This window comes from Monodon monoceros, unplaced genomic scaffold (assembly GCF_005190385.1).
Source record: "Monodon monoceros isolate NGI ecotype Baffin Bay Population unplaced genomic scaffold, NGI_Narwhal_1 Super_Scaffold_19, whole genome shotgun sequence".
NCBI classification, from domain to species: Eukaryota; Metazoa; Chordata; class Mammalia; order Artiodactyla; family Monodontidae; genus Monodon; species Monodon monoceros.
The window spans coordinates 82,166,159-82,310,337 of record NW_021703775.1 but is presented as its reverse complement, the minus strand read 5'-3'; the positions used below and the strand labels follow the sequence as shown (position 1 = coordinate 82,310,337).

At 39.9% G+C, this 144,179-nt stretch overlaps 2 protein-coding genes across 7 annotated transcripts; one reads left to right on the top strand and one right to left on the bottom strand.

Moving 5' to 3' along the window:
• The first annotated feature begins 11,236 nt into the window (after positions 1 to 11,236).
• On the top strand, positions 11,237 to 13,663 carry ID2 (inhibitor of DNA binding 2). 2 transcript variants are annotated; one of them, XM_029232692.1, is made up of 3 exons: positions 11,237 to 11,715; positions 12,048 to 12,111; positions 12,885 to 13,663. In XM_029232692.1, exons 1-2 carry the CDS (start codon positions 11,368 to 11,370, stop codon positions 12,102 to 12,104), a joined length of 405 nt encoding a protein of 134 aa, XP_029088525.1. In that variant the 5' UTR covers positions 11,237 to 11,367; the 3' UTR covers positions 12,105 to 12,111; positions 12,885 to 13,663. The 2 variants fall into 2 exon arrangements, 1 of the variants encoding a protein (XP_029088525.1); XR_003795002.1 differs by having other exon boundaries at positions 11,237 to 12,111.
• Positions 13,664 to 39,452: 25,789 nt separating this feature from the next.
• KIDINS220 (kinase D interacting substrate 220) lies at positions 39,453 to 132,482 on the bottom strand. Of its 5 annotated transcripts, XM_029231899.1 has the most exons (32): positions 132,335 to 132,482; positions 125,888 to 126,016; positions 119,763 to 119,861; positions 118,632 to 118,730; positions 114,144 to 114,242; positions 112,994 to 113,095; positions 110,414 to 110,512; positions 108,498 to 108,695; positions 106,699 to 106,797; positions 104,674 to 104,772; positions 103,302 to 103,400; positions 100,415 to 100,592; positions 97,535 to 97,699; positions 95,666 to 95,845; positions 94,713 to 94,878; positions 92,675 to 92,826; positions 92,223 to 92,512; positions 91,272 to 91,412; positions 90,326 to 90,569; positions 90,072 to 90,160; positions 88,451 to 88,595; positions 84,146 to 84,308; positions 61,679 to 61,857; positions 60,367 to 60,593; positions 58,158 to 58,271; positions 57,350 to 57,406; positions 52,809 to 52,844; positions 51,330 to 51,362; positions 47,033 to 47,161; positions 44,991 to 45,089; positions 43,205 to 43,435; positions 39,453 to 40,743 (listed from the first exon to the last, which is right to left on the bottom strand). In XM_029231899.1, the coding sequence occupies exons 2-32, from the start codon at positions 125,993 to 125,995 to the stop codon at positions 39,481 to 39,483; spliced, it is 5,382 nt and encodes a 1,793-aa protein (XP_029087732.1). In that variant the 5' UTR covers positions 125,996 to 126,016; positions 132,335 to 132,482; the 3' UTR covers positions 39,453 to 39,480. The 5 variants fall into 5 exon arrangements, with proteins under 5 accessions (XP_029087732.1, XP_029087728.1, XP_029087729.1 ...); XM_029231895.1 differs by lacking the exons at positions 52,809 to 52,844; positions 57,350 to 57,406; XM_029231896.1 differs by lacking the exons at positions 52,809 to 52,844; positions 57,350 to 57,406 and having other exon boundaries at positions 112,994 to 113,092.
• Positions 132,483 to 144,179: the final 11,697 nt, after the last annotated feature.

The window sequence follows — 144,179 nt, the reverse complement described above, 5'->3', positions numbered from 1 at the left end:
GTACCTTAGGGGAAACTCAGTAGGGATTCTGATTGGTTAAAAATAGACCCACGCTATATACCTGAGTATATACGAGACAACACGATGTCAAATAAAACCATGCATTTTTTTTTAATTAAGGCATTTTTGTTGGACGTGGAGATAACGTTTATTTTGTGCACTATAAATCATTTGTTGTTGTAAAGCTTTCAGGAAGAAAAAAGCTGAAGTAAGTTATCCGTGATTACAACTGCAGTGCACGTGTAAGATTATACTTCGAAACTCTGATTCACCAATCATCCCCCCGCCATCTGTAATTTCTCTTTGGTGGCCATTTAGTCATCAGTGTAACAGACTACATCAAAGTTTAGTGGCTCCAGACCATAGTTTCTTCTCTCACAATCTTATTGCTTGGATTCAAAGGCTCTCAGGTGAATGTGGTCAGTTAGTGGTTGGAGTGAGGTCACCTTAAGGCCTTTCTAGGCTGGACATCCAAGTTGTCTCCTTAACTCACAGTGAAGTGCTTAACTGGGATGGCTAGAGGCCTGGGGCCGGCCCCTCCCTCCCATAGCTCTTTGTGTGTGGCCTCTTCATGCAGTGAGCTTGAACGTCCTCATCACAGCATGGTGGAATCCAAGAGGCCTGGATTTCTTCCATGGCGATTGTAAGAGAAAAACCAAGAAACCAAAATGGAAACTAAAAGGCTTCTTCGACCCTAACCTGGGAAATCACACAGCACCACGTCCACTGCCATCTGTTGGGTTCATGGGGCCTGCCCAGGTCCAGTCTGGGAAGGATGACATGCAGCAGGAATTCTGGGAAGCATGGTTCATCAGGGGGCAACTTTGGAGAGTAGTGACCTCAAAAGCTACCAGAAACCTGTAGGCCCAGGTGAAGGGCAAGATACATAAACTTCAGGGCCCACTGTGAAGTGAAAATGCAGGGCCCCCCCCCCCATTCAAAAAGCAGAAAAAAGGATTCTTCCTTTCTTCCACAGTCTCTCTCTCTCCCTCTAGCTCCCCTAGCTAGCCAGGACACAAAAGGTGCTAGTGGAATGAATTAGACTCAGTCTAAAAGAATTCTCACCTGTCATGGTGTTTTTTAATTTGTGATTTAAAGGCATACCCTCCTGGTCACAAGGATACTTAGGCAAATAAAGACACAGGTGCCCAGAGCCCTGGTCTTCAACTCAGCATGCGGGGTGCGCTCACCCACTCTGACCTTTCCTGCCCCCAGTCCTAGGCCATCATGGGGGACAGAAGAGCAGTGGTGGATCAGCAAGGGGAAGGAAGCAGGTGGAAGAACCCAGGGAAGCATGGAGGTGGGACCACATATGGTCCAGGCTGCCAGCCTCCAGTACGTGCTCCACTGTCCCAACAGATGTCACTCACAAAACACAACTGAAAGATTAAAATTATTAAGAATCTCGGGGACTTCCCTGGTGGTGCAGTGGTTAAGAATCCACCTGCCAAGGCAGGGGACACGGGTTTGAGCCCTGGTCTGGGAAGATCCCACATGCCACGGAGCAACTAGGCCTGTGCGCCACAACTACTGAGCCTGTGCTCTAGAGCCCGTGTGCCACAACTGCTGAAGCCCACATGCCTAGAGCCCGTGCTCTGCAACAAGAGAAGCCACCACAATGAGAAGCCCGCGCACTGCAGTGAAGAGTAGCCCCTGCTCACTGCAACTAGAGAAAGCCTGTGTGCAGCAACGAAGACCCAATGCAGCCAAAAATACATAGATAAATTTATTTAAAAAAAAAAAAAAGAATCTCAGGATAACACCTGCAGAGCATTAAACCCCAAGCGTGGGGCCCCTCTGAGCTAGGTGTCCAGGTGACATGCCCGGGGAGCTGGACCTGCCAAGGAGTAATGACAGAGTAGGAGCAGGCAGCAGTGCTGTACGAGTGGGACCCCTGCTGTGGCGGGGGGAAAGATCCCTCTAGCTCCCCTAGCTGGCCAGGACGCACAGGGTGCTAGGGGAATGATTTAGGCTCAGACTAAAAGAATTCTAAGCAACCCTTGCAGCCAAGGGTGAGGACAGTACTCGTCTAGGTCAGGGATTCTACAACCATCAGGCTTAATGATGCCTCTACACACGTGCTGTCAGGGCCAGGCTGGGCCTGATAAAACAACAGTTAAATCATATTTTCAAAATCCATGACTTGATGAAATAAGGTACACGGAAAAGTACTTTGCAAATGCAAACAATAAAGAAATGTGAATAGTTTTCTTTAAACAGATACCACTCCTCCATGTTTCCTATTTTTTTTAATGATCGACAAATAGGAACTTCTAGTTCCAGATAAGATGGAGTAGATGTGCTTCTCCCTGTTCCTCCTGCCAAGGAGAGCTAAAAACTCTAGACACCAGCCAGAAAACAGTCATTAGCAGACTCTGAGAGGTGGAGAGAAGGGCAGACTAGCTGGTGACTGTGGAGCCCAAGGAAGGACATGGTGGTGTTTTCCCTGGATTTTCTTTGTGCCTCTTATATCCTGGACCAGGTGCTGGGGAAGCAGGCACCCAGAAACACCAATGGAGACGGACAAGAGAGAAAACAAGAAAAGCCTGCCCTCTCAAGCAACGGACCAGGAATGATGCAGCCTGGCAAGACAGAAAATGTCTAGACAATAACTATACTACTCTAAAAAAAGCACCAAAGATACAACTGGGGCAGCAACTCCACCCCCATCAGCAAAGGCCAAGTGGAGAGCCTACATTTCCACCCTCACCCTGCTGTCATGAGGCACCCCCATCTCAGCCTCCCTCTATAATAGGGTGGTGTTACAGATGGTGGGGTTGGGAGCAGAGGCAGCCGCCCTGCTAGTCAGCAATGAGCCCCCTCAACAGTGTTAAGAGAGATCACGTGCGAGCCTGGACTTTCACCCTCACCCAGCAGTAACCTGGCACTGTTTCAGCTCCCCACAGGGTGGTCTCAGAGCAGGCTAAGTGAAGAGCTGGGGCATTCACTCCCTTCCAGAGGTAAGAGGTCTTCAGCCCCCAGAGTGTAGGTACAGGAGGAGGCATCTCTTCCCCTGCCAGCCAGGGTAGTGTCAGCAGAGACCTGCTCTAACAGAAGGTGTAAGTAAGATCCAGAGTCTCATAACACCCAAAAAGTCTAGGGTTCAAGCAAAAATCACTCTTCATACCAAGAACCGGGAAACGCTCAACTTGAATGAGAAGAGACCACAGTTGCCAACACTGAGTTGACGTGATGCTGGAATTAACTAATAAGGGTTTTACAACAGCCATCAAAGTCTTTCAAGAAGCAATTATGAATATGCTCCAAAAAAGGAAAATCTCAGTAAAGATGTGGAAGATACAGAGAAGAACCAAATGGAAACTTTAGAACTAGAAAATACAATAGCCAAAGCAAAAAATGCACTGGATGGGTTCAAAAGCAAAGTGGAGAGGACAGAGAAAAGAATCACTGAACTTGAAGATAGAAAAATAGGAATTACCCAATTTGAACAACAGAGAGAGAGAGTAGACAAAAGGAAAAAAAAAAAAAAAGGACATGGCCTCATAGACCTGTGAGACTATAGCAAAATGATCTAACATTCTTGTCATCAGGGCCCCAGAAGGAAAGAGGGAGGGTTTGAAAAAGTATGTGAAGAAATAATGGCTGAAATTTTTCCTAATTTGGCAAAAGACTTAAACCTACAGAGTCAAGAAGCTGAGAGACCCTCAAACTGGAAAAAGAAAGAAAGCCATGCCACGATACATCATGGACAAATTTCTGAAAACCAAAGATAAAAAGAGCAAGGAGAAATAACACCTTATCTTCAGAGGAAAAAGCAACTTGAAGAACAGCAGATTTCTCATCAGAAACCATGGAAGCCAGAAGGAAGTGGCACAACATGTCAAATGCTGAAAGAACTCTACCCCAGAAGTCTAGATCCAGCAAAAACGTTCTCCAGGAATCAAGAGGATTACAAGACCTTCTCAGATGTAGGAAAACTAAGATGACTGGTAACCAGCAGACCTACCCTTAAAGAATGTCTAAAGGATGCCCTTGAAAAAGAAAGGAAATGACAAAAGAAAGAATACTGGAACATCAGGAAGGAAGAACGAACACGGGAGAACGTAAAAATGCGGGTAAATATAATAAATTTCCCTTGTCCTCTTGGGTTTTCTAAAAACAAGTGTATGGTTCCTCAAGAGGTCCAAGATGGCTCATTCTCACCGGTAGGCAAACCACACCAACTGCAGGATTGATTTAAGAGGCCAGTTGCTTACCTGAAGTTTCTCAGAGTGTGGTGCCTGCACCGCCTGCATCAGTGTCTCCTCAGGCTGTTTCCTGGGCTACTCACCAAACCCAATTAATCAGAATTTCTAGAGATGGGCTGCAGGACTCTGCTTGTAAAGGTGATTGTTACATACACTAAGGTGTAAAGTCCTCAGGTCTGAGTTGAACTTTTGTTAATAAAGAATCAGGTTCAGTCACTCAGTGTTAACTTCTGAGGAAGATGAGAACAAAGTGTTTTATAAATTCCCTGCAAGATTGGAACAAATTTTAAGGTAAAAAAGTAATCAATATCCCACCTGAGGTCAAGGTCACACCCCTCTGGATCATCACAGGGTACTGTTCTAGGAAGTGTGGGCTCACAGACGGATCTGTCATTCTTCTCTGCTTCAGTTTCTTCCTCTGCAAAACGGGGACAGCATCTGCATTTCCTAACTGATGGGGTCAAGTTGAAGAGTAAAACAAGTGAGCTATGATGGGCTTGTAAATGACTATTCTTACCCAATGTGAATGATTAACCTCCCCTTCTTTATCTTTTTTTAAATTTTTAAAATTAAATTTGATCTCATCTGTGGCTTTCACTTTTCATTTTTTATTATTGTTTAAAATTTTTTAATTTTTGGTTGCATTGGGTCTTCGTTGCCGCGCACGGGCTTGCTCTAGTTGCAGCTACTCTTTGTTGCGGTGTGCGGGCTTCTTATCGTGGTGGCTTCTCTTGTTGCAGAGCACGAGCTCTAGGCACACAGGCTTCAGTAGTTGCGGCACACAGGTTCAGTAGTTGTGGCTCGCGGGCTCAGTAGTTGAGCTAGCTCGGTTGCTCTGCAGCATGTGGGATCTTCCTGGGCCAGGGCTCAAACCCGTGTTCCCTGCATTGGCAGGTGGATTCTTAACCACTGCACCACCAGGGAAGTCCCACCCTCCCCTTCTTTAAAGAGGGCCATCACGTCGCCCTTTTTTCTTGGAAATATGATGTCTCTATGCTCTTCACAAAAACTCCGGGAAAGGCAGAGACGGTTAAGATAAAATGTGCCACTTAATCCAACCGGCCTTTCCTCCAGGGTCCCGCTGATGGGCAGCCCCAGCACTGAAACATATGAGGGCCCTGGCATCCGCGGCGCTGGGAAGACAGCGTGATCCTGGCTGAGCTGAGGATGGGTGCCCAGGGACTGCTCCAGCCCCAGCAGGTCCCCGCTGCTGGCTGGGTCCCCGGCACTCACCTCCCTGAAAATGCAGCCTTAGGTCCTGTCGCCTCCCGCAGACAGGGGTAGCAGTGACATGTGACAGGCATCAAGGGGCTTGCAGAACCCTTGTGCTGTTTCCAGCTGGGGAGAAGGGATATTGTAAATTGTCGTTTTTAGGCAAGTGGGAGGGTAGACTCTGGGAGTGAAAGCCTCAAAGACGTGGGGATGGTGAGGGTGAGGGCGTGGAGAGAAGTGTGTCACTACTTGAAAAACAAATTCTCTCCACCAGCCGACTTGAGCGGCCAGTGATCAGAAGTACCCGTCCTGGCGCCTCCTGGGTGCCACCAGTGCCCCATCGGCGGCCTCTCGGGTCGGGAAAGGGCAGTGGCCGAAGCACCGCGGGCGCAGGACGCGTGTCCGCCGAGCGCGCCCCAGTCCCGGCCTGAGCCCCTGACCCGTCTGCGGGACGGGGCTGCGGGGCGCGGCGAGGCGGCAGCCGGGGCCGGGCGCGCACGCGGTGCGGGGCGGGCGGGTTCCTCCCCTCTGAAGTCATGGACTTGGCGCTCGGCATCGCGGCCGGCGCGCAAATGTGGCTTCGGCCAGAAAGGGGAAAGAAGAAAAAAAAAGCGCACAATGTGTTTCTTGTTAGGGACTCGCAAGCCGGGCCTCGGGTTTTACTTTTGGTGCCGCATTATAATATTGAGATGCAGCTTGATTCCGGACAAGCCCGCCCTCGTCGCTGGCCAGAGAGGGCTGCTGCGGATTCCCACGGACGCCGGTGGGCAGCCCCCGCGGCCCGGGCGCCGCGTCCCATGCGGGGGGAGCACGGTGGGCGGCGGCCAGGGGTCCCCGCCGTGACCCGGGCTCCCCGCGGGGGCCGGACCCCGCGACGCGCGCCCCGGGGCGGCGCAGACTCGGCGACGCCAGCCCCGCTCCCGCCAGCTCGCGGGCGGCCCGGGATTGTTTTGCAAGACCTTATCTCTCGCTCAAGTTAATTTTCTTTTTTAATTTGGTGACCGGAACAAAAGCCACAGGAAAATCCTTTGTGAAAGCTAAACGCGCCCACAAATCGGGGCACTTCACAGCATTTGTAACTAAATATTTGCCGTGCTGGTAGTTAAATCGGCCCCTCCGCCAAACTTTCCAAACTTTGCTTTCTTTGAACGGGGCTGAAAGGTGATCTCCCTACAAGGAGATCAGAAGGTTGAAAGCAATTGGCTTCAGCAAGGCGTTTTTCCTGGTGCTCTTGAGATCTCTGGGCAAACAGGACCGCGCGCGAATCCTAGAAGGAATTAGGGCCGGGATGGGGATGGCGGCGGCGCGGGGGAGGTACGACTGCTAAGCCATTGTAGTAGCTGAAGCGCTTTGTTAGTGCAATTTATTAGCTGTGTGCGACAAGAACGAGAAGAGGTTAGGCAGGTCTTCAAAACTACCCAAAGGGAGAAAAATAAACATCCCCTTGTTTGCTTTTTGTGGTTTTGCTCATTTTCTTCCCCTCTCTTTGCCCTTCATCTAAGGCTGTTTTCAACCCAAATTCGGTTATCTGGTTTCAGGGTAAGGGCTCCCTCTTGCCAAGGTATTAAATAAACAAGTAAAGCAAAGACTTGAATCCTTATGTAATCCAGATGCCGTTTCCTCGAAAACCACAACAAACCCCGCTAAACCAGATAACAGCATCGGGAGCAGCAGTGGCCCCACCCCCGCGGTTTCGGGGCCAGCAGAGGACATCCATGTTCAGGAACTCCTCTCCAGGACAGACGATAAATGATTGCTGCTAGCGCTCTAAGCTGCAGATGCGCACCCCTGAGGGATCCGGATGCCATAAACTGTCCGGGAATGGTGGCATCTGGTTCTTAAAATGGAACTTTCCCTAGAGATAAAGCCGGGACCGAGGAGGCGTCTGCGTCCGAGGGCTGACTTGGAACTTTCTGGCCTCTTGATGTTCTCTGTTGAAAACGCAGCATTGGGAAGGGGCTAAAAGCCTGCCCGTCTTTGTAGTGGTAATGAGGACGCAGACGCGGGTCCGCTGCGCTCAGAGGCTGGGAGCCGCGGGACCAGGCTGCATATCCTCCCGCCTCCCGGGGGGCGGGGTGGGGGGCTGTTCTGGAAAAATCTGAGGGTTTTTAGCGCAACCTCCAAGGGTTCCGAGGAGGAAGGCAGGGGACAGTAGGGGTGCAGGGGTGAGGGGTCCTTCAAAGGTATTTTGGGGAGTCCAGCATCAAAGTCATCCCCGCGAAGATCCAAAGGAACAAATAAATCTCGACATCCACTAAGACAGTCACCTTCTCCCCATCCGCCCTAACCCTCGCGCCAGCCCCACCCTGAACGCCTCGGTTGCAAAAACAAATAAAATAAAGCAAAATCTCTTTTTGCTTTGGCAACCTCTAAGCCACATTACGCCTCCTGCACAAGGAAGATTTCTTTCTTCTCCCTCTCCCGGCTTTTTTTTTCTTCTCTCCCCAACCCCCCTTTTCTTTTCTTCTCGGTCGTCCTTCCTTCCCCCAAATCGCTCGAAACTTAAGACGTGCAGCGGCTGCAGGTGCTCGCGGGCCGGGCGGCCCGGCCGGGGCGAGCCTGGGACGGCCGGGCCTCGCAGGCATTGATCAGCTGGGCGCGCGCGCTGAGTGACGGCGCGGTTGCCATGGCAGCCGCCTGAGCGGCGCCGCGAGGACAAGGCTGCAGGGCGGCGTGAATGGGCGGCGTCACGCGCCTGGCGCCAGAGAGTCTGCTCCGGGGCTTCGGCTCCGGCCCCGCCGCGGCCTGGCCCTCGCGCTGCCGCCGCCGCCGCCGCTGCCAATTCATCACCTGTCAGGGATCACTCGGGGGGTCACGGGCGGAATGGACACAGCTGTGAGAACAAAACCGGGGGAAAGAAAGGCGAGCGCTCCCAATTGTGCCAGATGTGCAGGGAGGACCTTGAGACCGCCCCCCCCCCGGCCCCCCGCAGGCTCCTCCCGCCCCCAATTGCATCACGCGGGGATTGCAAAGGCGGCCCAGCCGGCCCGGTGCGCCCGGCCCGGAGCTGCTTCTGATCACAGCGAGGGGCTGGACGCGCTGGGAGCCGGCGGCCGAGCCCCGGGTGGAGACCGAGGGAGTGAGCCCTGGGACCAGGTTAGGGGAACTTCCAGGGCAGGCGTGTGGCTTTAAGTGGGTGTGTGTGTAGGGGGGGGGGAATTGCATCTCCACCCGCCCCACCGGAAGCCATTCACACCTTCCCACCAGCCACAGATCCAGCAAATCCAGGGCCCTTTCTACAGCTTTAAGAGTCCTCAAATGCAAACCCACTGAGACACCAACTGACAGATTTTTCAATGCTTTGTAACCCACCCCGAAAATGCTCCAACACCGTTTTGCCGATGAAAGCATAATTTTAAAGGTAATTTCGTATTGGGTTTGCTGAGACAGACATACTAGTAATTCAAGCCTTTTTTTTTTTAATCATTGACTTATACAGCCTCATAATCCCCTTAAAATGATCTTTAAATGAATGTAGAACTGGGTAGCGTGCCAATCGAATCGAATTCAACACAATCAGGCTGACTGGACTCTGACATGGCCGCTAAAGAAAGAAATACCAGAAAACTTTAACCATATTTAGCCATTTTACTGCATCAGGGTACAAAAATGATCATGGGAGAAGGCAGTGCCTCAGTCAGCTTTGCAAGTTTGTAAAGTAATCCTGCACAACGCTCATTAGGAACCAGCCCAGAGCCTGACTGTAGGGATAATGAGGCTGGCACGGATGTTAACATACGGTGTCCTTGGAAAAAGCTAGGAACGCGTCAGTATCTCAGAGCTGCAATGTCCAAGAATCACAAGTAATAATTTGAGAATCCCAAAGATGTTTGTTTACGTTGGCTATTATTGTAAAATAGTCAAAGTATAACATCATGAACCAAAATAGTGTCAAAACAAAATCTGTTCCACTGTGGCACGTATGTGACAGAAACACATGCACACAAAGTACATCAAAAGGCTCGAACTGTCGGGGACTCGGGTATGAAATCATTTCCAGACTTAATATCAGAGAAGAGGTTGTTAATGGAATACTGTCAGGAACAGAGTCGCAGGCAGCCTTTGCCCAGACAGGCCCTGAGCAGATTTCTCTGCTGGTCAGGAAACCACCATCTCCATCCTCCAAACTGAAGTGGCTGGATTTTCTGAAAGTGACATCCACCCTAGCACCACCAACTCTCCCTCCCTAAAGAGACGCCGTGGGGCAGGCACATGGCTGCAACTGGTGTCCGAGACCAGACCAGCTGGCTCACCGGCGAGGAATTAATCATTCACTGAAGGAAAAAATACTGTATCCCCATTATTAAGCTTTGCTTTTTCTCCAGTTCTGCCCTCTTCCTCTTTCTTAAATGCAGAGGAGGTGGATGGAGATTGAGACAAAAAAGTAAACTTACCAATATAATCTTTTGTCAGATTTTCTAGCATATTCTAGAGAAATATGATTTTCAAAACACACAACTAATTTATTGTAGTCTTCAGTTAAGCTAGAATTATGTGTGAATTTACTGAAAAGGATTTGAGTAAATAACTGCAAACTTTTTTTTTTATTTAGACCGCAGGAATGAGGTCTTAAAATATGTCTAGAAAAAAAAGGGGCGGGGGAGACACAAACTGAAGCTGCCTCCAGTCCTAGTGCTGAAAAGATTCCCAACCTGGTACCTGACAGATTTTTTTTCTTAAATAGTGTGACGATATCGACCAATGGCTGGGGCCACCTACCTATACAAAAATTTAAAAATACAGCAGGCGCTGGAACGTGACACCAGAAATCACGATTTGTGCATAATTAATCACCTTACTTTGCCACCTACATTGCAGAACACAGATCAGCAGCCTCTCAAGGGCAGGGTATATAAATAAATACAGCTTCAGTGTACAAGTTTTCCTAATGATTTCCGATTACTAGGATCATTATAATAGCCTTCCCAGTTCTACAAAAGGAACCCAGAGTCTTGCCTCTCAGAGCTCCTTAGCGATCAGCATGGTTTCCAATAAGTACTCATTTTACAGAGTTTACAATAATGCCTCCTGCGTCACTCCGGGTTGCACGATCCCACACTAAACCTGTCGCTGAATGCGCGCGTGGGTGTTTTTGGTTTTGTTTTTTACAAAGCTTTTCCTTATCTTAAGAGACCGAACTCACTCTACAAAAGTCACTTGTCGATGGCAAACTTATTTGCGTTTTCACTTTCTTCAGAAATGCTTTCTATCTTGATGACATTCCGTGAGGCGCAGGGAACGGTGGTGACTTTCCCTCTGCTGCAGACCTAGCCTGTGTCGCTGTGATTTTAGGGATGCTGAGAGCTCCGAGGTGTAGAGGCTTCGTCGGGGGACACCTTAAGGGGAGGGTCCTGCCTAGCCATTGGGAGTAGAATTAAGATGCACTATTTAGATTCCCGGGGTCTCCGTCTCCCCCTCCCCCACCCTGTCCGAGACCGCCTTCTCCCTTTTCTCCGCTCCTCTCCTCCGCTGTCCTCCCCCTCTCCTGTGCTCCCCTGCGCTCCCCTGCGCTCCCCCGCGCTCCCCCGCGCTCCCCCGCGCTCCCCCGCGCTCCCCTCCGGCCCGGCGCTTACTGTACTCTATTTACCACCCGAGCTGGGCTCGCGCCCGCCCCGCCCACCCCGCGGGGATTGGCTGCGAACGCGGAAGGACCGAGCGCTCGCCTCGCGCCTGCGTCCGCCAATGAGGGAGCCCGTCAGGCCTGATGGACACGCTGACTTCCACCAATGGGGACGCAGGGAAGCCGGATCGTGTTGCCCCGGCGAGCCCTAATAAAAGCCGCCGGGCCGGGCTCTTAGCTTCATTCTGAGCCGAGCCCGGTGCCGAGGGCAGGTAGATCCGCAGACGGCGGCGGCGGCGGCGGCGACGACGGCGACGGCGGCGGCGGCGGACTGAGCTCCGGGGCAGCCCGCTCCCTCCTCCCGGTCTCTCATTCCCCGCGATCAGCATGAAAGCCTTCAGTCCAGTGAGGTCCGTTAGGAAAAACAGCCTTTCGGACCACAGCCTGGGCATCTCCCGGAGCAAAACCCCGGTGGACGACCCGATGAGCCTGCTGTATAACATGAACGACTGCTACTCCAAGCTCAAGGAGCTGGTGCCCAGCATCCCCCAGAACAAGAAGGTGAGCAAGATGGAAATCCTGCAGCACGTCATCGACTACATCTTGGACCTGCAGATCGCCCTGGACTCGCACCCCACTATTGTCAGCCTGCACCACCAGCGGCCCGGGCAGAGCCAGGCGTCCAGGACGCCGCTGACCACCCTAAACACGGACATCAGCATCCTGTCCTTTCAGGTAAGACCTGCTCCCGATGCCCCACTCGCTGCCGCGCACCCCCAGCGATGCCTGGGCTGCCCCTGGCAGAGCCATTGTCCAGACGGCCGGCCGTAGTCGGTGACTTACAGATGAGCTAATAACTTTATTATTATTATTTACAAATATGGTGTAGATTGAGTCGTGCGTGAAATTACTGGTAAGTTCTGACCTGTTAATGCATCTGTCTTTGAGTCTGAATGTAGCATTAACGTATTTAATGGAACTTGCTGTTTTAAAAAAAAGCTGTTTTAAAAAAGGCCCTTTCTCCTTAAGATTGTCTAACGTTGTGCCTCTTATCTCCTTTTTCGCAGGCTTCTGAATTCCCTTCTGAGTTAATGTCAAATGACAGCAAAGCGCTCTGTGGCTGAATAAATGGTGAGTGTTCGCTTGTGCCTCGCGTTGAACTGGCGCTCGGAGTGTGTGTGCGCGCGCGCGCGTGTGTACTTGCGTATCTGTAAAAATTTTGGCTTGGTAAATGAATGTGTACTTCGTTGTATTACACGTAGTACATTGTTTACACGTACTCTAGACATGAAGGGGCCTCTAGCTCCTGTTACTCAAAATCCCACGACATTTACCTTTAAAAAAAAAAAAATGATGCCAGTAACTTACTCAGAAGGTGGTGGAGACAAATGTTTACTGGCTTCTGTGGGCATGTAACATACTCCGGCTGTTTTCTGCTATCGCTCTGGTACTATGAGGTACTAACCTCCATATAATTAATCTTATCGCCGCAAATTCCATAGGGATCCTCCTTCCCAAAAACTGCAGCCCTCTGGGATTCAGCTAACCCGAGCATTGCTGCCCTGTGCCTCAGACCCTGTGATGTGGGATTCCGACTTCCCTATCTGTTAACGAAAGGGCTGTTTTCAATCAAATAATTGTTACAAGAAGCAGACTGGCGCCTGTGAGCACTGCCGTTGGAGATCCAAATAAGAGATGGCGTTGGGAAGCTTTTCCCCCGAGTCTCTGCTATTTTAATGTTGAATTTGCGCTGTCCAGGCCGAGTGTGTGTGTTGCATCTGGACGCCGGGGTTTGCCCAACGTTTGAGTGTTTGGTTAAGTGTTCAGACTGCGGCTTCCTCCTGGCACCAGTCTGCCGCCTCTGTCCTTAGGTTAAAATCTCCTAACACCCCCTTCTCTCCCAGTCTTTTGCAGGCGCTGACTTTTTGTTTCCTTTGCACAATAACAACAACAACTCCACAGGCTCTTTTAAGGCGCTGAACTCACTTTTCAACCCTTTCCCAAGGAGAACAAGTCAAAGGGACCTTTTTTAAAAATGGAAGGAAAACTAAGAATGATCAACTTCCCCAGGGTGTTTTCTGACATGGACTGTGATATTAGTTATTTATGAAAAAGACTTTTAAATGCCCTTTCTGCAGTTGGAAGGTTTTCTTTATATACTATTCCCACCATGGGGAGCGAAAACGTTAAAATCACAAGGAATTGCCCAATTTAAGCAGACTTTGCCTTTTTTCAAAGGTGGAGCGTGAATTCCAGAAGGATCCAGTATTCAGTTACTTAAATGAAGTCTTTCGGTCAGAAATTACCTTTTTGACGCAAGCCTACTGAATGCTGTGTATATGTTTATATATAAATATATATATATTGAGTGAAACCTTGTGAACTCTTTAATTAGAGTTTTCTTGTACAGTGGCAGAAATGTATATTTCTGCATACAAAGTGTAATGATGTACTTATTCATGCTAAACTTTTTATAAAAGTTTAGTTGTAAACTTAACCCTTTTATACAAAATAAATCAAGTGTGTTTATTGAATGGTGATTGCCTGCTTTATTTCAGAGGACCAGTGCTTTGATTTTTATTATGCTATGTTATATAACTGAACCCAAATAAATACAAGTTCAAATTTATGTAGACTGTATAAGATTATAATAAACATGTCTGAAGTCAATGACTTGACCTGACTCTGAATGATTTTTAAGATTCTCTTTCTGTCTCTATCGCGCCATTTTATTTAACCCCTCCTCCTTCATCCCTTCTATCACCCCCTAAGTGTTGGAAACCTGTGTGCTGAGAAGTGCCTTATCGGATGTGTGGTCAGGGCTATCGCTTAGGGGCAAAGGGCCGCTGCTGCTTTTTAGGAGAGCTGACAGGGGCTGGGAAGTTTATAAACCCAGAAGTTTCTCTAAGTCCGTCAAGGAAAAATTAGTTCTCTGCTTTGGGGTTGGATTTCAAACCAAGGAATTGCTGTGGTGGTGACTCCTGAGAGGTAGACCATTCAAATAAATGTGGACTCTGGAGGCCTACGTGTCTGTAGATGTCAAGACACTTCTGGAGTAAATGAAACTGCTGCGAATCAGAAGACAAAAGACTCCATAGACTTCAGAACATGATTTTAAGATTTAGAGGAAGGGCAAAAAAAAACCCCTCAGTGCCCCTGTCTCCTTATGACCCTTTGCCCTGGGAATTCCGCTGTAACCGGCCCTGAGCGCCAGCCTCTGCGCGCTGCCCCTGTGCCGAGAAGGACGGGGCCCACGTTCCAAGACAGGTGGCTATTAAACCGCCCTTCACCCTTGACTGCGCCGCCGCACTGCCTGCCCAGGCGAGGACAAGAGTATCAGCCGGCTGTTTCCACCGCAGCCCTCACGTGGCAACCTTTGGACCCGGCTTTCAAATATATAGTTAGTATAGATACGTGTTTAAAACTCATATGTGTACGTATATTTATATTCTCAAATTGGAAGACACTTCCGCAGGGGTGTGAGGGGAGGGGGGCAGGTTCTGGAAGCCCGGTCCGGGGAGGACTGGAACTGGAGAAGGAAGCTGGAGGACAGGCGGGCGAGGATAGGTGTCTCACCTGTGGCCACTTTCTCAGGCCAAGCCGAGCAGGTGCTGGGTGGCGCCACCGAGTCTGACCTGGCGGCTGCGGTGTTTCCGGCCCTGACACTGAATCTATCACCAGTGAGCAGTGAGCGCCGGGTAGGGGTGGAGGATGGGGAGAGAGGCAGCCTGGGGATCTTAGCTCGAACCCTGCCACGTTCCCGCATCCTCGGCAGCGGTCCCAGCCCTGGAGCCTCCTTCCTCTTGGGCTGGCGCCCTGCAGCCGCACCCGCGCCCTGCCCGTCATCCCCGTCGTGGACATCATGCTAGTCCGCAGGTGGGCCCGTCCTTTGATCCGGGCACAGTACCAGGGCCGTCGTTGTTGTTGATAATCATACCCCCAGGGAAGCGGGCTCTGGCTGTGGCACCTGGGCGCAGCCGGTCACCCGACCCACGCCTCCCTTCAGGCCTGTCGCCTGACGTCCGTCCACCTGTCGTCAGCCCCTTCGGCGCCCTGCACCACAGGCCACCCTGCGTGGGGCTGGACCCGGGTGGGGCAAGGGGGGGGAGGAGGGAGGACAGGTCGCTGCCCACCCCCGTCCTTTCCTCTGGGCGGGGAGGCGGGGGGACTGCGCAGACGCCAGCCCCGGGTTGCCCCCAGCCTCGGTGACCCTCTCGTGGTCGGCTCAGATGGCGAGGGGATCTGACCCCGGCGGAGGGTCTCGTGCACGGGCTCCCTGGCTTTGCGGGGGAAGCTGTGTGGCCGGGGCGGGGCCTTTCGACAGCTGCACTGTCACTGGGAGCGGGGGACCGTTTGCAAGTTTTGGACGACGACCTAGAGTAGCAGCAGCGTCAAGGGAAAGAGGCACCTTTCGGAGGGGACTTTTCGCGGCGGAGCCCGGGCGGCCCTTTGGGGCCCGGCCGGTGGAGGCCGAGCGCCACCTGCTGGCTGGCGCGAAGAAGGCAGTTCGCGAGCGGGGTCTAAGGGGCCCGGGGCTTGGGGGCTTGGAACCCGAGTTAATCAGCTGGAGAGTTAGGGGAGAAATCACCGGGGAGACACAAGCTTTTGAAAATGAATGATGATGTCATGAAAGCCTATTTCTCTAGCATGTGTACAGTCGTTTCCACATGGGACTCTTATTTCATCTTTACTACTTCATAACTTGGATACGATCCCCTTTTACAAACTAGTATCTACCACCAACTCTGCAGTAGGTACTGTCCTGGGTTTTAATAAAAGCATCAGACATGATCCCGGGCCTCAAAGAGATTATAACCAGATTGTGGAGAAAAAAGAAATGTGAAGTCCAATGAAAGCCAGAACGTTTTCCCTTCTCTTTCCTTAAGTTTTTGTTTAATTTTATTGTTTCTGAATTGCTTAATAAGCTTAGCCAGGACCTCCAATGTTATGTCAAAGAAATAGGGGTGAGTGAGGCATCCTTGTCTTACTCCAGACCTTAATGAGAACAGGTCAAACTCTGTCTGTTATGTGTGACCTGGCTCTAGGATTTTGCTGTAATATATAGTCTTTATCAGTTTTAGGAAGAACCCTTCAATTGTTACAGTTTTTTTTTTGAGAATTTAAAATCATAATTTGGGGGGTGAATTTGGTAGAGTAGTTTTACTGTATTTATTGATATAATTTCTCTAATGTATGACACTAATTTTTCTGATGGTAACTACCTTTACATTTCTGCACTAAATCCTACCTGAACATGACGTATTATTACTTTTTATAGACACTGTTGGGTTCTGTTAGGCAATATTTTACTTGGAATTTTTGAGAATGAAATTGAGCTGTGGTATCTTATGCAGTCCTTACCTAATTTTGGAATCAAGGTCACGCTGACTTCAGACAATAAATGTGTGGGTCAGATTGCATTTACTTTTAGTCCTCAAAGCCATGGATAAATGCTCAGAGCTGGGCAGACATGTGGTCTCTCCATCCTACAGAAACTGGACTCAGATATGTGATCTGAGTGAACAAGGGCACACAACAGTCAGTGGACAGAGCAACTCAGCCCAGTGTTTTACTGGAATGGAGAAGGGGCTTCTGAATTTAATAGGAAATAGCATTCTTGTTAATAAAAAGCTATACCATGGAGCTTTTAAAAAAAAATTCAAGGATCATTATTTATGGGGCTCGCTCTCCACAGTGTGGGCACACAGCTCCAGGACCACCCAAATAGTCAAATAGCCTGACTCACCACCCACCCTTCCCTTTCTGTCGCTCTCTGCTGGTGGAGAAGCGCCTCCAGGCTCTGAGTGTCCTTCTGGAGATGGTTCTGACAAGGCTTTGAATGTCCTTCTATTTCATCATAAAGATAATTTGGGACAGAGGCAGCAAGATCTGCTGAGAAGCTTAGCAGCAGGTGTTGTGTTCAGTGCCAACTACTGACATAGGCACTCTGAGGGGTACCAGCCTGAAGTCACAAGAACGTCAGAGAACCCGGCAGAGGACACGTGGAGCGAGCTGATTCAGAGTGAGGGGCGTGCGCCCACCTGTGGCCGTCCTGGGTGAGGGTGCCAGGCTCAGCAAGTTGGGGGCATGGGCCCAATAGGAATGGAAAACAAGGGTTTGAACCATGTGAAGCAGGACATTGCAACCGAGACCACCACGCAGAACCCTTGAAGGCCTGCAATCTCAGCTAAGGTATAGACTAAAATAAAATATTACTCACTAGCCCAGGAAGATCGTAAGAAAGTCTGTCTGTCAGCCTGAGCTCAGGCGGGGAAAGAAATATCTCCCTTGAAAATTCATAGCCGTAGATCTGCCCTCATGGGGAATGGGGGTTCAAATATATACTACCCAGTTAGTTTCAGAAATTCTAATGCTGATAAATCAACATAAAATGGGTCCTGGCTGTTGATGCTTCTGGGGTGTTTGGCAGTAGCAAATACAAAACTTCTCTGGAGAGAAAAGCCCTCCATACAGACCGCACAAAATTCTCATATTTAATGGCTTGCTGAAAGTAAGTTTACAATTAAAAAATTTTTTAAACCACTGGAAAACAATTTACCATGTGAGAAAGAATCAGTAGATAGAATGAAGAGAAAGATTAGGAACAAGAGAACTATAAAGGATGAAAGTGACTAAAATGATTAAAGAAATCAAAGAACTAATTGAAAAGATAAGACAATCCCAAGATATAGTTATTGAAATTGAAAACAATGCAAAAGTTAAAACCCAGATGAAAAACCACTGGAGCATTTCTATACACTAACAATGAACAATCTGAAAAGGAAATTAAGAAAACAATTCCATTTACAATAACATCAAAAAAGAATAAATACTTAGGAATTAACATAACCAAGGAGGCAAAAGACTAGTACAATTAAAAGTACAAAACATTGCTGAAGAAATTAAAGAAGACATTAAAAAATGGAAAGATATCCCATGCTCATGAATTGGAGAACTTAATATTGTTAAAATGACAATGCCACCTAAAGCAATCTACAGATTTGAGGCAATCCCTGACAAATCACAATGGTGTTTTTTGCAGAAAAAGAAAAATCCATCCTAAAATTCATATGGAATCTTAAGGGACCCTTAAGCTAAAACAATCTTGAGAAAGAAGAACAGAGTTGGAGCACTTAACAGTTCCTGATTTCAAAACTTACTATAAAGCTCCAGTCATCAAAACAGTGTGGTATTGGCATGAGCACAGGCATAACGATCAGTGGAATAGGCTAGAGAACCCAGAAATAAACTCTCACATATGTGGTCAAATGATCAACAAGGATGCCAAGACCATCCAATAGGGAAAGGACGGGCTTTACAACAAATGGTGCTGGGGATATTGGATAGCCACATGCAAAAGAACGAAGTTGGACCCTTACCTAACACCATATACAAAAATTAACCCAAAATGCACTAAAGACAATAAACATAAGAGCTAAAACTATAAAACTCTTAGAAGAAAACATATGGCATAAGCGTCACAAAACTGGATGTAGCAATGATTTCTTGGACATGACACCAAAGGCACAGGCAAAAATAAAATAAAAATAGACAGGGCTTCCCTGGTGGTGCATTTGTTGAGAATCTGCCTGCTAATGCAGGGGACACGGGTTCGAGTCCTGGTCTGGGAGGATCCCACATGCCACGGAGCAACTGGGCCCGTGAGCCACAACTACTGAGCCTGAGCATCTGGAGCCTGTGCTCCACAACAAGAGAGGCCGTGATAGTGAGAGGCCCGCGCACTGCGATGAAGAGTGGCCCCCGCTTGCCACAACTAGAGAAAGCCCTCGCACAGAAACAAAGACCCAACACAGCAAAAATAAATAAATTAATAAAAAATAATAAAAAAATAAAATAAAAATAAACAAATTGGACTTCATGAAAATTTAAAACTTTGTGTATCAACGGAGGCTATCAACAGAGTGAAAAAGCAACCTATGGAATGGGATAAAATATTTGCAAGTCATATATCTGCTAAGGGATTAATATCCAAAATATATAAAAGGGATTAATATCCAAAAATATATAAAAGGCTTCTAAAACTCAACAACAGCAACAACAGCAAAAACAGCCCAATTCAAAAGTGGGCAAAGGACTTGGATAGACATTTGTCCAAAGAAAATATATGAATAGCCAATAAACCTTGAAAAGATGATCAGTATCACTAATCATTAGGGAAATGCAAATCAGAATCACAGTGAGCTATCACTTCACATCCATTAGGATGGCTGCTATCCAAAAAAAAAAAAAAAATGCACCAAACCCGTCCCCCCGCCACCCCCGAAAAGAGCAAGTATTGGGGAAGATGTAGAGAAGCTGGAATTCTTATGCACTGTTGGTGAGAATATAAATGATACAGCTGCTGTGAAAAACAGTATGGCAGCTCCTCCAAAACTAAACAATAGAATTACCGTACGTTCCGGCAATTCCACTTCTGGGTATACACCCCCAAAAAATTGAAGCAAGGTCTCAAAGAGATATTGCATGCCTGTATTCATAGCAGCATTATTTACAATAGCTAAAATGTGGAAGCAACCCACGTGTCCATCAACAGATGAATAGAAGGCAAAATGTGGTCTATATATACGAAGGAATGTTATTCAGCCTTAAGAAGGAAGGAAATTCTGACACATGCTGCAACATGGGTGAATCTTGAGGACATCATGCTAAGTGAAATAAGTCAGTCACAGAAAGACAAATGCTGTATGATTCCATTTACATGCAGTACTTAGAGTAGTCAAAATCATAGAGACAGAAAGTAAGGAGGGTGGGTGACAGGGGCTTGGGGGAGGGGAAAAGAGGGAGTTATTGTTTAATGGGTATAAGATTTCCATTTTGCAAGATGAAAAGAGTTCCGCAGATGGATGGTGGTAGTGGCTGCACAACGATATGGATGTACTTAGCACCACTGAACTATACACTTACATGTACTTAAGGTGGTAAATTTTATGTTACGTGGGAGACAGATCTGAGGAAGTATCCCAGAACGTAGCACAAAGAGATGAAGATACCACAAATATGAAATCAAGGCCAGAGACACAGAGGATAGAATGAGAAGATCCAACACAGGACAGACTTTACTGAGGGTCGTGGCAATGGAGGGGAGTGAGCAAGCAACTTGAGCTTGAACATTAGACATGTCTAAATAGTAGACAAGCCTTTAGTCAAGCTGGCAGGCCACACATACATCCGTCCTAAAACTTGAGAAGAAGAAGTTCAACAACACAAGACAAAGAGGTCACAGATGAAGTAATAGAGTGGCCTTTAAACATACGAAGATAGTCAACTTCATTCATAATAAGTGCACATGGATATGACATGAGATATCAGTTCTCACCTAGCAGATGGACAAAAGTCCAAAAGTGGCCACGTACTGTGTTGACAAATCCTGTACATTGTTGATAGTAAAGTGGTGCAACCCCCGTGCAGAGGAATTGGGTGATATCTAGCAAAATCGTATATGCATTTACACTTTGACCCTGCCATCCCAGTCCTAGGAGTCTATCCCAAAGTCACAATGCAAAAGTATGAAATAATAGATGCTCCAAGTTAATAGCTTTGGCTTTTTTTTTTTTTTTTTTTTTAGTTAGTTGCACTGGGTCTTAGTTGTGGCATGTGGGCTCCTTAGTTGCGGCATGTGAACTCTTAGTTGCAGCATGCATACCCTGGGTCCAGTATGCAGATTTCCAAGCACTCCCCTCCCTGGGATGCCGGCACAGCCAGCAGGACCCTGGGAACCCTCCCCTGCACCAGTGAGCAGCATCCCCTCCTCAAGGCTTCTGGGTCTTAACCATTCCAACAATTCCAGCCTTTCTCCCCGTGCCCTCAGCCCAGACAGGGACATGCTTCCTGCAGTCACTACCTCCCTGCTACCTCCTTAGAGTTCTTTTTTTCCTTTTTCGGTTCCCTAGTTAACACTTGACACTGAGTTGACAATTGTATTCTCTCTGTGGAAGTTCCTGCCTGGACTCTGGCTGGTCCACTGGGCCCAACCCCTCAACATCCCTGTACAATGTGAAGCCCGTACTGCTCAGAGGAGAAACTCCAATGGCTCACCAACTCTTGGTTCGAAAGGGTACATGCACCCCGATGTTCACTGCAGTGCTGTTTACAATAGCCAAGACGTGGAAGCAACCTAAGTGTCCATCGACAGATGAAGGGATAAAGAAGATGTGAGATATATATATATATATATATATATATATATATATATATATATACACACACACACAATGGAATATTACTCAGCCATAGAAAAAATGAAATAATGCCATTTTCAGCAACATGGATAGACCTAGAGATGATCATACTAAGTGAAGTAAGCCAGACAAATACCATATGATATCAATTATATGAGGAATCTTAAAAAATGATACAAATGAACTTATTAACAGAACAGAAACAGACTCATAGACTTAGAGAACGAACATATGGTTACCGCGGGGGAAGGATGGGGGGGAGGGATAGATTGGGAGTTTGAGATTCACATGTACACACCGCTATATGTAAAATAGATAACCAACAAGGACCTACTGTATAGCACAGGGAACTCTACTCGATATTCTGTAATAACATAAATGGGAAAAGAATTTGAAAAAGAATAAATACATGTATATGTATAACTGAATCACTTTGCTGTACACCTGAAACTAACACAATGTTGTTTATCAACTATACTCCAATATGAAATAAAACTTTAAAAATAAATTAATAAACAGCAAAAAATAAATAAAATAGAATTTTAGTGATATATGGGTCCTATATTGCTGCATAAGTAAGCACCCCAAAACTTAGCAGCTTAAGACAGCAAGTGTTTCTTACCTTGTACGGTTTCTGAGGGTCGGGCATCAGGAGTGGCTTTGCTCGGTGGCTCTGGACCAAGACTCTTGACTCAAGGCTGCCAGCGCTGGAGAATCAGCTTCCAGACTCCCTTGTGTGGTTGCCTCTGTTCCTCACCGGCTTTTAGCCAGAGACCCTGGGACCTCTCCGTAGGGCTGCTCACAACAGGGCAGCTGGCTTCCCCCAGGGCGAGGCAGGGAGACAATGTCCAAGACAGAAGCTGCAGCCTTGACTCACCAAATCTCGGAAGTGACGGACCACCACCTTCGGTCACACAGACCAACCCGGGTACAAAGAGAGGGGACCACCAGGGTGTGGGTGTGAACAGCAGAAGGTGGGGTCCCTGGGGCCATCTTGGAGAGTGGCTACAAGGTCTTTTTATTAAGAATGTTGGCTGAGGGGGTGGGGTAGGATCAGGGCCAGCCTGGGGGTCCTGATTCCTTTGCTGCCGCTGACAGTAGAGAGAACGCACAGTCTGGGCAGGAGCTGGAATCCGGAGGTCCCAAAAGGAGGAAATGGCCAACTTCCTACCACAGGCACCATTTTAGAAGTTCCTTGGAAACATTTGGTGGAAATGGCAGTGATAATTTTGGCCGTGTGACTCCTCCAGTCTATCTTGCTGTGTCACTAAAACTCTCAATTTAGGAACTATGCTGGCATTTCCTCCAGCTGATAAGATGTCTAGATGTCAATGGACTACACGTGTATCTTTTAGTTGCAGCCAATACATTTTAAACTTATTAACAAGACCACAACTAACTTGGTTTTTTGAACTCAAGAAAAAGTAGCATATTAAGTAACCACACATCGTAGAGCATCATAACTCATTGGATCATTTTACTTTTCCCAAATATTATTCCCACCTGATTCAATACCTGGCTATAAGCAGAACCTTGACGTGAGGTAAATAATATTTTCACTTCTACAACGGGAGGGATAATTTGGGCATATCTAAAAGACTAGCTAGCTAGATAGATAGAGATAGGAAACCATACTATTAAATATTTTGGACTTGAGATGATCATTCTATTGATAAATGGAATGGCAAGGTATAACAGCCAAGGGTAAGATTCAGTTCTTCCTTCCCCCTGCCCAGCTATCATATGTATTTTAATTACTGGAAACATATTATACACAATTGATAGTGTTCTCCAGTCTCACCATTGAAAGTGACACCCTTCAAGTCCAAGTGATCGGTTGAAGTAGATAAAAGGACCAAAGTTCTGGAAATGTTGAAAGTGGCCCTTGGGCCATTTCCACACCTTTATACACAGGAAGGAGGTAGCTTTTGTGTGGCATCTAGATAAAGACAAGGGACTTGAATTCTAAGTCTTATGTTGATATGCAATCTAAAAATAGTATATATTGATTCTTATACACTTCAACATTTTCTGTGTAAGGCCTTTACATTCTTAGTTATAGGCAAGAGCCCAAGTTTTCTGAGATTCCGTAGCCAAACCATCAGTGAAATAGGAGGGAAAAAAAAAAACAACTCTTACTGGAAGCCATATGCAAGAGAGAGATAGTGACAATGTCTGAAAAGAAAGCCATTTCTATTTTTTACATCTTTTTCACTACAGTAAGGGTGTAAATTTTAACTGACATTTCCCAAGGAAGAAAATCATTCTGGGGGGGAAAAAATGGAGGCAATTACACACCAAAAGTATGTTGAAGGCTTCAATGTTAAGGGAAAATACTTGATTTCAAATATTTTCAACCAAGACAGTTTCTTGCCCCAGACGAATCCTCACAGGCACTGAATGGAACACAGAGCTTCTGGGCAGCCCATGGGAGATGAGGCTGCAAGCATTCGACCCTTGGTGCTGGCACTCCCCAGCCCCGGGAGGTGTGGGCAAGCATGTGCACTAACTAGGTCTCAGTCCCACTAGAAGCAAAGCGAGCGATCCTTTCCGCTCCATCGTGCTCCCTGCAATTCTCCTGCCCTGGGAGATGAACGGCTCTCTAAAATCAGGCTGGACGCATCCAGCGTGTAAAAGAGCTATTTTTCCATCCGTTTTTCTGCCGTGACAGAATCACAGGAGAGGATTTATTTGTCTTCCTTATCCCTGTGGTGATCCGTGACAGTTTGTATTTTCCAAAACTGACTGCAAAAACATTCCTGGACCCACGTGCTCTTCTAGAACTTTGTCACTCCTGCAACAAGAGGTGGAGTCTGTCTCCTGGCCCTGAACCTGGGCTGGACTTTGTGAATGCAACAGCAGAGGAGCTCTGTGAATTCCAGGGCTAGGTCATAAGAGGTGATATAACTTCTGCCTGATACCCTCTCTCTCTTTCAGTCTCAGGACATTCACCCTGGGTATGTAGCTGCCATTTTGTGAGGAAGCCCAAGCTGCAGAGAGAGAACCTGTGTAGGGGTTTTGCACTTACAGCTGCCTCCCCAGCTGCCACCATGTCACCCATCAGACCTGTGAGCAAGAAAGCCTTTGAGAGGCCTCCGGCCCTGCCACCATCTGACCACAACTGCATTGGAGACCCTAAGTAGGAACACTTGGCTGAGCTAGTCAATCCCAGGACTGTGATAAAAATATTTATTATATATATATATTTATTTATTTATTTATTTATTTATTTATTTATTTATTTATTTATTTATTTAAAATATATATAATTGTTGCGGTTTTTGCCAATCAGTTTGGGGTGATTCCTTACACAGCAATGGATAACACGAACATGATCTGAAGAGGTGAAATGTCACACAGTCTAAGAATTATAATCTCCACATTTTTTTTTTGGTATAACCTCCTTAAAGGATTTTGAAAAACCATCTATGTGCTCACACAGTTTTTAGTTGTCACTTAAATTTTTGTAATAAGTTTGCAAAATAAATTTTCACACAAATTCATTGCAGTATTCTCTTAAGTGTGTCTCCTGGAGTATCGGTGCAATTTGATAGCTGTGATTAACCATATTTAAAATACAAGAACCATTTCTTCTTTAGAAGTCAAAAATTTCACAGTTTCTTTTTCTCCCTGAACTAGTATTTCTATCTACTTCTCCCACAAAATTTTGTTCTAATGTAATATATGTTTGCATTTAAAAATCATTTATTACCATATTATGCCTTTCTGCAAAAGAACATATATATTGAAATTATAAACATTTTTGTTGCCAGTTATCACAAATCCTTCTTCATGTTTAAATCCTTTTAACATTTTTATAAACATTAAGATAATATTTTACAGGAAATACATTTCTTAATGATATTTTCAATTATTTTAAGTATCCATGGATGAATGTTACTTTTGTATAGAACGAGCCAGAGTTCAGCATGAATTTTAATCCTGGTATTTTTGTTTGAATAGCTTTAAGTGCCAAGAAACCTCACTCACACAAAGAAGTAGATGGAATTGGAAGCTGTTTTGATAGAACAACGTCATTCTTTCATAACTTCTTCCAAGTTATATGCTAGAAACTATGTAGCAATTCATTATCAAACTTTATTTTTAGTATTCTACCCCGTGACAACTCAATTACATCTAGCTTCCATTTTATTGGTAGCAAAGAACTGGGAATCACTGGGCTTGAACATTTCCCCAAAGATGATCTAGGGAACAAAAGGAGGAGGGGGTTTAGATGGCCTTGGAAGACTTTCAGCCAACCTTCCATTTTTCATCCCACTTTCACCTCTGCCTCCAGCGGGCGTCCCTGGGCTCCCAGAGCCTTTCAGGGCGTTTGAGGGCCCCACACATCACGTCTCTTCTCTTTAGGGGCCTGTTGGCAGGCACCCAGGATATAGATTGTTTCTCTGATAAGTCTCCTCACCCCCCTGGCCTTTCTGGATTACAATATTTGTTGAAACTTCTCCCCTGCTGTCATCTTCCTTCCTGAGCTCTTTGACCTTACAGGTTGATACGTCAGGATGGAGAAGAAAGAGATGCATGTGTTCATTCTCCCATTCCTGACTGGTAGTGAAGTAACTAGTAAACAGAAAGCGCGAGTACTTAGACTTAACCAAATGAGTGTCTTCGCTCTGAAGACCAGCCTCGGGTGGCTCTCCTCCTCTGGAATCATTTAAACAGGAACCCCGTCGTTTTTTTTTAATGGGCTCAATGGTGGATTTGCTTTATTGATATTTCCAGAAGTCCTTTGGAGGAAAGGGCCTTAATTAAGCAAGGCCCTTTACAGGATGGAATACTGTCCTACACATTGCTTGGGGTAAAAAGGATTTGGGGTGGGATATATTTGGAAGAGATTGCACATCATTTTCTTTTCTTGGAGTTTCAAACTATGCACGGAAAGCTCTAAGAAACTGTGTAACAAAAAAACCTAGAGACTGTCATACAGAATGAAGTAAGTCAGAAAAACAAATATCGTATATTAACGCATATATGTGGAATCTAGAAAAATGGTACAGATGAACCTGTTTGCAAGGCAGAAATAGAGACACAGATGTAGAGAACAAATGTATGGACACCAAGGGGGGAAAGCAGGGTGGGGGTGGGGGTGGGGGGATGAATTGGGATTGGGATTGACATGTAGACACTAATATGTATAAAATGGATAACTAATAAGAACCTGCTGTATAAAATTAAATTAAATTTAAAAAAAAACTATTTGATTGGACTTTCTAAACTTATTGGACCAAAAATCCAGTTTTTCGTGTAATACCTGCCAACATCCTCACCTAACCAGCCTTCCACAAACATCCCAAGGGAAAGGCTGAACTAAGTGATACATCTGGTAACCGATTTTGGCCAGACACTGTTTCTCAGAAAGCCCCCTTTCAACTGGATCCTGGATATGGTGAGGCCGCAGGCCCTGTGCAACTCTCTGCTTTGTGGGCACCCTATGGACCGTCAGCACACATGTGTGACGAGCTGGATGGACTCTTGACCCCCGGGGTTTGAACGTTCCACAGATGGCTGAGGGACAAAGCAACGGGCCTTTTATTTGTGACTTTGACCTGTGCACTTTTGGGGATATTGGGAATGTTGTAATTTTCCAGTGCAAACTTTGACACTTTGTTTCTGGGTCACAGAGAAAACACCACCTTTCATCACCAATTACTGTTTTCCTCAAATCCATGCTATTTTTGTCCAGTTTCCTTTGAAAGACCAGAACAAATGCTAAGCCTTTGATTTCTCCACTTGTCATTCGAATTCATGGTACAGATTTTAAAGTCTTACCTTGTGTTCAAGTTGTCTTTCAGAATACGTGACTGGCTCCCCGAAGTTACTTCTTTCCCCAGCCCTTGTCACACTGCTGTAGTCACAGCTCTTACCTTTTTCATGGTCGTGTAAGTGACTGACGCTTACTTGGCTAGTCATAAATATCTTCTATACATTGTTTAATTTTCAAGGCCACACTCTCACTTTTGATGTCATTTCATTCCAATCAAATCGCTCTTTGTCTATTTAAATTTTACATGAAAATTTGACTTCACATAATCTTTGATAGTCTTTGCTCCAAATAGTGGTAATTCCTTTTAAGCCAGTGCATAATAATACATTCTTCTATTTTTTTCAAGGCTGCTAGAACAAGATTAATTTAGACAACGTTGAGGTTAATGCTGCTGCAAGTCAAAACAAGTTGCAACATGCTGGAAAACACTCTGAGTCCCATTTTTAATTTACAAATTAAGGGTGTTAAGACTTGAATCTTTTAAGGTCTCTTTGGAGAGCTCTATACTCCTGTATGTTGCTAAAGCTCGACTCTTGGGCTTCCATAAGTTATGCAATAACATTCTTAATCGCTTATCATTCATTAGATTTTTCTAAAATTCTTGAGATTCAATTATCTTTCAACTTATTGCAGCTCTTTCAGTAATAAATTCCGTTAACTTGCTAACCACCAAGTTCAAGTTTGACCTTTGGCCCAGTGCCTTGCGGTGGCTGCGTGCACGAAGGTACAAGTGGACGCTCCCTTGGGTTGCAATAAGCTTTAAAGGATACCCCAGACAATTACACTTCAATAGAAGATATTGTGCCAAGAAAGCACAGCATGTGAGGAAGAAAAGAGCACGCGCCTGAGCACGGGAGGAAGTGAGGACAAACTCACAAAAATAAGGACCATCTGTGAAGTTAGTTTCCTGAAGATCCTTGTAGTATTCAGGAAAAACAAGGTAAACGGACAACTTTAGCTTAGAAATCAATTTGCACAGGAATAAATTGGGACCATACTTTGAAGGGCCTTGAATGTCCATCCAAGATTACTAGAATTGGATACTTTGAATGACGGGGGAGTCATCGCCACTAATGAGCCGGAGGTGAACTCTGCGTTTCAGAGGCTCCACTGGCATTCGTGGGCAGGAATGGAGATGGGAGAGGGGGGAGGCAGGCGATGGTGGTGGCTAGATTCAAGGTGGAGGGACCCTAAGGGGATGATCTGGAGAGACTCTACAGAGAGGAGCTAAGAGCCTGGTGACTGACGGGGCGAGGGGATGGGAGAGAGAGAGGAAGTGAAGATTGACTCAGTTTCTGAGCCTGAGTAACGGAGATAATTATGGCGCCAGTGACAAGGAGGCAACCACAGCGGGAGAGCTGGTCTGGGGGACAGCTTTGAGCTCTGTTTTAGGCAAGCTGTACGTGAGGCGACGGCCGACATCTGGGTGGGAACATTCAGCTGGCGCCGGAGGAGAGGGAGGTCGGAATCTAGGCCTTGCTGGGCACGTGCACGTTCTCCCCGTCACCCCATCAGGGTGCCAGGGCCTCCATCACAGCTGTTTTCTCCTTGCATCATCCCAAAATAAAAGGTCCCGATTTTAGTCTGTTTCCAAATGACAATCTCTTGTGTTCACTCACTCCTGGCTCCTGATACCTTGGTTAAGGTTTCACGATTGCTGCAGCAGTCCAGACATAGAGGTACCCCCGGGGAGGTTTAGAGATATGATAAACCAAAAGAGTCTTTTCTTTCTGCAGTTTTCTTCTGATGGCAGAAACACGTGTCTTTAAAAATAACTCAAATCCAGAAATTTGTAATAAAAACTCCAAACCCTTGCACATGTACAACAGGAGACATGTAACGCTTATTCATACAAACCTTGCAATAAAAACTGGAAACAACCCAATATCCAATAAGGTAAATAGATACGTTATACATGTTTATATAACAGAATACTGTTCTGCAGTGGAAAGTTAATGAATGGCAACTATGTACATCACCAGGGATAAACCACACAGACAGCGTTTAATGAAAGAAGCAAGTCAAGGATAAACACTAACAGTATGATTTTATTGATATAAGCTCAAAACCAGGTAAAATTGTTCAAGGATACATACGTACATAAGTGGCAAAAGCATAAAGGTAAGCAAGGAAATGATTATCACAAAGGCAAGAGAGTGGTATTTGAGGGGTACTTCCAGAAGAGACACACACGGGAGACTTCTAAGGTGAGGTCATGGGGTGGAGCCCCCAGGGATTAGTGCCCTGATAAAAGTCACAGGAGAGCTCGCTTCCTCCCCTACCCCTGCTCTCTGCCACACCACGACACAAGGAGCAGTCAGCGGTCTGTAACTTGGAAGAGGGTTCTCACCAGAACCCGGCCGTGCTGGCATCCTGATCTTGGACTTCCAAACCCCAGAACAATGAGACATAAATTTCTGTTATTTATAAGCCTATGGTAAGTCTATGTTTGTTCGTTACAGAAGCCTGAGCTAAGACAAAGATAAAATGAAGCTAAAAGTGGGGTGAAAGCAAAGCATCCTATGTAGCACCAAAATATTTGTAATGATACGACCACTGTATAATTTCCTCGTCTGTAAACTTGAGGGGCTGGACTAAACGACCAGAAAGGCTTCTCACTCTACGTGCTCATGTTCATCCCTTCAGTATCACCTAAATGGCTGCAAACTGAGTTCACATACATCACTGGAGGGGCAAAAAGGCATAGCTGGGGATACACTAACTCAGTGTTAGACCTGGCTTCAAATTTCTGCTCTAACCCATAATGGCTGTGAGCCACTGGGCAAGGTTCTTCACTTCTCTCAGCTTTAGTTCCCCATTTGTAAGACAGGGAAAGTATCTGCTGCTCAATATTATTGCAAAGATTAGGGAGCTAGCGACTAGCATGTAACAGGTAGCGGGGAAGTAGTACGCAGTATCAAGGGAGGAAGCCCTCTTTCCTCCATCACATACTTTTTTTTTTTTTTTGCGGTACGCGGGCCTCTCACTGCTGTGGCCTCTCCCGTTGCGGAGCACAGGCTCCGGACACGAAGGCTCAGCGGTCACGGCTCACGGGCCCAGCCGCTCCGCGGCATGTGGGATCCTCCCTGACCGGGGCACGAACCCGTGTCCCCTGCATCGGCAGGTGGACTCTCAACCACTGCGCCACCAGGGAAGCTCCATCATGTACTTTTAATAGATGAAGAAACTAGAGCTGACAAGTACATGGCCATCGGATAGACAGCAGAGCCAGGCCGTCCATAACTCCAGCCTTGTGACTCACTTCTGTGTTCTTTCACGTGTGATGTATTGACCAACCGACCCACCATTTCAGTGATGGGTCAAATCAGCTATCTGGCAAGGTCACATTTAAATACACACATGCACGGGCACACGTGCACACACACACGTGCGCGCGCGCACACACACAAACACACACACACACACACACACACACACACACACACACACACACACACCTTCCCCAGCACCAGTTTAAACACGCTGCAATGGTTATGTTTATACCAGATGGACAGAGCTCAGTTCAGGAGATCTGGTCAGTGAGGACAACAGAGCCAGACAGAGGGTTCGTTTCAAGATACACAAGGATTTAAATAAAGGCCCAGATGGCCTGCAGATCTGGACTCCTTTACTGCGTGGCACTGCGGCTGCAGGGTTCACGGGGAGAGGACGGAAGAAGGAGATAGAGCTTCCGTGGGAAAACCCAGGACACATTCTCAGAGCCTGAAGACTCAGATGTGTTTAATACTCTCCACTAACATTTTCTACAACAATGGAATATGGAAAACAGAAGCACCACAGACCCACGTAGGACAGAGTGATGGGTACTGGCAGAAATGAAGTCGGCACCGTGTTGGAAAAATTATCAGATTTGGAGTCAAAAAACCAGGGTTGGTGTCTTTGTTCTGTTTACTAGCCGAGTGACCTTGGGGGTGGGAGGGAAAGAGGGCTCTCAAACTCCCAAATCTTCAGTTTTCTCAAAATTAAGATAATGACAATAATACCAATAGTTTAGGGAACGGCTACAAAAATCTAACGCATTGTTGTCATGTCAAAGTTAAACGTCTGCGTCTCAGTCTCCTTATCTGTAAACTAGGGACAATGATAGCACTTACGTTATAGGCTTGTTAGGATTTAATAAGTTAATCCGTGGGAAGTGCTTATAACAGTGTCCGGCTCAAGTAAGCACACAAATTATTAGGTAGATGATTATATTAAACTAAACTGTCACCCACCGCCATCTCGATCCACTGTCTATCCACTGTTCCAGATGTGTCTATTGGTTTCTTGCCTTTAGTGACTAGTTGTCATTATGAAAGACAAAGAGTTCCATTTTGCCTATTTTCTTTTCTTCTTAGGAGACGGTGACCAAAATCATTAAAAATAAAAACCTCTACTGCAATAATGATTTTTTAAATTGACATATATTACTTATCTATTAACATTATTAAGCATTAATACTATTTAATAATAGAATATAAAGAGAAATACATATAGTGGTATTTAAGATTGTAATCTAACACAGAATACTGACAATAGAATAGACATATAGAAGGGCAAGTGTTTGTATACGAAAGCCATATAACAATAAGACTGCAAGTAAAATGTATATATCCAACACTATGTACAAACTTTAATGTAATGGTCTAATTCATGAATAATAATGGGATAAAGGATGTTAAACACAAAAAGTAGATTTTTAACCAAAAATTGACCATCATTCCAAAATAACTAGTAGGAACAAAGATGTTTGATGTTTAAAAAAATGATTTTTCCCTATAAATACTGTTTACATGGATATAGATTTTTTTTAAAGACTTTTATCTTTCTTAAACCCCAAACCCTGGTTTAAAACAAGTAAAAGACAATGGTGATGGTACAGCGAATAAAGCTATAATTAAAGTGCATCCTGGAAAAAAATGTAAGAATTGACTTTAGCTAAAGTCCCCAATTAGCTAAAGAACAATGAAGATAACTGTAATATAAAGAGAGGGCATTCTGGAACCCCACTGCCTGGGCTTGAATCCTGGCTCTGCCACTTAGCAGCTGTGTGACCATGGGAAATTACCTAATCTCTCTGTCTCTCAGTTTCTCATTCGTAAATTGAGGATAGTAGCAATTAAGTCATGACGCTGTTGTGAAGAGTAAATTAGTTAAATAGATGTAGAGATCTTGGGAAAATGTCAGGCACATTATGTGTTCAATAAACGTAAACTTCTAAATTATAACAAATGCATAACGATACTTTAAATATCCCAAATGAATATAGAATAACTGATAAAACAAATATTCAACACAAAATGTTGACTTTGGGGGGTCAGTTGAACATAAATCAGCACTAGTCCATTACTATTGCTAAAGATCACAACTCAACGTGACCACGGCATATATAATATTAAAGTAGCATCACGTTTCATCAATCCAAGCAAGACTCCATCAACTGCAGGATCTGTCGTTACTTTAGGAAACATTGAGGGGGAAATGCTGCCGTTGATGCTGTGGCTTATATTTCAGAAAAGTCAAAGTGTGAAAAAACGTGCACCTTGGAATTGATGAGATACCAGTCGGAAAAAAACTGGAAAGTGGTCAACAGCGTTAGATTGCAGACGGGTTTGTTTAAACAAAATGGTAGACATACAGTCTAATTTTCCCGTTGCCTTCTAAGGGTGGGAGCTGCATTTCCTGGACAGGAGTGGCCACAAACGTAAGTTTAGCTTCTCTTCAACTACCAGTTCCTGCACTGGGGGCAGGAGCCTCCCAGGGACCACGTCCTGCCCCAGCTGCCAGGTACCAGGAGGAGGAACCGGGAGCCCCTGCGTTGCTCTAGGAGGCAGAAAGCTGAAAGAGTTGGTGGTGACGGAAGGTCTGTACTTACCACCAGATCCCAAGAGTCAGGGAGTCTGGGTGGCCTGAGTCTTTGGATTACTAAAAGGGTTCTAGAGAAGTTGTGAAACTTTATTCTTTTCCCCATTCCCAACCTTGCTTAATTCTTCCTGCAACCCGCTCCATATTAGAAATTTGCGAAGTTTCTGGGGATGTAAGGAAAGAACTGGCTGATTGAAAACTACCTAACCCTAAAATCCTCAAACTCTTCCAGGTTAGGTGTTATTTTAACAGACTTCCCTACCAGAATGAAAAGCAAAATTTTAAAGAGATGTCTTCAGAAAACACTGCTACTACAGTTGAAAACAAGATGCGTCACAGTGTTGGGTCTTCCATAGATCATCCATGTCAAGTACCTAAGTGGCCAGGTGCCTATGAACTTCAAAAATGTTTGCTCTTCCTCCAGGGAATGCAGTTCACCGAATTCCCCAGCCTCCCTTGCCCCTCAGCACGACCAGGGGGCTTAGGAAGGCCGATGGGATGGGCAGACACCACTTCCCATGCATGGTCCTCCACCCTCTCTCCTCCCCTGCACATCGACACAACACAGAAGATGGGGCGGAGGACTCTGAAGCCTTGGAGGCTGGTGGAGCCACAGAATGAAGGAATCTGGGTCCCTGAATCTTTGTCAACTTAGGTAACACTGAACTGTTACAGGAACAAGAAATAAACTTCAAGTGTGTTAAGTCAATGAGATTTTGAGGTTGTTGTTTAGCCTACCTTAATAAAGAAATTTTCAATGAACCCACGATGGCCCACTCGCGTATAAAAGTCAGTATAGAATCCCAGTATAACACATGAATTCTAGTTCACATTTATCAGAGTGGTCAACCTGAGATAAGGAATGAGAGACAGCAATGAGAGCTGGTCAATGAAAATAATAACTAAAAAAAAAAAAAAGGTTGGAAAGCCGAGCTAGAGAAAGGGTAAACCTACATATCAGATTTGGGGGGATGGTCCTGATGTTAAATATCCTCACTATAATGATTTATCCCCATTTGGGCTCAGAGAAAACATGCTCACCATAGCTAAGTTATACCTAAAAATATTTTCAATATTCTTAAGTTAAATGTAGGATTGAACCATTTTAATTTGATTCTATATTAATTTATAAGATGGGCATCTCCACAAAGGACTAAACAAAGGGCTTAAGGCACACAGGCGGTTTTAAAATACATCCATGTAGAACAGATAGCCTAGCACTTTAAAGTGACAGCACTTAGCAAGATGGGCTGTGGATGTTCCTCCCTGAGAGTTTTTAACAAAGCATGGTGTTATGTCCTGAAAGATTCCCAGAGTCATAAGCTGAAAAGCTTATAGGGCCAGACAGGTAGCAGGTGGCTATGAAGTGATAGGGAAGGGCGGGGCCTGTAAGGGACTACAGACACACACACAGTATGAAGGCATTCAGCATTTTTACAATGTGTGGGCAGACTCTCCTAGTTTACGTATACCTTATTCACTCATCAAGTACTGACTGTCCACTGGCTATCTGAAATCCAGGATTTGGCCTTTCTTGAGGTTTTTTTCCCATCCTAATGCTCTGAAGAATGTTTTATGGTAAAATGGATGAATACATGACAACCGACACAAAACTTAAGACACAAAAAGAGAGAAAAGAACCCAGGTAAAAGATAGAGGGAAAAAAACACAAAGAACTCAAAAAGCAAATAAATTCTTTAAAAATAAAGAGAGTTAAATTCGCATTAAGTATAACAATATACAGTCTACAAATTCTCAGAAACACAGCTAAAAAGTGCAAGTGTCAGGAACTATGGTAATTTGAAAATAACAATCTAAATTTTTATTAGACATTTGACCAAGAAGATGCTATAAGATATGAAATGTCAGGTTAATGTAGAGTTTATTTACATGCGTTTTGCTATACATTTGGGCTTCTATCTAAAATTTTACAAAAGGAACCCTTCATTAAAATGAATTCAAATTTTACAACTACTTGGAACAAAGAAAACTGGCCGAGGTGAACAAGTCTCTCTTCTTCAGTCGACTGGATAGCAGGCTTACTGAGTGGCAGATAGAATCTTCATTACCCCCTTGTGTCTGGTGAGGAAGCCAGCAACTGGGAGAAGGTAACCGAATTGTGAGGAGGAATGGTCTATGGGCAGGGTACTAAGATCTAGAGCCCTTCTTGCCTTGAAAGGAAATGAGGTAAATAAGTATGAAATATATGTTAAAATTAGAAAATGATAGTGGGTAATCAAAATTATTTCAAACAACTCCTTAATTTGAATAATATGAAGCATGTAGTTCTATACTCTTTTTTAAAGTAAAATTTTAAAGTAAAATTTCATTTATTCAAGTTCAAGATAGATTGCTTTGTGCTTTGTTAAATCCCGGCAAAAACTAAGGGCTCGTAATATATATCACTGGTGTAAGTAACCCTCCACCAAGCACATTCAGCCCAGGAGATTAAGGACCTAAGCGTACTCTTCGTAAACAGGTGACTGTTGGTTATCCTGTACAGGCATTGTCAGAATATTCTGTGGACTTTAAAACAGTCCCACTGCCTTTCTTGTACAGTATTGCTGTAATTCACACTTTTGGCCAATTTTGGTTGGTCCTCACTCCAGTTAGGTCAAATCACTGGCATTTTTATTGACTTTTAAGGAATCACCCTACTAACAGTCTGGAAATAACTGCTCTTCCTTCTGAACTGGTCCTTTTATTCTTACGAATTCTTTGTTTTCTTAATGCCTCACTGTAACTAGAAACTCAGGATAGAGCTCACCACACAGCCAGCCAGGCCTATCCAAAGAGTCTTCTGCTCCAAGTGCTGGGAAGCCCCTTTAGGAAACCTCTCACCCACAGACCTGGGCACAGCAGACTTGGTGTTAACCAAGGTGGTGCTTTACCAGTGACATTACTTAAAAAGCTTTGACCATGTAGGTGACAGTGGTTGGTTTCTAGCAACTGTTTTAGATATTTCTTACTTAACTCTATTTCTTAAAGTGGTGAGAATGTAAATTCTCTAATTGGTGAGAACTGTTTCAACGGCAGCTTAAAACTAATTACTTTGAAAACTAATTTTTTACATACCTTAGCTTAAACTGGATCCCTCTGAAGATCTATCTATCTCAAGGGCAGCATTTTCTTCCTAGGCATGAAAGGGTTTAAAATATGTAAGGTTTTAAATTCTCTTTCTAGTTAATCAGTCTCAACCAAGGATTCTCAACCTTTCTCAAGTGATGAGCCATTACATTAAAAGACCATCCAAGTGCAGGCTCTCAGTTACAGATCAATTTCTTTCTATTTTTCAATTCATCTGCATAATTATAGTCTATGCTCAGAATTCTGAGGTAGGGAAGGGTAAGGGGCACCACAACCTGGAAATTAAAAAGGCAGTCATTCCAGACTGCCCACCCAGGCTGGTCCAGCCCCACCCCTACCCAAAGCAAAAAAGGCTCCCCGGCTGTTCGGCTGTTTCTTCCCTTCTGCCAAGTGTCAGCACGGTTCTAGAAGGGCAGGAGGCGAAGGAGCCTAGATGTTCAGTGTCAAGTGTTCGTCAAAGAAGTTGATTTCATTGCTCCTTCCCATTTACCTGCTTCTTCCCTCAATGTTACTCATTCGTAGAGAGCACAGTGCCCTCTGGTTCTCTTTTCCTGGTAGTTACGCTGATTTACTCAAGGGTTAACCAGGAATTCAGGGATTTTTAAGCTCTAAATAGGCTGATACCTCTAAATAGGCTGAGAATTCCTGGTACAGCCAAAATCTATGTAGTTTTAAAACCTTTTAAATTTAGTATTTTAGCCAGAAGGGTAAAGGATGTAATTTCACTCGAAAATATTTTCTAATGGTTAGTATTTATAAGAAAAAAAACCCCGATTACAAGTATATTTCACTCAGAACTATAACATGCAAGTGATCCAAAGAGTCCACAATTTAAGACGAAGAATTTTAGCAAGTAAGTTTCTAAAATTATTTGGCTAGGCAATTAAAATTATTCTGATTGCTATAGAAAACTCAAATAAATAAAAATAAAAGACAAAAACAAGTTTTCCTGTTAATATTGAAAATGTTGGTTATTATGAATTTTACATTTCTCTAAATTTGACAGCTGATCCTTAAATGCTCAGCATCCTGAAAGTTATATCAGTTGAGAGAGAGCAACAGCTTGTTTTCTAGTCTCTCCTACTGAAAGGCTGTCCTCGTAGGTACCACTCCATACGTCCACGGTGAATGGATCTGGCTTACGTTATGGTACATGAACAGAACTATCGGCGGCTTAAAGTAAAGGCAAAACGGTTTATAAAACATGGCAAGACTGAGGCAGAAGCTAAGGGACTAGCAAATTTAGAGCACCAATTCTCTTTTCCGTCATTTGTCACCCAGCTTAAAGCAGAGTTTTGCATATGTGAGAGTTAGGCTGAGCTATGGATTATAAATAGATACAGATACACATGCACATAGACACACAGATTCAAAGGGATGATGGTGTGACTCAATAACCCATCTGGTTTGTCAATTTCTAAAACACTATGAAAAAGCAAACTTTTCCAGAATGTTCATACAACAATTAAATTGATACCCTCCCAGGATCTGGAAAGCCTACTTCTTGTAGTTACAGAAATGCACGGTACAGAGCTGTGCCGTGGGCCCTAATGCTTCACAAAGGCACCATTCAGGCACTGAGCCACGCTGTCTCGGAAAGACTAGAGAGAGCAGCTCAGAACACTCCTGCAGCTGCACGACCGCTACATGCACGTGAACGTCTTTAATGAACTTCAGACCTCTGACAAAACGAACACACAAATTACTTTTTTATTTTTAATTGAATTGTGAATCATCGCCACTATCGTGAATAAAAATTCATGACTCAGAATAGCATGCAACTTTTTTTATTGTTTTCTAAATCTATCTGTACACTTAATGCTCTGGTATTAACTTTACAAACAGAATAAAGAATACACTACAGTGATATTAAGCTGCATCTACTCACCTGAAAAGGAACAAAGTATCGCCCCTGAAATAATTACTAATTACACAGTACTGCAGACTAATAAACACCGTAAGTACTAAAATGTTAACATTTCAACGTACAATGTCAACAACATCCTGCCTTCTTTTTCAATTGGTTAAAACATTTGTTAAGGTCATGCAAAATAAACACTTTATGAAAATGTTAGATTACACTCAAACATCAAGGCAATGAAACCCAAAAGAGCAACTTTTTAATGCAACGACTGGTCAAGTAGGTAAACTATTCAGCATATTAAAAATCCAGTAAGTGAAAAACATCAAAAATGTAAACACTAAATTTAGGTAACTGCTCCTCTATGATCTCACCACCTACAATCTTATCTGTGACTGAAGATATACTACCAAAATTGTTCTACATAAGTAAGCTATGTTAAAATGACCAAAAAAGTGTCAATACATGATGCCAGGGTAAATTTCTAGTCCACACAATATTTAAATGTGATCATTCTCTTAACTCTGCTAACAGTAAATGAAAAGTCACACCCAGATTTATCTTCTTTTTACTCTTGCTTTGTTACATGTTTTTAAACTTTTGTCTACAAGTATTTCTTAGGAACCTCCCCCAGAATTAACATGCTGATTTAGGAACTGGTGAAGCAGATAAACCTTGCCCTGGTATAGAAGGCAGTGATTTCGGTTTCCCTAACTAAGTATTTCCTTGTCACTTGTCAACTGTCACTGACCCTTCTGCTATAGTCATGTCCTCAGTCTCCCATTCCATGAAGATTTTTAGTGCCTATTATTATCCATGTCTCCCTGATTCTCCCAGAGAAAGAATTCATTTTTTTCCTCTCATCGCTCGGCTCACTAAGGAAAGCTGAGCACACGATCTAAAGGAGCTACAGAGTAGACCAGGGCGGGTTCTCGGGCAGGTGGATGGTGCTTGAAGCCAGGTCTGGGATCTGGAGAGAAGAGCATCCAGGTCATAGGAAGGTGATCGGCCCCTCTCCATGGGCCGCTCTCCTAGCAGCTCACAATGACCCAGTTACTGGGGCTCTACTTTGGGCACTGTGGACTCACATTCTTACCAATTTTTAAAGCCCTCTTTATATTTTCTACTTAAAATTTAAAAACTCTTTGATAAGCAATTTGTCTATTATACAGAACACCGGACTGCAACTTACAGAGCATTAACCTTTAGTCTCTAGGCTATTCCATAAGCTGTAAGTTCTTATGTTTCACCCCTTAAGAGCAAAATGTGCTTCTGGTTCATTTAACATCATGTCTTCCCTCAAATATTTAATGAATGAATGTTCTACGAAAGGGGTCTCTAGCTTTGAATTTCTGTTGGCGAATTAAGCCCTTTATATTTAATAAACTATTTCTGACCTATCTTTATACTCAGATCTTGTCTTGCAGTTATATGCCAACGAAAGGTGCAATAACAATATCGGGTTTTTAAGCTGCTAAGTACAAAGACAACGGGGGCTGACAGATGGACCAGGCTATCTTATACTTCCCTCTGTTGTACAGTGTATGTCTCTTTTACCAAAGACCTTCTCATCCGCTAATTGTGAGTGAAATGTACAGGTGGTGTGCGTGGATGGATTCACCATAAAACTCAGGTCAGTCTTGTCACAGGGATTACAGTAACACTATTCTGCTTTTGCTTGTTTTTCTTAAAGTTGCTTGTTTTTCTTAAAGAATGCTTTCTCTTTCTTCTCCAAAGCCTGTACTATCAGAAGAGGCTACTGCGTGCAGCTCTGAAGAATCTTTCGAGAGCCTCATATAACTTGAACGCTGGCTTCTCTTATGCGTCATGCTTTTTAGATTTTCATTCTGAATGGCAGTTGAGTGGGAACTGGAACCAGACCTCAAGATGACTTGGGGCATCTCCCTAAGCCCCTCCATTTCATCAGAATTCTGGTTGGCTCTATTGGCTGGAGCACTGTTGTTGTTCAGAGTCACAGTGCTGGGTGTGCGATTCAGATTGTAGGCTTTGTGGCACGCTGGCCAGTTTTCTTCAGGGCTGCTGGCTATCAAGCTGCATTCAGAAGGGCTTTTCTTGTCTTCTGAACAAATGGACATCCGAGCTACAAGTGGGTCTTGCAGGCCACTCAAGCTATGTGGTGTTCCCCGTTCCCCACTGTGGCCGTCATCTTCGAGCTCTATGAGGTTTGCCTTTTCAAGCTGGGAGCCATCAGCCGCTTCATTGTGAAGGGAGTGGCTGGGAGAGCTCTCACTGGATCTCACTCCCGAATCAGATGAGTCCTTTTTGTCAAGGAGGGCGTCTGATAGATACTCTTTTGCCTTAATGAAGGTTCTAATAGGCTCCGCACTGTGTTCTGGAGACTTCAACACTCTCTCTACTTTCCCTTCAGCTTTTTTGTCTCTGTCATCTTTGAGCAGTGGAGTATTGTCTGATTCTTCTGTCCCAGACTCATCTTCATCACTTGGAAGTTTCTGATAGCGCAGCCCACCTCCCTTCAGCTTCAAATCTGTCTGGAAGAGACTTGACCTTTCTGAGGACTTCTTGCTTGGGAGAAGCTTGCTGCCTGACTGATCAGATTTTTCATCCTCTTCAGTGATAGGATCCAGGGGTGAGGCATCGTTAGTGGAAACTCCTGATGAGGAATAATCTATAACATCTCCCCTCTTCATTAAAAATGACTTCCTTCCATCATCTGGCTTTGGTTCACTATCCCTCCCTTTCTCTGGTTCTAGATTAGAGTGAATGGAGCCCCCGGATGAACTCTGACCCATATAATATGTGCTGTGTGGAGAAGACCTGCCACTCATTGTTGTGGAACCCGTGCCCCCTTCTAACTGAGACATCTGGGCAATATATTCTCTATAGGCATCTCTATACTCAGCCTGCACCTTATCAGTAAGCTTTGAAATTTCAATACTGGAATCCTGGGAAGTGAGACTCGATAGACTTGGGGTTCTGCGAGTTTGTGACTGTGAAGACAAAAAAATAATAATAATTTAAGAATTCAAATAAACCCAAAAAAAGGCACAATAAACATCAGCTTAGGAAATTATATATATATATAAATACATAAATATATATATATATATATATATATATATATATATATGGACAATAAGAATTTTTCAAGTCCTTAAAATACCGAATTCTTTTAGAAGAATTCTGCATAACACAGTTTAACATAAGCTGTGAACTTATGAATAATTTTACTGTTATTAGAAAGCTTTATACAAATTTTAATAAAATTAGTTTATTGTTAATATTTAAAAGTATAATTTAAGGTTATATTAACAAATAACCTTAGGACTTGTTTTTATCATTTCAAACTTTTAAATTTATTTACGGCAAAAGTCACCTTCATGGACAAAATATAAAAGTTCCCCTTAGAAAAGAGAAAGAAGATGAGAGTTAAGATATATCTCAAAAACAAAATACTCAAGTCTTTAAATGTATGTTAAACAGAGCCTTTCTCAACTTGCACGACATGAAGTTTCTGTCAAATTCCAATTCAGTGAAAAAAAAATGTACTCAAAATGCAAAAAAAAAGAGAAAAAAACAGATTTTAAAAGGAAAAGTATGAAGTGCAATGGAAAAGATTAAAAGATAAATACAGGATCCAAATGAACAAAAATGGAAGCCTTGAGGTCAACATTCAGGTCCAAGTAAACAGAAATAAAATATTTTTAAAAGTCTGATTTCCAATGTGAAGTTTTAGGACGAGAATTGCTTCAGACCCCAGAAAAGGTTAATAACATGAGGAATAAAAAGTAAAGATTAGGAAAAAGAGGAAGGAAATGGAAGAAAAAGAATCAAGGAAGTTTAAGAAAGGGCAAGAGCAAAGGTTGAAACGAAGCAGAAATAAGGCAGAGTCTTCCTGCCACCGGGAGAAAATGACCCAGCTCCCTGAGAAGGTTCCCTGAGACCCAGTTCGGGACAGTGCCGCCCTCACTCTCAAATGCAGTACGTGGACCCCTTCTCAGGGCATCCACGAGGTCTAAACTATTTTCCTAGGAATATGAAGATGACCTTTGCCTTTCCACTCTCATTCTCACAATAGTGTACAGTGGAGTCTCCAGAGGTTGGTTCACGTGTGACCTCCCAGGAGATTCAACGCAGAAGCAGATATAGGAATCTAGCTGTCTTCTACAAAGGCAGGCATTAAAGAGATTTGTAACACAGTATCATTTTCAGTAAATATGTTTTGTTTTGGAAAATAGTCATTTTTCATAAAACTGTTATTTATGTTAACATATAATTGGTTTAAGTTTCTCAGTTTTTATTTCTAATATAGTAAATACTGACAGATAAAACTTACATAAACGAAGGCTCTTTGGGGGTCTTCAATAATTTTTAAGAGTGTAAAAGGATTCTGAGATTTAAAAAGAGTTTGAGAACGGCTGCATTGATAGGAAGGCCGTGAGACTTTCCAGGTCACGGTGGTAAATACCAAGCATGGAAAAGCAGAGGATGAGGACTTCTCAAGAAATGTTAAAAGGAGTTCCAGGGAAAAGAAAGGAATTACTGTTGTTGAAACAGGGAGAAAAAAGGGTCAAGTGCGGACTTATCATAAAATAAGGAAATTTTTATCTTAGTTAACACCCAATAAAATGGCTTCTCAACTTAAAGAAATAAGATTGATAGTACGTAGAAAAAGATAATAACAACCAAAAAATATTTTTACTACCAAATCAAACACAACACCCTTAAAAATGGCAGACCTAACAGGTACTCCTTTCTCTAAATACGGCTCCCTTTCAGTAGAGAGTTCTTGGTGGCTACTTACTACTTTTCCTCCCTTGCCTGTCTTCTCTCTGCTCTGTGCCCTGCTCTAGGTCTTTTCCTAGTTTATTTTTCTTCTCGTCCAGCCCTTATTCCTTCTCACGTTCTCTCACTTTTGCTTTTATTCCTGATCCTCGCCTCCCCTCCCTCTTCTAAGAACATCCAAAGAAAGAACTCAGCCGCATCTAACACCAGGTAATAAAAAGAAAACGAATATCCACGAACAGTGTGCAACATACGTACTGAAAAACCAGGTTATGGTGCTCAAAGGGATAACATGGCAGGTTATCCAATAAAGATGTGTTTTAGCCAATGATTACTGAATTTAACAAGGAAACAGCAAGTGAAAGATGAACTCAGCTAACCGCCTAAGTAGGCCAGTTCCTGTTCACCCTCGATGCCATGACTCTATTTTATTATGTTCTCAATTCTTATCAATTTCTGAAATCATGTTATTTTCTTTTTGTTCTACTGACTGTCCTCTCCAGAAAAACACAGCTCCTGGAGAGTAGGGACTCCTCCCTCCATCGTCTTCAGTCAGGGACTCATCAAAGATTTTCTGAATGACTATATAAATGCACCGACATAATCTCGGAGAATTAACCACCACCCTCTTCTTCAGTAATATGAAAAATGGCATTTAATAAATACCTGCCAACTTAGGTTACTGTGACGTGGAGCCCCTTCATCCAGGCCGAGTGTGTTCAGCTCTTCAAAGCTGAAGTTCAGTGTGTAGGGAGTCTGACTGGAGAGCTCGGTGTGAGGCAACTCGTGTGACGAGCGGTGCGCAGATTCACCGCGAGGAACTGAGCTGCTGTTTTCACTCAGTAAACGTGGGTCCTCAGGGACCACCTGGTTTTCTGCATTTCTCATTTCTAGTACCTTAAGAGAGAGAGAGAAAAAAGAAAAGTCATCAGTATCCGCACTGACACATCACATTTTAGAAGCTTTAGAAATTATCTTAAAAATTAAACATAAAGTTACTCTAATGGAAATGAGAATGCATACTTTCTGTAAGTGAATTTCAAATACATTTGTTCTTATCTGCTTATCTTTCTATATTAATAATACAACTGACCCTTGAACAACACAGGTTTGAACTGTGCAGGTTTGCTTACACGCAGATATTTTTCACTAGTGAAGACGGCAGTACTTTCTACATGGTCCAGGGTAGGTTGAATCCGCAGATGCGGAGGAAACTTGGATACGGAGGGCTGACTCTGTTGTCAGTGGATTAATCTCCGAGTTGTTCAAGGATCATCTGTACTAAAAGAAGTACAGTCGGCCCTCAGAATCTAGTGGTTTTGCACCTGCAGATTCAACCAATCACAGATTGAAAATATTCGGAAAACAATTCCAGAAAGTTCCAAAAATCGATACGAATTTGCCACACACTGGCAACTATTTACACAGCATTTACATTGTATGAGGCACCATAAGTAATCCAGAGGTGATTTAAAGTATACGGGAGAATGTGTGTAGTATGCAAATACTACCACGCCATTTTATACACGGGACTTAAGCAGCTGAAGATTTTGGTATCCACCGGAGTCCTGGAACCACCCACCCACAGATACTGACAGATAACTGTAATGACAACAACCATCACATATATACTATACTCTCATTTGACCACTGTGTTACTACTTTAATTTAAAATTTAACTTAAGAACAAAACAAAATGCAACTGGAGTGTGTCAAAGAGAACCACAGCTGGACAGTAGCTAAAGCAGTAAAAACAGATTTTAACCAGGAACTATCGCAATGGGGAAAAACGGACCTCAGGATAGAACTGGGCTCGATTCCAAAAGCAGCGCAGACACGTGGGCATTTACAGCCCAGGAACGAGGCGGGGGTGAGTGCATGGAAAGTTGCTAAGAGGAAGCATCAGGGGTAAGGGGGGGTGGGATTGTGGTTGAACTGACCTGACAGGATACCTTCTGGAAGCAGGCCTGGGGTCTAGGACCTCACGGGGAACAGAGGAGGGGTGCGGGATGAGGAATGTAATCGGATAGCGATAGCGAGGGTGATCAGACACTGAGGGTGAGGTTCTTTCTCAACTGACTTAACAGGATGCTTCCTACAACGGGGCAATGCAGGCGCAACGAGGACAGACACCAAGGTCGAGGCCTAGAGGCTTCGGGAAGCCTGACTGAGTGAGGTCAAGGAGAGTGTCCTGGTCAATGAAAGCATGGAGAATTGGCAGGTGGCTTCTCTCCCAGATTTCCAAGTGAAATGCCCAAAAGGCAAATGTTGCTAAGTGCTGCTGTGTATATTCTACATAACAGGATATACAAGAGTTGTACACATAAGTGTAAAATGTAATTTTTACATGTTTTTTTAAAAATATAGGAAAATATCAGTTTAGACCAGTACTTACTGGCACTTGTTTTATAAAATGTTGTAAATAATTCTACAAATATTAAAAATATCTTACTGTGCTCCTAAAAAGATGCCAGTCTCCAAAATTCATATTCATTTCCTTCTTCAGTTCATCAATGTTACACTGAGCTAACACACGGCCATTTATGTTTGCCTGAATAAAAACAAATACAAAGATAAACAAAATGTGAGAGACTCTGAACTTCTGGTGATTAAAAAGTACATTTATATTAGAGACTAGAAAATACTGACCTAAAGAAGGTTATCACCCCATGTAATAATAAACAAGTAGAATCTGAATAACATAAGCCACTCCATACTCTTCCAAGTGTCTTAGGCGCTCAAGTAAAATAAATCATTCTTCAGGGACCAACCCAAGAGCTCGCCCTCCAACTATTTCCAAAACTACCTATTCTGCCATAAGCAATAACAAAACTGTTAGCTTTTCCCCTCTAATCATAAAACATGAACACGAAGGCAAGCTGCTGGGAGGGGACAAAGACATCTGTCAGCATGTTGGTCACTGATGAACTTCTAAATGAAGTGAAGCGCTGACAAACTTGTTTATCAACTTTATGAGATAACTTCAGCCACCAAGAATGTCCACCAACAAATTTCCCAGTCTATATTAAATTCACAGAAAATGATCTTGTCACTATTGGGTCTCCGTAATTCTAGTCCCTTCCAAGTAAGAAATGATAGAATTTTCTTTATTAATAACAGGTAGCTTACTTATTTTACAAAATACAAAACCTGACTTTATTAACTGTGGTAAAATTATGGAATACCTGGGTTTAAAACCAAAAGAACGCTCAGTTTCCAAGTTAATTCTGAAGAAAAGAATGTACAGAGCAAGCCTACGGCAGAGGTCCTGCTGTAGAAATGCAAGGAGCTTAGCAGCACTTAAGAAACCAGTTGCTACGATGGGCTTCAAACAGCCAAGGCCTGAGAGTAAAGAGCTGAGTGGGCAGAGAACTGCTGTCCTGAGGGAAACAAAATCCCCACAAAGGGCTCACGTGGAGACCTCCCTCTTCCCTGACGCTCACCAAGCTGCTGTGAGGAGAGTCAGGTTTGTACCTTGGAAAGGCAGTGCTTGACACTTTCGCAAATGGGGATGAACACTAAATAGATCTATGAGAAAACTAACGTTATCTGAACCTTTGTGACCAAACATAGTTTAAGATTAGTGAAATGGTATATGTGCTCATAACTCTTTTAAAACCTTTTTAGATGCCAGTCTTTAAAGTATGTAAATATTACAGGCTTGTTGTTCATGTTCTCCTTCACTGTATCTCTGATAGAAAAAGTATAACTTAGTGGAAGTATCTATTAAAACAGGGACTGGGTTATTAGCCTTGTAGATGGGAAGCCTCCTCAAAATACCAGGCTCGTGGTAGGTACCGGAATTGCAAGAAAAGATCTCGGAAGAAATAAACTTCCTCAAATGCATTAGCCTTGCAAACCCAAACCTCTGAGGTATTTTCAAACGGGACATGATCAGAAGTCCTCTAAGACATGAAAGTGAGAATCTGAGGAAAATGAAGTAAGTATGGTTTACTTGGATAATTATTAAGTCACAAATAAATATTATAATTAAAGAAAATGTAACATAAAAGAAAAGGCCTTCAAATGTTCTATGTTGCATATTGGAAATATAAGTTGTTGTTAATCTTAATGTGAAATCCTTTAGAACTTTGTACTTCTCATCAAAGCATTTTTGACTTATACTAGATTTCTTTTTTTTTGGCCATACCGCGTGGCTTGTGGGACATTAGTTCCCTGACCAGGGATGGAACCCAGGCAGTGAAAGCACCACGGCCTAACCACTGGACCACCAGGGAACTCCCCCTTATATTAGATCATTTTACAGGAATGTTGTAATACAACACTTTATTTTCTTTTATCCATTTCTAAACTAAGGGATAAAGGGGCAATTTTAGGATACAAATAGTAAGAAACCTGTTTCCACCTAGAGCTTTCCCATTTCAACAGAGAACTCGTCTTTGAGAAGCTAAATACAAAGTGCTCGCCACGCACAGAGCCCGCCACTGGCGCCCTCAGCCCTGTCTCGAGTCAGCGGGGAAACACGCTGGTCACCTTCTTGATGGTCGCACAATACTGAGGCAGCATGCTCTGGTCCAGCCCTTCTATCTGTTTCAGTTTCTCACAAACCGCATCCACATTCATTGAATTCAGTGATATTGTTCCTGAGGCTGGGCCTGATCCCTAGATAAGTCGTGGAAAAATACATGCATGAATAGCATTTAATGTCAGATATACGCAGTCATGTGACAGAGAAACTTGTGAAGTTACACTGTAAGTACTCTGATTAACAATACATTTTCAAACCAAAGTAAAGACAGCGAACGTGTGCAGTATGGGGAAATGCCATTAGGGAACAGATTTAGCTACTGTTATACCTTAAGAAGTATCTTTTATTATAGCAGATACAGCCTGATCAAAACCACTCTTCTAAAAAGACAGAACATTCCACGAGCCAAGCCGAGGCCAACTGCAAGAGAGCCTAACTTCAAACCTCAAGAGAGAAGGGTGTAGCCCTTAATAACAGAAGGACAGGGGGTTAAAAAAAGAAAAGGAATGGGGGGAATTACTGATGCCTATATTACAAAATACAAAAAGTCAACCTATGAAATAATTTTAAAAGTGCCTATATTTTTTGAATGTCTTTACAGACTACCTTAACAGTCTACGACTATTAACTATCTGAAGTTTTCAGATCGTGACCATATTTTATACCCAAGGGATCTAAAACTTCCCCTTAAGAATCTATACAATAATCATGTAAATATGAAACAACAGTATTACTTCTTAACACATGTGGAAGTAAATATGATCCATTAAAATTTGGTCTCATTTAAAAGAAAAGTCAAAATAATACATCTAGTATTTACTTGGAAGAAAAACATTTTCTGAATATGGTGACATACTAAAGAAGTATTTGCCTGTGGCCAACTGTATATGAAGCTCCTCAATTACAGATGTGGACACTGGCTTACAGAGAGGTAAGTTCTGGCTTCAAAGTCACAGAATAAATAGCTAGTTAGTGGTAGATTTGGATGGGAACCCTAACTTATCAGGTCTTATAACTTCCTATTTTCTTTGTTGCAACTGTCTATTTTTAAAGAGTTTACAGAAACTATAACCAAAATAAAGAGAAGACAAACCAACTAGTATAGAGGAAAATGCTCCAAATGACCTGTCTTGTTTACCAGTCAATCTAGTCTTAAAATAAATACAATTTATCCTATCCTCAAGTATGTGGACATTTATATTTTCTACTGCCTCTTTTACCATTACCAAGGTAGACTATGACAGCCCAAGCTGCCTGTTAGCTACTTGTTAAACATGATTTGTAACATGAAAGCGTAACATAATACTCTATTATGAACTGATAAATAAATATACACACATAGTATATAAACAAAATATGCCTATATTACATATAAATATAAATACAGCTAGGAGATGAGACCATGTTGGACAGTGAGGCAGTAATTTTATGAGAGGGAGTCTTAGCAAGTTTACAAGTGTAAGACAGTCCCATAAAAATTTGTAAATTCATGCCTTGGAATATACTGCACAAAACACATTTATTTATAGTTTGTTTTCAATTAAATATAAATTTAAAATATGTCATATATTATACGGTCTGAGGTTCAATTACTTCAAAAATACTAACAGCAAAACACTAGTATTTCCAGAATTTAGTTTTCATATTTATATACAAAGTTCTATTTTCTGCCTGGATGAGTATAGCCAATATTCAAAGTGTTCATTATCCAGTATCTACTATGGAAACTTAAACTGCTTTCTATGAATTTTTAATAACCATATTTGTTTTGTTTTTCTTTTAAACAGGTTTATTTGAGATATAATTCACATACAATTCTCCCATTAAAAGTGTACAATTCAATGACTTTTAGTATATTCACATAGCTGTGAAACCATCACCACAATCAATGTTAGGACATTTTCGTATCCCTAAAAAGGAATCCTGTGCCATCAGCAGTCATTCTTTATCCCTTCCAACACCTAGTCCCAATCCCCTAGCAACCAGTAATCTACTGTCTCTGTGGATTTGCCTATTTTGGACATTTCATATAAACGGAACCACACAATATGTGACCTTTTATAGCTAGCTTCTTTCACTTAGTATGTTTTCAAGGCTCATCCATGTTATAGCATGGATCAGTACCTCATTCTTTTTTATTGCTGAACAATATTTATCTTTTAAATGATCTTTAATACTGTCTTTCAAATGTTTTTATTCCTCAACCTAGCTCTTCTTTCTGGGTACATTTACACTTGTTTACATTTTCTTGATTAGAAAAATCACAAGCAAACAGTTTGATCACCAAAATAAATAATGATCATCTGGATTATAATTCATAGAATAAAATATCCATGAATCCATACTGATATAAATAAAAAGTTGAATAAGTAAATAAATCAGGAAGAAGAGACAGCTTTTACTTATAGAATTCCAATTGATTAATGCAGAAGAAAGGAACAGAAAATTACCATCAGGAAAACACCACAAGAGTGGCTGTACACAAGATGCACTGGTGGACATTAAAGTTAATGGGCAAAAGTATAAGGAGAAACAGGATATTTGAGAGTTTTAGAGTATCTCCCCCTAAATATTTACTCACTACAAAGGGAAAAATAAAACTTCACAGTGTTGAAATCTGGCAGATGCCACCTTAACCACATGACTGAGGTTATTAGCATGACCAGTGGGAAGATTTAGGCCCTCACAGATGCTCAAACATGATGCACTGAGAAGGACACGGCATCACTTCTGTGGGTTTCTTGCCAAAGATATATAATCTTCTAATCATTAGGAAACAGCAAACAAACCCAAATAGAAGGACGGTCTACAAAATATCTATGATCAGTTCTCTTCAGAAGTTTTAAGGTCATAAGAGACAAGGAAAGACTGAGGAATTGTCACAGATTAGGGAACTCTAAGGAGAAATAACAAAATACAACTGGATTGAATCCTGGACCAGAAAAATGACATTAGTGGAAAAACTGGTCAGATTCAAATAAAGTCTGTATTAAGAATATTGTACAAATTTTCACTTCTGCTCTTGAGAAATATACTACAGTTAGGAAAGATGCTAACATTAAGGGAATGTTATTTTTGTACCTTTGAAGTCTAAAATTATTTTAAAGTAAAAGAAAAAAATTTTAATCACAAAAAAACCTCTATTTCTGATTGTGCTAAAAAAGGTAAGTATAACAGACATGGAACAGATTAACTCTGTCTGCATGGCGGGGGGGAATGTAAAATGTTACAGAGTATGTTAAAGGGATCTGAGAATTCAGCAATGGAGACACATTAATAAAGATACTACTCTTTTCCTTTAAAACAAAAAACTCCACATTATCTTACTTTCATGATCCTTCAAAACTTTTACATTTTATCACTTGAAAACATATTTTGTCCCTCATTGGGAATTATGTAGAAAATATATATTATCTCTGAATGGCTTTGAGAAGCTATAAGAAAAGACACAATGGATATCCCTGTAATTCCATCAAAGCTATAGTCTGACTATTCATTATTTGTGAGTTGGATTTTCTCAAGAAAAGGGGTAAATTATCAATAAATTAAAATACATTACAATATGCTTCTTTGAATAAAAGAGAAATAGTGATTACTTGGCAGGTCTCCTCTAAAATAATCATATATAATAAAATTATTTTGAAGCCAAATGCATCTTAGTAGCCAAAATAATGACCTTTAGATGGAACTCTCATAAAAAGGAGAAGGAGTATAAAAGTGATAAGGAAAAAGCATATTCAATAACTCAATATGTAAATTCTTAATAGGAAACTAATTACATCACTTTGGCAATACAAAGAATGGTAATACTTTAAAGTTTATCATGCATTCTTACTTGAAATTTACTTGTTACAAGTCAAGAAAAGATCACTTCAGTATACATCACAATTTATTTTAAAATTTTTTTTCTAATACAGAAGATTGAATGCAGAAGATGTTAGTTTGTTTAAACTGTTAAATATAAACTTCAAAATACATACAAATCAGAATTCCTCCGGGTCAAAGTAAAGCTAACAACAAGACAGATTTAAATTACTTGGATATAACTATATGATTTTGTATTATAAGTAGATTAAAGCTACATTCTGAAACATTATCATCTTTGGTAAATTTATTAAACAAGCTTAGAATTGATTAGCCAGAAATGAGAGCCATGCAAAGGCTGAAAGCAGCTATTAAAATAAACCCAAGGCACCGAAATGAGCACAGATTTATAAACAGCCCAGCATGAAGCTGCCAATGATTGCTTCTAATAGTCTAAAACAAGGAAAGTGAGTAAGATTTCACTGAAAGTTTCTGTACCTGTCTCTGTTTGTTAAACCCAGAGTCACACGGCTTTAAGGAAGGAATAAAACAGAATGAAGGACACGAGCTTAAAGGAAAACATCAAATACACATATGTAATAAAAACAGGCAGCACTTTTATCACTCCTCTTACTTTCCCATGACTTCGAACACACCACCTCTACAGCAACACAAAGCAAGGAACACTCGCATACATACACACACAGTAGTTTCATGTCATTAACATGTGCTTGGTAATTTTAAAATTGTACTCTCAAATTTTATATTCTTTCTCTTAAAAGAATAAATCATGGGCCATACATTCAACAAGAAAACCAGGTAATAAAATTTGCTACAAAAAGTCAATATTCCTACTATGTACAAGTTTAAAATTAATTTTTAAATATTCTGATAAAAAACTGCCACTATTAATTGCAGGCCAATTTAATAACAAGGTTTAAATACTTGGAATTCACATGCTCACTTCATAAAATAAAGTATTATCTAGCCACACTATAGTTAACATTCAGAGATATACTTTTCAAATTTGGGTTTTGTTTCACTGGGCATGTGGCATGTAATAGATGCACTAAAATACCATTTGAAAAGAAAGGCCCTAAGAGCCTTTCAGCTCAAGAAATCATAAATATAACAGTGAAAAATATTTGCATACTGTGAGTAACGTAACTATTTTACTGATGTAGTTCTTTGAAACTCTAATTCAAAGCAGACACACTGCTACTAATTATTCTTCTGTACAAATTAGGTTGGTGGTAAACATTCTTAAAATAGTTAAAATAATCTATAGATAACTGACAATATTGAGTCAAAGTTAATTTACAATGTTTTTCTTTTACTATGTCATTATCTGGAGTACCTTATGGGAACCTTGTTTCCTAGTTTACATATCAACGTTATTATAAGTAGGTTTTTTAGAAAGTTACTACGTATATCTGTGGAGACTTGAACTACATGAGAAATTCTGGGTTGGCCAAAAAGTTCATAACATCTTATGGAAAAACCCGAACGAACATTTTGGCCAACCCAGTAATAATTAGGTCAAAGTTGACAGATGAGGTTTAACACCGCATGTAAAGGGCAATCTTTAAAAAAACACAAGTTCAGGACACGATTTTGTTACTTTTTAACTTTTAACTGTACTCTAGGATTTCAATGATATCCTTACTGCAGTATCCTACTTCTTCGATAATATCTCAATCAATTTAGTTGCAGTTTATTGTTTAGGAAAAAAAGCTTTCTTGAGCTGAAGTCTGGCACAAAGACTTTGAAGCTGGAAGTGAATATAATTTTTCGCTACATTACTAGAGAAAACATATGTTAAAACTTTTCCAAATTGAAACAGATCAATAAAAAAGTGCACTCCTAAAATGCTTTAGAAAGTGTGAGTGAACCTCCTGAGAAAAGGTGCTGACCGCTGGCAAAGAGCACCCGCCCTAGGCCTGCATCTAAATGAACCTGAAATGCGCCCTGCCTTACCCACGGCAGCTTTAGCTTTCTCATCCCAGTCTGCTCCTGCGCGATGAGAGACAGCTTGATTTGGACATGTATTTGTTTAACAGGTTATGAGTTCTAAACCAGTGGTGGAAATAAAAATGATCTACAGTTGAGTCCCATCTTTTTTTCCCTTTTAACTTGGTCACTCCACCAATTGGATCTGGTTCAATGAAAACCAAGACCTTCATTTTTAAGACTTTTATTAATTCAGTAAATTTCATCAATCTCTAAAAGGAAAAGTAACAGCACACTGTAAGGCAGGACACTGTTATTAACACTGCCTCTGCAACTCTGAAGTTCTCCTCAATTAAACGTTGCGCTAATTATTTTCATGCCTTTTCAGTGAGGTAGCTGATCTAAATGAAGCTATCTATCTAAAGGTATCTAGTAACCCCTGCGGCATAGGAGGTGGAGAAAGAATGACTTGGTGGCAACACAGATCGTTCCCGCTTGGCAGCCTCAAGCCCATCCGCTCCAAGAAGGCAGGATTTCCATCAGTTTTGTTCACTGCCACATCCCACTGTAACAGTGAACCAGTGGATGATCAAACAGGCATCTGAAGAACTCAATGCTAAATAATTCAAGGAAGGATAAAAGGATAAAGAAATGCTCTATCACTCCTTCCTTCGAAAAAGTGCTTTTCAAGGAAACACAGTTACCACCATGAGCAACATACCCTAAATAAAAACAGACTGAACACAACACTCCTAAGAAGAACTCTTTGAAAGACCACAACAAAATGCCACTGAGGAGACCTGGCTCGAGACGGGCCCTCCTTGGTGGGTCCTTCCCTTCATGGTCACAGAATGATCTGAATGCCACTACTTCCTAGTGGGACCTGGACTGAAAGAAGGTAAAGGCACCAAGTAAAATTCTCCTGGGAAGCTTTCAAAACTGTAAAATATTTGGAGCATTCAGATAAGCTGGAAATCCTTCTAAATTCTAGGAAAACAAACTGATTCTAGGAAATCAAACCACCTTTTAGGCCAGAGAAGCATCAACAGATAAAAGGCTGAGTTAATCTAAACTGACTGGAGTGTTTATACACTACTCCCACCACTGAGAAGAGGTTATTTAACACAAAACGGTTTTAGTTTCTGAGTCTTTTTAAAGCTCCATGGAATTTGGTCTTTGGGACAGTAGTAATAATAATGATTATTAAGTACTTAAAGTATGCAAAGGCTGAGTAATCCCTAAAGCAGACCTGTGAGGTAGGTCTGCTTTTTCCAGATGAGGAAGTTGAGTATCAGAGAGGTTAAGTAATTTCTCCAAGGCAAAGAGCTAATCATCAGGGCCTATTTAACTTGAATGACCAAGTACCTGACCAAGTCATGCTTAGTATTAACAGGAGCAAAGAGGGCAGCATGGTGGTGAGGAACGGTCCATGGAAACAGCCATAGGGATTCCAGCTCTGCACCTGGCGCTCCCCTCCCGTGAGCCGCAGGGAAGTCTTCACCGTGGTACTGGACTAGACCATGGGTCCTAGCGTTCTCTGAGGATCCCCCAGAGGGAAGGCAAGTCCAAGGTGGGGGGCCAGAGTTCTTTTTTCACTGGTTTTGTAAACTAGAATTCTCATTAAGATTTCAGTTCTAAAAAAGGCTTTTCTGCTTTGAAAGTTTGAAAAACACTAGTCCTTTCTAGCTCTAATATCCTGGGGATCATATCCTGGGCCCAATGCTAATATATATTTTTTCAGTTTTACAAGATTTGGCATATATTTTCTCTATTATAAAATCACAGTGGAAAAAAGCCAGCACAGAGGCTTGTATCTTATGTCTTTGCCTTAGTGGGACCCTCGGACATCTCTGTAATTTATCTGTTAAGTCCTTGGCTGGTCTTCACAAGTCACAATCATTACAACGTTACTTAATGTGAGAAAACTCAACTATTTTCATAAGGCTCTGCTTTATGAAGGTTTATGAGAAATTCCTTGAGGTAAAAAAAGATGGGACCACCTATATTGAAAATACCACAGAGAGCTGGTTAACTCTCTATGATCTGGTTTTCTGGTGTTTTGTTTTTTTGTTTTGTTTTTTTTTTTACTCATTATTCTGTGTCCATAATGACAAGACAGGTTGTCCAAAAATGTTCACATAGCTCCTGACTTATCTATAAGCAGCTTTTGTCATCAAGTGTTGCATACAGGAGACAGATGAATGAGCAGAGATGAACTCGCCTGCAGTCTTCGTATTTCAGAAATCATATCGTTTTCTACTACGGTACTGGAAAACTACAGGAGCCATGAAGGGCTAAAAAATTTTTTGTATTATATTAACTACTTCTTCGTTGGTTCAGCTATAAAAATCCCATACAATGTTCTCATGTATAGATACTTCTCCACATTTCCACCACTGTTTTTAACACAGCTTTGAACTAAGTGTCTACTTGAACTAGTCTACTTCTAAATAAATTTTACATGCTATTGTCATTGTTAATTTCTTAAAAGCAAAGAAGGCTTGGGAAGCAACTATTATTCACTAAACAGATTACAAAACTACCTTTTAATATTAAAAGAACAGCAAATAGTATGGTTATGTTACTAAACAAAGGCACTAATATATTCAGGGCATTTTTACTCTTCGTTATTGCGCTTGCAAACACTTCTTAAGAATTGCATTATTTCCCCTTCCCCAAAAACTCATTTTAAAATTTGCCTAATGCTCCTTCACTGGTCCCTGAAATTACTGACACCTTTTACTCACAAGTGTTTCTCCTTAAGCATGGGAACAGCTACTACTTCAGCATGTCTCTGTCATTAAGACCATCAAATTCTTCACAGGATCCAACTTTCATCAAAAGTTTGCAGAGGAATTTTAGCTCAGAGAATTGCACTGCATGCATGAAACTATGTATTAAAGGCTCTCTGACTAAACTAAAAGTCATTCTTGCATATAGTGGCAATGATCCATGGATTAAATATTCCCCCAACACCCAAATAGAATTACTATGGTTTATTGTGTCCATCATTCGTGGATAAGTGAAGTCTCTCAAACACTTCAGCTAAAATGTTAATGACTTAAAAAGAATCATCAGCTCCTCAATGAAAACACCAAAATGGTTCTCTTCCTATCTCACTAATATTAACTCAAAGAAAATTAAAGTTAAAAAAAACTACTGCCTATTCAAATGCATGTTTTAAGTTAAAAATTATGCATAAATTCAGGATGCAATATTTCACCAAAGTAATTCTAACTGCTATGCTACATTTCTTTAGATTAAATTGATCATGTTTACATGGGCATAACGTTCTGCAAATAAATCAACAGAACTTAAGATACAAACTGGGTTCTTAAATTCCACATTGATTGAATGAATGAAGATTTTATGGCTCATCACATTAAATGTATTTCTTGTTAAGTACAAAGCCTTTAATAATAAATATACAAAGAGACTTCCTACAAAAGTTGGTTTTTTAGGGCTTCCCTGGTGGCGCAGTGGTTGAAAGTCCACCTGCCGATGCAGGGGATGCGGTTTCGTGCCCCGGTCCAGGAAGATCCCACATGCCGTGGAGCGGCTGGGCCCGTGAGCCATGGCTGCTGAGCCTGTGCGTCCGGAGCCTGTGCTCCGCAACGGGAGAGGCCACAGCAGGGAGAGGCCCGCATACCGCAAAAAAAAAAGTTGGTTTTTTACACACCCATTCTAAAGTGTTGGGGGAAAAAAAGTTTTAAATAATTCCCTTTACATGCTGTACTAGCTCTGTTTATCTGGAAATTTTATTTTAATACAGTTGACCCTTGAACAACACAGGTTTGAACTGTGCGGGTCCACTTATACACAGATTTTTTTCAATGGTAAATACAACAGTACTACACGGTTGCGTTGGTTGAATCCAGAGATGCAGAACCACAGATAAGGAGGAACTACTTCCGCAAGAGGGCTGACTATAAGTTACAGTCTCTATTTTAGGCTGCTAGGATTTTAGGCTGGTAGGAGGCTTGGTGCTCCTAACCCCTGCATTGTTTAAGGATCAACTGTATACAGATAAAGAAAAGTAGCGCTGTGGTAGTACTGAATTTACACTAAGCATGGGCACCTAGATTAAGCACGAGCCACTAAGGATCCATTCCTGGTCTATACCATCTAGCTCATAATGTCTTTTTGCAGTCTCAAGGTTGATTGGAGATATTTTCAAACCTATTCTACATGTGTGGTACCAACTGCAGGCTTCCGAAAAACAGGCAAATGTGAAAATAAAGCCCAACATTAAGGAACTAATACCACCAAATGAATGCTCCTGATGGCTGCTGGAAAAACCCCTTCCTTACTGGACGACAAAAAAAAAAAAACACCCATCCCATGTCATTGAAAAAGGGGAAAAGCAGGAGGAAATGAAGGGTAAAGTTAAACATTAGCTTTTTCATTAATCCGTGAACTGTAAGTATTAGTATTCAGCTACGCGACACCAGCTGCCCATCACACTGCAGATGCACAGTTAGTGAACTGCTGTCATCACGATTAAGACAGTCGTTACTGCTGCAGAAGCGGGAGATGCTCGCATCCACACCACAAGACTACTCCGTTACCCTCGAGGAGTCTGTGGGTGAAGAAAACCCCTCAGCAGCATCCTCCTTGATAACCTCCTAACAACACAAAACAAGAGTGTGGGTAAAAGGTGAAGGAGTAAGCCAAACAAGGATGATGAATGAACATGATGTTGAAATAATATATAACACTGAAACCTGGACCTGATTAGATTTTTTTCCTTCAATGATAATATTTTAAAATTTAAATAACAGCTTAAGTTCTATAGCTTTTGCCTCCTAACTTAAAAAATACATTAACAGGGAATTTCTTTTTTTTTTAATTGTTAACACACGTTTATCATCAGGAACACCTACAATTTTAGGCACAAATGTATTTTGTTTTGGATTAGAGTTAATAGTACATTGGAATACTTCCCTGATTCTATTTAATTTCTGCTATTCAATCAAAATGTTCTTTCAATACGTCCTCTAATTTTTATACCATAGGGCTAGCATATATATACATAGATAGACACAACTACCATATATGTATGTCCTTTAAAAAGAAATCAGAAATTAGCAGATGTAAAGGTTTAGTTTTAAAAGTTTGATAACAAACATTATTGGCCAGAAACTCTGGTTGTAAACAACTCATCATTTACCTCCTGATGCTGCAAGTCATTTTCCTTTCATTGATATTTACCAGAAATGAAAACAAAATACATTTTGTGTTAGTAACAGCTTATGTTTCTTAAAACTACTTATAAAATAAGTTGCGCTTTTACTACAGAAAGGAAATAAGCAAACTTCTAATGCTGACTATGTTTCATATTAGAGTAATACTTTAGTTATGCTTTTTTATACTTACTAGGCCATTGCTCTGATCTCTGGGCAAATTCGTTTTTACTGATGGACGTGAGATGAGATGTTGGGAGCCGCCAGGGTAGTACCTTGGCGTGTAAAGGTAAGGGGCAAAGAATGGCTATGGAGAAAACACGTAACAAAACAATTACCGAAATCAAAGTGAAATGAGATGTAGCAAATGAAACTAACCAATAAAATACAACTCCAAGTTTTTAATGCAAGTGACAAAACAAAAGAAAAAATGCCTCACTCATATTCTCTAAGATATCAAACTTAAGACATATTATTTAAATTTTTATATTGTTGATTTAATAAAGCTTTTTAAAAAGCAACTAAAGTTTTGTACCTTACAACTTGACACCAGAGTTTCTCTATACATTTAACATTTTTATGGGTTTACCATGTGTCAGGTTCTAAGTGATTTACAAATATTAACTCACACTCTCATAAAAAAAAAAAAAAAGCAAAATAGAATCTCAATAGAATACTATTCTTTACCATAAAAAGATTAGCCTTAAGTAAGACCAAAGAAAGTCTGAATTATATGAGAACCTCCTATACGTGGACTCCAGGAATACTGTAACTCTAGGTTCCTAGAGTTTACTTTATATTCTATATCCTGGAGTTTACTCTGTCTCCTAAATAAGCAAGCATATTTTTTAAATGGGGAATTCATTGTTTAGAGGAGATCTACAGATACACCATTTATTTGTATCCAGCTTCATATAAACAGGAGCTATCAGATTATATGGGCTAAAAATAAAGATTAAAACATATTAACTTTCATTACACTGATGTAACATCTTCCCTTACCTTTTTCACTCCTGCCATTTTAAGAAAACTGTTCTGCTTTTAACTTTCAGACTAAAAACCTCAAATAACTAAAGCAAAAAATAACTAGATCTAAAAACGTGAGAAATTTTTAAATGTTTTAAAAATAATAAAACGATACTAAAGCATCACAGCATTGTTATTCATGTGAAATTAGTGAACACAAGGTCTCCACCTAGATGGTATGGTAATTTAATATTAAAAAAAAAATTCTTGGTCTCAAAACTTCAACAGTCATCTAATTATCAATTGAACCATTTTACGGAAAATTATAGCAGATTTTAAGACTGGCAAATAAAAACCTGCATTTCACACTGCCTACCACTCAGATAAAGTTTACAAGGATGAAATACATTAGAAAATGCTATTGCTCCACCTTTTTCTCCTTATTTGAGTAAAAGAATGGAATAACATTCACAGGACCCCTATAAATGGTATACCTAATAACTTACATGGCTGGCATTTCTCAAAAACTGGAAAATTTAAATTTTAGAATTCCTGCTTTGCCACATTTATTCAAATTTCTCTATCTTCCTAGCTTATAAGAAATTTATTTAGGCATGCACTTGGCTTCTATGAATACTAGCCCCTGTGTTTTCTCAAATTATACTAAAGAGGGAGACAACAAAAATAAAGAAACTGCAAGGGATCTTAGAGTACAGTTCCAGAAAGTATAATACTAGAGCAGATGCTCCATTTCCCTATAGGAAATATTAGCGTTTAAGACCATTAAAATGAGGATAGCTTGGACCTACTCAACTTGATAGGGTCTGAATACTGCTGATAATTAGTTGTGCTCTCACCTTTTGAAGTAGAAAATTATCATATTTATACTATGCAAATGATTATACATGACTGAAGATAACTTGAAATAAAACTCTAGAAATTGGCTACATTGCTATTATTTGGCAATAGCACCTGAGTCCTACCAGCAGTATTTCCCACTATTATCTCACATTTAAAAGCTGTAACACATATTAAATATAGGTTTACTGAACTACTATAAAAATTATCATTGTTTTAAATGCCAATACAAATTATTATACAAGATACAACAAATGGAATATTTGTTTATAAACAAATAGAAAAACAGATCCCTTTGAAGCATAGGGTAGTCTCTGCTGACCCCACAGAGTTCACTTTCTTATTAAGATAATAAAAGCAAAAAGCATCTCAAATATTCAGACTCAACTGAGATCTAGAACCATTAAAATTCAAAATTCTTCTGATTTTTAAAAAATCATACTGCATTCAAACTTAACACTTTTTGTCTTTAAAGCTGAAGTACACTTTTAAAATAATAACAGACCCCATTAGCAGAAAACTTCTAATACTTCCCTGGAAGAAATTCTTAAAATTTAAGATTCCTAGCACTTGCTTACCCTGTTGTAGAACGGATGCTGGGGTCCCGTCATACCACTGTAATAGCTGCTATGAGGCTGTGGTGACACAACCCCTCCTCCAAACGGGGCACTGAAGGAGGCGGAAGAAGAGCAGGCCGACGCAGGCTGGCTGTAGCCGGACGGTGGTCTAGGGGGAGCTTCGTGCAGAGGTAGCGGGGGATACGCAAGTCCTCCGATATTAATCTGGTCTCTTGCAGCTCGAACATCTAAAAGATTAAACAACACCCCAGAAGGCAAAAGAAAATAGAACATTAGTATTTAATCCAATTACCATTTCCTCCTTTAGGTACCAGATAGAAACATGACTGTATCGCTCTTGCCAAGGATTTCAACGGGGTTACAGAAGTAGACAGGAAATTTTGAATACTCCATAGACATTTTAGCAAGAGAAACTCAACTACTTTGCATACAAGCTTTTGTTCACCATTTGAAAAGTCACCAACATCTGGATTCTTCTCCTCAGTTACCAGAACTATTAACTTTTTTCTGACTTTTCAAGGTATCTGTGCTATTCTAACAGTTCTTGTGACTCATAGTTTCGTTAATTATTAATAATTCAAACTTGTGTAGTAAATATAACGTTAGCTAAGATTATGGGTTTGCAAACTATATGTCTCATCCACCTCTGAACAACAACAATAGCCAATTCCATAGTCACAAAATACACCTCTGACAACAGCCTTATAACAGGTATCTAAAAAAGAATGTAGGAGTATAAGGCTCTCTCTCCATAATTCCTGGAAAATGCCAAGGTGAGTCAGGAGCACCTGCATCATACAGAAGATGGTCTGTTTCAGCAGAGGCTCTGTGTGTGTCCATGTGCATACAGTGGTGCCTCAAGGACAACTTAAATTCTTCCAAAATCCTCATGTCACTGCCCTCAAGTTCTAGTCCACAGATTTAAGCTAAAATTTTAAAAGTGATATAGATTTTCTTACCCCTCTGGATAGAGATCCCTATTAAAGACAGAAGACTGGTGGCAGAAAAATTACAATGGACTGACATCTTAAAGTGGTGATTATACCGTTAAAAGGAACCTGATTCCAAAGAAGGTTCAGCTGTGTAGGCTGGGAAACATAAAACGGTCAATTTAACAAACAGCATTTTCCTAGCATTCCCAAAAGATGTCAGACTGCCGATCCGCAGTTTCATTAATTCTCCTATGTAGCGCTTGGTTCGATATTTCTTGGTGTTTCATGGAGCGCAGGAGAAACTTACACAGCTAAGTCAGAAACAGGAAAAGCCTTCAGTGTTGCAGAGAGGAAAAAGTAAATTTATTACTAATACCCACCTGCAATTATTTCCCGTAGTTTGGGGTCTAGATTTACAGTGCATGGCAAAAAGGTTTTTACATCTCGAGCCACAAGAACTGGGGTCCTTGAAGACAAAAACACTTCAAAATTTCTTATATCTCCATCTATTTCCAGGAGTGGCTCAACATCTTTAGTTGTTGGAATATTCTTTGATATTCTTCAAATAAGAAACAAACAAAAATGGTCATTAATGTCACTATTAGGCAAATTCTGCATGTAACTTCAAATTTGTTATTTATAAAAGCAACACATTATACACCTTGCTCTCATAATTTTTTTAAAGAAAAGAAAAAGGAACAAAACAAGTGGTATAGTTACAAAATTACTAAGGTAACAAGTGTGAGGTCAGAATTACACTGCCCCAATGAAAGGCAGGATTTGGGCTAGGAAAACAGAGAAAGGAAAGTAACATATTCTAGGTAGGTCACATGTTAATGATTACCTCTCAGTGAAGACTATAAATGAGTTACCATTTTACACATGTGAACAGCAGCCTCAGACAAATTAAACAGTCTGCCTAAGTCACACAGCTAAGAGAATCTGACTGGCTCTAAAATCCACGCTTATTATAAAATACTAGGGTTCTTGCCTTTGCAAAGAAAAGAAGAAATAAAGAATAATTTCTAAATAAATTACATGAACTAGAAAAAAGCACAGATTTTTCCTTTTTTAAAAAAGGTTTTATTTTCTATTATAAAAGTAATCTGTGCTTACTATATAAGCATATATATAAGGCAAAGAAATAACAGAAAAACAGAGAGGGGAAAAAAACCACATCATTTTACCAACCAGACACGATAACTACCAATTACAGTGTCACTTAGTCTATTTTTCATTATGCATAACTTTTAATCTAGTTGAATTTATATATGTAAATACTTCTGTATCAGGCAGAGGTCTTAAATGTAAAAACAAGTGACATTCATTAAAAAATACTTAGTAAACACTTCTATGTTGAACTATACGAAACTGACATTTTTATAGGTCAAAACAGTCAAATATTGACAATTCCATAGGGTTCAACCTACTACATGCCAGGCCATGTGCCAATCTGAGGCAGTGAGTAAAAATACATCACAGAGAGATAAAGGAATGGAAAATATGAAGGAGCTTAAAAGACAAGGAAGTAGATGACAAATCTGGATATAACCCAAACATCCACTAACAAGGAAAAGATAAATAACTTGTGGTATAGCCATATAATGGAATACTACTTAGCAATAAAAAGGGATGGACTTATTTATATATGCAACATGGATAAATCTCATAGTAAATTATGTTGAGTGAAAGAATACAGCAAATGAAGAATACATAGTTGTATTTTTTTTCATTTATATAAAACTAGAAAATGTAAACCAACCTACAGTGACAGAAAAAGGATAAAGGTTCCCTGTGAAGTCAGGGATGTGAGGAAGAGAAATGACAGGGAGAGACTTCAAAGGAATGGGAGGGGACTTTAGGAAGTGATATGTCTGCTCTCCTGGCGGCGGCGACAATTTGGTGGGGATGCGTGTTGTGTGCCTATATATGTGTATACATATTTAAACTTCAGGAATTGTACAATTTAAATATGGCAGGTTATTGTATGTCAATTATATCTCATAAAGCTGTTTTAGAATCACTGTAAATCTGAAGATGTCTTCAAAACACTCAATTCCCAATTAGTCAAGAATATTAACTGTGAGATTATACTGAGTCTAGTTTCAGAGAAGCAGTAAGATTTTCATGCCCTTCAAAAAAGTGAAATGGAATCTTACTCTAATATTAGTTACAGTTACATAATTTCTCTGGGACTAGCGCTTTACTACTCAGGCCCACTACTTGGCTAGCAGCCATTTATTAAAAGCCATCTAAAAGAAAATCCAGAGAACAAAATTAGCAAACAAGAAAAGAATAGGGTGCTGCTTAGAAAATAAGGATAGCAATTTTGTCTTAATGAATTTCAGGAAGTCCCTTTTATGGACTCATGCACACGTGCACAAAACAAAAAGCCCTCTGAAATGGGATTACTTCTTAATAAACTAAACTGGCTTTCAAACTGATTATTAAATATATTTAAAATGAAATGGAAAACTTGAAGAATGGTTTCACAGAGTCATCTGCAGAAGTGGCCAAAATATCAGAGCTTAAACAGTTAAAAAGGTAGTTCATCTATTTCAGGAGTTTAACATAAAATACTAAGAAGAGAAGCTAGAAAGATTTAGATAAAAACACAGCTGACAAGTCACATGAAACAAATTAACTGAATTTTAATGCCAGCTCTGCTTAAGCTTGAATGTGAACAGTGTTCTCAATACGATGAACAATACTGCTGTTCACAAGCCAACAGTCTGCTGCTGGTTTCCAGATTGAAGTCTCTATTCTAACCTTTTGAGCTCAATACATTAAACTCTTCTACTGAAAGAGATATTTATGTAAATGATAATCTTTTGGCAGTAGGCCACCAAAATCATATGCGCCCTTATTTTTCAGATATTTTTCCAAAGGTTAGTATTTAAAGAATTTAAGCAACTTCACTTTTCAATTAAGAGTGAATTTAAATTTCCAGTATTATGAATCATGTGAATTAAAGCTGCCAGCAGTTAAATGGCCCACAGAAGGCATTATAAAACCTCAGGCATCAGTGATCTCCCAGTAAGTTTAAATGCAATCTCCTTCTATGCTACCAATCTAGCAGTACTTGTTAATGCCAACATCAATGTAAGTTAAAAGCATTTTGATTATAAATGACAGTGGTTTAGAGAAAGTCCATATTAATTCCTTGGCAGAAATTACATAAGCCGTTCATATCACTTCCATTCAAAATAAGGTTTTAAATTACATAGAAAAAATTCCATTTTAAATCAAAATATAAATAGGTTCTAAGAGCATAATTTATGAAGAAGGCATACTTACCTTACACTTTGTCTAAACGTAGCTGCCTAATAATGTCATTATTTAATCGTAAGAGATTAAAAATTAAGATAAATTTTCTTTAAAAATTTTAAAAGGGAAAACTTAACTGCCTCAGAATTGAATTACTTTGAAACAATTTAACTTCCAGTAGACTCTCAAATACTTTCTATCAGTGAGTGTCCATTTGTTAAGTACTCTTTATGCACAGAACACTTGGAGAGTCTGGAAGATAGACGGAACACACAGAAAACAGCCACTCAGCATTGTAGCCAAACGGGTCAGAAACAAAAGATAAAATGAAATCCATTGTTATGTCCATTACTATCTGCAGACAAAAACTCTAGACAACTCTGGAGCTAACCACACTCTCCCCTTCCGTCTTAACCAGGTTAATTCCTGCTCATCCTTTGTCTCTCAGCTCAGCTCCCCCTCTTCAGGGAAGTCTTCCGTGAAACCACATTGCACTCCTCTATTACAAACCCTCATAATAGCACATACGCTTTCTTACATACACATATCACAATTAGAATGTTACATTATTCAGTAGTGGAATTATTTTATTAATGTCTATCTCCCCACACTAGACGGTAAATTCCATTAAAGCTAAGAACAAGTTTGGTTTTGTTCACCACTGTATCTCCAGTGCTTAGCGCAGAATGCTGTCATATGACTTTTGCGTAATAAATATTTGTAGAGTGAACAAACTACACAAAACAGTATTGTTCCCAAAGAACTCTATTCTTTTAAAATAATTTTCACTTTAATTACCCTTTCTGATATTGAAAAAAAAACCTTGTGCTTGGGAAAGAGTACATTGATCCATTTCAGTTAATTTTTGTACATGGTGTGAAATAAGAACCCAACTTCATTCTTTTGCATGTGGAAATCTAGTTGTTCCAGCACCATTTCTTGTAGAGACTATTCTTTCCCCCACTGAATGGACTTGGCACCCTTATTAAAGCTTAACTGGCCATAGATGTATGGGTTTATTTCCTGACTCTCAACTCTATTCCACTGGTTTATATGTCTGTCCTTATATCAGTGCCACAGTGTTTTGATTACTATAGCTTTGTAGTTTGTGGGGTTTTTTTTAACACCTTTATTGGAGTATAATTGCTTTACAATGGTGTGTTAGTTTCTGCTTTATAACAAAGTGAATCAGCTATACACATACATATATCCCCATATCCCCTCCCTCTTGTGTCTCCCTCCCACCCTCCCTACCCCACCCCTCTAGGTGGTCACAAAGCACCGAGCTGATCTCCCTGTGCTATGCGGCTGCTTCCCACTAGCTATCTATTTTACATTTGGTAGTATATATAATTCCATGCCACTCTTTCACTTTGTCCCAGCTTACCCTTCCCCCTCCCCATGTCCTCAAGTCCATTCTCTACCTCTGTGCCTTTATTCCTGTCCTGCCCCTAGGTTCTTCAGAACCATATTTTATTTTATTTATTTATTTACTTTTAGATTCCATATATATGTGTTAGCATATGGTATTTGTTATTCTCTTTCTGTAATAAGTTTTAAAATCGAGAAAGAGTTCTCCAACTTTATTCTTTTTCAAGATTGTTTTTGCTATTTGGGGTCTCTTGCAATTTCATATGAATTTGAGGATCAGGTTTGTGTTTCTGCAACAAAGGCTACTGGAATTTAGAAAGGGATTGCACTGAATCTGTAGATCACTTTGGGTAATACTGACAATATTTAGTCTTCCTATCCATGAAGATACGATATCTTCCCATTTATTTAGAACTTCTTTAATTTACCAATGTTTTGTAGTTTTCAGTGTACAATTCTTTACCTCATTGGTTAAATTTATTCCTGGATATTTTATTCTTTTAGGCACTATAGTAAATAGAAGTGCTTTCTTAATTTCCTTTCAGATTGTTCACTGGAAGTGTACAGAAACTCAACTGATTTTTGTGTTGATCTGTACCCTGAAACATTGAATTTATCAGCTCTGGTAGCTTTCTTGTGAAATTCTTTGGGATTTTCTACATACAGCATCATGTAATTTGTGATTAAAGATAGTTTCACTTCCTCATTTCCAAATGGATCCACTTATTTCTGTTTCTTGTCTAACTGTACTAGCTAGAACTTCCAGTATAATGTTGAAGAGCAGTGGTGAAAGCAGGTGACTTAGTCAACTCAGACTGCTATAACAGAATACCGTAGACTGGTGGCTTAAACAACATTTATTTCTCACAGGTCTTAGAGTCTGAAAGTCTGCGATCAGGGTGCCAGCATGATCACGTTCTGATGAGAACCCTCTCTCTGATTTGCAGTTAGCTCTCTGATTCTTTTTATAAGGACACCAATCCCATCATAAGGACTCAGCCCTCATGACCTCACCTAAACCTACTTACCTCCCAAAGGTTCCACCTCTGAGCACCATCACATTGGGGGGTAGGTTTTCAACATATGAATTTTGCAGGGGACACATTCAGCCCAGAGCAGCAGGCATCCTTATCTTGTTCCTGTCTTTAGGGGGGAAGCCTGCAATCTTTCACCACCGAGAATGTTAGCAATGAGTTTTTCCATAAATGCCCTTTACCACGTTAAGTAAATTCTGTTCTACTCCTAGTTTTCTAACAGTTTTTTAATCACGAAAGGGTGTTGCATTTTGTCAGATGCCTTTTGTGTATCCACTGAGTAGTCTGCAATCCTTTTTATTTTTGTAAGGTGGGTGGTAACATCCATATTTTCTGATTTTAGTTAATTCTGTCTTTTATTTCTTCTGTCAATCTAGTGAAAGGTTTGTCAATTTTGTTGATCTTTGCAAAGAGCTTTGGTTTCGTCAATTCTCACTACTGTTATTTTATTCTCTATTTATTTCCACCCTAATCATTATTATTTCCTTCCTTTTGCTAGATTTGAAATTTGTAAAATTTGCTTCTTTTTCTAGTTTCTCAAGGTTAAAGTTAGGCTATTAATACAAGATTTTTCTCCTTTTTAAATGTAAGTATTTATAGTTATAAATTTTCCTGTGTGCTGCATCCCATAAGTTTTAATCACCCCTAAAAAGTACCTTGAAGGAATTCTCTGGTGGTCCAGTGGTTAAGACTCTGTGCTTTCACTGCTGAGGGCATGGGTTCAATCACTGGTCAGGGGAACTAAGATCCGCATGGTGCAGCCAAAAAAAGAAAAAAGTACCTTGAAAATGATTCCATGAGTCACCTTTCATATTGTGTTGGAGAGAACGGTTAGCATAGGGGGTCAGAAAAATAGACACTTTCCTTGCTATAGCTAAAGTAACAGAATTACTTTATTACTTCTGTTACTAAAGTAATTAAAAGCTAAAACTCTCCATATGCAGAAGGTTGTGCTGAGTGCAAAGCAACATTCAATGGAGCAAAGAGCTTGTTGCAGAGAAAACAAAGAGGCATCTCCACGTGGTGGTCAGAGCTGATTTTCAAGACAACAGTGCGCGCAAGTGTCAGGTTTGCTCACTCTTTAAAGTCACAAAAGTAATGTTGCATTTTATAGGCATCCTATTCAGTAAGCACACTAGGAAACAACAAACAAAGCACTTGTACATGTGGCACACTGGGTATGTAATCATGCCAACCTTCAGGCTTGCTCGTTTGTTTCTGATGTCTGATATTTGATATGTGTGACTTGTATGCTCAAGGGTGATCTAATTAGGGTTGGTAACTACTGCAAACCATAAAAATACTTGTCCAGGTTGCCACAGGGATCACTGGCAGAGCTAAACAATGTTACTCTTTTACTTACTAGAAGAGCTTACTCTACAGTTTTAAAAAACTGTTTCCCACTGAGGGTGTTCATTTCCAAGGAGATCTATTTGGCAAAAACATGAGGGCCCAAGATTACTTTTTTTACACTAATGAGGAAACATGTAGGCCTGTAATTTAATGGATAAAAGAGTGTTCAATATGCAAACTCACTAGACTACCATTAGACACACAATTTGCATATCTGCAGCTGGGCTTCAGCTGAGCTTCACCTGGGTAGCACAAGGTGTAACTCTGGTGGTAAGGAAAATTTTATGACCACAAAAATCTCATTCTTGTTAAAAAAAAAAAAAAAAAGGCACTGAATCATTTTGACACAAAGGCATTTACACTCAAAGAGAAATGAGGTTGTTCAACTGCCTAGGAAACAAATGTAGTATAATCAAAGTCTGAGGGGGACAAAAATCCCCCTCTGAGGCTGTTATATAAACTTACTGCGTATTTACATGTTAGATGCTTCCCATTAAATTCAGTTTTAATAAAGGCAGTGATTTCTATGAATACAATGCCTGCATGAAATGCAACTTGGCTGTATTCTGAAACAAAAAGCAGAGTGTTTACTGCAATGACTTTCCTTAGATCCAGACCTGATGATCTCAGATTCCTTAGAATAAGGCTGTAATGTTTGACAATTAAAATTAAAAGCCATGAGGCTTTTTTAAGGCATAAAAATGTATTTAAAGGGTGGGTCACTTGTTAACTGTGTGTGATCTGGGACAAGTCATTTAACTCTCTAGACTCCAGCTTCCTTATTTCAAAGGGGCTGAGGTAGATTTCTGAGGGCCTATCTATGGCCCTCCAGATGCTTCCCACGCCCCTGCCATGTGGGGAAATGCTCTTTCTCTCAAAGTGATGAAGGAAAGCTTTGGCCTACGCACAGATGTCCCTTCCATGTCCGAGCTCCCTTGATTCGCAGTGAAAACACGAGACACGTAAGCATAATTTTACTGGCTGCAAGACTGTACTTTTGGTAACCGCAGGGATGAGAAAGGATCAACAGGGAAGGTAAGACACGAAAGCCCAGAGAAGTAACGAAGAAAGCATCTGCTGAGGCTCAACCGTAATACTGGTAAGGCACTGCCTTCATTTATGTGTATTATGTAAAATGCTCTGAGTGAGGTAGCCCTTTCTTATATAAAATCTAATAGAAAAGATATTTAAATGTTGTAAAGAACTGAAAGGAAAAATTTTTTTAAAAACCTGTATTTGCTGAATACCTACTGCTTGCCATTCTTTGAGCCAGATGTTTTATCTAGTTTATCTAATTTCCCAACGCTCCATGAGGTGTTATTTCAGTTTTTAAAATGAGGAACCTGAGGCTCAGAGAGGTTAAGCAACTGGCCTGATGTGGCCTGGCTGTAAGGGGCAGAGCTGGAGCCTGCGTCGGCCAGATTCACAACCCTGTACCCTGCTCCCTGCGCTGGTTCAAACCGAGCGCCACAGGCATGGCTCACGATTCTTAAATTAATGATTTACCTGTTTTTAACTCCTTAAAATATAATAAAATAGAATGCTGTTACACATTAAATTTTAACACACTGAAGAAGACCAACATATAAGCCTGTGTTAGCAAGTTATCCTGGTTTTTTGTTTCAATTTTTTGCAGACTTGGAAATAAGGTTTCTCCTCCATCTTCATGTATATATTCAAATTCCTTCATTGTTTTAAAATCCAGACCAGCACTTTTCCGTTAACAAAATTACGCAAGCCAGTACACTACTCCACCCTACGTGCCTGAGCACAGAGTGCCAAAGCTAGTTAGAAAATCTCAGTAATAATTCATGACGTGACCCAGGTGACAGGACCCAGTCAGAGAAGCAGCACCCAACACTTTGATTATTAAAAAAAAAATGTGAGCAACTGTAAAATTATATTAGTGATTCACCTAAGAAACAAAATCCCCAATTAAACTTTCAAGTTTCTGAATCAGATTAATTGAAAATATCCCACCATTGCAAAGCAAGTTTAAAAGTTGGTTAACATTTGCATCTACCCATGATTTAGAATTTTCTTGATATTACATTACCAAAACTAAGTATAGAAACAAATAGATGTTTGATCCAACACAGGACTGCAACAATCACCCACACATTTTAATTTTAATATTCTTCAGAACAGCTCATTTTCCTATCTGAATTTATCAGTAAATGTTATAATTTGAATCAATTAATTTATATTCATTCTGCTTTATTTATTGGGTTTCTACATAAGATTGAATCTGCAACAAGGTTTCCACCAGGGGGGAAAAAGCCTGAAAAACCATGTACTGTAGCATGATGCCTACCCCAGTATTCCCATGCAGGTGATCAGATGATAGCAATTCAGATGACAAGACAGTAATTTCAAGCTAAGGTAACAGAGAAAACTTCAGTAAAGAGGTTGAGGCAAAACATTTCACAACAGACAATATGAAAATAGTTCTCTCTCATTAAAAAAGCAAAGCCCTAGTTTTATATCAAGAGTTTATATGATGATATGACATTTTAAAATATTCTGACAGAAGTAAATAAGATCCAATTTTCATAGCTGTTTGAGGAACACTAATAACATCGTGAGGTGCTAGCAAGCAATAAGAGATGTTCATGTTATTGCTGCCTTTAAGAAATCGTAAGAGGTGTTACACTAATCATACACAGGGCACAAATGTTTTGCAGTAAAATTCTGAATAACAATCAGGGAATGGAGGCTCTGAACTCAGAGTCTGCCTATAAATATGCCCAAGATTAAGGCAAAACTTTTATTATACGAGTTATCTTAAAGGTTTAACGTTTAATCAGCATGGAACCCAAGATCTACAATGTTTAGGATTTAGTATTTTAATATATAAACATAAATTTGTAAGCAGATCAATTAAAAAAAACTCCTTGTTCTTCATATCCCTTTGCCCAATAGTAACTTTAAAAGAATTTTAGGAGAAAAAAGTACTACACTAAACTTAATAAAAACTATACCATACGATCAGATAACCATTCGTTTATGATCATGATTCTCAGTGCTTACAAAAGTCCTGTGAAGCCATTCTTTAAATAACAGGAATGAAAGTTGAACCTTAGACAGTTTAAAATGTTCATTAAACTCAGTGTTTTTCTTGTTTTTCTGCCATGGAAAAGGGAAAGCAAAACGCATTCACTCTTTTTTCTTGGCCGACCGTGCTAACAGTGTTTCTGGTGAAATACTCCCCCCTCGTGGACTTTTTGGACATTGCAAACAGAGGTCATGGGCTTCGTGGTTTTACATAAGCATCTCACCATTACCTTAGCACTTCAATTAGCTGGCATTTTTATTATACATTGCCTTTGCTTATTCTCAAATTTTGAAGAGTCTTAAAAGTATTTTGATTTGAAATTCTGAAATCACAAACCTCTGTTGAAAAAAAATAATTTCAGGGAAAATACTGATCTCTACTGATCTCTAATGGTATATTTAATTTTTTGGACAAATTTGAATCCTTCAATAATCATATTTGTTTTTTAATGTAAATATGCATAATATTCTTACTGTATTATAAAAGAAACTATAAACCTGCATAGGTAATGATATTTTTTATTTTACATATTAAAACATATTTAGAAAAACTGATTTTTTAATACTGTTTTCAAATAGTCTTCTTAGTTAATATATCTTAGTTTTTCTTGTTAAAGTTAGAAACACACAACTTTGAAACATTTAAAATTCCTTCTTTGGGCTTCCCTAGTGGCTCAGTGGTTAAAAATCTGCCTGACAGTGCAGGGGACACAGGTTTGCGCCCTGGTCTGGGAACATCCCATATGACGTGGAGCAACTAAACCCGTGCGCTGCAACTACTGAGCCTGCGCTCTAGAGCCCGCGAGCCAAAACTACTGAGCCCGCGTGCCACAACTACTGAAGCCTGTGCTCCTAGAGCCCGTGCTCCGCAACGAGAAGCCACCACAATCAGAAGCCCACGCACCGCAACAAGTAGTCCCCACTCACAGCAACTAAAGAAAGCCCGCACGCAGGAATAAAGACCCAACGCAGCCAAAAATAAATAAATTTTTAAAAATTCCTTCTTTGTTCTATATTAGTATAAAATACTGAAAATGGCATTATGAGTTTAAATGAGAAAATATTTAAAAAATCAATTTTACCCTATTGAAAACAAAAGAAAAGCTATTGAAAACGCTATCAAGAAAAAAATTACAGACACTTAGCAGACATAAAAATGGTATAAAGGCTTAAACACACAGATGTACCAGCTGTTTAAGTGCTAAATATCACAACTGATTTTTTTTTTTCAGTTTTCCGTACAAAACCTACTGCAGTTAGTAGACACAATCAGAACTGAATGAAGCACTGATTTGGGGTTTTACATAAGTTGCTAAGAAGTTTGCATTTTTTTAATGGAAAAGATAAATTCCATCCTCTAAAAAAATGTGTATTTGCTATAACATTCCCATTGATACACAATAAATGATTCTAAATATTCACTTGAAAATGAATAAATTATATCTGGAAATAATAAAATTAGTTTAGCTCTGCATTTCTAATATCTCAGACCCACTGCCTAGCTCTGTAGTCACAGACAGCCTCCTGGCTTCCAGAAACGGGGCTGGGGAAGCTCCAACAGCTATGGCCGTGTGACCTTAGGTAATGCCTGCTCTCTCTGCCTCCCAGAGTTACGAGTATTAAATGAAATAATCTAGGCAAATCCAATGTGTGGCATATATTGAGGGCTCAAGTAATACTAGTTACTGCTTTTATTAGCATGTGCCGGCACGTAATAAACTCTATAAACATTCGGTTAATGAATGAACACAATCAAAATGTTTAGCATAACAAAAACAGAGTCCAGCTAAGTCAAAGGGCCTTTTTAAACAATACTGACAACAGCCTGTAAATAGAAACTAAAGTGGGAGGAACCTGTCTCAAAGTGTGCCCATAGGAAGCAACTCCAAATTGGGCCATTCATAAAACCATTACGAATGTAAGAAACCTTCCAAACGCAGCTGAACTCACCGTTACACGGAAATGCCTATGAAAACATTGCTTTGATTTTACTATCACCTGACAAAAGGCAGAATCTACTAGGTGTCAGCTGAAATATGTAGTCACCATTCAACCTTTGTGTTCTGAAAACGTTCTATGTGCCTTGCCCAGGGAGCTACTAGTATTAATGACAAAGGAAAATGTTTACCCACGTTTAGAGCCAAAGAAGGACACGTCTGTATGGACAGTTATTTTTTTCAAGATAAAATGTGGCTTCTCATTTACCACCTTCCCCAAATCCATGCTTTCCTCAACGCAAATGTCATCATCATATTTCTTTATTCTTTCAGAAATACCCACTACTGCCTACTCTATGCCAAGAATGTCTAGAAACAAGGAATTCAGAAAGGTTTAAGGAAGTTACATTTCGTGGAGTTAAGAGTCTAGTTCAGGAAACAAATATTAAAGAAACAGCAATGCAAATATTTATAAAAGGTAACTATGGGAAGTATCATGAAGTAACATACCAGTGTATAATGAACACATCTAATAAAATCTTGGAGACTGGGATATGCCTGGATACAAAAGGCTTCCCGAGGTAGTGACATTTAAGGTGAGACCAGAATAAGGTGGGAGAGGGGAGGATGGGCCAGAGATAAATACAGGTGGAAAGGTAAAAGGCAAGAGGGAGAAGGCATGAGGAGGGGCTGGAAATCCATGCTAAGATTGTTTGGAGCTCCAGATAAACTTGATTCCTGTATTTAGAATTCTGACCAACTATTTCTCATTATCCTTAGAACCCAATTTGATACTGAAATGACCACCATTTCCATCTTACACTACTCATACATCAAATTCAATACTACTCTACAAGCAAGGTGCTCTGTACACCTATCAGTTTTCAATGCAGCGGGAAGCACCTTTCACTCTCAAGCTGGGGTTTAGATGTGAGGGGTAGCGGGGCGGGACAGGACATGCAGTTGGCAATTCCAAAGGAAAGAGGCAGGTGAAAACACTGACCCAAAAATGATGCTTATAAATCCATCGTTTTATCAGAAAATAAAGAATAAAATGATCTTAAGAAACATGAAACTATTACAGCAGAAGAAACAGGCAGGGAAGTCACACAAATTCTTGCAGACGTTTAGAGTAACTAACGTGTCTCCTATCAGGACACTGCAACAAGACTACGGATGACGTTATTCATTTCTCAGCTCTCTCATATTCGCGGAGTGCCACCATGGACCATTCTCTACTGCTCATTTCATCTTTACTGAGCGACTGCCACCTACTTTCTCCACAACTTTCCTTTTACCCTAATTTTTCTACCCAGTTTCACTGTTATCTTCTTGCCAGCACAGGATTCTGAAAATACACTCCCTTAGGTCAACAGGGTTCCCTAAGTCGGTTCCAAGTTACACTGATATGACCAAATAACAGGCACCTTAGAGCATTCTGGGTACGTGTACAATTTTTTCAAGGCCCTGCAGTGGATCTCCATTTTACTCAGAGTAAAAGCCAAAGTCCTTACAATGTTCCTCCTAAAAGCTGTCGGTGACCCGCACCCCCTGACCTCCCTGACCTCACCTCCCCCGCTTCCCCCTACAGAATTCCCTCCAGCCACACCAGATCCCTTGTTGTTGCTGTTCCCCAAACATCCCAGGCACTCTCCGGCCTTAGGCCCTTTGTCCAAACTGTTCCCTCTGCCTAGAAACGCTTTCCCTAGATACCTACTTGGCTAATTCTCTCTCTCCTCCTTCAAGTCTCTGGTCAATATTTCTCTCCTCAAGGAGGCCTCCCCTGAGCCTCTTGAGCAGTCTGGTCCCTGCACCATTCTTCCTCCCCCTAACTCTGCTTTTTATTTTTTCCATAGCACTTGTCACCTCTTAACATGCTGTAGAGGTGTGTGTTACAGAGACTGTTTATCACTCATACCTCCCTGATAGAGTAATAAGCTCCTCAGCTTAGGGATCTGTGTCTGTATTGGTCATGGACATATCCAGGCTCCTACAATGGTGCCTGGTTCATAATGGGTGCTCAATAACTATTTCCTGAATAAATGAAAGAATTCTAAGCTTTCTCCCATTAATTTCTCTCATATGTTTGGATGTTGCTACGAGTCTGGTAGCAACAATAAAGAAGTAGCAAAATATATAAATAGATAAACTCAAAAAACAGTCAAACATGTCCAGTTTTCATGCTTCTTTTTTTTTCTCTGAACAACAAACATAGGCATGATTTGCAGGTGTATCGAAGTAAACTAAAAAATTCTGCCCTTCACCTTTATTTATCTTTAGGAACCTGAATTTTCCAATCAATTTCCACAAAGACAATGAATAAAAATAAACAACGCATAACAAGAAATGCATGTTTAACTGTCAACATTACATTTGTTTACGGCATCTTTGTTCATGGCCTGAAGACTCAATCTTCACATTAAACCTGGCAAATATACTGTTATTTATTTTATCCAGTTAAAATATGATTTCTATTTTAGATTATATTTTATTTTTTTCAGCACAAACCTGCTTAGTTTCCTTTCCTATATGGAGAATTATTTCATGATTTTGCAAAGAATTCAATCAGTTTTTTTTTTTAAAGATAAAGATATTGATAAAGTATTGAACCCCTGAATAAAGTAGTTACCTTATACACACATTAAGGGCAAGAGTGTTTTGGGGGAAAAAATGGAAATAATAACTATACACAAGACAGTAATTTAATAATGGTGGAATGATGACAACACCAACACCTACAGGGAAGACACATCATGTCAAGAAGATAGAATTTCATTAAGATTCTCAACTATATATAAAAAACACTAAAAGAGCATACATAAAACAGTACTGGGAATAAATATTTATAGTATCTCAAAACCTAAATTAAGAAAAAATCATCAGTACAAAGAATGTACTTTGTGCTACAAAGGAGATAAGACTTCTTCGCAAATCTAAACTAACTACTGTCCAATTTTTTATGCTATTCAAATTCATAACTTAAGTCCACATGCAAAAGAAACAAGCCTATGCATAATCTGGGCCACATAATGGGGTAGGGAGGGGTACCAGTAATCACCCAGAACTTCAAGGAAAGAGGAAGGCGGTTAGTGAGAGCTAAACAGAGGCATGAGGTAACTAGAAGTGATAAAACTAAGCTTATGAAAACTTCGGGTGAGTATCAGGAAGGAATATCAGACGATACGATGTTTTATTATGAAAAACATCCTAAGTACAGAAATACTGCTACTTGAATAATTTAAAGATACTGAATTTGGGATACATGTTACAAACTAGATGCCTGCAGTGTCTAGTCAGCAAGTAGTAGATATTTCCGCAAAAAGAAAATGGCTACGATTCTGAGGTTCCCTCAAAACTTATTGTTTTAAAAAAATCAAAATAAAGGACCAAAACAAAGTATTGTTTGGTAAGGCATCATCCTTATCACAAAACTAATTCTGACCACAGCATCCTAAGTAAAAGGCTGGTTGAGCAGAGTCAAAACAGAAATTCGAAATATTATCTTCATGAAAACTACTTAAATTGATCTTTTAAAAACCTCTATCATTGCTTAAAATGCTTACTGAAAAATATCAGAAATAAAGTTTTATACTAAAATATCTCAATGGTGTCTAAAACTCTGTAATAAAAGTAGACAGAAAATCTTTATCTACAGTTTTTATTTTACTCCCTTTCTTCTTACTAAATGTATGTTAACAAAAAAAGCCCTCAAATGATCTAGACAAAAAGCTTTTAGCTCAACACATAATTGCCAGAAAATTACAATAATTGTACCAATTAAAATAATCTTGAATGAACAGTATGTCATCTTAATGTTCCAATGGTTTACAGAGGGATCTACTTAATTAGCTGAAATTGCTTTCCAGTGTTAGTATCAAATGTCATTTGTTAAAAGTTGAACAATTTAGAAAATAATTTAACAAAGCAATTTTACCAAACACCAAGAACCAACATTTTCTTTTTCAGCTGAATAAATCAAGCAGATGTGTCATCAAATTGCTATAAAAATAAATGAGGCGTTTTATGGATTAAAAAAATTTTACTACTAGTGTTAAAAATACTATTTTCTGATTGTTTTCACCAAATCAGATTTCTTTAATAAAATAAATGAATATCAATTATATACTGCTGCTTTTTGTCTGTTGTAAATAACACTTTTTATTATTCAAATGACAAGGAATAGCATCAGAGAACTCAACTATGGTTAACTAGAAACAGTCATCTAAGTTATTCTAACATATTCCAATATATGATTTTTCAATGTTGATCAAATTGGCTTCCTATAGTTTTTCATTAAGAAATCATCTTAAATTACTTTGTCAATTCCTTAATGAATTCTCAGATTCTTATTACATTGTCTTTTTTCTCTTCCTTAGACTACCTACAAAGCAGTCTTTGTAAGTATTCGCAGGCATATAGGACACAATTATTTCTTTAAAAAAAAAAAAGGCATCTCAAAATCACCCTGAATCCAACCCATTCATGGATGGCAGGCCCACCAAGAGCTGAAGTCCAAAATAAGAAATTAACTTAATGGTAAAACAAAGTTCCCATTACCTCATTATACCTCCAATATATAACAATCTATATTTATTTGAACAAAATAAAATATTCCCCCTACAAAAATTTACTCCAAGCTATTTTTATTATATGATTAAAAATACCCCCCCAAAAGCATTTCTTTGACAAATGTTCTACTGATATATTAATGAACAGGGTGAAAAATTACTATTATCTTTAAACTACAGGTGATACATTCTCTTTTGTCTGTAAGATATATTTTAATTAATTAAAAATATAAATTTTTGAAAGCTTCCTTGAATATTAGGAAGTCATATAAGCTTGAGGCTCAAATGCTGGAAATTAGGGTGAAAGTTTTAAAAGGTCAAGTAATTGCCTATTAGCAAATAACAGTAGTTTTAGCCTGAAAAGTTTTCTATCATCCAGAAGGCAATGTTTTAGCCTGACATTGATAAAAACCTGTTAATTGGCTGTTTGAGTCATCACATTTTTACTTTCCTCCAGTTGTTTCAAATATGTATGTTTTACCTTCAATCAGAATATAAGTTCCTCAACACTTGAGTATTTAGGGACAAAAGATATGTTGTATGTAATACACCCTCTAATGGTCTAGGAAAAAAAAAAGGGTGTGGGGGGGGGGCGGGTAATGGTGTTTTGGGGAGATTCATGCTGAAGTATTTAGGTGTGAAAAACACTTTTGGATGGTTTGGCAAAAGGAAAGTGTATGTATGTGTGTGTAGATATGTGTGTAAGTTGCTCAAGGGCCTAAGATGCTTTGTATAGTTGTCTCTCTATGTACCCCATCTGCTCAGCCAGCCCCTGGAACACATGAAAGGACAACAATCTAAGCCCTGACCCATAGTAAAAACTCACACTAAATACACACTAAATGAAGAAAATTAACTAGAATGGATAAACAAAAATCAAGGGAAGCCATTAGGTCTCACACCTACTCATCTTGGTTTCTTTAAGAAAAGAGACAAGATTTCAGGAAGGCATGTTTTATTCAAATGATAATATCTACAATGAGACTGAGGGCTTCCCTGGTGGCGCAGTGGTTGAGAGTCCGCCTGCCTATGCAGGGGACAGGGGTTCATGCCCCGGTCTGGGAAGATCCCACAGAGCGGCTAGGCCCGTGAGCCATGGCCGCTGAGCCTGCGCGTCCGGAGCCTGTGCTCCGCAACGGGAGAGGCCACAACAGTGAGAGGCCCGCGTATCGCAAAAAAAATAAAATAAAATAAAATGAGACTGAAATACTCTTCATCCTTTTTATATCTTTTGTCTCCCAGCGACCATCCCAGCAAAAAAGTAACTAGAAAACTACAAAACCATGACTTTCTAATTTAAATTACTGCCAATGATAAGTTAAAAGCTCATTTTCATAAAAACATGCTCAATATTTTCTATAGTTTTCAATAGTTCTATAGTTTCTATAGAACTATAGTTCTGTAGTTCTATAGTTTCAATATATGTCTATAGTTTGACAACATGCAGAAGAAATAAGATAAATTTCCTGCAAAGAAATTAGACACTGTGCATTTAAAAATTTTTTTTAAAATATATGTGATTTTTCACCTGAATAGCTCATTAACCCAAGAGTTGCAGATTCTAATCATACTTGACCTCACTGATGGACTGTCCATCTTACTTCCTACAGGATCAGAACTGGCTAACTTGACTGCTTGGCATTTGTGGATTGCAGGTCTTAAAATACTAATGAACACTGCACCGTCTGCATCCACTTGCTCCATGCCTTTTAGAGGTACCAGCTGATTCTAACATTAGAATCAATCAATCAGTAAAGTGTGGTTTGTGATTCATCCTGCCACCATGAAACAAAATGGTAGGTTTTTTTTTTTAAAGCTTTCAATAGAGCTATGTATATATACATAATGATCTTCAATTACACGTGGCATGTGTGTAAAGGTTACTAAAACCACATAAGTGTACTAAGGAATACAGTTCTTGGAATCATTTAATGTAAACTATGTCCTTAAGTAAAAATCTTAAAGCAACAAATATTTACTGAACAATCACTATGGAGAACAAAAGGAATGGGAAGAGGAAAATTTCTTAATAAGAACCAGGTACTTCATGTTTGTATCCCTCCTCTCTTTTTATTTGTTCAAATCATAGCATTTATCGTCCTATATTTTAATTATTTACTGTGCTTTTTCCACTGCATTAAAATGTCTTTTTAAGTCACAGAAAAGGTGAAAGAACAGGACAACCAACTCCCAAACACAGCTCACCTAGATTCACAAACTGTCAACATCATGTCGCGATACACCTGCTATCTCCCTCCTCCCCATATATATGTACATGTATACACATCCACATAATATATACACAGGTATACTTACAGACATATGCGTATCTACACACACATACATACACTTTCCTTTTGCCAAACCATCTGAAAGTGTATTTCACACTTCAATACTTCAGCGTGAACCTCCCCCAAACACCCTTACCATGCCTAAGGAAATTAACATTAATTCAAAAATTCTTCCTTACCAACTGCCCGCAAAATGCCCTTCAGTGACCTGCTTTTCTTCTGATACAGATCCCTATCACAGTTCACACACTGCATTTTGGCTGTGGGATCTATCTCTTCAGTCTCCCCCAGTCACCAATGTGGAATTCAAGCCAGTTGTCTTGTGGAATGTTCCACACTCCAGATTCATCTGGCTGCTTCCTCAGAATTAGGATCATAGTACAACACGGCTGGCAACGGTACCAGAAAGGTGATGTGGTACCTTCTACCGCATTTTATCTAGTGGCCTATGATGCTATGCACCCCATTAATGATGCCAGGCTTGACTGTTTGATTAAAAATGCGATGACAGCCAGATATCGCCACTGCAAGCACGTGTCTTCGCTGTGATTATATGTAACCTGGGGGTGATATTTTGAGACCATGTGCGCCTCCTGTGTTCCCCAACAACTTTCCTCCAGCAACCACCGATGATCCTTGCTTGAATCAATTATCACACTGGGGATTTAAAAAAAATGATAATTTTTCTACTTCATTCATTCCTTCTACATTTATCTGCTGGCATTCTCCTAAAATAAAGAATTATTCCTTTTTCCTCTCTTCTAAGTATTACTGTGGACTCACTGGATTTCTTTTGTTGATATGTTATAATCCATTACCATCATTTTTCTTTGTGGTTCTCAAATGGGCCCAAGTTTGAAAGGTGCTCCTTCAAGCTAAGTCCTGTGCCCTTCTGTGCAGACCTCACTGTCTTTGAACATTTTCCTTCCTTGATTTCTGGCACAACAATGCAGGCTCCCCCTGAGCTTTCCCTGCCTTAGACCTGGAATCAGCCATTTCTCCAAGGAGTCCCAATCAGAAACCAAGATCTAGGCACCAGATGTGCTCACAATTTGGGGGTATTTTTGCTCCCTTTTGGTGGGCAAAACTAGAGGAAACCTCATTTTAAATTATGAGTTAATATTTAATATCTCCAAATCCAGTCTACTACCATAGTGCTCCTCCTAATTTCTTCCATTCAATATTTGTATATCCCTTCTCCCATAGGAAAAACACCGGCTTCCAAAACTATCTATTAATTCATTTTTTACTCTGTCCTATGATACATTCAAAAGGATTTCAGGAGTATAATACCAATACTATTATCAGCAACAAACCTACTAAGCTCAAGATTTCTTTGCAGTTAATTTTGTCTTCAGTATATTATACTAAGAATAAAGAATCAGAGAACTGAGTTCAAAGGTGTTTGAATTAATTTTTTTCTGTGTGGTTATATTTTCAATTTCATGTACCATTAGGATCATCTCTTTCTGTTTGTATTCAATATTAGGGTTTGCTTTTCCCATCCTTTTTGTTTCTCGATTATGATACGAAAGGCAAACTACATAAAAATATACATTCAGAGACATCTCATTCCCCATCTAAGCATCCTCTTTAGGTAAACATTTTTATTAGTTTCTGGCTTACCCTTCCCATGGGTTTGTTTTATATTTTCATGAAAAATAATATATACCTACATATGTATATACAGATGTACTTATTCCCCCTTCTTCCTTATACAAACAGAAACATGTTATATATACTCTTTTGCACTTTACATTTTTCACTTACTAATATATCCTGAAATTTTCACCGTATCAAATCATAGTTTTTTCTCATTTTCTACAGCTACAAGGCACTGTATTATGGTAGCTGTGCCATAATTTATCCAAGCAATGTTCCTATAAATGTGCATTTAAATTATGCTGCTACAGATAAGGTCACAATAAACAACCCTGTATAACCAGTTTTATAACTGTGGAGGTGTGTGTTTAAATTTCTACACATGAGATTATAGGATCAAAAAGTAAACATATATTTGCCTGGTCGCCTTTGTACCTCCAGCATCAGGACCAGGGCCCCCAAGTAGCAAACACTTAGATTTTTTTTTTGAGTGAACTCAATTATGAATTTTTTTGAGAGCTTTAAAAACTTTTTGTTTATTTTCACATCTCTCCTGCTTCTATTTCCTGAGGCCACAGACCTTCTTTCACCAATTACTCACCCTCTTCACAGAACATGCAGAGGACCCAGTGCTGGGAACCCTAGGCACACTGTCCTTAACATGTGAGAAATTGAGCAATGTTCCCGGACTCCTGAGACACAGTAAACTTCTAAGCATTATATTCAGTTAAAGGAATGTGAAGAGACTGACTTGAGTCCTATGTGTATCAAACCAAAAACTGTGCTCATCTAGCAAACATTCATTATTATACAGCACCTATGCTATGATGCAAACGTTTATTCATGAAATAATATTTTACTGCACAACCAAGGGAAAAAACAGTCATGTATCTTATAATAAAAAGATGATTTCTAAAACATCAAAGAGCAGATGCAATCAGTGACACTGCTCCACAGGCCCATGGTAGCTGTGTTTCGCTGCCCTCTACGAGAGCACCTACTTGACACAGCTCACAGAGTTCAATCTGTTTAATTTAGCACAAATTAAACAGCAAAACCTACAAGAGCTCAAGTCTGTAGACTAATACTACAACCAGCCTCTATATTCTAAAATCAGTTATTCACCTAGACAATATTAGATAAAATATGTACATGAAAAGTGGGGATTGGAAAATAATGAAAACCACATGCTGGCAATACTCTAAGAAAACTTACTTGGAATCTTAAAAGTTTTGATGTATAAACTCTACACTGAATGGTTCGTTAGATTTAGTATTTCATTTACATGTTCAAAATAGTAGTCTCAATTATACCAAGTTTTATACAATTGTATAGTTCCCTTGTTTTATACTTTTTCTAAGAGGTATTTTTATTTAGAGTTGTAACTGAAAACTTTGAAGGTATTAAGTATTCTGGTAAACAAAAGGGATTATAATTTTATTTGTTTATTTGACAAGAAAGTCAAACTCTTAAAACTTGACATGTTTACCACTTCGCTGAGCATTAACTGTATGGCTTTCCAGAAAAATATTAATCAATTTCTTTACCAGAAGTAGATTTAAAAAGTACTTCAGGTGCTTCCCTGGTGGCGCAGTGGTTGAGAGTCCACCTGCCGATGCAGGGGACACGGGTTTGTGCCCCGGTCTGGGAAGATCCCACCTGCCGCAGAGCGGCTGGGCCCATGAGCCATGGCCGCTGAGCCTGCGCGTCCAGAGCCTGTGCTCCGCAACGGGAGAGGCCACACAACAGTGAGAGGCCCACGTACCGCGAAAAAAAAAAAAAAGTACTTCAAATGACTGACTATAAAAGAAAAATAGTTCTTTTTATTGTTTTATGGAACAACTTATTGTTCTATAAAAGAACAATAAATTGTTCATATATTTTATAAATCCTTTACTGTTTAATGCAAAGAATGTTTTCCAGCCAGTATTCACAGTTCCCCAAATCCTCCAGATATAAAGCTGTGAATATACCTGCACTAATGATTTGGAAAATGTAACCTCCTTAATATTCTATAAAGACACTTAGAATAAAAAATAAAATAGAAATAAATAATAATGTTTTAAGGTTTGCATTTTGTATATATAAATAACATAGAGCTGACAGGACTATGAAACATTTTTCATCATATAGGTTACATTGAGATAGGAAGAATATAGACAAATAAATCTGTAAATTTTACATAATGGGATATATACCTGTGCTAATACAACTCCAAATTATAATGGAATTAATGAGAATGATTAGTTGAACCCAGAACTCTACATTTTATACATTCTGTATTCATTTTGCTTTATATGCATTAACTTTCTTCTGAAAAGTCAACTCAGTCTAAGGTAAATTTAAATATAAAGAGGTCAGATAAAGTACCTTTCATAGATGGTTTTTAATGTCATTTGATCTGGAATACCTTCAGTCTCTTCCAAATATAATATGAGCCATGAAGTTCGGTATGGCCACTGCTCAGTAAGGTTGATCCAGCTAGCAAGCCTATCCCAGTTGAAACTTATCTGATTGGCTCTCAGTAATCGCCCTTTAAGGAATACAAAAAATGCTTTAAATTAATAGGCATGTAACGTTAAGCCAAATATTCTGTATATTCAAAAATAATTCAACTTTAAATCTTTTAAAATTTGCCATTTAATTTACACTACAATCTGAAACCTAGTACTTATATGGATATGGCTTAAACACAACTCTGTTTAATTCTAAAGTAATTTTTTTGTGATTTGCCGTTGGTGCTACACACTGCTTTGATGACATTTATCCAGGCAAAAATCTTTCAGGATGGCATGTCAGACGGTCTCGACCCTACCCACAATCATACAGCAGAACATCAATGCACCCATGATAAGCCCCATCCTCCTATGGACCTTGAACAAATCCAAATATGCTGGATTGTACATTTACCCGTTTTATTACGGGTAAATGTACAATCTCATACACTTTCATTTTTATGTACTAAGGGTGGCTTATGTAAGTAATCTATCAAGTGAATAATAATATGTTTCTAAAATTTGTTTACATATATTTAAAAACTCCTGTCTATCACCGGGGTTTTCTTAGGACTCTAATTCAGTGTTCTACCATTGGGCATGCCTACATTAGGACACTTGGCAATCCTTGAACTTTCAGAACAGATGATTTGTTTCATTGATTCATCAATTTTTCTTTGATCTTGTTGGGATTCTGAACTGCTGATATCATTGCTTTTTAGTTTTAAACATTGTCAGTTTTATTTCATCATTATCTAGACTAAGATATCTATTTGTTTTGGTTCAAATATGAATCATCCCTTTCCTTACTACTAATAGATATAGATTTGTAATTCCCCCATCCAATTCTTCCCATATCCTCAACCCTCATTCCCTCAGCAGATCTGCTTTTATGGGCAAACCACATTATCATCACCAGATTCCTTTTCCCCTAGAAAATGGGATCTGGTCTGCTAAAAAAGTGACAAGGTCTCTACTTTCAATCCAAGCGAGCTACGGTCACATGCATTTGAGAGTTACAAAAACTCACTGAAGTATCACAATATATGGATATATGATACTAACGCTGGGGATAAAATGCTTAACAAAAGAGATATGATCCCAGCCTTCATGAAGCTTACACTCCAGTGGGCCAGACAAATAAATCAAACAAAAATCATGAAATGACTTAATCACAAATTGTGACGAGAGGAGATCTACTCTCAGCAGCGTATAAACAGATTAACACAGAACTAAAAGTTTAAAAACCTAGGCAACTAGAAGCCAGGCATTAAAATGTGCTTGCAACATTGACAACATACTTCTTGAACTTTAAAAGATGAAAAAACTGGTGAAGAAAACTTTTCGAACAATTGGAAACATGGGTTAAAACAATATGTGAACTAATTTTCATCCCATGATTAGGCTTGATCCCCCAAACATTTGTGGGAAGGCAATGAAGGCTTCAAATCTAACTACAGTTGCTCTATTGAGTTTTTAAACCTCACTCACTCAGTATGTTAGTTACTGAAGACAGACACAGAAGGCTTACTCCCCACCCTAAAAGAACTCAAGAGTGTACTGGAAAAGATGGATAGATAAGAAAACAATTACTTACAATCCTAACAGATAAGACTCTACTGGAGATACACACATATTGCTGTGAGAAAATAAAAAATGCACTCCAAATCCAGAAGCAGCAGTTACAGGAAGGTTTCCTTAAGAAAGTAACCCCTAGAACTAAGCTATGCAAGGTGAGTATGAGTCAATCTGATGAGGAAGGGCTGAGGCAAGAGGAGAAAGTTAGGGCAGTCAAACAAAGGCAACAGCAAATGCAGTCATGAATTCATGAAACTAGCAGATACAGAGAACAAACTATTTTAAAAGTGTGAGTGAATAAAAATAACGTTAAGTATTTGAAGTGTTCTAGCATACAACAGTTAAGAAATAAAGCAGTAGCAGGGTCCTCCCTGGTGGCGCAGTGGTTAAGAAGCCGCCTGCCAATGCAGTGGACATGGGTTTGAGCCCTGGTCCGGGAAGATCCCACATGCCGCGGAGTGGCTGGGCCCGTGAGCCATAGCCGCTGAGCCTGTGCGCCCGGAGCTGCTCTGCAACGGGAGAGGCCATAACAGTGAGAGGCCCGTGTACCGCAAAAAAAAAAAAAAAAAAAAAAAAAGATGTATAGAAAATCTGAATGTCAACATTTTAAAATATAAGCGAATTAAGACATCCTAAGTTCATGGATTGGAAGACTTAATATTGTTAAAATGTCAATATTAGCCAAAGCAATCTACAGATTCAATGTAACCCTGTCAAAATCCCAATGACATTTTCTGTAGAAATAGAAAAACCCATCCTAAAATTTACATGGAGTCTCAAGGGACCCTGAATAACTAAAACATCCCTGAAAAAGAAGAACAAAACTGGAGGAATCACACTTCCTGATTTCAAAACTTACTACAAAGTTACAGTAATCAGAACAGTGCGGTATTGGCAAAATGCAGACATAATAGACCAACAGAACAGAATAGTGAATCCAGAAATAAATCCTCACATATATGGTCAGATGATTTTTGACAAGGGTGCCAAGACCATTCAATGGGGAAAGGACAGTCTTTTCAATAAATGATGCTTGGAAAACTGGATACCCATACGCAAAATAATGAAGTTGAACTTACCTAACACCATATACAAAAATTAACTCAAAATGGATCAAGGACCTAAATTTAAGACTTAAAGCATTAGAAAACACAGGATAAAAACTTCATGATACTGGATTTGGCAATGATTTCTTGACATGACACCAAAAGCACAGGTAACAGAAGAAAAAAATAGACAAACTGAACTTAATGAAAAATTTTAAATTTTGTATATCAAAAGACACTATCTGTAGAATAAAAAGGCAACCCACGGAATGGGAGAAAATATTTGAAAATCATATATCTGAAAAGGGATTAATATCCAGAATATACAGAGAACTCCTAAAACTCAACAACAGCAAAAAAAGTCCGACTCAAAAATTGGCAAAGGACTTGAACAGACATTTCTCCGAAGAAGATATATTAATGGCCAATAAGCACATAAAAAGATGCTCAACATCACTAATCATTAGGGAAATGCAAGTCAAAACTACAATGGGATACCACCTCACACCCACTGGGATAGCTATTATCAAAACACCAGAAAACAACAAGGTTGGTGAGGATGTAGAAAAATTGCTTGTTTACTGTTGGTGGGAAAAACTTCTTTTTTTACTATGGAAAAAAGTATGGAGGTTCCACCAAAAGGTTAAAATAGAAACACCATGTGACCCAGCAATTCCACTTTGGGTATATACCAAAAAAGAACTGAAAGCACTGTCTCCAAAACATATATGAACACCCGTGTTATAGCAGCATTATTCACAACAGCTAAAAATATGGTAGCAACCCACATGTCCATTGACAGACGAATGGATAAGCAAAACTTGGTATATACATACAGTAGAATATTAGCCTTAAAAAGGAAGAAAATTCTGAAATATGCTACAACATGGGTGAACCTCGATAAAATTGTGCTAAATGAAATAAGCTAGTCACAGAAAGACAAATATTGTATGATTCCAACTATATGAGGTATTCAGCGTAGCCAAAATGATAGAGACAAAGTATAGTGGTGGCTGCCAGGGGCCGGGGGGAGAGGAGCAGGAGGATGAGAAGAGAGTTCCAGGTTTACAAGATGAAGAGTGACGGAGATGGATGGTAATGACGGCTGCACAACTATGGGAACTGTACCCTTAAAAATGGTTAAGGTGATAAATATTTACGTGTATTTCATTTAACACAATAAAAAAAGAAAAAATATATATCATTTGAAAACAGAAAGAGCAGCATGTAAAATCTGAATTTCAACATTTTAAATTATAAATTAATTATACTCAGTTATACAAATTAGCATAAAATTATGTTTATACAAAGGGAAAAATTAAAGCTGAGATGAAATTTTAAGTCATCGAGTTTTAAAATAACAGTAGACAACTGGTAGTTGATTTTCATTGTCAAAGCTAATATTGGTTTTGTTAGACACACTTAATGCGAATAAAACTGGTATTCAGCAGTGTAAACATATAAACCCAGTACATCCTTTTGTTTCTGAAATTGGATTGCTTTATTAATGTTCAACCTTATTATCTACCATACAACAGTAAGAAAACAAAATTCACCTGTCACAGAAACAATATTAAGTAATCTTCTCATGGTCTGAGGACTTATGTCACTGAACCAGTCCTCTGTAACCAGCAGTTTTGTAAGATCAAAGGACATCTGCCGAGTAATCGTGCGCTGCATCTGTCTTCTTCGGTAAGTATCCTGAAACAGTGAACCCATACTTCGAGCCTGAGAACTTAAGGCTTTTTGAGAAGTTAATATATGTTTATGTCAACAACAAAAACAATCCAAAATTTTAGTCAAAGAGGAAGACTATATAGTAATAAAAGGTATTACTGTTACTTCCTGAGGCAGAATATTTACAGAACAGTTATAAAGTAATATCAGCAGCAACTGCATCAAATGCTATGGTTTAGCTTCAGGTGTATTTTGATTTATAGTTGTACAGAGAAAGCTCGATGCCTTGAAGATCATAAATAAGCAGAATTGTGTAAAGAAAATTCAACTCAAACTCTTATGGGAGCTCAGTATTTATAGGAACCCTGAAATAATAAAGCAAATAACCCCTCATCTAGATTTAAGGATTCAGCATTTTGATATTTAGGTTATTTTTAAACGTATGACACAGCTGCTCTAACTATCCTCACATCTGCATAAGAATTAAAGGCTCTCTCCTGGGTGGGGTGGGGTAGGGAATCCCATCTAATCAGAGGAGGAACAGGCACAACAAAGGTGCGTTCTCATCTAAGGTCATGAGACAGGGGAATGTGGATACAATTACAGGGAACCCAGGAGTCCAGACTCACAGGAGAGAAATTCAAAACTGTAAATCACACCCTGCTCTTAATTTAGAGCTGTCAACTGTCATTCATAATATTATTTTCACATCCATACTTCTACATGGTAGAGGCATAAAGTCAAAATATCACTGAAGACACATTTTTTTAAATGTAAAATGTCCCAACTTAATGTTAGCAAACAAGGGGGAAAATAAATGGCGCTAATGCTAGCCCAGCCTAGCCATCCTTGAGCAGCACTATCACCATAACTTACCTGCAAGTGGGCATCTTCCTGCCTTGTAATACTCCCTTATTCTTTACAAAAGAAGGCTCCTAAAGATAGGGTAGGACAGGGAAACTAGTGTTCCAGGAGAAAACCAAGGGACTGGGAAGGGCACAAAATCACTATGTGGGGAGAAAAAAAGAGTACACATCTCACAAACATCGGGGAAGGAGGAAGGCCAACAGGAAAACAAAGCAAGGAATTGTTCTCACACTACGCGCCTCTCTCTCCCTTACAGCTATGGTGACATGGGTCCCTGGAATGAACACAACTTGACCTGGAATGAACCCAGTGGTTCTCTAACCCTCGATGAAATCATCTGGGGAGCTTTAAAATCTCACCCTCAGAGGTTCTGATTCAATCGGTCTGGAATCTGGAGTGGCACCTGGGCTGAGAGCAGGCTGGGAGAGGACAGGCACTCCTATATAATTTACAGTTATTATGGCTCTAGGTTCAGACATTCCTTGAAAAACCACCTGAAGCTGAAAGGAAATCCAATGATAAAATTTACTGATGAGCTCAACGCAGTATTTATAAAATATTACGTGGCATCACCTTGGTTTCATTTAAATAATAGCAATACAAACAAATGGCTCAAAACATAAGGTAACTTACCCGTCTATTAAGGGCCGTCTTACTACCAAGTTTTGTCATCTCTCCAAGGCTGTTTTGTGAAACTCTCCTGTCAGCATCTTCCTGCAACCCTTAAAGAATTTATCAAGAAAGCACCATTGTATTAAAACTCTGTTGTATGTGATATTTAAAGAGTAGTGAAATATGAACAATATTTTTCAAGGTAAAAGGAGATGCACCATAAAAAACTACAGAACTACTTCAAACCCAAAGTGCCTGAGGAACTCGATCTTTACCTGTATTATCTGGGCATGGAATATCTCCATTAGCTGCTGAGGTGACAAGAAATTTCCTTGCACTGCTTAGCCCACGGCTATTGAGGAAAACAGGCAGATGAACTATGTTGCGCATATAGTCGTGTCCATTGATGTTTGAGTCACGAAGCACGCTGTTGAGGTTCTGGTTAATTGCCTTTATAATAATATGTGGATCACTTGCAAAAATAGCAATGAATGGGCCTTTTGAAAACAGAACTCGGACCTGTGGTAGAAGAAATGTATAGTTATGATAAGATAAAAATTTTAAATTATCCAAAGTAATAAAACACCTCTTCAAAATCTGTGCTGGCCTTTGGTGACATTTCCTTTTCATTCAAGTATTATTCTATATGAAAACAAATTTATCAAAGTCTCAATCTGGTTTGTCACCATCTGACAATCTTTCAACATCTGACAAGTGATAAAATCTCCAAAGAAAACAATTAATCCTGTCGTATTTCGAGACACTTATGGTCTACATAAGAGGTAAGATCAACACACATGAGAAATATTCATGAATACATACGACGTACTAACCACATTGGTCTCCGACCAGTTACACACTGCTGTTTGTAACGTACCTTACAGAGAGCCACTGGCGTGCCCTACTTTAACAGAACTCTACAAATTCTGTGGTTTCCCTGCCCTTAACTCTATTCCAGCCATCACTATCTGCCAGGAAGAGCTGGGTCACACTACGGACTTCAGCGACCCTCTATTCACTTTTTCCCTCACACTGCCGTTAAGCTAGAATTGTTTCAATCTGCTTGTGATGAAACTTTTACTCTTGCTATGTGTCTGCATAAAACATGGTTGTTTTTACAAAAGACGTAGTATTCAAACTCCACTTGAGATACTCATGAAGCGACTCCTCTCAGCTGCCACATATGTGACAATGACAAGTTTCAAGTTGGTTCAGACATACGGTGTCCAGCATCTGGAGTACTCTGTCCTGCTCACAGGCATCCAGCCCGTCGATGATAACCACCAGCCTTGTCTGATTCTGAGTGAAGCTGTCAATGGTTTTTGCCATCCTGGCCATCAATTCCACTTCACACTTAAGAACCTGTGCAAAAGAAAGGATACAAAGCACTGAAATCTGAGAAAGTTAAGCACATTTCTTAAAAAGCCTGACAGAAAGTCAGCTAAAGGAAGAAAAGAAATCCAAAGTCCTCACTGCCAGTTGTGGTTCCGCTCAAAACTGTAGCGAGTGCTTCACCTAAATTAGAGCATTACAATAAGGTAGACACTGTCATATCCATTTTAAAAGGACAGACTTGGCTAAGTGACTTACTTGCTGAGATCACATGCTCTGAATGACAGAAGACATATTTGAATGCAAATCCAAATAATCTAAATACCACACTACATTTGACCCCCGATGGCATGTGACCCTGATCAAAGAGTAAGGGGCTGCAGGTAACTGTATAAAGCCCTTTTCTGTTCTAAAAGTGTGTTCCTATCTTATATGTTTTGGTGGTTCAATCTGCTTACTCCACCAGGCTCTAGAGCAACCTATATTATTAGGTAGTAATTACCAACTGTGGAATAATCTGCAACTTTTTGAGTATCTTATAAAAGTCTGTTTTATAAAAATACGTTATTTTTGTAACTTTTCCCACTTCACATATGTATTTTCATAGGAAAAATCTAGAGTAAAACTAAAAACAAATGCAACGCTTTAACACTCCCTAAAGCCCCATGGTCATGGGGAGCATATTCACATTAGGATTATTTTCTGCACGGCTTGTGGGATCTTAGCTCCCCCCCGACCAGGGATTGAACTCCGGCCCTCGGCAGTGAAAGCGCGGAGTCCTAACCACTGGACCACCAGGAATCTCCCAGGATTATTTTCTAAGAAGCAGTGAGTGCTTACTTTCATGAATCCTTCACTTTTCAATTTGTGCAGTTTGGAGGCAGCATTATGGAGGCGTTTCCTTTGAGAATTCAGGAGCGAGTCCAGCACCTGCCACCATGTACGACAATTCAGCACAAAGGCCAATCCCACTATCGACGCAACTGATATGAGGACGGCATTCACTGTCAGATGCTTTGGGTCAACTCTGAATATAGCCAGAAGAGTAATTCCAGCAATAATGCAGCCAAAGATAAAAAGGAAGATGACGAAAGATGGGAGACAACACGTTTTTTTCCATTTATTTTTACCTGTAATACAACAAATGGTTTTAACATGTCAAGCATCCAGAAAATCTCAATCATTACGGTGACAGCATATGACAAATCTGATGTTCAATTCATGTTTTCATGCACTGCATCCATCCCATCCTCAAGCCCTATATACACACAAAGAAGAGAAGGAGGTCCTACCCTGTGTATCTTCAGTCTTGAATACTCGGAAAAGCCTGGTTGCCAAAAAGCCAAACTCTCTTTCACAAGCATCCGAGAGGGTGGCAATCATTTCAGCCATTGATGTTTCTCCACCTACACTGGACAACCTATTGTAATCTGTAAACAAAAACCTTGGGGAAAGGGGAAAGGGGAAAGAAAATGTTACTCAGCTATCTGAAGAAACGATTTCAACATATGTTATCTCTATCATTTAGCCTGTATTTCTTCATGTCTCTTTCAAAAGGTTGTTTTTAAAATTCTAAGGAGGGAAAACAACTTGTAATTAGGAACTTCCATTTCTAACATCTTATATACTTTTCTCAGGAAAAGGCAATAACGAAAGTTAAATGTAGTAGACTTATATGAAGTAATTCTGACTAAAGGCAGAAAGGGAAAAAGATTATGACAGCTTAGCCAAGGAATCAGACATCTCAACAGATCTCATGATACAACGATTAAAATGATTAAAAGGTGACACCCCACGGCTTCCCTGGTGGCGCAGTGGTTGAGAGTCCACCGGCCGATGCAGGGGACACGGGTTCGTGCCGTGGTCCGGGAAGATCCCACATGCCGCGGAGCAGCTAGGCCCGTGAGCCATGGCCGCTGAGTCTGCGCGTCCAGAGCCTGTGCTCCGCAACGGGAGAGGCCACAACAGTGAGAGGCCCGCGTACCGCAAAAAAAAAAAAAAAAAAAGGTGACACCCCGTATCAGCCAAAAAATGCTGCACAAAGAAAGTTTTCTAAGCAGCAACCGAAGAGAGTAAAACCTTGAGAAAATATTATAATAATTAAGAATTGAATGCCATTTAAAAACTCAAGCTTTAGAATGTTTTATTTATAGTTTAAACATCTACCAGGGATTTAGAAAGAAGCTATAAAATATTCATTTCACAGTTGTTCTGCAAAGTAACTGAATTATTTGTATTTTGAGTCTCTGAATGGATATTATTTCTGCATTAGTTCCTTTCTTCCCTTCTACCCCTAAACTAAACTCTCATCTCAATCCTGTAGATAGGCATTGCTTTCAAAATACCATCTAGGATCACGTTGTAATATGTATCTGCATGCTATTTTAATTGTTCTAATTTTTTAAAAAAATACCATCTCATTAATTTAAAGTGTTTCTATTTTATATAAAAATATCTTCTCCAATTCTTTTATTACACTCTGCATATTTTCTTTTTATGCTTTTCATTTTAACTTCTCATTTTAAATCCTTTTCTTAATACTCCTATATGTCAATTATTTGTAAGCTTTTATCTTCCTCTCTTATATTATAGTTTTGAGGTCTTACCTGGTTTGGCCTATTTACTTTCAGCTTAACTTAAACATATTTTATCTTATAATAATTTTTAAATTCTTAATCATTTAGTGCATATTTAACTAATTACTTTACTAATTTCTATTGAATTCCTTTTGCTTTCAGTTCTCTAAACTTTTTCTTTTTTCATTTTACTTTCCTCTGGAGCCCTCTGGCCTTCCTTTACTCTTTGACTTACATGTTTCTCATCTTTTCTGAACTGTTTTCTCATACATTTCCTATTTGATATTAAAAATAATTTTAGAGGAGTGGGTAAATATATTTCCACAGGTGAGGAAAGAGCAGCTCAGAGCACAAGCTGAATTGCCAAAGTTACACCCTGATGTAAACAGATGCCAAGACTCCTTTCACTCTTTTCAAATAGACCAGCCCTCTTTTCAAATTTGTCCAAAGGATGATAACAGGTGTCATAAGGGGGGAACATGGGTTTATGCTCAAATAAAATTTGGTAAATCAAAGTTAAATTGATTTCTTTATGAAAAGGTGTCTCTGATCCTTTAATGTACAAGAGGGAGCTATAATATGAAGTGTTTCCCACACAGATTTGACCAGGGAGTATTTGTTTGCTTTACTTCTCACATTGAAAAGTTTAAGGGACCAATGTTTTTTTGGAATATACATTGAGAAATGATGCATTTATAAACTTTTACTTGCTTCATCTTATTAAAAGTTACTTCTGTCAAAGGGACCAACTCACCTCACAGGTAAAGCTTTAGTGGTTTGCTCTGGCAATTCAGGCGGATTCACAAACATCAATTTGAGGAGGAGCTCCAAATACCCAATATGTCTTGCCAATCTAGTACTGAGGACCCAGGCCCAATTCCAATTCTCTCCTTCCCTTCGTCCACCAAAGTAAACAACAACTGAAATTCACGGTTTAAAACAAAATTATCCAGGACAATCATTAGTCAAGCAGCCTCTTTTCTCCAAACAGTCAAGTATCAAGTAGTAACAGGTAGACTTACATAATTTTCATGGTCCCATTCCATTTCCTAACTACTCCTCAAAGAATTACTCAATTAATTAACCTCCTTCAACATACATCAGGTATGTGAAAAATGGAAAGTAAGCTGACTAAAATATGACATAAGAAGCACAATCAGAAAGATAATGCCTTAAACAGAAACATAACCCTTAGTTCAGATTCAAACATAAAGACTGGTTTTATCACCACTTGCAAATGCTGAAGTTACCAGTATTTCCTCCAAAGGTAAATCTATTTCCTTTCTTGCAACTGAAGACACTTGCAAGAACAGGGATTATATGTATTTATTACTTTGCTTTTAGATAAAATAAAAATTACAGTCATGGTCAAAATGATCACGAGCACGTCATGACAGCTATAAAAACTTATTTTTAAAAAAGGATTTAAATATAAATCATTAATTAACATATAAAAGGGAAAGTATAATAAATAAAAGTTCTGCTTCAATATTAACAAGTAGTGCACTAGTTTTTAAAGCTGTACCAGCCAGGCTGGGGACAATGTTCCTCTAGGCCAACTTACAAAATAGCAAAAAATCAATTTTCTCACCTAATTATGAAAATCTCTTACAGACTTTAGGAGAAAGATATAGATACAATTTTAAGTAAAACAATGAGTTCTGACATTCTCTACATTTTTGAAAAAGACAAAAGGCAAAGACTTACTAAAAAATATATATAAGAGAGCCAAGAAGCTCAATGACACCGCTATTCCAAGATTTGGGTCAATCGTAAAAGCAAACAATAAACCAAGGCCTCCACAAAGAAGCAGGGTCAGAAATACTATAAGCCATGAAAACTGAAAAAGAGGTTCAATCTGTTGTCCTGCAAAGGTTTTCATTTCATCTGAAAGAGAATTTAATATGAAAACATTATTTCTGTTCTATTTAAGAAATACAACTTCAAACATTTTGAAATTTTCACATTTTCAATATAAACATTTACTGAGCACTTACCAAGTCCCTAGATAGAATGCTGGTACTTAACCATTTTAACCAACGTTCTCTTCTGATAAGAATCTCATTCCCTAGGGGTACCTCTACCCTTGACCCTTGTCCTACCCACTCTCTTGCTTCCTACTGAAAATGCACAAAATCCTCTTTCATATATTCCCATCCGTTAAGATTTTGTTGATATTTATTCTTGTGGTTTGTATCACACAATCAACAAGGTACTGTTTCCAGATATAAAACTAAAAACTATTATTCTGTTATGTGTCTTCAAACTATTATACCTAGCTATAGCACCACCATTCCTCCCCGCTCCTCCTCACCCCTTCTCCCTCCAATTACATCTGAGGATCACTGCTCTTAAAGGTGTGTGCTCAGTCCAGATGAGCCCTGAACAAGGCATTCTTACTACTAAACTTAGCAAGAATTTTACAGGCAATACTGACACCTGTCCTTGAAGAACGAGTGAGATTTTGCCAAACTAAAGGAGTGGGGCTTAGCGGGGAGGTGGGGGACCTGTCCAGGAAGCTCCTAGTAGAGAAGGCCACTCAGGAAGGGTCTAGTGGGCTCGCGTGGGCGCAGGCAGCCCCTACGCCTACAGCCCTGAGCACACACAGGGGGCAGTCCCGGCAGGGGTGCTCACGCAAACTGACAGTCTGTGAAGGGCCTGGGTAGGACGGTTATAAACAGCACTCGCAGGGAATGTGCTACGAAGGGGTTTTAAGTATGCTATAACACAGCTGGATCTCTGTTTTAGAAAGAGAACTCAAATAACGGTGTAGAGGATCAACCACATACCCATACATAAAACTCTATTCTACCATACGACCCAGCAATCCCACTACTGGGCATATACCCTGAGAAAACCATAATTCAAAAAGAGTCATGTACCAAAATGTTCATCGCAGCTCTATTTACAACAGCCAGGACATGGAAGCAACCTAAGTGTCCATCAAACAGATGAATGGATAAAGAAGATGCAGCACATATATACAATGGAATATTACTCAGCCATAGAAACGAAATTGAGTTATTTGTAGTGAGGTGGATGGACCTAGACTCTGTCATACAGAGTGAAGTTAAGTCAGAAAGAGAAAAACAAATACCATATGCTAACACATATATATGGAATCTAAGAAAGAAAAAAAAAAAAAAGGTCATGAAGAACCTAGGGGCAAGACACAGACCTACTCGAGAATGGACTTGAGGATATGGGGAGGGGTAAGGGTAAGCTGTGACAAAGTGAGAGAGTGGCATGGACGTATATACACTACCAAACGTAAAACAGATAGCTAGCAGGAAGCAGCCGCATAGCGCAGGGAGATCAGCTCAGTGCTTTGTGACCACCTAGAGGGGTGGGATAGGGACGGTGGGAGGGAGGGAGACGCAAGAGGGAAGAGATATGTGTATTTATAACTGGTAATGTATATGTATAACATGTATAACTGATTGTTTACACCACTGTAAAGCAATTATACTCCAATAAAGATGTTTAAAAAAAAAAAACTCTATTCTTCTTTACTTAAAAAAACAAAAATACACAAGAGAAAACTTTGTTATATATGCAGACTTTTTACAAACATACCTTCTAGTTTCTTGAGCAAGAAGGATTTCCCACTTCCCCACTGTGCATACAGCCCCACACAAATGGGCGGCTGCATGGTAGGTTCACTGAGAATATCTGCCAGGGCACTGCTATACAGATCATAACCAAGCATGTCACCATCTGTTTCCGTAGGAGACAAGTGTCCTGTAATTATAAACACATCATATCCTTGCATTAAAGACATTACTATTAAAAAGGAGCATCAATTTTCATTTATTAATTGTTTACTTAATTGAGGAAAAACTTATTTTAAATGGTTAGACCTGTGTAAAAATAGGTTCAGAGGTGCTTAAGTTAATACCATGTTTCATAAAACTTAAGATACCTACTAATTATAAGATGCATCATTATTATGTACGACCAAGAAAGAAAAAGTGCTGCCAAATTATGACACGATGCTTTCTTACCCGTCAATTATAAGACATATTCCAACTTCAGGGATGCTAAAATGTGGAGTAAAGTAGATTTTACAATCGATAAAATGATTAAAACAGTAACTAGTCCTTCGGAATCATTTTAATATGTATAATACCTATATAAAGAAGGCTATGTTAGTGAAAATCATAATAGATAACCAGAGAAAAAGAGACCTTCTATGGTTCCAGACAGAAAGGTTCAATAACTTAAAAAGAGCAATTCTCCCCCAAATTAATCTACCACTTTAAGGCAATTCCAATAATAATATTCCATGAGAGTATTTTGAAAAGCTGAAAAGCAAGAAGAACATGTAAAAATAGCTATGAAAAATAATTTAAAAACTACCAAAAAGTAGCTGTCTTTGAAGAAGAATCAAAATACATTCTAAAGCTACAATAATTACAACATCACAGAACTCACACAGGATATTAACATGTGGCATTTCAAATCAGTGGGGAAAGGATGAATTAGTAAGTGGCATTGGGAGAAGTAAGCCATCCATTTTTTTAAATAAAATTAAAACTCTGCATCTCATACTTTAACAAAAATAAGTTTCTGAAACATTAAAAAATTAAATGTAAAGAGTAAAACTATAAAAGCAGTAGAAGAAACTATAAGAGGAAAAAACTATAAAAATCTTTGTGTGGAAAAGGCCTTTCTTTCTCAATATAATACTTAAGCCAGAACTGCAGGAAAAGACCAACAAGTAAACTACAAATTTATATAACTTTTGGATGGGGAATTAAAAAACCCCATCACCATAAACAAAGAATAAGCACGGGAGAGAGATACAATATATAGGCTGGATCCAGGATCAATATCCTTAAAGACACAAAAATCAATTTTTAAATAATTTTAAAAACTCAAGAAAAAAGACAGCAAAGGATACAAAGAGGAAAATAGCAAAAATGCAAATAGCCTATGAACATATTAAAAGATCTCAATCTCACTAATAATTTTACAATGCAAATTAAAATGAAATTTTTTCTTATTGATCTGATTAGAAAGCTTAAGGAAGCTGGAAATATCCAGTTTTAGCAAGGTTGCAGGAAACTGCATTATCATACATGGTCTAAGGAAGGAGAAATTGTTACAACCATTTTGGCAAGTATCAAAACTGAACATCCACTGACTTGCCAATTCTACTTCTGGGAGTTTATTCCAAGAAAATAATCCTAAAAATAAGAGTTAACAGATATACGTACAAAAAAGATGTTCACTTCAGCACTAGCTTTTAACAGCAAAACAAACCAAATATTCATCAATAAAGAACTGAATGTACTATTAGAACTTAGAAAGAAAGATTGTGCAACAATTAAAATATGGTATAGTTCATTATTTAAAACTTTTATATTATGGTATCTCAAGTTTTTTAAGGCTATATACATAGTATAAAACATTTTTAGAAATGTAAAGAAACTCTTGGCAAGTCATTCAAACAATTACAAATTAGGAGATAAAGGACAATAGGAAATTTGCACTTTCTACTGTATTCATGTTTTAATTCTTAAAATTTAATGTGTGCATTATTACCAACAGAAAAAAATATTTTAAAATACAACTCATAATGTTGAACAGAATCATACTTGCTTATGTAAGTAAACAGCTAAACTGGAAGGTGGCAGGATTCCACTATCTCCTGTTGGTTTCTGGGACTAACATGTCTCTTTTTTAACTCTAGTAGAAAACTGTTCCGTATTTCAAAAGACCACATGTGAATGATTACATTCTCATGTGCATCCTTTACAAGCAAAAACTATTTTAGTACAACATTCAAGGCATTATGTGCTAGATGTTATGGAGGATACAAGATAAGAAGAAAGAATCCCTGCCCTGAATAACTTGGAATCTGGAAGGGAGAAAATTCTAAAAGAAATAAGGGAGAAAATTTTAAAAGAGACAAAATAAAAGGCCATATGTAATAAGTATTGAAAAAGGAAATATAAACACAAATGCTTAAGTATTCAAATGAGGCAAAAATTGTATCTGGTTAGGCAGATCAGTTAAAACGTCACTGAGAACAAGACAACTGACTCCAGCCTTGGAGAGAGATGATTTTAACAAGAACATTCATGGGGATGGAGAGGACGGAGCACAAGCAAAGGTAGAGAGCCACACTCTGAAAACAGAGTGCATTTTGATAAAAGCACAAAGAATACCTGAGAGAATAACAGGGGGAAGAGAGTTTTAGAAAAGTAGGCTAGATTTCTAGAAGTCTTAAAAGCTGATTGTTGACTCTGAATGTACTTAATGTGAATGCTACAATATAATGCAAAACAGCTTTAGACAGGGAAAAGTTATTTTTCTACAGTAAAGTAATAACTTTCTTAACTTTTATAATCTTCAGTTAAGTGAGAAATGCAAAACTGCTGGAAGTCTCTTAATTTTTTCATAGACACTCATTTCTTAAAAGCCCAGTGAGGTACAAAACCCAATACTTACTGGCTCCAAATATTTGAGTTAAAATACTTTTCTGATGGCTACAGTCAATGTTGTAGGGAGTCTCGCCTGCTTTGTTGGGCCTATAAAGTAACCGTCCATCTTTGGGATTTCTTAAAAGAAGTTCTGCCAGTTTCCGACTCCTCCCACGAATAGCAATATGCAAAGGAGTGTCTCCTTTCTGTAAAATAGTGGCAGGAAACTTGAACTTTCACATTTCTTACATATAGTATATACAGAGTAACAATTTTCATGCTTCTATAAAATAACAGAAAATCCAAACTTTTCATATAGAGTGTATAAATAATATGAATTTTTATCTCTGTATCCTCCCCACAATTTCTTTCTCTAGTTCCTTCCCTAGCTTTTCTCAGGTATTATTTCTCCCACAGCCTTCTAGAACGAAAGAGTTACAAGCAACAGGCTTTTTCCTTGCGGCTCCTCCCAGGCCCTGGATCCACCTCCATCACAGGTTAGTAATCATCTATCATCCAGATACTTACTGTCCACAGATGTCAACCACCTTCCTCAACTAATTTATATTCTATTTCACACCGTGGTCTCCATTTATCTAGACAGCTCCCCAATCCATGCTGATATTCCACTAGCACAAGCGACCTCGTCCTTCCTCACGCCCTTTGTCACCATTATGTTAGTTCCCTACATTCTCTTCCTCAGAGTCCTCTATGTTGAATCCATCCTTCTCTGGCTACTACAACTTCTTCCGTTCTCCTCAGCTTTCACGGCTCCCTAACATCAACCTGCCTTCTTCCTTTATTAGAATCTCCATCAAATTAGTATTCACATCCAACACTAAGGAAAGAAAACTAATACGTAAAAAAAAAACAAATTCAGTCCGCAAGGTGTTCTCCACTTTTTACTTCACAAACATCTCTCTTAAAGACAATGACCCACAAGTTAACAAATGAAATTCTCAGTTCTCACCCACTCACTTCCTGTGGCTTCTATAGCACAACCTTATCGTGATTTTGAATCTCCTCTTCTGCCTCAGGTCTACTTCTTCCTTTTCTAGATTCCCTTCCTACATCCTAAATATGGCAGAAAAGCTACACATCGAGCTCACTATATAGTAAGGCACTGAGCTGGATAATTTGGGGGATATGGAGATGACAGACAAAACAGTCCATGGCCTTAACTAAGTTACAGTGTAACAGGAGGAGACTGGATAAACATGCACATTCGTAAAACAAACTAGAATGTGACACACGCTGTAAGGAAAGTCTGACCTCAGCTTCCATCTTTCTTCCAAACTGATGATCTTAGTCACTTCCATGCAGCTCTCATCTCTTGGTAACTAACTGTGAAATTCCTATCACCAGCCTTGATTTCTTGCTCAAATTCAAGCCCTATCGGTCACGGCCTCCTGAACGTCTTAGCCTTCAAACTAACCACATCTAAACTGCATTTCATCATCTTATTTCTCCACCTGAACTCCATTTCTTATCCCCAAACACGTGAGAAGGAAGAAATATCATCAGTGGCATTTCAGCCAGACACAAAATTTCTGAAAATGCAGAGAAGACATCAACACACCCTGCCTGTTTATGCTGAAGATAAACAGAGATTGGTGATGGGCCAGGTAAAAATAACATTAATCTTTATTCTTAAATTTTTTTTATGTAATCCTTTATGAAGAGCCAGGTTCAAGACTTTTACAAGTTTGTATTCCAAATTCGAGCAGGACAGCACCTTATTCATCCTTTGTAAGTATGTGTGAACGAATGCACATTCACTCCAAGAACATTCCAGATACCATGTGTGCTCCTCAGCAAGTATGTGCTGACTCAAGACAAAGCACACACAACAGGGTCCAAGACAGGGAACCTTAAAGGGCACGCAGTCCAGTGGGGCTCCCTTTTGCAAATTAGGGGACCAGTGCCAGAAAGTAGTCAACAGCAGAATGAGAAAAACAGGCAACACAGAAGTTTTCTAGAAAGTTAAGTATATTCAATTTCAACAACTTCTCTTTGACTTTATGCCCTAACTTTTAAGATTAAAATTTTTCTTTATATTTTCTTTCTTTTATATTAATATGGTATTAATATACATGAATATATATACCATATATAAATACATTAATATGGTAATTATAGGTAGGAGGCTTTTCTGTGTTTTTTTTTTAATAATGTTGCTTGATAAAATAAAAGGCAAACATATATAAATTCTGTGTTTTTTGTTTAATTGCCTCATGAATAATAAAAAGATAAACTTCAATCTATTATGGATTAGGAGAGCCCAAATCATATTATATATTCAGAGGGAAAAATTTATATTTCTTAGTTCATACAGAAATCAATTCACTTCTTTTCTGTGAGGAAATCAATTTGAAGTAGAGAAAGAAACCTGCTTAAAATGTAGACAAACTAAAACCAGGAATCAATTCTATAGGAAGTATTAAGCAATTGAGAGTTAAATTTATTATGGAAAATATGAACATTCCTCTAAAAGGATTAAGGCAAGGACACATGGCAGAACATCTCTCCTGCTGGTGAACGTGAATGCCAGTCTCCTTTGAGAGTCTATCTTCTCCAGCCCCTTTTGGATTCTTTCTTCCTGTTTCTCTGAACAACCTCCACACCTGATGACATCCTCCTTGCATGGTGGTCAATGCAGCTTGCCATAACTGATCTGAGCCATAGAGGGAACCTCTGAAGCAGCTGCTTTGCTGCATACTGAGCCCGCCCACTCCTCAGCATGCTCTCAGAACAGCCAAGAAGATCTCACAGCATCCAAATCCCACACAAATAGCCCCAGCAAGTAATCTCTCCCTCCACAAAATAAAATCAGACCCCCATTAAACCCACCGGATATACAGTCAGTCTACCTATAGCCCTCAAAAAAAAACTGCTCTCTACACGGATGTTCTTACCTTATCTACGGCAGATACTTTAGCTCCTTTATCCAGCAGCAGCTCTACTACTTCTATATTTCTCATCTTGGTAGCCTTTATAAGAGGTGTTTCACCATCCTGTGGGCACAGACAAGAAAGTTTGCCAGATTAATACCTTTAATCCTAAATCTTTAAAGTCACATAAACACACGTGTCAAGAATTCAAATATCTGACCAGTCTATATTGAAAATGTTCTCAAGGAAACATAGTTGGAAAAACTAACAAGTGCTTCTCCTTTCATAACCAATCACTTGTATCAAAATGCTTTTACATCACTCAGCAGAGCAAGAGATGTGCCGCTTCTGCCCCTCACCACTGCCTTTCCCCAGGCCCACCGCTGACACCTGCGCCACGTCCTCCAGAGGCTGCTTCCCGTTCTGACCACCTCACCCAAGCAGCCCACTACCTAGCCTGTCAATGTCCAGACAAGCCAGCGTCTAGATCTGTCAGATGTTGTCACCAGCGCCTCTGTGTATCTAAGGAAGGACCTGTGTACAACAGGGAAACAACCTGATACAAGCAGTATGCCTTTGGGAAACCTTAAAAGAGTTTACAATTGCTTTCAAAATCAAATTAATAGAAATGAGAAGAGACCACAGTTCAGCACTGAATTAGGAAAAAGCAAAATCTGGTCAGAAGCCACGTGTGGTCACAGTAGCTGACACAAAGGTCTAAAAGAAAAAGAAACAAGATTCCAAGGAGCCACCACCTGCAAAGCAGAAGGTATCCCAGGAAAAGCTCTGCCCCAGGGCACTGAGGTTACCATCACTGGTTTAGAAGATGCTGCTCCAAATCTCTAACGGATGAAATAGGATTGTCTTACGGGTGATTCCGTAAGTTTGCTTTATTCATTCCTGCCATTTCAATCCAGAACTCCAAATATATTTTCCCCATGGACAACTATTACATGTAAAGCCAAATATAATCACTAAAGTCTTACACAGTTTTATACTTTCCACATGATTTGAGTAAAATAGACTAAAAGTGGTTGGTTTGGGGAACCAATAACCACACACAATGATATTTTAAAAGGAAATGTGTTCTGCATTCCAAACAACAGGAGCATAAAATAATTCTGGGGAAATGATCTGTCCACAATTTATGAAGAGCTGATACTGTACTTTCTGATTAAAATAAATTAAATAACAATTAAAAAAAATTACACATTGCATTTTGCTGTGAATACACAACTCCTGAAAGGATATAAACTTACTCCTCAATTTAATACAGAACATTTCCAGTTAAATCAGTATAATTCTAATATCAAACAACTGTAAAAAATTGAAAAAAATAAGCAGTACTAACATTCAGCACTAGGTATTGCTAAGAGAACAGAAATGTCATTTATACCTTTGTGCATATTTCAGTGTCAGGATTGCACTGTAAGATATCTCTCACCATCGTTGCATTTCCTTTCTCAACAGCCCAATACAAAGCAGTTTTATTGTCCTGCATAATAAAAAAATCAGCAACCACTTCACATAAGATATAATACTAAAAACTTCTATTTGTAAATATAAAACATTATTAACATTTCTATTAAAGCATTAATATATCTTACCAAGAAGCAGCATTGTGGAAAATAACATTAATCCTTATTCTATCTTGCATTTACTTGTGAGAAATTCTTTATGAAAGAAGCCTAAGAAAACTTAATATTTCTTGACTGAGAAAGCAGCAACCCCACATAGTTGATAAGGGAAACTATGCTTTTGGAAAGCAAACAGGTTTCAGGACCCTGCACTGTGTTGGAAGTCATCAGTACCTGAGCTCTGTATCCTGTGAATAAGTCACATAAATATTCTGACTTTTGGCTTTTGGCTTTTCATCTGCCCAACCTTTTCAAAAGATAATGCATAAGAGTGTACTACACAAACATACGGTGAATTGTTTTTTTACCATGTTTAGCTTTCTTAATCTCTACACTGCACCTATATACTGATCTTCATCAGATCCTTTAAAATCCTATCTGGTTCAAACACCAAAAACAGATCCATGTGGACTTTGAATGCAGAGGTAGAGAACAAAAACACTGACTAAAACATAGGAAAACAAAATTGACAGACACTAAGGAGATCGGTAAGAGTCTAAATAGGTGATCCAGTCACCAACTTTTAGTGAAAATATAATTTTATCCCAAAAGACAGTGAATGACTCTCTGCCGCTGCCACATTAATTTTCCGACACCAAGATTTCCCCAATGCAGTTCCCTTCTCAACACTGTACACTAGTTTCCAGCCTCTCTGGCACTACATCCCTTTCTGTTTCTCTATCTCCCATCCCACCCTCCCCGCCATCCTGCTGACAAGCTGATTTATTCACCAACTAAGGAATACAGTCTTTCACTTTCCCTTCTTACTAAATTTTCTCATCCCATTATTCCACTATCCTTGCCTGAACTACCGAGCCTTCCTTTTCTCTCCCTATCTAACCCACCTTTTAAACTTAGCTCAAATTCTACCTTCCCTTAAAAGCTCTCCTTAACGCCCACTTTCCCCACCTCAAGACTCTTACATTTGAACCTTTCACTAGGCGATCATATACTATCTTATACCAAAAGTGGCAACACTTTTTATGTTTACATAAAAACATAAGAATAAATATAAACAAAACAAACTAAAACCTTCCTAACTAAAACACATGTTTCTTCAGGCAAGGGACCCATGTTAAGACCCTCATGGCATTTGGCATAATATTTATCAGTTTGATTCAAAAGTGGATTTGGATACAAGCTAAATACAAGGAAAAAAACTGAGCAGAAACGTAGACTCTCCAACCACAAAACAGGCTGTTCAGTACAGTTTTTTTTAAATCTAAAGCTCTTGACATATTGGATATATTCTCAACTTTAGGGAAGCTTTTCCCTAAAATAAATAACCTTTACAGCTCTGTGAGCTATGACTGCCTTAAGCAAAATCCACAGGCACTACCAAGTGGTCCTGGGAAAGGCTAGCAAATGGGGGAAAAGGAGAAGAAAGATGAAACAACAGGAGTAGAAGAACAATACATGGATGAAGAAGAAAAAACAGAGGAAACACATATTAAAGAAAATAAGTCCCATACACTCAAAGTGCCACCAACTGCCTCGGTATCATAAACTACTCATGTCAGAACTGAATATATTCAGACATTAGTAAGGGAGGTGTATTTGAAAAACATGAACTTCTTTATGCTTTACTTCTATCTAAATGTAACTTGACATCAATACAGAAATTTCATAATAATGGCAGTGAAACTTAATAATACAGGCATCCATTAAACGTACTAGGATTTATATGTTTGTCTCCACAGGAAAACTGGAAGAATGACATTATGATCAGCCAACACATACAAACAATTATACTAAGATAACAACAGCCCTGTAATCACACACACCTGTCCTCTAATGTCTATATCAGCATATTTTTGAAGAAGTGCTCGAACAATTTCCACATGACCACCTCTGACAGCACCAATTAAAACAGTATCTCCACTCTAAAAAGACAAAAAAAAAACCCAAGGTGAATTGATGATGGAACAAAAAACACTTTTTTGAAGTTAAAATTAGTCATGTATTAATTTAACAGATTTTTTCTGAAAATTTCTTGGAAAAAATTATCTCTAAATAACAGAAAGTTAACTATTATTAATACCTGATATTAATAGCCTTCAGAATAAGGGACAGAAGACTTTATACCTCAAAATGAGAACATTTATACCTGAAATTCCATGACAAAAGTTTAGAAAGATAAGTCACCCAGAACAATAAGCCATTCTATTTGAAGGTAACCAACCTCCCATTACAGATGTAAATTAAATAAAATGACACAGTGGCTGTCAATGAACCAGATGAACATTTGGAAATTACATAATACAAATCCCTTGGAATAATGCTATATGACAAAAGCCATGGATTCTAAAAAGAAAGGAGTTATAAAGCTAGAGCCATCTGTGGGTTTATAACCACATTTAATTGAGGGAGAAGGTTGGTTCCCAGAACAGCATCTATATTCTATCAATTCGGGATTACAGGCCAACAGTGCACAAGACTCACTCCCCAGTACAAGGCTTAGATGAAGTTCACTACCTCATAGGGACATCTCTGCCCTGAAATTATATCCACCAAGCAATAATCATTATTAATTATATCTTCCCCTAGTTCAAATACTGTAAATGGCCTTTTTTTTTTAACTGCTAAATTACAAATCAGTTGTATGAGTTTGGGATGGGTGATTCCATGAGCTACAGCTCATCTCAATCCTAAGTGGGCCCCAGTGGGCTCTACATCAAGATGCAGGTCCTCGAGGATTATTAAGTCTAGCACCATGAGGTAGTACCTTAACTACTACATTAAAAGTGTAAATAAACCCATGGCAGACACATTTTAGTTGAGAATATTAGCATTAATGTGGGTTCAGACTAGTAAATTAATAAAAGGTTATAAATATTTCATTGCTTACGATGTGCCATGCACTGTTCTAGGCACTAGGAAATAAGATAGACAAGGTCCCAGCTCTGAGAGAATTTATAGCCTAGAGGAGACTAACAGACAACATACAATAAACACAAATAAGAAATCAGATAAATGTAATGCAAATAAAATATAGTGATTTGATAGAAAGTGACGGGGTAGCTACTTTGGCTTGGGTAGTCTTGAGAAATCAGGACTAACGTGTAGGATTTGGTGCTTTAACAACAGGATATATAGATGCTGGTACCACTTACTGAGAGGGAGAAGACTGAGGGAAAAGCAGGTGTGGGATGAAACAAACAAGACACCTGTTTTGCTGTAAGTTAAGAAGCCCATTAGACATTCAAGTGGACAGTTCAAGTTGAGCTGGACAGACAAGTGTAGACTTCCGAGAAGAGGTGAGAGCAAGAGATACCAATTTGAAAATTCTAGGTGTAAGGGTGGGAGACTTGAAGCCTTGGAACAATGAATAACAGCAGCCATGAACAACACCTATAGTTAGGATGGTTTCAAGATCACATTTTCAATAACAGCATTATTTCTGAAAAATTTAAAAGAACACCCTTCACAAAGATTGGAAAGTTTTAACTTATTAGTTCTAAAGGCAGAAATAAAACATCTTAAATGTATGTCATGCAGGAAGAATCTTGAAAGGTGGTGAGAAGTTAAGGTAACCTTCCATCAACGTCACCACTGAAAGACAAATTCTAAATAGATAACCTACCCTATCAGGTATGTTTACATATGTTCCAGCATCAAGTAGATCCTGTACAATTTCTGTATGTCCCTCCTTTGATGCAATCATCAAAGCTGTATTTCCATCCTTATCGGTTAAATTTACATTTGGATTCCTCTTCAAAATTTCTTTTACTGACTGTGTGTAGCCTCCTTTTACTGCCACAATAAGTGCAGTCATTGAATTCTACAAATCAAACAACACCCAAGGAATTAGTACTTTCAGAAAACATATAATTTATTCTATAGTCAAAAAACGGATGTTTTCAAATAGGTGGCCTATTATTAACAGTTATTTCTGATAATAAAATGCCAATATAAATAACCAGAAACAGACCAAAAGTGGTCAGAAGCATATTTTCCATTTTTGAAGATACATTAATTCTCTTCGGTCAATAGGACTGTTACGACATTCAATTCTTTAAATGATAATCCAAAATTGGAGTCATTTACAATGAACAAACCCTCTCACTAAAGTATTGACATATAAAATAGCTGACAGGATGATTCAAAATTAAACACATTCTAAGTTAAATAATCCAAAGTAAGAATCAATCAGACTTCAAAGAATTGTCTATAATAAAATCTGTATGAAAAACTGAAGTAAAACAATGAATTAATAAGCTATAGAATATTTCAATAAAAGTATAACATATTCCTCTGTTTTCCACAGTGATCTACAAACCACATTTTCAAAACTGTCTTATTTTTAGTGGTTCTTTTAAAAACTGCACATTTAATTTATAACAAAATCACAAAATAGAAGAATCTGACTCATTACAAAATAAATATTAAAACTTATTATTGAGATTTTGATCTAGTTTGAGATACCATGCAATTTCCTTATAGAAGTATTTCAGTTATTATACCAGCCCCCAGAACTAAGCCATAATTCTCTCAATATTAAAATAACACCGCCTTTTCAGATTCCTCAGCAGTCAATAATCATAGAGACAAGCCACTCATCCACTTGATAAACTGTCCAGAAAGGAGGCAAGTGAAAGGTATGACTTCCATGGCTGGGTAAGAATCATGCTCTATCTCCGCACACCACTAAAATATTATGTACCCCTCGAAGGTCATCAATTAGTAGCTTCTGTCAACATGGACAATAGGAGGAGCTGGTTGGTATTATGCCAGGAAGTCACTTTTAATGATTTAGAATTCACTTTTGTTACATTGCAGCCAGAGATTTGGTAGCAACTCTTCTCAGAATCCTTTATGATCCATCTCACATAATAACAATAATTATGTTAACAGAAGTCTGTATTGTTTCTTGTGCATTAAATGTCGTCTCCTTTACCTATATTCTTACAAGCTCAAGAGAAGAGCGATATAATAGGCTTCTCCAGTATCCCCAGCACGTCTGGCACAGGGCTGGGTGGACAGCGGGTACTCAATAAGGAATTCATAACTGCTAGACTGTAAGATATACTGAACCAATTTTTAAGCTATACAGGTTTTGACCACTGATTTTTGATATTTTTAAATCTGTCTATTAGAGAAAACAAGTCACAGATTAAAATATCAAAAAATTATGATATTATTTTAGAATTTTAAAGAAAAGTTATTTTAACAAAATAGAAACTCTTTCCACAACAGTAATTCAAACAATTTGATTTGGGGAGTATTTTAATTTATACTAAGATTACTAAAAGATATTCCATATAGTTTTAGCCTCCCAAAATTTATGTGCATTAGCAATAAATCCTTAAAAGCACATATCTGTAATACATAATATCTATAATATATTTACCGGGATAACAGAAGATGTTTGTTTTTCTAAGTATCATTTAGAAACTATAGGGAAATTTTTCTAGGTATATACTAAGGAAAAAGTATTCTCTCTCTTAAAACTAAAAACATCTTTCTACTACCAGCAGTTAAAATAGAAAAGATACTTACAGCTCCTTCTTGATCAACATCAGCCCCCATAGCCAATAAGTGTTTTACACATTCCAAATGACCCTTTCGTGCAGCCCAAACCAACGGGGTGGTTCCATACTATTAAAGAAATAATAAATTTAAAATTATTACCTAAGGTGTATTAAAAGAAACTAGCTCTCACCATGAATTTTGATAAAAATCATACTTTGAGCATTTTTAGATTATGGTTTATACCAATCATAATTTTAACCCTAGATAAATCATATTTTCCCCATCCTTAATAGATGATTAACCACTGCATGAAATGTATTTTAATTAACTTTAACTTTTACAATCAGTGACAATTTTTCCATCATAATGTCATACAGCCTCTAATTTCCAACAAGCTTTCTTTGCTTCCCATATCTTGTGAAATATAAAGTCCAACAGTCTGAAATAGTAACAACCAAGTGCCAAATACAGTTCTAAATAGTTTACACGAGTTAACGTGTGTAATCCTTAACAGAAGAATAAGTACAAACCACAATATCACATTTTAACAGATGAGCAAACAAGGCCCTGAGAAGTTAATTACAGGCTCGAAGTCACAAAGCTACTAAGAGGTGGAGCAAGACCCATGAACCCAACAAGCCTGGCTTCAGTCTGTGCTCTTAACCACCACCCCAGATCGGCCTCTGTACCTGACAAAATAAATGTCCGCCTAGAAACTGCACTCAAAAGCACCTTCTGCTGGAACGTGATTCAAAAGACATCAGAGAATGTAAATCATGCATAAAAGCAATGCTTTACCTTTGGGGAGATTCATAAGACAATAAAGAGACACAAGAACACTCACAGTGACATTTAACTACATGGGAGACTGCAGGTTGAAATGAACATTTAATGAATACCTACTTTTTATAACAGCCTTGACCAACAGAACTTGTGTGCACTGATGGAGGTCTGGACAGTGAATATTGACTACAGAAGAAGGGGCATCTAAGTTGACTGGGTAAGTTAAGGAGACTTAACAGGGAAGCTAACACCTCAACTGAGCCTTGAGAAAATAAATAGGAGTTCATCAGGCAGAGGAGGTCATAACATTCCTAGCAGAGGGAATAGGATAAACAACGACACGCACTTCATAGAAATTCATAAAAGTTCACAGAATGGGGCTTCCCTGGTGGTGCAGTGGTTATGAATCCGCCTGCCAATGCAGGGGACATGGGTTCGAGCCCTGGTCCAGGAAGATCCCACATGCCGCGGAGCAACTAAGCCCGTGCGCCACAACTAGTGAGCCTGTGCTCTAGAGTCCGCGAGCCACAACTACTGAGTAGTAGTGCCTCAACTACTGAGCCTGCGTACCACACTACTGAAGCCCGCGCACCTACAGCCCGTGCTCCGCAACAAGAGAAGCCACCACAATAAGAAGCCCACGCACCACAACGAAGAGTAGCCCCCACTCGCCACCACTAGAGAAAGCCCGCGCGCATCAACAAAGACCCAACGCAGCCAAAAATAAATAAGTAAATAAATAAAGAAAAAAGTTCACAGAATGACAGACAATCTTCTGTATCCAAAAGCTTAGTGTATATGGAGACGAATGGCAAGAAGTGAACCTGGGAAGAAAGACTGGGGTCCAACTGAAAAGTCTGGGCTTTGCCCTGAAACCACAGAAGCTATCAAAGCTCTCCAAAAGCAAGAAAGAATGAAATAATTAAATAAATATTTATCAAATATTTGGGGGTCTTAAGGATTTTAAAAAATGAATAGAACAAAATCCTGGGGAGCTTTCTGGAGCTGATGGCACACGAGCTGAGTGTGAAGGATGAACAGAAGCTAAAGCAGACAAGGATGAGAGGGCACTCCACACTGTGAAAGAGCACCTGCAAGGTGTGGAGGGTTAAAAACAGATGGACTCAGGAACCTGCATCATTTGACAGTTGAGCAAAGGTAGTTTGGGGTAGAGAGAGGAGGAGAGAGGGTAGAGACGGAGGCAAGGATTATCTTTATACATCATAACAGGGATTGATGTCTTTAGGATTTTAAATATGAGAGAGAAAGAACAAGACTTAAATTCTAAAAGATCATCTGGGGGCTTCCCTGGTGGCTCAGTGGTTGAGAGTCCGCCTGCCAATGCAGGGGACACAGGTTCGTGCCCCGGTCCGGGAGGATCACAGCGGCTGGGCCCGTGAGCCATGGCCGCTGAGCCTGCGCATCCGGAGCCTGTGCTCCGCAACGCGAGAGGCCACAACAGTGAGAGGCCCACGTACCGCAAAAAAAAAAAAAAATCACCTGGCAACAATACAGAGAAGGCAGACAGGATCCACAGTAGAAAGAAGAGCTACAACAGTAAATAATGAAGATAGGGAATCAACCCTATCTATTTTCCTGAGAATGATGAATGTGATATAAAAGACAATGGAAGGACACTTAGCACGTATTTAATACCTAGGAGGAACCCACCTATGAGATGTGTGTCTTTATAAAATGTATTAATAAATATAAACGTAAGATACATCAGAGCTGCCGCATGAGATCATATGAAAATCCTTGTAAGTTAGACACACTGAGTGGACATAATATGAACTAGAACCTGGAAAGATCCTGCTGACCTACCTTATCGGAGCAGTTGACTTTAGCACCATTTTGCAGTAAAAGTTGCACTATATCTGCATGGCCTCTCCCTGCTGCCCAGATGATTGGGTAAACACTGTACTGCTGGGAGGTAGGCAGGTGGGTGAGTAGGTACACAGGGAGGGAGGGACGGAGGGAGGGAAAGAAAAAGTCTTTTAGGTGGATATTTACAGCACACATTTGCTAAGAAGAGGAAACAACAAAGGGAGCAATATAAAGTAGTATCTTACAAAATCAAGTTACAGACCATTCTCCACTTTAAAAACACATGTCATACTCATAATACATAACTGGGAACTGAGATGCACTCACCCTTAAATATATATTATGAACACATCTATTTTTATAGATTCAATACACAATGTAATTATCTAACCAACAGGTTAAGACTAATAAGAATATAAAACCTTTCTTTATAATCCGTCCATTAACTTGAATAAAACCATTTCCTTTTTTTCAGCTGTACTGAGGTATAACTGACAAATAAAATTGTAAGACATTTAAAGTGCACATAATGATTTGACATACATATACATCGTGAAAGGAATCGCCCCATCAATAAAACAATTTCTTAATCTGCAGTCTGAGATCAAGTCTCAAGCAAAGTACAACAGTAATGCATGTATTACCACCTATAAGAATGTACAGTCTGCTGTTTTTAGCCACCAAGTTTGTGGTGATGTTACAGCAACCACAGAAAACTAATACAGGTGACTTGGAGTAAGGTTTTAGCAGTGGAGAGGGCCAGAAAAAAAAAAAAAAAGAATACAGAAAAGTGGCATGGATATTTGGTAAATGTCTCTTTTCTTTTAAAGAGTTTAGATTAAGAATACATACGCAAAGAAAACAGGTAAGATGACTTAAGGATTTCAAAATCTCCTTTTGAAATATTGTATAGTTATAATTAACATTTAAAAGCTAAGAGTTGCCTTTTTGTTGATAAAAACTGAGAAATAAGCTTAGCCTCAGAAAAAAATTCTCATTGTGTTTTGAAATCACATTCTGCATTATTATCTTTTAGTAAGATCTAGATCATTTTTATCCACTACGAAGTCCAAAGCATAACCAGCCTTAAGTATTCCCTAAAAGAACTTACCACTTACATTACAGATGGATTTTTTGTAACGCTTACCAGACCAGTAACACTTGGATTGGCACCATGAGAAAGAAGCAACTCGACCACTTCAGTACGGCCTTTATAACATGCCCACATAAGAGCTGTCCATCCTCCCTAAAGAAAACAAAAAGGTGGGGCGGGGGAGGGAAACAAAACACTGGATTGTCTCTAAGCACAAAAATGGCATTAATGAAGTTCCTTTTGTAAGCTTTATTCTTTATAGAACCATTGTTTTAAGAAATCACTGCTATGTAGTTTTAAATACCTAAGCTCCCCAGAGAAATACACAATAGTATCTGAAAAAAGTCAAATCTCTTAAGTCCAGTAGTGATTACTCCGAAGTTTTATTATATTTTGGAAACTGACATAGAGAAGATTCATGTTGGACTCTTTCCAAATTTCCAAGATTTATTTTGGTTTTATAAATATTTTCCTTCAGTAAACATTCTATGTCTCCAGATATTCTCCTCCTGGTATGAGTCTAGACGTTTTCCAGAGAGGGATTCCAGGAACCCTATTCAACTCCTGCCATCTAAACCCATCCTATAAATTCCAGATCATTATCATACCTCTTGCTAAAAAAGAGAGGATGAGAAGGCAATGATCTGTAGACCATGATTTCCAGGGGTGGGCAAAGTCATTAAGTATGAATTAACAGCATGGTCACTTTCTATTTTTTAAGCTACAGGAGTAGTGTTCTTGTTTTGGCAATGTTCTCTTTATAATGCAGTTCAATGAAAGAGACAAATGCAATCAAATTATACTAAGAAGTGAATGTTTTGTTTGCTTTTTTTTTTTAAATCAGTATTTGCACCAATCCAAATTTGGGTTCAAGAATATAAATCACTTAATCCTTCTGATTCTGTTTCACTGTCACTAAAAAAGAGATTTAAGAAAAATATTTGCCCTAATCCGAAAAAGGCAAAACTATAGAAAGGGAAAGCAGATCAGTGGTAGCCATGGGTTGGGGAGTGGGTGAAGGGGCTGGTTATGAAGCAGCAGCATGAGGTACTGTTGAAATGATGCAACTGCTCTGTACAGAGCTGTGGCGGTGGACATGTGACATCATGCGCTTGTCAAAACCCACAGAACTGAACACCAGAGAGATGAATTTTATTGTAAGTAAATGTTTTAAAAATCAACTAGAATATGGGGAAGACAGAATATAGACTGGGATGAATTAATTATATTACAAACGAATCACATAATTACTTAGAAGCTGATCTAGGTAACTCTGGAAAGCAATATTTTGACTGAATTCTGTAATAATGCTAAAGACGAAAAGAACTGTACACAAACAATGTATTTAGTAGCAAATCTGTTTCTCTCACGGTATGGGTTAGAAATTCTGAGACTATTTGTATACTAGAGGTAAACAAATAAGTAAATATATAGTGTGGATAGTGAGAGCCAGATTTCTCACAGTCAGAGGAGAGTTACAAATTAAGAAAAGGGGGAAGGCTACAGTGGATTGGGTTCATGGTTATCGACCTAGTCTATCTAAAAAAAAATATATATATATATACACACACACAGATACAGAATAGATGTATGTGTATGCAAGAGTTAATATACAAACATGTATTTCCTACATCTATCCAATGAGAAGCACTACAGCAGTGACATCCCAGTAACAATAAGCATACCTAACACCTAGATTACTGGTTTCTAAATATCATTTTCGAAAAACAGGAACTAGGGTTCCTTGGAAAACTGACTGATTCCAGGGCTGATAATCAGGGAAATAAGGCAGGGAAAATGTAAGATGAACCTGAGCCTGAAGCATTTTGTAATGCCAGAAAGTAAGGAAATGCTAAAATGTATATCTACATACATCTATATATAGATATATATTTAGAGAGACAGAGTCAGAGAGAGAGAACTCTTCTTTACAGAAGAATTCTAATTAATAAATGTAGATGGAATGATGAAAATAGAAAAATCACCATTATAACACCACAGTCATGACTGCTGCATGCAAGATGCATTGATGGATGCTAAAATAAATGAATGAAAGTTTAATCAAAAACAAGATATTTGTATAGTCTCAAAGTATCTTCCCTCAAATATTTAGTAATTACAAAGGGAAATCTGACAGACACTACCTTAGCCAAGATACATCACCAGTGATACATTCTGGTGATGTATGTACCTAGATGTGGTACACTAAGAAGGGCATATCACCTCCTTCCCAATAAAGCACAATCTCAGTCTAATCATTAGAAACATCAGACAAATCCAAATTGAGAGGCATTCTAAGAATGCCAGACAAGAGGTCTTCAAAGGTGTCAAGGTCATGAAAGACAAAGAAAGGCTGACATAACTTATTTAGGTCAAATTACAGAGCTGGGCATTTAGTCAAGTCTTACACACACCAATATTGTAATCTGTAAAATTCCTGCCCAGAATTGTGTTAATATCATTCCCTCATTTTAATTTGTATAGTATCACCCTATGCAAGAATCTCTGAGATAAAAATTTAATCTTGAGGAACCTATGCCCAAATTTGCAAAATGAAAAGAAAGCCTGGAAATGACTGCCTATAGCAATGCTGTAGTTTGGTGTCCGTTAAAGGTCTTCTCAAGGAAGAATCCTCACTAGACTTCCTGACATTATATCCTGGAATTATTCCTGAATCCCAGACAACCCCTGGTACAACCTCCTCTCCTCACACAAGTCCCAGGGACTCTGCCCTCCCTCACAGTTCAGCAGCTGCCACCACCCACCCAATTCTCTGACGTTAGGGTCTCTCAATACTAACTACTAAGGGAGACACAGTCCTCAGTTTCCCTAATTTAGGGTGTTTAAAAGCCAAACACAGAGGCCCTTTAAATGTTAAAATGTGCTGTGATTTGATAAGTACTTCAGGGAAATGAGAAATATGGAGAACTAAGAAAGTTTAAGAAACCATTTTTTACAAATCTTGACAAGTTTTTACACATTCACAATGTATACTTTATAGTTCCTAACTCCCTTGCTGATATATGTGGAAGAATGATAAAGGAGAAAGCCTTTGGAGTAAGCAGTCCTGGGTTCAAAACTCAGTCTGACTGCTTAAGAGCTAAGTGACTTTGGGCAAAGAGTATTCCTTCCAGTCTCAATTTCCTGAACTATGTACGCTGAGAACAAAATTAACCCTTAGCCCATAGGATTCTTCTCAGAAGTCAATTAATGATAGAGAGGCTAAAAAGCACCTGAAGGGTTCAGGCATACAAAAGCTACCTAATATTAATTCATCTGATAAAATGGTATGGTGCTTTTAATAAAATATTGAGAACTAGGTAATTCCATGAATTTCTCTTCTGCTTTATTATACACCCGTTAAGATAAGAACACTGCATTTTACTTTACCTGCCATACCCATCCTTTGGCTAGGTTACTGACATCATTACCTTCTCTCCCTAAATTTTTTTAGCAATGTACTTCAATTTCTTTTCAGAAATAGGGAGGATACAAATGGTTCTGTATCCTTCTATAAAAATAAGTATACCAACCACTTCACTAAGTTTTGTTTTTTTGTTTCTTTGGTTTTTTTGCGGTACGCGGGCCTCTCACTGCTGTGGCCTCTCCCGTTGCGGAGCACAGGCTCCGGACGCACAGGCTCAGCGGCCATGGCTCAGGGGCCCAGCCGCTCGGCGGCATGTGGGATCTTCCCGGACCGGGGCACGAACCCGTGTCCCCTGCATCGGCAGGTGGACTCTCAACCACTGCGCCACCAGGGAAGCCCCACTTCACTAAGTTTTAAGAATAAATATAACACTGTAGAAGAACACTGTGTATATTACATCGTACAATATTAAGTGCAAGATGGTGGAGTGCTGCAGTTTCTTAAAAATTCCGACCACCTGTACTTCATAAAGCATCAGCAGCAAAGTACATGTTGTCTATATCAAGGCAGTTCAATCCCTTCTTTTTTTCCCCTGTTAAAATTAATCTTTGAAAAGGCTGTACATTTTGCAGAATAATTAAGCCAGAAATGATCCCTTTCTTCACCTTTATGCTTTAAGCAGATGCCAAGATCAAATAAGAGCTAAGATAATTAAGAATCATATCTTGTTAAACTTGTAATGTGTACAGATGGCATTAGGAACACAATCACATTTTGAAAATAAGTTTATAAATATTATTCTGAAAATCATGACTTTAAACAACTGAAAATATTTTTAAGACTATACTATGTCCCTCTTAAAGTTCTCCTTAAAGGGAACAACTTTCTCATGAGTTCTAAAACTGATACAGTATAAAGGGTAATAAGTTGTTTTAACAACATTTCAGAATTAAAATTCTGAAATAAACAGAAAATAATGACTAAGAATATTCTAAAAGAGGTGCATTATATCACCGGGTTTTAAAACATTCTTGAGAGTCATTTCAACGCCCAATCCCAAATCCTAAAAACATTATTATAGTATCACCTCACACATAAAAATACAGGACTTAACACATATCCATTACTGCTAATAAGATTCCAGCTGGTTAACAATGGATAAAGAATGTCCATACCATATCACGGTGCTCCAGGTTAGCCCCACATTTAAGCAGTTCTTCCACAATGTGCAGGTGCCCTTCTTTTGACGCTGATATAAGTGCTGTCCAGTTATCCTTGAACACACAGACACAAATGTTATCATTTCAAAACCAAAAATAACATTCCAAAGTGAGGAAAAATAAATGTGAATTTATATACCAGACGATCATGCCAAATTGACATGATCCAACCCACTCTAAACTACTCTGAAATTACACTGAAGCATAAGCTCTGTTAAGAATTTATCTGTCTACCTGTATGACTACAATGGTGTAAAAAGTTTCACAACTGCTTGTTCAGTCTTTTCACCGGACTTCTAATCACATACTGTGTTTTTCAAAAAGGAGAAAAGATGACTATCAAAACCTCAAAGCTAACCCTTGTGGTTAGCAACCATTACTATAAGTTGAAAGTAAAGAGCCTGCAATCAGATTTAAGAGCACATTTACAAACTATTAAAGAGATCCCATATGATGAGTTTAGAAACTGTATGATAAAGAACTATTCTTTATTTTTTTAAATAAAGCCTACAAGTATCCTATCCTAACTTTTATCCATGAGTGTACTATAAATTAACTCAAATGATCACTCAATTAAAATCACCAATTTAATATCATCAATTTGAATCATAAAAACAAACAGAAAAACAGATGTAGCTGTGTGACCCTGAAAAATAATTCCTGGGAAACAGAGAAAGTAAGCCTCTTGGAATAGTGATTTATCCCTCATAAACGATATCAGAAGGGACCACATCTTTCTGGCTTATCATATGTGATATTTATAATAATAAGATACCATTATGGGGAGTTACTTAACAATATGACTCATACATATCTTCTAGGCAGGCATTTAATTTTAAGTATATGTGCTCCCTATTCAACCAGTGCCATCTATACATAAAAAAACCTGAAGAGCTGAGAATTTTCACTGAAAGTAAAAATTTCTCTCCTGTTATTACCCCTTTTAAAAAATTGAGTTAGACTATTACTAGGCAAAGTTGAGATACAGAAGAAGTATAATCTACAATCTATTACTTCTGAATCATTTCTTAAAAGCAAAGTTAAGGAAAAGAAAAAGACAAATGAGGAAATTATTTCAATATATACCAAATCTTCCAGATTGCAATTAGCTCCATTCTTAATTAATTCTTTCACTATTTCCAGATTGCCTTGTTCAGCAGCTATCATCAGTGGAGTCTGGCCACACTGGAGGTATAAAAGACACAGAGAACTTGTCAAGATGCTGTACTTTAGCTGAAATACCAGTTAATTACAGCACACTGACTTTTTCCTGATGTTATGTTAAGCGCTATTTATAGTATTTCACTAATTTAGAAACACCTCTGAATTCTTAAGTTCTCAGATTACTAATAATGTAAAAGTCAAAGAGAAAATGAGACTTTCTTTATGACAGCATTAGCAGTCTGTTTTTGGCACTGCAATTTTATTCAAAATAAGTAAGCATGAATAATACTAGGCACTGAAAAGTAATTACCACGATGTATATAAAAATCTTAGGATATCTGTGGTAACCAAATTCTCTACCAATACAGTTAGAATATGATATAGAATGTGGTTTTATTGTACGTATAAGATGTTTTATCAGGACTGGAGAGAGGAAAGTAAAGCAATAAATAAAAACAATACAGGTGCTGTATATACTATGTAGTTTTTTTAAGCCTTCCCTTATAACCTTAATTCATTAAACTAAAGCCCCTACTAGCTACATCAGAGCTGCCCAGCCTGTGCCTAGAATGAGTCACAGCATAAGCTACAGTGCTCCCCAGCCCTGAGACAGCAGGGCAGGGCCTGGGCAGCGGGATCCTGGGACAGGTTCCCTCCAGCAGCAAGCCTCGGCTACTGCCAAGTGCAGCACACACATTATCATTTTCTGTACATGCCGTGATATCAAACAGGTTAGAAGCACTGGGTTAAAGGTGCTGAAACATACTAAGGTATATGAAAATTACACCAAAAACTAAGTTCAATTAGAGAAATATTTATCTAAGCACCTACTTACTGAATGTGTATCAGTGGGGGGGAAACATCAGTGATTTTTTAAAATGCTAATCTGACAATATTCCACTGCTTAAAACCCTCAGTGGTTTCCTCCTGCCCTTTTGGATGAGAACCAAAATCCTTACGTGGCCTGTGGTCTAATGATGGAGAGACGACAGCAGGCCTACCTTGAAACCTGTGCCAGGCCATTCCCTCCTCACCAATGTGCCCTCAAGCTCTTTCCCACCTCGGGGCCCTCAGACAGAGTCTTCCCTCTACCCCACCCAGTTAACCCACCAGCCACCCGGCAGCTCTTGGGTCAAACATCAACCCCTTAGGGAAGCCTTGCTGACCCTCTAGTTTCATTTCCTAAACTAACCCTTGTCTGGAATTACACATTCATGTGTGTGATTAACAACTGATTACTGTGTTTCCTCTAAAGGCCCTAAACTCCCAGAGGGTGGGAAGCAGGTCTGTTTTGTTTGTTTAGTACTGTACACCCCCAGCGTGAGGTAAAGTGGCTGCCACACAGGTACTCAAATATTTATTGAGTAAATGAGTGAGCGAAGTCTGAAAGAATTTAAAAATCCACTAACGGCAACATACAAACATGGAAATAATTATAGTTAACAGGCAATATGCAACAGATGCTACTATAAGAATACAAGTAAAGAGAAACACAAATACTGAGTTAAAGCACAAAAGTAAACTGAATTAAATCATATAATGATGGATACTAAATTATATGTGGTAGTCACCTGTCATTCAACCAGAGTCATTAGGGAATGAGATATTATGCATAAATAGATTTTCCAGGTGAAAAAGTTTATCCTTTAAATATTAAATTTGATTATAACTTTTATGATTACCATTTTCTAAAAAGTAATACACACATTGCTACTTGTTAAACAGACTAACTTAAACACTATGTTTATGATTCTGAGTCATACCTACAGACATCAATTATTACACCAGGCTTGCCTCCGTGAGCTCTAATGTCTTTGAGTTACTTTCTACAGCATGTTTCTCCCTTCTGATTAGATTAACTGGGATAAAAAGTGAAATATCAAAATCAACGGTATAATATATAAATTAAAACCAACTAATTGGCTCTATGGCCCTAAGGATATATGACTTGTACATCAGTTTTCAAAATTGTAATTCCCAAGACTCAGGAGCTTTCTGTTTACTTTCTGGGGTCACAGTCACATTTCAGATAGTTCACAAAGACAGGTGCTCTTAGAGTATGAGGGAAAAAATAAGTCAGATGTGTATTAAAATCCATAACACAAATAAGACAGATGGTGTAAACGTGATTAACTGAAACAAGCCAAATGAAAGACTTGAATAGTCATAACTTGCTCTTGCAGAAACTATTAGTTGTCTACCCAGTATCTAGGGCTACAGGATTTTGTTGGGGGTGGCAGCATGCTCAGCTAAAAACACCTACATTGTTCAGCCTTACTTGCAGTTGGAAATAATCCACGGCACCACTCTGGCTAGGTCTCCCAGGAAGGCTCAGTAATTAGACTAACTCGGCTGGCCCGTTCCCTTTTCCTTCTTGTCTGATATGTGGACACAATGCTGCAGTTGTATCAAGACAGCTGATGTGAAGTAACAAGCACACAGAGAGGAGTGGCCAGAAGGGCAGGAGGAGCCTGGGAAGATATCCTGACGCCATCATATCAGCCTTGGAATGTCTCCTCCAGCTTGTCATTACATGAGAAAAATAAGATCTTAATTTGATTAAGCCACTATTTGGGGAGCTGTTACATGCAGTCCAAAGCAATCTTTAACCTTCTGTAGCTACATTACCCAAATAGATAAGTGATTTTCAGGAAAGCCTGCCATTAAGTTTTATTAAATCCCTTAAGGTAGAAGGATATTTACCTTATAAGTTGTGCCTTATCACAAAACATATTTATTCTACTAGTCCTTGCTTAGCCAATCTAGTAACTACAGTTGTGGAGACAGAGTGACTTAGAAACAGTCATGATGACTTTACTCTTTCACTTCAATATGAATCACTAAAGGGCCCTCCCCTACCTAACCCCACATACACATCCCAGCAAATCCCAAACCCATTTCTTTCCAAAAAGTACAGGATCACATAACTCATATAATACTCTATTGATAATGACCTCAAGCCAAAACACCAAAACAGAACACTGCGCGCCAACTAAGGTTCCGCACAACAGCTATCATATTTTATCTCAGCTTCCCAGAAGCTACAATGCAAAAACATCTCCTATTCAGCATCTTTTTGCTCTTCCCAGTTCCTAGGTAGTCCCACTTCTATTTATTCAGGTGTACTGGGCCTAGATAACCACTGCCCTTTAAAGCAGTCACCTTTGGAGGATTAACTGTAGTGAAATAATTGTAGTGAAACTAGAACATTTTAAAATTCTCCTTTGAAGCTTCCTTCAGGGTCTACATTTGTAACCACGTAACAAAATTCACCTCCTGAATTTAGAGCCCTGTTTCATTTTCTCAGACAGGGAATAATGTCCAACCTCAACACTATATCCGTGTATCAAGGAGAGCTGAGAGTGCTCTTTTCAAAAATAAAGTTAAATTAAATGAAAGCCCTTCACTGATCTACAAAGGGCAAAGACTTGCCATCATTGAGAACATTCAGAGGCCAAGAGATTTATCTAGTTTACAAATAAAGTAGAAAAAAAAAAAGGAAGGAAATTAGCATTTATTAATTGCAGCCCATCATATGCTAAGCACAGCATCGGGCAATCTTCCCCACATTATTTTATGTTATTGATGTAACATTTAAGAAACTTTTTGAAAACTGATAACCAAACATATTAACATGAGGTAATTAAGTACTTCACTTTTTAAAGGCAAGAAAGAGGGAAGAAGGTCTAAGCAACTTTTTAGAATTCTATAAAAATTAAATTTAATCAGAAGCTGTAGAAGCAAAATGCTAAAAAAGGCCTTGAGAAAGCTACTTTCTCCACAACCTTCACATTAAGCCATAATGTAAAAATCCCAGGTTGCTTCAAAGTATTATTTTAAAAATCCAATTTTAATTTATTGAATACTAAACTAGATGTAAATATCACTAATAACCATTAAATGCTACTGCACGCATGATAAGTTAAGCTCTAAACCAAATACACTTCATTCTTTGTAAGATTAATTTAAGTTTATGCTTATTATGTGCTATTTTTCTCCTTCCAAGTGAAGCTATTTTCTCAATATTCCCAAAGAAACTGTCTATGAAATAAAACTTAATCTTTTTAAACTATCATTTTATTATTCCAAATATGCTAATATATGCTAATAAAAGGACTACTTCCATAAGCAGTTCTTTTATAACAATGAACAATCTCCAATTATTAATTTTATCTCATTTATGCATAACAATTATCGACTATTCAAAACCATAGAAGGGAATAATGATGTCAACTAACCAAAATATAGTTTGTTCAATATAGAAACACTGAAGATATAGACACTATCATTAGATGAACTTATGCTTAAGACTCAAAGACAAAAGAGCATGAACAGATCATAGCTTGTTTGAAGTCAAACAGAATGGGTTCAATTTGGATTTCACCAGGTAATATCTTGGATAGGAAACTGAAGGATTAAGTCATTTATCTGTAAGTCAAGATAAATAAGAGTATAATTTTTTATGGAGTTTCTATGCAAATTAAATGAGCTAAATATATAGAACTATTACCATATCTGCATAAATAGTCAATAAAAACAATAGCTATCATCAATGTATTGCAATAACAAAAATTTTATATCACGATTTCTTTAACGAGAGCTAACATTTAATAAAATTAGGTACCCCATGTCAAAAATAATAATAATAATAAAGAAATAACTGTTGATTCAGCAGCTTTCAAAACATTTATAATATTTGCATACCCATGTTCATAGCAGCAGGATCCACAACAGCAAAGAGGAGGAAACAACCCAACTGTCTACCAATGGATAAGTGGATAAACACACCGTGGTACATACATATAATGGAATACTATTCAGCTTGAATAAGGAAGGAAATCTTGTCACATGCTACGACATGGATGAACCTCAAGGATATTACACTAAACGAAATAAGCCAGTCACAAAAAGACAAACACTGTACAGTTCCACTTCTATGAAGTACCTAGAGTAGTCAAATTCATAAAGACAGAAAGTATAATGGTGGTTACCAGGGCCTGGGGTCGGGGGAATAGGGAGTCGTATAATAGATATGGAGTTTCAGATTTGAAGAAGTTCTGGAAGTATTTCACATGTGAGTTACTTAACACTACTGAACACCACTGAACTGTACACTTAAGAATGGTTAAGATGGTAAATTTTATGTTTTTTCCCCACTGTAAAAAAAAAATCATAAAACTCTGCATGTCTACACACACAGATACATATATGTGCACACATATACACATATACACACATATACATTTGTGTAAAACTAAAATCAGTCCATGTTCATCTTATTCTCTGGTCAGAAAAAAAAATTACACTGTATTGAAATACAGTCCTAAGAAAAAGGATTATTTTTCTTAAGTTTTATAAAACATACATATTTGCCACTTAAAAAATTCATACAATAAGTTTATTAGCCCCTAAAATGTTGCAGCTTGGCTGTTCACAATAAAATAATCAACATTTTGTTTGCTTGTATTGTTGAAAAGAAATATCTAATACGAGTTAATGAAAATGATGAATATATACTTCCCTGTCTTATTAAACAGAACACACGACCTATTTAAGTATCTGTTAAAGATTTAAGTCTTTAAAATCCCAAGGCGTGTGGAATGAACAACTCGGGAAGAGGGTTGAGGCTCCAGAAAAGAAAATATTTCAGAAAGTCCTAATTTTGTCTGGTTAATCTTTTTTTTTTTTTTTTTTTGGTTAATCTGCTTATAAGAAGATTGGGTCTAGAAGCTCTTCTAAAGTTTCCTAGAAACACTTTTGATTTCAGTAATTAAACTTCTTGAAGGGTGACTGTTCTATCTGGAAAAAAGCCAAACATAAGTCTCAGTCATAAAGCATAAATTCAATATTCAATCATTTATATAAGTTCAAATGTATTCCAACAATACAGAATTCAAAGCACTTTTAACTATAAGAAATTATATCATTACTGAGGGTGAGAACTACAAATTTCTTACTTACCTTTATCCTTAGCACAGTGCCTCATACATAGTGGGTAGTCAACAAATATTTGTAAGAAGAATTTAATTTTAGAAACTTGGTCTTACCTCATTTCTCTCATCTACATCCTTGCATTTTTCAAGAAGAGCTTTCAAAGCAGGAATGTTTTCTTCTTCTACATAATTTATTACGCTCTGTGATATGAGAACTGACATTTTCACAGAAAGCTACAATACCTGTTAAATCAGATCATAATTTGGGATTAGGAAAAAAAAGTTACTACTAACTACATTACTTTCTTGACCTTAAACTTGTACAATTACACCTCCATTGGCAGGAGTAAAAACAAGGCCCCATAGCTCAGCTCTCAAAATGTCCACCCCTCTCCTCCCAAGACTCACCCTCATCTCTCTCTTAACTCATCCAAACCCCAAACTCCAGACCCACCCCCCAAACCCTCCTCCTCACCACCACCCACAAATAAAAGCAAGCGCTCCACGGCCTCTCCTGCTACGTTCTCCATCTCAGTAAACGGCCACTCCAGCTCCATTCTTCCAAGGTCAAAACCTTGGAATTATCCATGACTTATCTCGTCCCTTTACACTCTACATTCAATCTATTAGCAAATCCTCTGGTTCTACCTATAAAACGTATTTCAAATCTGGTCACTACTCACCACCTCCATCACAACCACCCTGGTCCAGCCACCGTGACCTCTCACCTAGATCCCAACTGCTCTCCCCTCCTCCATGTTGCCTTTCCCAGGGTCTACCCTCCACAAGGCAACCAGGTGATCTTTTGAAAATGTAAGTTGGACCAGAGCTTCTTAAATCATAATATACATCAGAATCACCTAGAGCTTGTAAAACACAAATGCCTGGGCCCTTCCCTCAGAGATTCTGACAAGTAGGTCCTGGTGCAGCCCCTGTATCTGTATCTTTAACACGCTCCACACACCTGCCTTTGCTCAATTTGCTCCCTGCATTTGGAACACCACTCCTAAATCACTGAGCTGCATCTTGGCCATCCTGTGCTCAAAACCCCCCAACAGTCGTCCTCTCACTCGAAATAAAAACCCCAATTCCTTATCATAGCCCAAAAGGCCCTGCCTGACCTATTCCAGCCCCTCTCCATGTCCCTGAGCTTACCTACCACTCTCTTTCGCCTTCATTTTGCTAAGGCTACCCAGGGTTTCTGTTCCAACGTCACCTGATCAGAGCGTCCCTGACCACTGTGTACGAGACAGCCACCACCCCCACTATCGGTCCTCATTACATCGTCCCGCCTTGCTTTTCCATGCAGCACTTACTTAGCATCACTCAAGAAACCTTTGTGTTTTGCTTTCTGGGTTTTTCGTCTGCCTCCTCATCGTCCACCCCGCCTCCAAAATGCAGCCCAACGGGAGTAGAGACTATTCCTGTTTTGTTTGATGCTGAATCCCCAGCATGTAGAACAGTGCCTGGCATACAGCAGACACCAATATCTAAGAATGAATGAGCATGCCTACACCGATGCACCCACCTGGAATTCTTCACCCATCTTTAACTTTCTAACAAATGGAAACATTCCTTCAAATTCCACCTCAGGGGGATCCTCCTCTGGAACCTCCTCCCCCTTCCTTCCCCTCACCCTGTCCTACCCCGCCCTGGTCAGTTTCACCCAGTACACCTATATGTTATGCATATCTGCAGTATTACACTTATAATAACGTATCACAATTATTAATTTACTTTGAAATCCTTGAAAACAAGATCATGTCTTACCTTTTCATCCTCAGCAACTAAGGAAAGGCTTGGTACATCGCCATTAAATGGTTACGGAATTAACAGGAATATTTTATAATTACAGAGGCTATGTGCACCCTAAATTTTAATGTTACACCTGGTGAATCTGGTTAAGGTGTAAAACAGAGTTCTTTGTACTACTCTTACAAGTCTTCTGTAAGTTTGCAATTACTTTAAAATAAAAATTTTAAACACACATGCAAATGTCTGACAAAGCCCTTATTTAGATCAAATATTTTTCCTCACTATAATATCACACAAGACTGGAATGAGCATAGTAAAGAAAAGTAGTTATAGACATTGACCTCAGTTGTTAAGAAGAAAAAATAAATCGAAAGTCTTAAGATCTTCAAACCTTGTTACCTCTCTCCCCCAATCTGTTATGTGGATGGTATGTGTATCACCTTGAGATACATAAAACTTTAAAAGTTATCACTCATAGATTGTGACTAATAGTAAAAGACTTCAGACTTAGATCCTTTTAGACTAAGATTAAGCAGAAAATGGTAATAGTAAAAAAAAAAAAAAATTGAAGCTGCCTGGCCTTAAGCCACCTGAAAGATATTCTTTAAACGAATCTATTAAGGAAAGGTGATCTACCTTTGTCATACAGTTTTGAGAAAATGCAATTCTACACAGCCATAATTGAATAACAGTTCGATCTAACAGTAGTCTGTTGGAAGTCTATAATTTACAATGCTTCAGGTTATCACTGACAAGTTGAATAATACACTGTTTCTGCCCTATGGAGACTTAGGGCTCTTTAAAGTACTGGAGGATAAAAGAGATGACTGGGGGAAGAGAGAAATGGCTGAAATAAAATTGGTTGGCTGAAGTCGGGCGATGGGCACATGAGGGTTCATTACGATACTCTACTTTGTGTACTTAGGGGGAAATATTAGAGCAGGCTTTGCTGATCGTTCAGCATTACACGCCTGGAATTCCGGTAATCTCTGCATTCATCCACCCATCCCTTCTTTACTGTTAAGTTTCTTTTTTTTTTTTTTTTTTTTTAACATCTTTATTGGAGTATAATTGCTTTACAGTGGTGTGTTAGTTTCTGCTTCATAACAAAGTGAATCAGCTATACATATACATATGTTCCCATATCTCTTCCCTCTTCCGTCTCCCTCCCTCCCACCCTCCCTATCCCACCCCTCTAGGTGGTCACAAACCACCTAGCAGATCTCCCTGTGCTACAAGGCTGCTTTCTTAATGGGAGGAACTTCACAAGTCCTACCTTCACAAATTCAGAAGCACCTAAAACAGTTTCTTGTGCATATTAAAGAATTGTTAAATGTTTCCTGAATTGAATTTGATCGTCACATCACATTTATTAGTTTAACAGGAGAAAACAGTCTACCACACTGACAGTTATAAAATGATTCCCATGAGTCAGGCTTCTAACAAATCAAGAATTTGATCTCAAGTGTGCCCAGTAAATCAGATTATGTTCTTCAATGGCCAGGTCTCCCAATCCCTCCCTCAGAGGCTTCACTTTTGATTAGCCGTGCTTCCCCTCTTAAATAAATCCTTTCAACAGGTTCCATTCTCACCTAAAAACGAATACCCTCACCCCCCCACAACCCATCCTCGGCTCTCGTCATTCTCAGAAATGCCCTGTCAGCTTCAAGCCATCCTCCCCCTCCCCCTCCCCCTCACAGGACCAGGCTCTCCTCTCCATCATCCCGACCCACCGACAGACAGCATAGAGGTCTCAATTTAAAAGTCACTTCCCCCAGTGAGGTCTCCCTGACCGCCCACTCCCCTCCCAGACCAGCTTAGGGCTTCCCCTCTCCCTCCTTCTTTCTCAGTCTTCCTTAAAGATACACTGCACTTCGTTGCAGTGACTGTGCTCCCAGGCAGGAAGCATGTCTGGTTTGGTCACCACTGTTTCCCCCACGCCTGACACGTTTCCAGGAACAAAGGACAGGCTCAACAGGCATCAGGTGAACGAAGGCAGCCCAGGGCGCAAGGCCTCATCTGTTCTGCAAATATTTCTGGGGCACCATCATGTGCAAGGCCCACGACAGCCTTTACTGGATTCCTATCAAGCCTTCAACAGGCTTACCGTTCACTAGGAGACATAAAAGAACTTCATCACGAAAAGAGCATTTACACGTCACCTTAGAGTTTATGAGATGCTTTTATATCTATGATCTATTTGATTTTCCAATAATCTTAAGTATTATCTCTCATTTTACAGATGAGAAAACAGGTTTCATACACAAGTAATTTGCCCAACATAATTCAAAAAGCAAATGTGTACTATCCAGATAAATCCAAGTCATAATTTAAGGTAGGACAGTGCTGGAGAAACCCAAGGTCCTATGAGAGCTCCGAAGAGAAGTTCCTACTCTTACTGGAATACCACGGAAGTATCACTTTGTGTTGATCCCTGAAGAATGGGTCCACTGGTGGGAAATGAAAGAAGGGCATACCAGGCAGAAGGGACAGAATGAACACAGAGAGTGCTGAGTGACTATGCAGTGTATGTCCAGGAAACAATGAACAGCGTGGATAGGGAACGTAAGTAAAAAGTTAGAGCTACGACTGGAAAGTGAGGGTGGTTAGATCTGTAATCTCTGCGAGATAAGGGCTGTCTCTCTTTTGTTCTTATGTCCCCAGAACCTATTACAGGTCCAGAGCAAGTAGAAACATCAAAGATAACTGCCAAACTGAGTAACTGTATAGGTATACTAAACATGCCTCTTCTGTAGGACTCTGCCTGCCCATAGCTCCCACTACCCTCAAGAGCCATGTTCTCTACCATCAGCCACAACCAGTGATGAGCACATGAGGACACGTGACTGCGCAAAAAGATAAGCTGGGCCAGTCAGATTCCTCTCTCTAGAACTGGAAATTAGAAACCAGAGACCCAGTCATTGCAGACCATGAACAAAACGATACAGTTTTGAGGCAGCCAGTCAGCAGAGAGAGGATCCAACGATGTGAACAGAGAAGACTCCTCATAAGTGAGAAAACAAATGTGGCCCCTGAGAGATCTACAGAAGGTGGAGCTGCCTTAGATCCCGATTTCTTTCCGATTCTCAGTCAGTCCTGCAAATCTCCTTTTCCCTGAGGTAAAAGAGTAAATCTCTGTCCTGTCCCTCGCCTTCTAAACAGCCCTGGCTAATACAGTGGCAAAGAAACTGAGCAAAAGCAGGAAGAGGGGGATGGCACACTCACAGGATCCTAGGAAAACTTTCCCCCAGCAGTGAATGCGGCCCAGAATCGGAACCCTGGATACCAGTCAGACAACCACCACAAGAGCCCACAGGAGAGGGGACAGGCGGTAGGGATGCAGAAGAAATGAGAGATATGAACTTGAACAGTACAAAATCCCCCATATTGGACCCTTTGACCTGCCAAAATATCCAGAAGACAGATTCTGAATGTAGAAATTTTTAAAAATATGTGACCAGAAATGAAAGAACTGGCAAAGATGACTAGATACCAAGCACAGGTGATGAGAGGATGATGGTGCCACTAACAAAAAAAAAAGTGGAGTCCGGAGAAGGTCAGGACTTTCCTCTGTTTGGTTAGTATCCCCTCCTTCCCCACCACTCCTGCATGCTGAATGTGAGGTACTCGAAAAAACCTGGGTTGGAGAATCCACCCAGTTTTTGGAAAAACAGATCTGCAAATCACTCGCACAGAGTGTAAAACAAAGATCCTCATACTTGTGTGCATCAAAGTTACTCAGGAAGCTTGTCAATACACAAAGTCCTTGGGCTTCTCCCCCAGAGGATCCTATTCAGTAGACCTGGGGCGCAGAAACTGACATTTTAACAAGCACCCCAAAATGATTCTGATGAAAGTTTCCACGCTAGCAAAGCTAGAGAACAAAGAACACAACCTTGCCGCTGCATTTCTCACCCTCGGCTCTGCATCAGGTCTCCTAGGGTGCTTTAAAAAAATTTTGATGTCTGCTCTTCAGTGCTGTCAAAGTGGAGACAGTGACAGAACGTATCACAGTCACCTATCTGAAGGGGTGATTCCTGAGCCACACCCCAGGCCGGCTGAATGGGAATTCTGAGGGTAAGGCTAAGAAAGCTACATTTTTAACCAGTGCCCCCTAGCGGCTAGCAAAGATAGCTCCATAAATAGTTATTAATAAAATATTCTTCATTGGTTTAAACCTTACTATGTGTCAAAACAATTTTAAAGAAAAATAATCCAACGTTACTGGCTGACAAATCGCTTCCCTATAAATAAATCAAGGAAGCGTCGTAATCAATGGCTTGCTGACATTTTGCTGATATAACGGCCTGCACAGGACAATGGAGTAATGGAGCCCAATATGAAAGCAAAGGGAGAAAAACCAACCACCTCCTCCGTGGAAGCCCAAGGAAAGAAACCTCGAACGCCTGCCCTAGCGGTACAAGCTAAGGGGGTTCTCGAGGTGGTGGGTGTGCCTGCGGCTGCTCCAAAAAAATAACCAAAAGACACTTGTTTCACTAGCATCCCCCATCTCACCCCCCCCCAAAAGGCTGACCACCTGCGACAGTAAGTCCAAGACCTTCCCGGCGCCCCAGCAAGCGTGGACCCGCCCGGAAAGCCGGACACCGGCCCCCCCGCACCGCGGCCCCGCACCGCCCCCTCCCTCCCCTCCCTTGACCCCGCACACGCACTCGGCCTCGCGGCCCCCTCACCCGGCCACGGCCCCTTCCCCACACCCGGCCTCACCCTTCCTCCGCTCCCTCCTCGCTCTGCCTCGGCCCCCTACACACCCCACCACGGCCCCTCCCTGCCGACCACCACACTGACCGTCTCAGAACCTGGCCCAAGGACGGCTTCCACAGCTCCGGCGGAAAGGACCCGCTTTGCCGCAGGCGCTGTCAGAAGACTAGAAAGGGAGAGACTGCGGCTTTCAGCGCGTCGCCCTCACCGTAGCCGGCAGCCATTTTAACCCCCCGTCTCCGCAAACTGACAGATCACGTGACCCTGGGTGAGGGGGCGGGGCTTCGTGTGGCCACGCCCCGTGTCTGTCTGCGGAGCCCGAAGGAGGCGGGGTTGGGTGGGGCTGCTGGCGCCGGCTGGAGCGCTGCGGGGTAGGCGGGCTGGGGCGAGGGAAGCGAGTCACCCAGCCCTGCCTCCCTCGGCACATTCTCTCTGGCCTCCAAATTTTGGCGTATTTTGGCAAGCGCCCCAGGCAATATTTTCTTCATCTTCAGTGTCACTCTTCATATTATGGCGAGTTTCTTATCCCAGTTCACCATTACCATCAAAGCTTATGCAGAGAAATAAACGGCAAGTATAACTTCAAACGACTCTGCAAACATATTGCGAAGGGAGGCTAGCTGAAATCCCGTCCTCCTGAACCCAGAACACCTGTGGGATCTAATCTCCCGGCCCAGAGAGCCCACCGCCTCCCCCGCTTCCTCACTCCCCGCTCTGCAGCCCGGCAGACCGTCCTTACCCGGGTCTCTGCAGAAGGAACCTCTGACCTGCTGGCGGCCAAGTGTGATTGACCACTTTTCCACTCACAGTTTCCCTCGCGACTCCCTCCTGGAAATGTTCCCCTCCCTCGGCTTCTGTGGCTCTGATTCTCCTCGTTTTCCTCCCATTTCTCTAGCTGCTCCTCTCAGATTTCACCTCCCTTCAAATTGGTTAATGTTTCCAGAATTCAGCTCAAAGCTGGACTCGTCACCCCACCCCCCCCCGACCTGGTGTGATCCTCCTGTCCTGACACTGTCGGGGGACCTGACTCCTGCCCCCATCCACCGAGGCAGGAATTGGGAAGTCATGCACCTCCTCCTCCGCCCCTGCCTAATGTCATCCAATCAGCCCACACCGCCTGATTGCAGCCACTTTCATCACCCCTGAGCTGCTTAAAGGCTTCAGAAGCTCCCCACCAGGACTACATATCAAAGGCCCCCAACTACCCACCCTGCCTCTGCTGGTGCCCCACTAACCGTCTCCCCAGGAGATTGGGGATCATGTCACTTCTTTGATTAAACTCCTCAGCAGCCTTCCATTTCCATAGAACAGATTCCCAAATAGTACTTAACAGGCAAGTCTCCTCTGGAGCTGGCCCCTGCCAGACTTCTTGCCATTGTACTGTCCACCGCTCTCCTCCCGTCCTGCCCCCACCCTAGGCTGGCAAGTTCAGTTCCCGGAACATTGGGCCATATGCTCTTTGTCATCTCCATTTTGTTTCCAAAGTGTTGTTCCCTCTCCCCTGGATATTCTTTCCTGCCTCTTGTCCAGCTGAGTCCAACGGATGAATTCTATTTGTCTTTTAAGAGGCAGCTTTCTGCATGACCTCAACCAGGGTTCATCATCCATCGTCTGTATTCACCTTCTTACTCCACAGTCCTGGGGCACAGTAGGTATTCCAAAAGTATGTGTTAAAGCATATTTAACCGGTTTCCATGTCTCTCCCCCACTATAAGGTTCACTCCATTCTTACTCCACACCAGCTTCCCTCACCCTGTTTAGAGCAGTGTGTGGCCTTGGAAAGCCTTTAAGGAAGAAAGAGCACCGTTTACGTCTTCGTCACACGCTTCGGGGTGTCCTCTCGTTGTGCACGCATGCCACACCAACATCTGATGGAGCCACATGTTGGCCCCTTGTTGGCTTTTTCCATGAGTTGCCAGAGTGATCCATTTCAGATGCTTTTCAATGGTGTCCAAAGTTGGCACATCAAAATCATCTGTAGATCTTTTTAAAAATCAAAACTCGACCCTTGTTGGGGATTTTAAAAATATCTTCCCAGCTGATTCCAACGAAACATCATTCTCAGACGTGGTTCTTGTCCCACTGTGTCCAAATCGGTGACAGCCGATGTGAGTATCCCTTTTCAGTGTCAAGCAGGTTTTTGAGGACCTACACAGTATAGCAGGTGGCCTTTTAGTAGCCACTGGTTGTGAAAGCAACATGGGAATGGGAATCCGTGGTTTCACAGGGATCTATGGCCCCAGCGTGGGAGCCAGTGCCCTCATCATAGGGAACCATCGGAATCATCAACAAGGCATTTGAAAGGCTTTCTTTTTTGTTCTTGTTATTTTGGGGGTGGCGGGTGTTTTTAAAATATTCTAATGAGTGCATTTCAATATTACTGGTGTCTTTTGTAATCATATTGATTTTATTTTTATCTATTTAAACACATTCTGAGAAGGCAGTCGTAGGTCTTACCTGTCTGCCAAAAAGGACTAGAACACAAGAGTGGTTAAGAATCCCTGGGCAAAAATATTAAAAATGAGATGAGACTTCCCACACCTCCTGACACCTCTGGGTTACCACGTGTGGAAAAGCTGTACTCTCATCCCACAATGGTTAAATTTGTTCCCAGCATTCCTAGTACTGGGGAAAGTCTGGATTACTCTTCTTCCAAGAAAGTTGTCTGTACGTTGAACCTTGTCTTTGAGTTTCTTGACCTTCTGAGCTACTCTCCAAGAGATTCGCTCTTTCCCTGGGATGTTGACGGGCTTTCTGGATGAGCTTGGGGACACAAAGGGAAAATGTGGATTACATATCAGAGATTGGGCCCTGCAAGATCTCACTGAGGTGTGTCGGCTATGAAATGGTGGCTCAGGGAGAAGGGGTCTTGAGTCCCTAAGTGCTTCCCCTACGGAACACCATTTTGAGAAGAGAGCTGCCCCCATGACAGTCCTCACCGTTCCAGCCCGCCTCACCATGACCACCCCCAGCCGCTTCACCCCGCAATTTCTGTAACTCCAGGAAGCAACGCCTGGTCGGTGAGCTAGCCTCTCCACAGCAAGTCCAGGAGGCTTTAGGTCGGCTTATGCCCACCAGGTGTGAGCCACACTGAGCAGCAGTGAACCAGCACGGCCAGAACGCCTCTCTTGGGGACAACTGGAATATAACAGAAAGCAGGGGGGTGCGGGGGGGGGGGACAGGAAGTAGTGGTCCTCCAGCTTAGGTGGCCCCAAGCACCGCTGCACCGCAGCGGCTTCTCAGTCAAGGACTTTGCAAATCCCCGTCTAGAGGTGGGACATTGAGTACCAGACACTAAGACCATCACCCACACTACCTGAATCCCCTCCCCACTTCTTCTCCCCGGATAAAAATCCTGAAGATATTTGGTGTACAAGTTGTCCTTTCAGGCACATTTTAAAAGCAGTCCAGATGACAGCCTGGAAAGAAGCTACCAGAAACAGGCTTTCCTTTGGCAAACGTTTGAATGGAAGATGAGAGAAGGGTCAGGTTCAAGGATGGCAGGAAAGGGGAGAAGCCTTGGAGCAGGGAATAGGGTTATCAACTAGGGTCCCCCCTCCATTGCAGGTCTGAACTGGGGATGGGAGAAATCTTACGTTCGGGGTTTTATTAGTAGTCCAGGCCAGGCATTTCATTACTAAAATGAGAATGTTTAATGACCAAACATGACTAGGTGATATTCAATGAGAAAAATTACAAAAATTATGAGACCTATTAGAAATTTTGTCTGGGAAACAAGAAAGAGACGGAGCATTTACAGGAGCTGCCCTGAGGAAAAATAAAGTTGCTTTTTTTTTAAGTATTGTTGATTTACAATGTTGTGTTAATTTCTGTTGTTCAGCAAAGTGATTCAGTTATACATACATATACATTCTTTTTTATATTGTTTTCCATTATGGTTTATCATAGGATACTCAATATAATTCTCTGTGCTATACAGTAGGACCTTGTTTAAGTAGCTTTTTGATCCCACTGTAGCCCATTCTTCTTTATCCACATTATGATTACATTTAATAAATTAAATATTTTCCAACTTCTGCCAAATGCCGTTGACTCCTTTCATAGTTATGGACTCAGACTCTCATCTTGTGATGAAATGACTGCTGTAAAATCGAACTGAAATGCTTTCTCCTCAGTTTTGTTTCAAATGAATCACTCTCTCCACTTTCTTTGGTCTTTTTATGGTTTATGCAGCTCGCCTAAATCTTTCTGGCAGAGGCATCCTAAGGGTTTCTTGCTTCAGCAGAATCACTCAGATCACTTCGAGAGTCTGTCTTTTTTACTTGTCATGTATATGGAGGAGGAAAAATGTGAGCCATCTTTCCATTCCTCACCACTCTCCCCACCAAAACTGTAATTTTAATCACGCTTTCATCTTTGTCAACAGATCAGCATACTGGCATGATGATTTCAGCAGTCCAATCTTTTTACATGGTTTCAGTTTCATTGTGCATCAGATCTTCCACGGAAATCTTAAGATGTTTCACATACCATCTTGCTTTAAAAAATGTTTTTCTCTGACTCTAAAAGGAATATGTGTTCATTATAAAGTACTTGGGAAACACAGAAGTATTTGAAGAAGAGAGATCTCCCCTAATTTACCACTCAGAGTTCCCTGACATCTTAAACAGAGATTTGAAACAGAAACTTCATGGATGAAAGTCGTTATTTTAAACATTTCTTACTGAGAAGGGGAGGGGTAACAGGGAGGTTCCTGAGATGTCATTTTTTGCCTTGAAGAGTGATGGTTGCCGCTATCATTTCTCTTGATAGCTTTGCCAATCTCCTCCCTGACTCATTTAATCAGCATGTTCCTGCTACATAAAAAACAGGTGGAAGGACGTTTCCTCAACTCTGGGATGGTGTCAGAAAGAAAAGGAACACACTCCCGGACAGAGTTAAGAACAGATTTGAGAGGCAACAGAAGAGGGGCAAATATACAACCCTGCCTTCAAGTGGGGGGCGGGCAGGGAGCGGTGGAAAAAGAGTCAGACAAAGAGTTGGAGGAAAGAGAAAGAGTTACAACTGAATCAGTACAAAAACGACTTTGGGTTTTAGAGGTTGGCAAGCTCAACGTAAGTCAAACGAAACTACCAGCAGGGCAGACACACATTGGTGTTGCCAACCCATCGCCTTGCCATGGCTGTTTTAGTCTCTCTAAAAGCTCTTTTCGATCATCAAATTCTTGGGAATTCCCTGGCGGTCCAGTGGTTAGGAATCGGCTCTTTCGCTGCCGTGGGCCCACATTCAGTCCCTGGTGGGGGAACTAAGATCCCGCAAGCCGCATGGCATGGCCAGTAAATAAATAAATAAACAAATAAATAAAAGTAAAATATTAATTTTTTTAAAAATTGCCAAATTCTTACTCACTAACAGAGATTGAAGATTTGGGGCCCCACTATGAGGGTTCAATCCAATTAGGGAGATGGGTAATATGCTAACAGAAAATATTATCAGCTCTGGATGGCATAAGCTAAGCCCCAAGGACATGGTAGCTCAGAAGAGCAAGCGGTGTCTGGGGATTGGTGGGAGGAGAGCAAAGCCCTCTAAGCAACGAGGAGAGTAAGCAGGGGTCAGGGGAACTATATCGACCAGGAGGTGGGAACGGGCGTTACATGGTCAGGAGATCCTACTCAAGGTTGACACCCAACCGTACTCGTTTTGAATTTTATATCAAAAGCATTTTTAGGGCAACCTTAAGCTGGTAACAGGTCTAGTGCTTTGTTCCCCTCTTGAAAATGTGGAACTCTTTCCATTTCCAGGATGTCAGCATCTCGTTCTAGCTAAGTTGGAACCTTGAATCCCTCCTAGCCTCTGAAGCCAAAGTTCACTCGTCGGCACGGATTCCCATAAAAGCGAACAAGCGCTGGAACAGAAAGGGATGGTTAATATCGCATTCGGTCCACTGGTTGATTTTTTAAACCCCTTCAGTTGGGTGAGACGATGAATTAATGTTTAATTTTATTGTGCCATAAAAATTATGTAATTCAGATCTGCTAGTTGGTATATGTCTTGAAATTACACCTGTCTCTTACCTTAATCATGAAATTTAGTGTTATTTTTTCATATTTTAAATTATCAAGCAGTTTTTGCTTGCTAAAGATACATTAGAAATTTAGGACAGCACGTCGCTTAACATAGCATTAAATTCAACTCCTCTGTTACTAATGATTCTAATCATATAACCTATAGCTTTCTTTAAAACCAACATTTGGGGGGGAGGGGTAAATTAGGAGTTTGGGATTAACATATACACACTACTATATATAAAAATAGATAACCAACAAAGACCTACTGTATAGCACAGGGCTATACTCAGTATCTTGTAATAACCTATAAGGGAAAAGAATCTGAAAAATAATAAATATATATATATTTATATATACACACACATGTATATATGTATAACTGAAACACTTTGCTGTATACCTGAAACTAATACAACATTGTAAATTAACTGTACTTCAATTAAAATATTTATCCTAAAGATAGCTGCTTTTCCATGTGTTTCTTATGAAGTATTAAATCTTTTCTCCTCTACTTCCAAATTGCCTACCAAGTGGTTCTTTATTAAGTTAAATTGACCTCAGCTTGGTTGATTGATGCATTTGGGTATCCTTGAGCCAATACAACACTGTCTGAATTACTATCACTTTATAATAAATTGTAATATTTTCCGGGATTACCCTTCCTGGCCCTTTGAGGTTCCACTATTTATCCGTAAAGTTCACAGTAACTGACACTTTTCATCAACATCAGACATTTCTCTAACATTCTCTCTTCTCCCCTCTGGGACTCCAATCACTCATAGGCTAGACCTTTTCACCATATCTTCTACAGCTCCGACTCTCTTCTCTGTGTTTTCTAACTTTTTCTTCTCTTCATGCTTCTCTCTGGATATTTTGATGTATGCTGTGAAAGGGAAGAGAGTAACTACAGTCTGGAGGAAGCTAGGAAGACTTCTCAGTCAAGATAAGATTTGAGCTGGTTCTTCCAGCAGGTAGAAGCATTTTAAGCAGGAATGTGAGTGAGGTATAGTCAAAAGATGACGAATACAGTTATATAACCAGAGTATGGGAGGGGTGTAAAGAAAAGTAGATAATACCAGCCAAATAGCAGTGTATCAAGATATCTGAAAACTAAGCCTGAAGCAATGTGCAGTCAGTATAAAACTTGGGTAACCCCAGCTAACAGAACCCCCTGGAGACCTACTAGGAGATTACTCACAAGAAAATAATGAAAAAGCTACAGGATGTCTACTTAGGGATAAACCAGGAATATCAGTAGAGGCTTTCAATTGTACGATCAGGCTCCATTCACTCACTCATTCATTTTACTCACCCAAATTCATGAACCCCTTGAATAAGTGAATGAGCCACTATAAGCTTCACTCAGCACCCTTCTAGATGCCAGGGATACAGCAGTGAGGATAAAATCCCTACCATCTCCCCTCATGGACCTTATATTCCAATGAGGAAGACAGACAACAAGCCCAACAAGTCAGCTCTAGTCAGCAGACAGAAGTAGGTGCCATGGAGAAAGGGAACATGGTTAAGGTGCGCAGGCGCGGAAGCCAGGCACTGTCTGGAGGAGCAGCAGTTCCAGTGCACCACCTGGAGGAAGAACTGTGCAAGTGCACCACCTGGAGGAAGAACCGTGCAAGCAAAAGGGACAGTAGGTACACAGTCGCAGAGGTGGCGATGTGCTTGGCGTGTTCAAAGAACAGCAAGGGCAGGGTGGCTGGAGCAGCATGAGAGAGACGGGAAAGGAGGAGGTGAGACCCCAGAGGCCAGGGTGGGCAGGGCCTCTTCTGCGACAACAAAGGTGAATTTTACTGCAGGTGAAAATAGGATTTTGACAGAGAAGGAACACAACTGAGCTGTTTTAGAAAACTCATTCTGCGTACTGTGTGAAAAATGGACCTTCAGGGGTAACAAGGGAGGGACATAGGAGACCATTTAGGAGGCATTTGTAGTAACACAAGTGAAAGGTGACGGCTTAAACAGGGGCACCTAGTAGTGGAAGGAAAGAAAGTCAGGTTCTAGGTGTATTTGGAACAAGATATCCTGGGATACCCAGCACTGAAGCATCTGGAAGATGGAAGACAAGGTCTGTAACAGATGGAGCCAGAAGCTAGTCTGGAGCCAGAAGCTAGTCTATAAACGTTACTTCTAACACTAGGCAGGTACAATTGTAAGCAGAAGATCTACACCTTCTCAAAAAGGATGTTCTCTCCCGTCAGAATATGTTTCAGGAAAAAATTCAGGCAAATTCCTAATGGAGAGACATTCTGCAAAATACCTGACCAGCAGTCCTCAGAGCTGTCAAGGTCATCAAAAACAAGAACAGGCTGAGAAATTGTCACAGTCAAGAGGAGCCTAAGGAGACATGACCACTAATGTGTCCTGCAAGGCATCTGGGGACAGAAAAGGGCGTTAGGAAAAAACTAAGGCTAAAGAAATCTGAACAAAGCGTGGCCCTTGTTCAGCATTGGTTTATTAGCTGTGGCGAACGTACACACTAACGTAAGATGCTAACGATTGGAAAACACTGTGTGGGGATATGTGGGAACTCTGTACTATCTTCACCACATTTTCTGTAAATCTAAGACTATCCTCAAATTAAAAGTTTATTATGTATCTAAACTATTTTATATACATATATAAAATAAACTTTTTTTTTTTTTTAACGGTACGCGGGCCTCTCACTGTTGTGGCCTCTCTCATTGCGGAGCACAGGCTCTGGACGCGCAGGCTCAGCGGCCATGGCTCACGGGCCCAGCCGCTCCGCGGCATGTGGGATCCCCCCGGACCGGGGCACGAACCCGTGTCCCCTGCATCGGCAGGCGGACTCTCAACCACTGCGCCACCAGGGAAGCCCTAAAATAAGCTTTTTATTTCAGAATATATGTATTTTTTTTTACAATGATTCGGCACTTACTTCATCCTTCTTTTTTGCTGAATCACACAATATAGAATTCATCAGAATCCCCGTGCTTTTAGGACAGAAGCCTGTAGCAGTCTACAGGGCTGTAGCAGTAGCATTACTACAAACTGACTACAGAGCAGAGAGCTTAAGCAGGGCAGGGAGGAGTAAGGACACGGGCTAAGATCACTAGAATATAAGCACGCATGGTGGCGTCAAAGAGTTGATGGAGTCTGTCTACTAGAGGAAGTGAGATGGCAAGTTGGAGGGGGTTAGGAGTGGAGTGCTGGAACTGGAGACCGTTGGTGATAACAAGGTCAGGGGGCAGGTCAGGGAGCTGGGAGGCCAGTGGCGGCAGGCTCTTCTCTAAGGATATTGACATCATCCAGGGCCTTGCGTTGGAGACTGACAGCAATCAGGCTCTAATCTTTTCTAGTGGGGAGTTACCCAGGGAAGTCTGGAGATGGAGGCAGGAAAGAGGGATGATATGCGCTTCTAAACTCCAGTATTTTAGGAGGAAAACAGGGACCACTGTCTGCGTGTGACAGTGAGTAGGAGGGAGGGCACCTGCCCCACCTCCAGGCCCAGTGATGAGCGAGGGAAACCAGCTACTACTTGTGAGGTCAGCAAGGGATGTCACGTCCTGGGAGAGACGTGGGTTTTCATTAGAGCAAAAAGTGGAGGAAAGAGCTAGAGGAAATAGGAGAGATTTTACTAACAACGTGCCATGTGTCCCAGGAGAGTGGCAGGTTTGGGGGAGTTGGGGAGGGGAGCGCAAGATGGGTGTACAGAGCTGCAGGGGGATGGCAAGCTTTCTAATGAAAATGGAGATGACTGGGCAAACATAAACATGTTGAAATGCTGTGACTCCAGACATAAACGACACTTCGATGTACTCACTGTGGCAGCATGAAGTTCAAATTGTTTAGCCATTCACACAGGAAGTTGCACCATCATATACTAAACATATCTACTCACATTGTGGTTTATGGGCCCGTATTTCTAATGGAATAAAACGTCAGGAGCACGTGATTATTGGTATAAAATTCCTTAGTTCTTCATTATTAGTCAGTCTCTCCCCGAGCAAACTGATTCAGAAAGCCAGGTGACAGTCATCTGGGCTGTTTCCTTATATTGGATCTATCTTGAATCATTCCATTATCCACTTTTCTGTTCTCGATGAAAGTTTATAAGAGTTTTAAATGATTTTATTTGTATATGGCCTAATGTGCCCCTGAAAGAAAATTACTTCCAGGAAAATACTATGCACCAGTATAAAGGGGGAGGAGCAGATGTGACTTATTCTCTTCTTGCTTCAAATTCATTTATAAATGAACCAGACACCTGATTTTCTGTTTTTATGGGTTGGAGTAGGGTTCAATGAACATGTGGTTTATTTAACCTGCACATTAACTACATCCTTCATTTCTCTCTTTTCTTCTTGCTATTGCCCCTCTAAGTAAACTTAATAGGTGAAATAAGGGAAACGAGGTACGAAATGTAAGTGAAAAATGAAGGTTACAAAATTATTTTGCAAATACACACGTTTATCTAGCAACAGGAAAAAAGACTAGAAATAACCCCAGAATATTAAAATCGGTTATCAGTGACAGAATGATGGGTGTTTCTTTGACTTATTTGAATACATTTACGAGCTACGATGTGCCTAATACAAAGGGGGGGGGGGTGGATAATCAGTTCGTATGGGTGTGGAGGAACCGATGAAATAATTCCTAATCTGAAGGTCTGGATAGAAAATATTTAACCTTGCCTACAAAACACCTTCGGTCTTAGTGTCAAGGTTTTTATTTTTGGCCATACTGAAGATTTTCTAAAATTAATCAAATTCCACGAAACCTTGTTGCTTTGTGTGAAGGGCAATTTATTAGTATCAAGTAATGTAGGTTGCTTCAGTTTAGCAAATGCATGACGATGACTGATTTTCTAAATGATTCTGTTTATACCCATACCTGAGACGTACGTGGTCCTCGTGCCTTAAATGTGGCCTCAAGGACTAAAGCACCTTAGTCTGTGTCTCTACCACGCAATGTGGAGACTTTGGGAATCTATTCCTACATCAACCACAAGTTGATGGTAATGAGGGTCCTTGGAAATGGAGGTCCGGCAGCTAAAGGAATTAGTTTATGAGTCTGGGGTAAATATCAGATAATTATGAATTTGCATATCGTTCTGCATTCATCACTCTACTTCCTTCTTTGGTTGTGCAACTCTGAACAAATATATATTATATATTAGCAATTACAGCACTGTGTGGCGAGTGTAAGGTACATATGAGAATAGAGAACCTGCGACGGGAAGGTTCAGGAAGAGCTGCCTAGAGAAAAGCATCTGTGTGACGTTTAGCACTCATCTTAGTACCTGGCATATAGCACAAGCTCACTGAACATTTCTGGCTGTGACAATCAGGCTGCATCCCAGTGATGAAGCAGGAGCTAGCTGGAGGGGAGAGGTGGGGAGGATGTGGTGTAGATGGTAATTCTGGGTAAAAGGAGCAGCAGGTAGGAGTCAAGGGAGAGAGACGGGAGGAAGTATGATTACCCAGCGTGGCTTGAGCATAAGCTGCCTCAGTCTGTTCAGACGCTGTAACAAAGTACCAGAGACGGCGCCGCTTCTGAGCAGCGGAAACTTATCGCTCACAGTTCTGGAGGCTTGGAGTTGGAGAGCAAAGTGCCAGCATGGTCAAATTCTGGTGAGAGGCCTCTTCCAGGGTGCAGACTGCAAACGTTTTGCTGTATCTTCACATGGTAGAAGGGACAAGGGAGCTCTCAGGGGTCTTTTTCATTTTTTTTTAAATAACTTTATTTATTTTATTTATCTGTTTTTGGCTGTGTTGGGTCTTTGTTGCGGCGCGCAGGCTTCTTACTGCGGTGGCGTCTCTCGTTGCGGAGCATGGGCTCTAGGCACGTGGGCTTCAGTAGTTGTGGCTCGTGGGCTCAGTAGTTGTGGCTCGTGGGCTCTAGAGCGCAGGCTCAGTAGTTGTGGTGCT

Bases quoted from the DNA above. Each gene is read 5' to 3' on its own strand.
- ID2 (XM_029232692.1), top strand. From the start codon at position 11,368: ATGAAAGCCTTCAGTCCAGTGAGGTCCGTTAGGAAAAACAGCCTTTCG. The intron at 11,716-12,047 runs GTAAGACCTGCT...CCTTTTTCGCAG, and splicing joins TCAGCATCCTGTCCTTTCAG to GCTTCTGAATTCCCTTCTGA.
- KIDINS220 (XM_029231899.1), bottom strand. From the start codon at position 125,995: ATGTCAGTTCTCATATCACAGAGCGTAATAAATTATGTAGAAGAAGAA. The intron at 103,401-104,673 runs GTATAAATGACA...CTGTGCCCACAG, and splicing joins ACACTGAAATATGCACAAAG to GATGGTGAAACACCTCTTAT. The intron at 51,363-52,808 runs GTAAGGCAGGGC...CCTTCCTTAAAG, and splicing joins GAAAGCTAAAGCTGCCGTGG to CCGTGTGACTCTGGGTTTAA.